Here is a 117,902-nt window from a genome sequence, read left to right as displayed (position 1 = left end):
CTTAATTAAAAGCATATGAAATTAATCATTCAAAAGGGCATTTAAGAACATAAGAAATAGGAGCAGGAGTAGGCCATCTAGCCCCTCGAGCCTGCCCCGCCATTCAATAAGATCATGGCTGATCTGACGTGGATCAGTACCACTTACCCGCCTGATCCCCATAACCCTTAATTCCCTTACCGATCAGGAATCCATCCATCCGCGCTTTAAACATATTCAGCGAGGTAGCCTCCACCACCTCAGTGGGCAGAGAATTCCAGAGATTCACCACCCTCTGGGAGAAGAAGTTCCTCCTCAACTCTGTCTTAAACCGACCCCCCTTTATTTTGAGGCTGTGTCCTCTAGTTTTAACTTCCTTACTAAGTGGAAAGAATCTCTCCGCCTCCACCCTATCCAGCCCCCGCATTATCTTATAAGTCTCCATAAGATCCCCCCTCATCCTTCTAAACTCCAACGAGTACAAACCCAATCTCCTCAGCCTCTCCTCATAATCCAAACCCCTCATCTCCGGTATCAACCTGGTGAACCTTCTCTGCACTCCCTCCAATGCCAATATATCCTTCCTCATATAAGGGGACCAATACTGCACACAGTATTCCAGCTGCAGCCTCACCAATGCCCTGTACAGGTGCATCAAGACATCCCTGCTTTTATATTCTATCCCCCTCGCGATATAGGCCAACATCCAACATTTGGGTGTTATCTATAAAGAACTTGCAGGGGAATGGCACTAGGTGAACTGTTCATTTGGAGAGTTGGTGCAGACCTGATGGGCCGAATGGTGGCCCTGCACTGTAACAATTGTGATAATCTATGCCTTGGCTATTAAGCGCAAACATTCTGTACACCTCCCTCCACCTCAGGAGGTCTGTGACTATTGGTGTTCTGCAGGGCTCTGGACTGGGACCTCTGCTGTTTGTGACATATATACATAAATGATTTGGAGGAAGATGTAACTGGTGTGATCAGTGAGTTTGCGGATGACACGAAGATTGTTGGAGTGGCGGATAGTGATGAACATTGTCGGAGAATACAGCAGGATATAGATAGACTGGAACATTGGACGAAGAAATGGCAGATGGAATTTAATCCAGATAAATGTGAAGTGATGCATTTCGGTAGATCTAATGTAAGGGGGAGCTATACAATAAATGGCAGAACCATCAGGAGTATAGACACATACAAGTCCACAGATCCTTAAAGGTGGCAGCACAGGTGGAGAGGGTGGTCAAGAAGGCATATGGCATACTTGCCTTTATTGGACAGGGCATAGAATATAAAAGTTGGCATACGATGTTGCAGCTGTATAGAACGATGGTTAGGCCACATTTGGAATACTGCATCCAGTTCTGGTCGCCACACTACCAGAAGGCCGTGGAGGCTTTGGAGAGAGTACAGAGAAGGTTTACCAGGATGTTGCCTGGTATGGAGGGTCTTAGCTATGAGGAGAGAGATTGGGTAAACTGGGGTTGTTCTCCCTGGAAAGATGGAGGATGAGGGACGACCTCATAGAGGTGTATAAAATTATGAAGGGCATAGATAGGGTGAACAGTGTGAAGGTTTTTTCCAGGTCGGAGGTGACGAACACAAGGGGTCACGGGTTCAAGGTGAGGGGGGCAAGGTTCAACGCAGATGTCGGGGATGTATTTTACACAGGGTGGTGAGGGCCTGGAATGCACTGCCAAGCAAGGTGATCGTTTAAGACTTCTCTAGATAGCCACATGAACAGACTGGGAATAGAGGGATACAAAAGAATAGTCTAGTGGGCACATGAGCGGCGCAGGCTTGGAGGGCCTGTTCCTGTGCTGTTTTCTTTATATGAACATAAACTGTTCCTCTACACTTCTCAGCATTATTATATTTTCCCTTGCATTGTTAGTCTTTCCGAAATGCATTATCTCACTCTTCTCTGGATTGAACTCCACTGATATCTTTCATACTGTCAGTTAGATTTTGGCCATTTTCCTTTTTTGTACCTAGTCTTATTTCTTAATACTGAGGCCTTTGACAAATCAGGATATATAGTACCAAATTCCCTAAATATTCTGGTTAAATTTGCTGAGAAAATAGTCAATTGGTAGTACAGAATTTGAGTATTGCTGTCAAAGTTTATCATCTTGTACACGAGGACAAATTTGGAAGAATGCCAAGTCTCAAAGGAAACAACAACGTATACTGCATTGTTAGCTCCCTGTTTAAATTCAAACCAAGTTGAATTTGGTCGAGGCCATGAGGATGAACCATGGGATGGATGTCTCTCAAACTATTTAGTTGAAAAAGGTACTATTTAGATTGTGCTACATCAATGTTTTTCCTCTTAAACATCTGCATTAAACTACATCTTCCAAGTGCCTTCCCATTTCATCAGTCTATGTCCTGAAGTCCACTGCTATCATACCCACCATTTCTTAGGTTGCCAAGTTTTATATGGTTCACAAACCTAGACATATTTGATTTATTATTGTCACATGTATCAATAGTGAAAAGTATTGTTTCTTGCACGCTATACAGACAAAACATACCGTTCATAGAGAAGGAAATGAGAGTAGACAGAGTCAATGGATGGGAGGCTGATTTGCGTGTTGATTTGGGCTACGTTCACAACCTTTTGTAGTTCCTTGTGGTCTTGGGCAGAGCAGGAGACATACCAAGCTGTGCTACAACCAGAAAGAATGCTTTTTATGGTGCATCTGTAAAAGTTGGTGAGAGTCGTAGCTGACATGCCAAATTTCCTTAGTCTTGGCATTGGTGGGCTTTCTTAACTACAGCGTCAGCATAGGGGGACCAGGACAGGTTGTTGGTGATCTGGACACCTAAAAACTTGAAGCTCTCGACCCTTTCTACTTCATCCCTGCTGACGTAGACAGGGGCATGTTCTCCTTTACACTTCCTTAAGTCAATGACAATCTCCTTTGTTTTGTTGACAGTGAGGGAGAGATTATTGTTGCCACACCAGTTCACCAGATTCTCTATCTCATTCCTGTACTCTGTCTCGTCATTGTTTGAGATCCAACCCACTACAGTGGTGTTATTAGCAAACTTGAAAATCAAATTGGAGAGGAATTTGGCCACACAGTCTTAGGTGTATAAGGAGTATAGTACGGGCTGAGAACACAGCCTTGTGGGGCACTGGTGTTGAGGATGATTGTGGAGGAGGTATTGTTGCCTATCCTTACTGATACACATATATAAATGACCTGCATTTGTATATAACTAAGAAGCATAATCCTAATACGGACCCTAGGAGTAGACTCCACTGCATACTTTGTTCCAGCAAAAAAAAATCAATTTACCAATACTATGAGTAACGTGCATCTATGTAACACCTTTAATGTCCCCAGGTGTTTCACAGCTGTATTCAGACAAATGTTGTTGCTGAGCAAATGAAGGATATACTCAGGCTGAGTGACCAGTAGCTCAGTTAAAGAGGAGCAACGTGGAAGAGAGGTTGAGAGAGAATTCCAGAATGTGATGCTCAAAGGTCTGAATGTATAGCCTCATAGTTGGACTTAAGGAAGGGTGGGATGCACCAGAGAAATAGAGAGTTTTGGGAACAGAGTGATCCATTGCAAGGCTGGAGGAGATGGAGAGAAATTAAGCTGTGAAAGAATCTATATGTGAATTAACATTTCAAATTGGGGTCATAAGAGCCAATTTAGGTCAACGACGAGGACAGGTGGCTGGAAACCTAGTAGCAAAGACATGAAGAAAGAAACATTCATATGTTTCATGGCAGGTGAACTAAGGTGGGTAAATGATATTGCAGTAGTAGGAACTCCTTTCGATGGAATTGAAGATCAAATTGGATCAAGCAGGGTTTCAAGATTTCAAACCATCTGATTTGGCATGAAGCAAGTGTCACGGGGGTATGGAATTGGTAGCAAGAGATATTGGGGGAATTTTCCTGTCCTGCCCACCAAGGGAATGGGAACCAGAGGGCGGGGGGCCGAACCATGCAAAGGTCCATTGACCTCGGGTGGGATTCTCCGATTTTGGGGTGAGCGCGGCTGCAAAATTCCACCCGTTTGAGTTTTGGAGGGACTTCTTGCAGCAGAACATCCAAAGCTTTGCGATTGAATTGAGGTGTTCAACCACCCAAACATTTTTCAGCAGCTTTAAGTGCCACTGGGATCATCAACAACTGATGTCAATAAACTAGATAGGCAAAATCTGCTTTTGGGGCTGCAGGTGCGGCCCTTCTAAAATATTGAAATCAATAGGTTGAGCTGACTTGCAGTTCCGTTTAAACAGTCTGGTAATAACATGATAGAACAAACCAATTATCCAGCACCTGTTTTACATGGACACGGAGTTCCAGTTATCTTCAAGATTATCTTCACCCTACGCAAATTGATGCTGAGTAACTGCATTATCAGTCCCAAAGCAAATGAAACACAATGTTAAACATTTCTCATAATATTTTAAAAATAGAATATTTACATATGTTTATTCCTCTAGACTGTAATAGTGCATGGAACGAAATGGACAACATTGACTATGAGATCTTATGCCTGGAGGAGAATATGTATTTGCATCTATTATTACCTTCACAGCCATGGAAAATATCTAAAGTGCTAGTTCCAGGCCAATGCATAACAAATAACTTGCTGTTGAGAAGCTATTTACTGAATTAAAAAAAGGAAATAAATTAAAGTCAAATAATTTGTTCCTACAAATTCCCTGAAAAGGAATAATTCTGCATCTGTTAGAGCCTCTTTGTTTGCAAAGGCAATCAATTAAAAACTCCACTCCCAAAAAGTGTTCAAAAGAACCCACAAATCAAGAAGTCAGCATATGATGTTTGTTTTTGAAGCAATTCGATTGTGACCTTTCAGAATTCCCACTGAAATACAGAGGAATTTATTGCAAAAAAGTAAAGTTTGCTCAGTTTATTCGTGCTCCCTAATAATTAACTGGCTTCTCGGCCTTTTGGCTAAAATCAAGTGTAGTATCGACATGCTGTGCTTGGTTGAAGTCATCAGGTTACATTTTAGCTTCATTTGAAGCAATTTTTAAAAGCGGCATCTCGGCCTTTTGGCTAAGATGCAAATGAGATCAAGCCTTGGAAGAGGAGCTATGCCTACTCCAATCAGCTTGGATCATGTTGATCAAGCCCAAGACAGGAGGTGAGAGCCCCGTCTTGTCAGCTTGGATCGGGAATGTCTCAACTTGTTGAGACCCTGAATTGGACTTGATTTGATTGAATTGGAATAAAAATTTAAAAAAATTAACTGGTATGTTAGTCACCATATGCAAAGTCACATAGCTGTGTGGAACTGGATATCGAAACTGCACTTGGAGCAGTAACACCATAATTAGCCAAACAGGCAAAGTAACCAGAGATAAATTTAAGTCGTGAAAATCTACACCACTTAACAAAAATCATTCTCAGGATATGGACTTGCTCAAATTAAAAACTAAAAGCAGACGAATAGTTGGAATTTTGCTGGAGTCTATCTGTCAGGTGATTGGCAAAATCCCAATTGGAAGGGCATAAACATCTAAGAATGGCCCATTTCCAGAGTTTCCCTGATCTTCTACAGGTCTTACAGTGGGAGATTGGGAGAGTCCATGGAAATTCTTCACAAATTCCTTTTTATCTCAGATGACTTGCAGTGTATTTGCAGCATTTTCTATTTGAATTTAGATTTTCAGTTTTCACAACAACTCAACATACGGGAACATCCCAAAGCAATTTCTCTATTTATTCATGGGACATGAGTGTCGCTGGCTGGCCAGCATTTATTGCTCATCCCTAGTTGCCCAAGGGCAGTTGAGAGTCAACCACATTGCTGTGGTTCTGGAGTCACATGTAGGCCAGACCAGGTAAAAATGGCAGATTTCCTTCGCTAAAAGGATATTAGTGAACCAGATGGGTTCTTCCGACAATCAACAATGGTTTCATGGTCATCAGTAGATTCTTAATTCCAGATATTTTTTATTGAATTCAAATTCCGCCATCTGCCAAGGTGGGATTCAAACCCAGGTCCCCAGAAAATTAGCTGAGTTTCTGGATTAATAGTCTGGAGATAATATCACTAGGCCATTGCCTCCCCATTCAGAAGAGCAAAGTATAACACCAATCCACATCATGAGATATTAGGTCAGATGACCGAAAATGTGCAGGTTAGGTGGATTGCCCATGCTAAATTGACCCTTAGTGTCCTAAAATGTCTAGGTTAGATGGGATTAGCCATGGAAAATGTGTTGGGTTATGGGGATAGGGTGGGGGAGAGGGCCTGGATGAGATACCCTGTCAGAGTCAGTGCAGACTCGATGGGCCGACTGGCCTCTTCTACACTGTCGGGATCCTATGATTCCATGATTAAAAGCTTGGCAAAAGAAGTAGGCTTAAAGGAGTGTCTTAAAGGAGAAAAGTGAGGTAGAGGGGTGTGGGGTGGTGGGGTTGGGGGGAGGGAGAGTAGAGTTGCAGAGCTTGGGGCCTAAGCAACTGAGAGGGTGACCGCCAATGGTGGTGAGACTAAAATCAGGATGCACAAGAGGCCAGAATTAGAGGAGTGCCAATTTCTTGGCAGATTGTAGGGTTGGAGGAGATTACAAAGATAGGGAAGAGTGAGGCCATGGAGTTTTTCGCAAACAAGACTGAAACTTTTAAATTCACAATTTTTATCTTCAGTTCTGCAAGTAATATCTGTTTACTTGTGTAGAACTCCTGTGTTGATCCATGGTTTCCCAGTCAAAGACTATAATTATGTGATTTAATTACAGTATGTGCTTACCAACATTCATCAACTTTTATGGGAAATGTCACACACAATAATCAAAAATGAAAAGTTTGTTTCTGCAATCCCTATTTATAAAGACACTCGTTTATGTTGTAAATACATTAATATGCTATATATCAATACAGAATGATAGATACACCATCCTGATTCTTTAATAGCTATCATTCGTATTGCCATTGTTGACTTCATACTTGTAATGCTCGATTAATCAGCTTCTTCTTTGATGGTGTGAGCTTTTCTGGAAATTGGATGTTAAACTGGATCACAAGGTCTCCTTTCTGTAATGGATCCTTGGATAAGGGCATTCCTTCTCCTGGGACAACTTTAGTGTATTTAGGACTAGGGGAAAAAAAATAGTAGAAATTACAAGGTATCAGGGTACACTTCCTACAGAGTAGAAAGAGAAAAAACTTGCATTTATGTCGCAGCTTCCACATCTCAAGATGTTCCAAAGCCATCTACACCGAATGAAGTACTTCTAAAGTAGAGTCATTATTGTAATATATCTAGTAGCCGATTAGTGCACAGTAAGATCCCACAATCAACAATCTAATAATAACTACATAATCTGTACTTTTTGTGAGATTGGTTGAGGGATAAATATCGACTAGGTCATCAAAGGGCAAGAAAAAGACAAAAGGGTCAATTGGTGTGGTGAGCCAGGAAGATCGTAAGAGAGAGACGAAAAACCAGGTTTGTGCCCAGTTTCCGCCTCTCAAGATGATACCGGCCCTGGATTGCTGCCATGGTCAGCCTTGCACTGCTGGTTTAAATATTAAAATCTGGAGTCACATGTAGGCCAGACGAGGTGGGGGGGGGGGGGGGTGGGTGGAGTGAATGGGGGTGGCAATTGGCTAGGGGGGGTGTATGGGGGCCGCAAGAGGCTGGAGTGGGGAGGAATCAGGGGGGGTTGTTGCTGTGTTCTGCCGGGGGGGGTGGGGGGTGGAGGGGGGTGCGATTGAGGGGGGGTGGGGATGATCAGTGGGGGTGGGGGGGAATGAGATCTTTCAGTGCACTAGCTATGTGCACTTTACCCAGTGCACTGGGAGACCATGCACATATGCAATGACGCCCTCTAGCAGTCAGTATCCAGTTTCCTGGCGTGAATAGACTCCGTTCTCTTCCCTCCTGCTGAGAATCACACTTGGCATAAGGTTTGAATATTTCCCTTGCAGAAAAAATGGGCGCGATTCTCTTCCATTTTCATGCTCATTCGGCACTTGGAATTTTTTTGCTAAGGTCACTTCCAATTACTTTTTGCTTTCAAAAGAACATAAGAACTAGGAGCAGGAATAGGCCATCTGGCCCCTCGAGCCTGCTCCACCATTCAATAAGACCATGGCTGATCTTTTTGTGGACTCAGCTCCACTTACCATAACCCTTAATTCCTTTACTGTTCAAAAATTTATCTATCCTTGCCTTAAAAACATTCAATGAGGTAGCCTCAACTGCTTCACTGGGCAGGGAATTCCACAGATTCATAACCCTTTGTGTGAAGAAGTTCCTCCTCAACTCAGTCCTAAATCTGCTTCCCCTTATTTTGAGGTTATGCCCCCTAGTTCTGGTTTCACCCGCCAGTGGAAACAACTTCCCTGCTTCTATCTTATCTATTCCCTTCATAATCTTATATGTTTGTACAAGATCTCCCCTTATTCTTCTGAATTTCAATGAGTATAGTCTACTCAGTCTCTCTTCATAAGCCAACCCTCTCAACTCCAGAATCAACCTAGTGGATCTCCTCTGCACCCCCTCCAGTGCCAGTATATCCTTTCTCAAGTAAGGAGACCAAAACTGTACACAGTACCCAGATGTGGCCTCACCAGCACCCTATACAGCTGCAACATAATCTCACTGTTTTTAAACTCCATCCCTCTAGCAATGAAAGACAAAATTCCATTTGCCTTCTTAATTACCTGCTGCACCTGCAAACCAACTCCTTGAGATTCCTGCACAAGGACACTCGGGTCCCTCTGCAAGCAGCATGCTGCAATTTTTTACCATTTAAATAACAGTCCATTTTGCTGTTATTCCTACCAAAATGGATGACCTCACATTTACCAACATTGTACTCCATCTGCCAGAGCCTCGCCCTCTCACTTAGATTATCTATATCCCTTTGCAGACTTTCAGCGTCCTCTGCACACTTTGCTCTGCCACCCATCTTAGTGTCATCTGCGAATTTTGACACACTACACTTGGTCCCCAACTCCAAATCATCTATGTAAATCGTAAACAATTGTGGTCCCAACACTGATCCCTGAGGCACACCACTAGTCACTAATCGCCAACCAGAAAAACACCCATTTACCCCCACTCTTTGCTTTCTGTTAGTTAACCAATCCTCTATCCATGCTAATACATTACCCGTAACACCGTGCATCTTTATCTTATGTAGCAGTCTTTGGTGCGGCACCTTGTCAAATGCCTTCTGGAAATCCAGATACACCACATCCACAGGTTCCCCATTGTCCACTGCACATGTAATGTTCTCAAAGAATTCCACCAAATTAGTCAAACATGACCTTCCCTTCATGAACCCATGCTGCATCTTACCAATGGGACAATTTAGAACATAGATAGAACAGTACAGCACAGAACAGGCCCTTCGGCCCACGATGTTGTGCCGAGCTTTATCTGAAACCAAGATCAAGCTATCCCACTCCCTATCATCCTGGTGTGCTCCATGTGCCTATCCAATAACCGCTTAAATGTTCCTAAAGTGTCTGACTCCACTATCACTGCAGGCAGTCCATTCCACACCCCAACCACTCTCTGCGTAAAGAACCTACCTCTGATATCCGTCCTGTATCTCCCACCACGAACCCTATAGTTATGCCCCCTTGTAATAGCTCCATCCACCCGAGGAAATAGTCTTTGAACGTTCACTCTATCTATCCCCTTCATCATTTTATACACCTCTATTAAGTCTCCCCTCAGCCTCCTCCGCTCCAGAGAGAACAGCCCTAGCTCCCTCAACCTTTCCTCATATGACCTACCCTCCAAACCAGGCAGCATCCTGGTAAATCTCCTCTGCACTCTTTCCAGCGCTTCCACATCCTTCTTATAGTGAGGTGACCAGAACTGCACACAATATTCCAAATGTGGTCTCACCAAGGTCCTGTACAGTTGCAGCATAACCCCACGGCTCTTAAACTCCAACCCCCTGTTAATAAAAGCTAACACACTATAGGCCTTCTTCACAGCTCTAGCCACTTGAGTGGCAACCTTTAGAGATCTGTGGATATGGACCCCAAGATCTCTCTGTTCCTCCACAGTCTTCAGAACCCTACCTTTGACCCTGTAATCCACATTTAAATTTGTCCTACCAAAATGAATCACCTCACATTTATCAGGGTTAAACTCCATTTGCCATTTTTCAGCCCAGCTTTGCATCCTATCTATGTCTCTTTGCAGCCGACAACAGCCCTCCACCTCATCCACTACTCCACCAATCTTGGTGTCATCAGCAAATTTACTGATCCACCCTTCAGCCCCCTTCTCTAAGTCATTAATAAAAATCACAAAGAGCAGAGGACCAAGCACTGATCCCTGCGGCACACCGCTAGCAACCTGCCTCCAATCCGAAAATTTTCCATCGACCACCACCCTCTGTCTTTGGTCAGACAGCCAGTTACCTATCCAATCGGCCAACTTTCCCTCTATCCCACACCTCCTCACTTTCATCATAAGCCGACCATGGGGGACCTTATCAAACGCCTTACTAAAATCCATGTATATGACATCAACTGCCCTACCTTCATCAACACACTTAGTTACCTCCTCAAAAAATTCTATCAAATTTATATCCAGATGTCTCGCTATTTCTTCCTTGATGATAGATTCAAGCATTTTCCCTACTACAGAGGTTAAGCTAACCGGCCTATAGTTACCTGCCTTTTGTCTACCTCCTTTTTTAAACAGTGGTCACATTTGCTGTTTTCCAATCTGCGGGAATTACCAGGAGACTTGTCTACCTTTAGCCCCATTAACTTGCCCAACACTACCTCTTTCATGATAATGATAGTTTTTCGGTCCTCACCTGCCATAGCCTTCCTGTCATCAATTTTTGGCATGTTATTTGTGTCTTCCACTGTGAAGACCGACACAAAATACCTGTTCAATGCCTCAGCCATTTTCTCATTTCCAGTTATTACATCCCCCTTCTCGTCCTCTAAAGGACCAATGTTTACTTTAGCTACTCTTTTTCGTTTTATATATTTGTAGAAACGTTTGCTATCTGTTTTTATATTCTGAGCTAATTTACTCATAATCCACCTTACTTTTCTTTATAGCTTTTTTTGTGGCTTTTTGTTGACCTTTAAAGATTTTCCAATCCTCTAGGTTCCCACTAATCTTTGCCACTTTGTATGCATTTTCTTTCAATTTGATACCCTCCTTTATTTCCTGAGATATTCATGGCTGATTATCTCTTTTTCTACAGTCCTTCCTTATCACTGGTATATACTTTTGCTGAGCACTATGAAAGATCGCTATGAAAGTCCTCCACTGTTCCTCAATTATCCCACCATAAAGTTTTTGCTCCCAGTCAATCTTAGCCAACTTCTCCTTCATCCCTTTATAGTCTCCTTTGTTTAAGCACAAGACATACTGGTATTGGATTTTACCTTCTCATGCTCCATTTGTATTTTAAATTCAACCATACTGTGATCGCTTCTTCCAAGAGGATCCCTAACTGCAAGATCATTAATTATTTCCATGTCATTACCAGGACCAGATCTAGGATAGCTTGCTCCCTTGTCGGTTCCATTACATACTGTTCAAGGAAGCTATCGCGGATACATTCTATGAACTCCTCCTCAAGGCTGCTTTGACCAACCTGGTTTGACCAATTGATATGTAGATTAAAATCCCCATGATAATTGCTGTACCATTTTTACATGCATCAGTTATTTCTTTGTTTATTTCTTGCCCCACCATGATGTCATTGTTTGGTGGCCTATAAACTACGCCTATCAGTGACTTTTTCTCCTTACTATTCCTAATTTCAACCCAAATGGATTCAACCTTTTTTTCCATAGAATCTATATAATCTCTCACTACCGCCCTGATGTCATCCTTAAATATCAGAACTACACCACCTCCCTTACCTTCCTGTCGGTCCCTCTGAACAGTCTGATACCCCTGGATATTCAACTCCCAGTCGTGACCATCCTGCAACCATGTCTCTGTAATGGCCACCAAATCATACTCGTTCGCAATGATTTGTGCTGTCAACTCATTTACCTTGTTTCAAATGCTACGAGCATTCAGATAAAGTGCTCTTATGCTTTTTTTTGTACCTTCGTTTTGAATTCTAACACTTCCATTAATAACATCTCCTCAGTTCTCCTTCCTTTTAACTTTTTTCCTGATTTTTGATGTAGTTGGAACCTTCTCCCCACATTTTGTCCTTGCTCCCTCCTTCTCGGACTCCTTACATTGGTTCCCATCCCCCTGGCATATTAGTTTAAACCCTCCCCAACCGCTCGAGCAAACACTCCCCCGAGGACATCAGTCCCAGTCCTGCCCAGGTGTAACCCGTCCAATTTGTACAAGTCTCACCTCCCCCAGAACCGGTCCCAATGCCCCAGGAATCTCCCCCTGACACTATCTCTTCAGCCACATATTTATCCGATATATCCTGTCATTTCTACTCTGACTAGCACGTGGCATCGGTAGTAATCCTGAGATCACTACCTTTGAGGTCCGATTTCTTAACTTTCTTCCTAGCTCCCTGTTTTCTGCTTTTAGGACCTCATCCCTTTTTTACCGTTGTCATTCATACCAATGTGTACTACAACCACTGGCTGTTCGCCTTCCCCCTTCAGAATGTCCTGCCAAGGTAGCTCTTGAGTTTCTAGTTTGACTGAGTACAGCAAGTGGACCAATATTAATCATAAATCAAAGAACGAATGACACAAAACATCAGACTGAATAGGTCTAATACTTGAGCTATTATCTATTTCTGATCTGCAATGGAAATTGCTGAAACTGAGTAACAACCTTTGTGATTTATGGTAAATATAAACTTTTTAAAACCCTGAGCTACTTTTCCCTGCATTCCAAGTTACCCAGATAAGGATAATGAGTAATTATTTAATAATGTTTTAAATATTAGGCACCTTGGGCACGAACTAGAGACCCTGCTGGCCACTGGCGCAAATCCTATAATGGCCGCGAAATCTCGGGAGCAGCCAAAAACAGGATTTGCACCAGCGAGATCTCCGTTTGAGATCTTCCCCGCCACCTGCTGGTGATGTGATGAGGTTTACACCTCAGAAGGGTGTGAACCTGATTTCCATACATTCTGAAATTGCACAGAATGCCGTTGAATCAGGCGAGAAAGGGCTGCTGTGAATACAACAACTTTCACACAACTTCTCTCGCCTGATCCAACACACTGTGCAATTCTGGGAAGGTTGCACTCTTTAGCTTGGATTTTTTGCCCCCAAGGTGGATGTGCAGATTTGGGAAATCTCCCAGCTCAATGCACTAGGCTCAAGAAAACGTCCCCCGAATGGCAGGAACATTTGTACTCATAACCCTGCATCAAACAAGCTAATCCTTTAATAACCTCTTGAGCTGTCAATCAAATAGTGAACCTACAGACTCCACCCCTCATTATGACAGTGAAAGGTTTTGGAAGCAGTCAAGCAGTAATACGTTATAATGGTTGCACTTAACGTTACGTCAACAAACAGCGATTGAAACTGAAAGCACAGATTGTTTTCAATTTACAAACACAGGCAGACTGACAAAATCCCAGACTTGGAGAACAATCCACACTCCTATTCAAGTTGTTCTAGTTTTGCTACAACACTAGCATTTACCCGAAGATGTGGAAAATTGCCAAAGTATGTTCTGTTCACAAACATGGCCAATTATCCCCCTATCAATTTACTCTCAATCATGAGCAAAGTGATGGAAAATGATGACAACAATGCTATCAAATGGCCTTTATTCAGCAACAACCTGCTCACTTATGCTTCATTTGGGTTCCGCTAGTGTGACCTCATTATCGCCTTGGTCCAAAAATACATAAAAGAGCTGAAATCCAGCTGTGAAATGAGATCGACTGATCAAGGCAGTGTTTGACTAAGTGTGGTATTAAGTACCCTTAGCAAAATTGAGATCCATAAGAAAATGGAACAAAAATCTCCACTTGGTGGGAGTCATGCCTAACACAAAGAAGATGGTTGTGTTTTGTAGGCCAATTATCCCAACCCCAGGACTTCACTGTAGAAGTTCTTCGGGGTAATATCATAGGCTCAACCATCTTCAGCTGCATCAATGGCTTTCCTTCCATCATAACATCGGAAGTGGGGATGTTCACTGATGATTGCACAGTGTTCCCTACCACCTAGCTGAGCAATCGGATGAAAAGCTTTTGGATTTCTGCTCACAGTAAAAAACATGAAAATAGCTTATGGATACTTACTGAACAATGTCATTGATTGGGATGCTGAGAAATCTACCATCGAGTGTCTCAATTTGCACGGTATAACCTGTTAGAGCCTGAAATCAAAATAACCATTAAATATTAAAACGTGAATTGTACAAAATCTCTAAAAATTGAGAACATGCATTCTTTAGCTTCAGACATTTTTTGACAGTTTGATAAATTTGGGGGTTGTTTTTCACTCATAGTTCCATGGCTATTGGCAGACTTCCAGTGCCTCAAACAAATCTTTGCGTGTATGTCTTGTCAGTAAGACTTGACAGGCTGAGCTCGATTTTGTCTTCATCCAACATTTACCCATGTTTGTTTTCCAGCAGGGTTGCTGGCTAACAGTCCTGGTTCATTGAATCATAAAATCCCTACAGTGCAGAAGAAGGCCATTCGGCCCATCGAGTCTGCACCGACCACAATCCCACCCAGACTCGATTCCTGTAACCCCACATACTTACACTGCTAATCCCCCTGACACTGGGGTCAATTTAGCATGGCCAATCAACCTAACTCACACATCTTTGGACTGTGGGAGGAAACTGGAGCACCAGAGGAAACCCACGCAGACACGGGAAGAATGTGCAAACCCCACACAGACAGTGACCCAAGGCCACGGGACATGGCAGACAGAGTACCCTTCATCGTCCAGTACTTCCCCGGAGCGGAGAAGCTACGACATCTCCTCCAGAGCCTTCAACATGTCATTGATGAAGACGAACATCCGCCAAGGCCATCCCCACACCCCCACTTCTTGCCTTCAAACAACCGCACAACCTCAAACAGACCATTGTCCGCAGCAAACTACCCAGCCTTCAGGAGAATAGTGACCACGACACCACACAACCCTGCCACAACCTCTGCAATATGTGCTGGATCATCGACACGGATGCCATCATCTCACGTGAAAACACCATCCACCAGGTACACGGTACATATTCTTGCGACTCAGCCAATGTTGTCTACCTGATACACTGCAGGAAAGGATGTCCCGAGGCATGGTACATTGGCGAGACCATGTAGACGCTACGACAATGGATGAATGGACATCACTCGACAATCACCAGGCAGGAGTGTTCCCTTCCTGTTGGGGAACACTTCAGCAGTCACGGGCATTCAGCCTCTAATCTTCGGGTAAGCGTTCTCCAAGGCGGCCTTCACGACGCACAACAACACAGAATCGCTGAGCAGAAACTGATAGCCAAGTTTCGCACACATGAGGACTGGCCTCAACCGGGATCTTGGGTTCATGTCACACCATCGGTAACCCCCATGACTTGCCTGGGCTTGCAAAATTTCACTAACTGGCCTGGCTGGAGACAATACACACCTCTTTAACCTGTGCTTAACCCTCTCTCCACTCACATTATCTGTACCTTTGAGACTTGATTACCTGTAAAGACTCACATTCCAACCATTATCTTGTTTGTGTCTATATATGCCCTGTTTGTGAACACAACTCCTCACTCACCTGAAGAAGGAGCGACACTCCGAAAGCTTGTGCTACCAAATAAACCTGTTGGACTTTAACTTGGTGTTGTGAGACTTCTTACGTTGAATTAGGGCTTAGGGCTTTCCTAATCTGTATTGTTTATTATCTCTTATTAACAAGGTGTACAAATTATCATGAGAAGGGTACAAAAATATTTCCATAAATCGCAAAACGCACAACATTAATGCACTCATGGACTTCAGTATTAAGTGGCAGGACATTGAGGGTGCTCCGATGATTTCCTACATGCTGAGTTCTTGAGCTAAATCACAAGAGAGAGGCTTGAGTGCAGATGAGGTTCAAGTTGATTTGTATATCTCAGTTAGTTCTAGAAGCCATCAGCAGAGAATCATAGAATAGAATCATAGAACAGAATCATAGAATCCGTACAGTGCAAAAGAGGCCATTTGGCCCATTGAGTCTGCACTGACTCTATGACAGTGTATCTTACCTAAGGCCCTCTCTCCCACCCTATCCCTGGAACCCCACATATTTCCCATGGCTAATCCACCTAACCTACATATCTTGGGGCACTAAAGGGCAATTTAGCATGGCTAATCCACCTAACCTGCACATCTTTGGAGTGTGGGAGGAAACTAGAACACCCGGAGGAAACCCACACAGACACGGGGGAGAATGTACAAACTCCACACAGACAGTCACCCAAGGCCAGAATTGAACCCGGGTCGCTGGAACTGTGAGGCAGCAGTGCTAACCACTGTGCCAAGGTGTCGCTTAATTATAAATTTTATTTTGGATTATTTAATTGTATTCCAAATAGTTTCAATTGATTTATGTCTAAAATAGTAGATACAGGAAAATTATTAATGGTTCATCTGCTAATATTGCAAAGAGTTATTTCTAGGTTATGAGGATAGCAATGTTTGAAACTGAGTATGATATAAGGCATTATGGTACTCAACCAAGTAGATCAAGGAAATTTGACAGTGAATCAATGGATTGTACTGAAGTAGCTAGCTTCAACTGAGGTGATGGTGGGACATTCCAGTTCACTTCAGCGTCTTTAGGCAGAAGCAAATTTTATTTAACAATGGAAAACCAGTCAGAGTTTCTGATCCTGAGCAATATCCAACAACCGTTTTCTGGAAATGGATTGTGGAAAGCAGAGAGGACAATGTGTGCGCCGGTTGTAATGTCCTTCAAGTTGCTTAGTTTGCTGGGCCACCTTTTAGATTAAGGCATACAGATCATCCACTATGGTGATGTACTGGAGAACTCCAGTGCAAACTTCCAATCTCGGGAGGAGAGGGAATTAATATTTTATTTTGTTGTAGCTACACTACTACTGAGTTTAGAATGAAAGATAGAATTGAAAATGAATGTTATAGATGAAGTGTCGATGTGATCATCCAAAGGATTTCCAATATGGTAACCATCCAGAACATTCTTCTAGTTATGATGTGTTATTCCACCTAAAAGAATTGCCAAAGTAATTATAGGTTATTATTGCATTAGTCTTCTATAGTTCCCTGTTACAAGTACTGGAGATGACAACCATCATAACATGTTCTTCGAGTCATTTCTGTGCACATAACTGCCATAAATTGGCATCTTCTGGCACCTCCTGTAACTGACTGGACATCAGAAGTGTTGGCTTTTATCTTTCCTCTAGAGACGGGTCTATAAGGTCAAGAGGGGCTACAGGTCCAGCCAAGTCCATGCCTCCTAAAACCATGTCTATGCTACACAGCAAGCAAAGAAAGGTAACCTTTCATCTTGGAAACAGGAATGTGAGGACTATGTGCCCTGGCATGAACAATGACCCACACAGCAAGTTTATGTATGCAAAATGGCCCTGATTCACCACAAGTTACACAAGCTTGGTGTTCACATTACTACTCTCCAAGAAACCAGAAGGCACACTCCAGTTGCGAGGCTACTTACAGCTTCTACTGACATAGAAAGAGCAATGAAGACCACCATGAGCATGGTGTAGGCTTTGCAGTGAACAACTGACACAACCAACTGAAACCCTAGCAACAACCTCAAAGCATGTCATCTCCCTGTGGCTTTCCTTTTAACCCATATGTACTTATGCACCAACTCTGTATTCCAGCATCTCATTCAAATAAAATTTCTATGACTCCCTAGGTGCTGAGGAACATTCCAAATAATGAGAAGCTATTCAGCCTGAGTGACTTCAACACATATATTGGGGCAGAAAGTGATTCATAGCCAATGTGCCATTGTTGTCATGGGGTGGGCAAGATGCATAATAGAAAACACCTTCTGGAGCTTTGTGCCCTAAATGAGCATTTCCAGGGCAGATATTGCCACAAACTATCATGTGACACCCAAGCCTGGACATTGGCACCAGCTAGACCTGGTCATCACAAGAAGCACGATCGGCCCAGTGTTCTCCACACCTGCACCTACCACAGCGCAGATTGCGACACTGACCTCTCGCCTGTCAGCAGCAGAGTGAAGGTACGCCTCTGAAAGTTTCACAGCTCTAACCATTACATCCCCTGCACAAAGAAAGATGCCAAACATCAGCACTGTCTCAGGAGTGATCGCTTCCCACCAAAGGTTTATCAGGAAGTGCCAATGCTGATATCAATGAAGCTTGGAAGTCACTAAGCTCAATTATCTGTGAAGCAGCAGCAGCATCATTTGGTAAAGGTAGAACCTGCAACAAAGACAGGTTTGAGACATACTCATATGAGATGATGTCTGTCATTGATGTAAATAACAAAGCTTCCGTGATGCACAACATAAACCGAACGGCCAAAACATTGCACAACCTAAAAGTAGCCATGATAGCCATGCAAAAGACAAGGAAATACTATGCAAATAAACACTGTAAAATCTTATGTCAAGAAATCCAAACTGTTCTATTAACTCTGTACAAAGGGATCAAGAGGGCACTTAGGCCTGCCACCACCAAAGTTGTTCCCCTGAAGCCAACAGATGATGAAGTGCTCACCGACAGAAGTAAACAAATGTCCCTCTGAACACTATCGTGAGCTGTACTCACGTGAGTTGACATCTCAGAGTCTGTGCTTGATGCTCTTCCATTTTCCTGAGGTGGAAATATGCTGTGTTTGTGAACCTACCCTCCATTCACCTGATGAAGGGGCAGCGCTCCGAAAGCTCGTGATTTCAAATAAACCTGTAGGACTTTAACCTGGTGTTGTGAGACTTCTTACTACTTCCATTTTCCTGTCATGGATAAATTAGATGAAGAACCCTCACCACATAACCGTGAGAAGGCCCTAGACCACCTAGCAAACAGAAGGGCGACCAGCAAGGAATTGTGAAGTTCCATCTATGTCACACCTTTATGACCTTTTCCTTGTCCGTTTCACAGGAGATGCATGACACCAAATCATCACTCTTTTCAAAAGCAAAAAGTGAGAAGAATGCAGCAACTATAAGAGTACCTCACTCCTTAGTGTCACAGGGAAGGACTTTATTAGGGTCATGCTTAAAAGACTCATCTACTTGCAGAGTGTACCCAGTAGGACAGTGTTGTTTCTGTGCTGCAGATCTACTGTGGGCATCATCTTTCCCACATACCAGCTACAAGAGAAGTGTAGGGAACTTTACCTTACTTCCGTAGATCTCACTAAGGTATTCAATACTGTCAGCAGAGCAGGGTTCTACAAGATTTTGGGAAAAATTGGCTGACCACCAAAACTCCTCAGTCTCATTTACTGCTTCCATGACAACATGCGCTGCACTGTATAGTTTGATGGCTGAACTTCTGAACGTTTTGGAGAATGGAATGAAACAGAGCTGTGTCCTAACCCCCACTCTGTTTGATATCTATTTCCCCAGGCTCCTGACCTTCACCTTCCCTGTAGATATGGAAGGAGTCTACTTGACACTAGGTCATGCTGCAAGCACTACAATCTATCAAGGCTGAAAGCAAAGATAAAAAGCACAGCATGATCCTGATCACAGAACTCCTCTACATTGACAATGCTGCACTAGAATCATAGATCATAGAAACCCTACAGTGCAGAAGGAGGCCATTCGGCCCAGCGAGTCTGCACCGACCACAATCCCACCCAGGCCCTACCCCCACATATTTTACCCGCTAATCCCTCTAACCTACACATCCCAGGACTCTAAGGGGCAATTTTTAACATGGCCAATCAACCTAACCCGCACATCTTTGGACTGTGGGAGGAAACCGGAGCACCCGGAGGAAACCCACGCAGACACGAGGAGAATGTGCAAACTCCACACAGTGACCCGAGCCGGGAATCGAACCCGGGACCCTGGAGCTGTGAAGCAGCAGTGCTAACCACTGTGCTACCGTGCCGCCCCACTAGTTGCTCACATGGCAACTCAGATGCAAAGACTCATGGATTGTCTTACCCATGTCTGTAACCTGTTCCCTTTGGCTATAAGCATCTAGAAAACCAGAATCACAGGACAAGTATTGCATCTCCATCCCTGATCACACTAAATAACACCCCATTGCTACCTTGGGCCACTGCGACAGACAATTTGTCCTTTGATACAGAGCTTGATACATGCATAGGGAAAGCAGCTACCACCTTTGGCCATGATATGTGAAACATGCATGGGAAACACCAAGCTGTGTGGCAGTTTGAATTTTTAAAATTTATTTTCGGGATATAACCATCATTGGCAAAGTTGATGCCGAGTTGTCCTGCAAAAATAGTGGTGAATTTTATTCACTGTTTGATACATCTGGCTTTCTATCAATTTGGGAGTCAATCTTGTTAATATGAAATTAAACTCACATACAGCCCAGACCACATATGGACATTAAATGAATTGGTTGGGGTCTTACAACAATTGTGTCACTTTGTGGTCATTTATACTATTGCTTGCTTAAGCTTTTTTATTTCCAGGTTTTTTGTGGGGGGGGGGGGGGGGGCGGGATTTGAACTCACATCCTCTGAGTTATTAACTCAATCCTCAAGTTGAATTGCATGACTGTGGTAAGTTGGGCAAGTTGGGCCGAAGGGTCTGTTTCCATACTGTAAACCTCTATGACTCTATGACTATGACTCGTTGCGGCTTTATATATACACAAGGGTCTGATAGCATTGTAAAACACGTCTATTCTTTTCTCCCTGGCTCCAGCTGAGGTTTCTTCCTGTCCCAGGATGCTCACCCCTGCTCCCGATTGGCTCTACTTCCCTCTCCATAGGGTCCAGCTCGGTCATGTGACCCTCAAAGGTTGGCCCCCTTAAAGAGGCCATGTTACCACAATAACCATTGCACTGATTAACGACTAACATGACCACTGATTAATTGTAGGATTAGTCTAAGGTTTTTTGAAAATCAAAATACATAACATCTACTCGACTTCTGTCAGTCAGCACATTTTTAAAACCCTTCAAAATATTTAATCAAGCTAACGAGATGAGGCCTACTTTTCCAAAAGTCTTTAAATAAAATAAATGAATGTGACTATGGTTTCTTGGTTCTGTCAATGCCTTTTTAAACTAATTCTATATTTTGATCGCTCATTAGACTCCTAAACAATCATTTCATCCCGATGTAAGGTTTTCAAGTAGTGAGAACTGAAGAAAAGGTACAATTTAAAATCTTAACCATGTAGAGGAACTTCACACCAAGCTGCCCTGCAGAATACCCCACAGATTGATATGGCTTTTAGAATAATGCTGTTGATACATATTTACTGAAACTAAGGAGTACTTATCGAAGTCATCTAAGCATATCCTGCAACAGAATAACATGTTCTATTCTCTCTTTCTAATGCAGGCCCTGAATTGACATTACAATCTGCCTGAACATTACACATACCTTTGCCAAGGAAATAGGAGCACAGAAAATTAGATCATTTTCTTCTCGACAGAAGAATTGATGTGGTTTCTCTTTCACAATAAATATAATGTCTGATGGAATATTATTTGGACCCTGCATAAATCAAAAGTAATAAATTAATTTAACCCACACGAAATATGATTAAAACTTCATATTTAATAATGTCACAGTCACAACCATTCTTCAACTCTAAGAACAATGCATGTGTCTTTGATCAACATTTTTAATCATAAAGTTCACTACAACTCGTATTGGTATAGTTTATGCTGTTGAATAATCTGCTTGGAAAGAAATAGCAGCCGATCGCAAGCCCCACACTGCCCGGAAATATCACCCGCCCCCCAGACCAATTCCACCATCCCCCCCCCCATCGATCCAATCACGATGCAGAGCTACAACGGGCCCCACCTCCCCACCCCGATCTGATCGCAATGCAGAGTGCGCAGCAGCACTCCCCCTCCCCGAGTAGGCCGCCCCTTCATGCACTGCCCCTATAAGCCCACCCTCATAGGCCCCACCCCCTAAGGCCCTACCCCCTTAGGCCCCACCCAGTGGACATTGCTGATGAGCCAGGCTGGCAATGCCGAGGTGCCAGGCTGGCAATGCCGAGGTGCCAGGCTGGCAATGCCAAGGTGCCAGGGTGGCACTGCTAGGCTGGCACTGCCCAAGGAGCACCCCCATGCCCTCAGCCTCCCAGGGGGGCCTCAAAGGCCTCCAGTTCCACTGGAGAGGCCAACACGAATGTTCCCTGTTCGTGGAGAGCAAGTCTTTTCCTCGCTGAAGAGAACCTCTCCCGGCGAGGCCATAAAGGCAAGCGAGCCCAGACAATTGAGTGCCGGGCTCACTAAACATATGGAAACCAACATTAGAATACATTGCCATAATTTATTCAGCCCCTCGCCCATTTCCGGCTGACCTCGCCAGAAATCAGATTGAGAGCCAAGAAATCGTGCGTGATCCTGACTTCTCGTCTGTCATGCGATTTTACTGGCTCGCTCCACCCGTTGGGGCAGATGGTGGCACAGTGGTTAGCACTGCTGCCTCACAGCGCCAGGGACCCGGGTTCAATTCCGGCCTCAGGTCACTGTCTGTGTGGAATTTGCACATTCTCCTCGTGTCTGCGTGGGTTTCCTTCGGGTGCTCAGGTTTCCTCCCACAGTCCAAAGATGTGCAGGTTAGATGCGTTGGCCATGCTAAATTGCTCCTTAGTGTCAAGGGGATTAACAGGATAAATATGTGGGGTTACAAGTATAGGGCCTGGATGGGTTGTTGCTGGTGCAGGCTCGATGGGCTGAATGGCCTCCTTCTGCACTATTGGGTTTCTATGATTAATGAGCAGAGCGAGCCGGTAAAATTCCACCCAATGTTTCAGAACCGTGGCAAATCAGTGGCGACTGCAACCCTGGAGGAAATGTGCTTCTTCACAATTTTCTCCTTCTTACTTTGACCTTACCCTATACATTCTGCATCGCCAACAGCTAGATGTACTGGTAGTCAATGTCAGTTCAAGTCTTCTTAATGATTCTCCTTTTACTTCCCAGGTGGTGGTAATAATAGGTCTTTGTTAAGTTCTGCCATGTGATATGGGTGCGGCTGGCCAGAACAGTATTTATTGCCAATCCCTCAATGCCCTTGGAGAGGTGGTGGTGAGCCATCTCCTTGAACCGCTGCAGATCCTGTGTTGCACAGTGCAATAGCAAAGGGAATTCCAAGATTTTGACCCAGCAACAGCGATTGGCCAGGGTGTGAGGGGGAAGATATTGGGGCAGTGAACGGCCAGGGAGGCCAGTGCTCAGGCGGGGCGATGTCCAGGGCGGGAGGGTGCGCAGGGGGATATCTTGGGGGTGGGGGGGAGGGGGGTGGAAGTGACATATCTCCCAGTATACCGTGTACACAGTACACTGAGAGATCAAGGCGCATGTGCAATAGTATTCTTCGCAGTCAGTAGCCGGCTTCCTGGTGAGAATACACTCCGTCCACTTCCCCTACTTGCATGAATTACACTTTGACTCTTTTTTTGCACAAATGGCATACGATTGCATGTGGGAGTTCACCCAAAAAATGAGTGCTTAGATGGCACCTTTCAAATCCATGACCGTTACCATCTAGAAGGACAAGGATGGCAGACACATGGGAATACCACCACCTGAATGTTCCCCTCCAAACCACACACCATCCTGACTTGGAAATGTTTGGCTTTGTTTCACTGTCACTGGGTCAAAATCCTGGAACTCCTTCCCTAACAGCTCTGTGGGTGTTCCTCCACCACATGGACTGCAGCGGTTTAAGAAGGCAGCTCATCATCACCTTCTTAAGGGAAATTAGGGATGGCCAATAAATTATGGCCTAGCCAGCAGCACATACCATGAATAAATAAAACAAAAAGGCAGGCCTGAGGACTGGCACATGGAGACTGTATCGGACCGCCACAAGGCATAACCCTGCATAACGCACTGGTTGTGGTCACAAACCAGATGGATAATGAGGGAGTGGAATTCTTTCGATTAATAAAAATGGCAGGTGGGTTTGGGGTGTACGCAAGGCAATGAAGATATAATCTATGGAACCTTGCACCTTGGGAAAGATGTAGATGCTGGCAATTTCAGGTGCTGTCTTGTCTACTTTGCTGTGTGCATGAGGAAAATAATGTAGGCTTTGCTCCTGGTGTACAGAGCCTTCGTGAGTTCATTAATACAGAAAGTATACTGAAAATGTGAGATGTCATTGACATCGCCTGCCAAAACCTGAAATAAACTCAAGGCAAAAACATTTAGGGCCACAATGGCAAGGAGAGGGGCAGAGAGAGGAGAGAAAATATAAGCAACATGTCAAATTCATTAAAATTTGTAATTGAGCATGACTCAGCACAAGAAATAAGAACCAGGAGTTGCTGCAGCTCATTACAGCTAGCACATATCAGATGAATATGAATGTCAGGTAACACAAAACTCAAACACATGACAGGCTAGGCAAGTGCGTACTAAGGATGAATATCAAGTAGAATCTCAAGCTTAGTAGTCAAGACAGATGTAGCTGGCTTCACAGTTAGCAACCACTCGAATAAACAGTTTTAGAAATTGACGTACACCCCTCAAGGCTGAAAAAAAAACACTCCTTCCACTTCAATTGCATTATCATCTGGTTGTGACAAATTATAAATTAATAAACTGAGATAGAATGGACTAATTTAAGCAAAAGCTTATGAATAGACATTTAAATGATAAACAAATCGTTTAATCATAAAAGTCTAAAAAAATTAAGAATATAAATTTATATAGATTATATCTGGTCCAGGTTAAAGTGCTTGTGAATCCTATAAGCAATACTGAGTGCACAGTGCAAAATCACAGAGGGCAGCAAAGAGTTGCCAGAATGATGTGTCTTTGTGTTAAATATTTTGCAATGAACGTGACATCTTTTATTCAGGTTCCTTTTGTTTTTAGGATGCTTTAGGAACTGCAGGCACAAGCCAAAGACAATAATTAAAAAGAAAAGGGGGTATCTGGTACATGAAAGACAAAGACGAAGGCCATTTTTCATATCTTTAATGCCGTAAACATTCCAAGATGATTTACACTGGGGGAAAAAATAATAGATACAACAAATAAAGAAACTTATTGGTGAGCTATGGTGAAAGAGTTGGAAAATGTGATCGAAAGCTTGATTGAATGTAAGGGTTTTGAAACTTCAAAGGCGAAGAGAAAGAGAGAAGCAAAAAGGTTCAGGGAAAATTTCTAGAGAATAAATCCTAGCTGAAGAGTCTGCCACCAATGGTGGAGCAGGGGGATGGAGACTGGCAGCAGAAGGCAGTCAGGGGACTGAAGGATGATTGAGGTTACAGCAGAGGAGGCTGTGGATGTAGCACGGGGAGAAGCAATGGAGCACTTTAAAAAATAAGGAAAACATTTGGCACGGTAGCACAGTGGTTAGCACTGCTGCTTCACAGCTCCAGGGACCTGGGTTCGATTCCCGGCTCGGGTCACTGTGTGTGTGGAGTTTGCACATTCTCCTCGTGTCTGCGTGGGTTTTCTCCGGGTGCTCCGGTTTCCTCCCACAGTCCAAAGATGTGCGGGTTAGGTTGATTGGCTATGCTAAAATTGCCCTTAGTTTCCTGAGATGCGTAGGTTAGAGGGATTAGTGGATGGATATGGGGGTAGGGCCTGGGTGGGATTGTGGTCGGTGCAGACTCGATGGGCCGAATGGCCTCTTTCTGTACTGTAGGGTTTCTATGATTCTATGATTTAATTTATTGGGAGCAGCGTGTGTAGATCACGGAGGAGGGATAATGACCGGGATTTTACGGCCTCACTCATCCCAAGATGGTAAAATCCCGCCCGAGGTCAATAGACCTGCCCATTATCCGTCCCTCGCTTGCTCCGATTGCCGTGGCGGGTGGGGCAGTAAAATTCCGGTCAATGCGTGAGTGGAACTGATTGAAGAGAAGGTTATGGATAGCTAGGATTTAATCATTAAATTAACAGAAAATGGAGGACGGAAAGCAAGAAAGTATTGAAGTAAATAATTCCAGAGTGAATAAGAGTTTAAATGAGGCTGAGGTGAATGCTGTTTGGAGGTGGAGGCAGTCTTGCTAATGGACAGGAATTTTTGGACGCAGCTCAGGTTGGGATCAAACAGAATGCCAAGGCTTTGAGTTAATCTGTGGAGTAAATTGTGATCTTTACAGAGCTGTGATATTGGACTGACAGTATAGAGGGAGTGGGAAACCAAGGGAGGGTGGACAGGTGAAACTTGGTGTTACCGTATAAATTTGGAAGGGACCTAATGCCTGTCGATCATGTCCCTGAAGGGCAGTATGCATGAGAAAGGAGGGGAACCAAAAATTGATCCTTGAAGGACTCAAGAGTTGACTGTGTGTAGGTGTAACAGAAAACATTGCTGAAAATGCATTTACTTTAAAAAAGGTGTTCTAAGGGTTCACTAAAACTGTGCAACCTCTGCTGTAGTAGGTACTTGTGGCAGAAAGAAATCAGAAGACAGCTCATTGGAGGACAATGTCTTCTACTACCTCTTCTGAGGATAACAGAGGTGTAGACTTCAAGGGACTAGCAATGAAAAGAAGACTGCTTGGTTTGTACAAACACATATCAAATATTGGAAGGCTTGTCAAGGAGATTCACCACCATTGCTGAAAATATGGAGAGTCATCTTCCCACCTGCATGGAGTCAGCTCCCAGAACATCAATAGTCTGAAGTCAACCTTGGTAAATTTAGCCTAGTCCAGGAACATAGTAGCTAGGCTGTCACAACAGGAGTCGACGACTTGGTGGAAGCTCAAATGGTGGGAAAGAAGGATCTGACTGCAAACCCCTGCTCTACCTTAGAGAGGCAGATGACCACCGCCGTTGGTGAAAATGTGGAGAGTTCACTTTCAGCCTGGATGGGGTCAATCCTAGGTCATTGACAGATTAAATATTAGGGGCTTTAACCATGTCATTCATCGTTTGCAGTCTACACACTTGTAAAGCAATGAAAGTGCTGAACCAAAGCATCATGAGCATAGCAATGACAGCAGGAGCAGGAAGCATTGTCCCCAACAGCATGTCTGCTTCCTCACCACCCCATCAATCAATAACAAGCAAAAAGGCATAGGCATGAGGTCCAGGTATGTGGGTTATCAAAATGTCATGAATAGATGGTAATCCAAAAGGCTAACAGAATGCGAGCTTTATATCCATAGGACTAGAATACAAAGATGTAGAACTCATGCTTCAGCTATACAAAGCCCTGGTTAGACCACACCAAAAGTACTATGAGCAGTTCTGGGTACCAGACATTCAAAAAGATATAAAGACCTTGTGGGGGTGCAATGTAGATTTAACAGGATAATACCTAGATTCCAAGGATTAAATTAAGAGTAGAGATTGCATAAACTGTACCTGGTCTCCTTCCCTTGGGAATGTGATTTTGGTTCCTGGTTTCCAGCCTTGTTTAACTTGAATAGTCAGGATCTTATCCTTAATGCTTGAAGTATGGCCATCTTCATTTATAGTCTGATTAAAAGATAACATAATAGAGAAATTGTCATTAAAAACTTTGTACTAAACAGTTAGACTCACTTGATCCATTCTCCTGCAGATTTCCAATCACAATAAGATAAAAATACAACTGTAATATTCTTAGTAGCCTGTATAATTATACCACACACTGCATGAGATTTTGATCTTCTTCATGCATCAATGGCATTAACAAAATAATGCTGTAGACTGAACTTTTGCTCTGGAGTTGGGAGTGCAGAGTTGGAAAAAGTCCCAACTTTGCAAGCCCAATTTTTGGAGAAAGTGCTCTGAATATTCTAATTTGAGTTCAGTGGGGGGCACGTGTTAACAGATGTCAGGCCCCTGCCTACAGAAAGAGTTTGGAGGCAGCCACAGGGGCTGCTGGGTGCGGCAAAGGGCTAAGTGACAGGTTCGTCTCAGTGCTCTGCGACTTATAAGAAAAAGAACAAATAAAAAGCAACTCTCAAGACCTCAATTCTCACATCCTCTGAATCTCTCCATGCAAACTCATGCACCTCATCCTTCCCTCTGTGGCTTCTCATACCTTCTATACTAACCTACATCCTTCAACCCATCTCCATGGCTCTTCATACCCTACATGCCTACCTATGCCCCTAATCAACCCCATGGCCCTTTATTGCCCCATGCCAACTTAGTGCCAATTCATGCCAACCCAAGACTCTCACCCACCACCTTTTGCTCTTACAGCTTCCATGTCAAATCACCCAGTATACACAATGGGCAGACTCCAGGGACCATGCTGAGATTAAATAAAAAGTGTTTATTGAAGACTTTATTTTAAAAAACACACTTATAAAAACCCATTCAGTACATTTTAATTTCTTCAACTAATTAATCCATCATAAAAGCAACATTCATTCAAGTACTTAATTCCTTATGAAAACACACATTTGTATTCATAGTCCACAGCAAAGACTTCCTAACCACATGGAGCTATCAATCAAACTGTGAATTGACAAGCATCCTACTGTAATAATGATAGGTTATGAAATCAGCCATGCAGCACTAATCCTATAATATAATCCTCAGGGCCTATGTCAACAGACAGGGTGATATAGCAAAAACTGATATTTTCTTAAACTGCAGATTGTTTTTTCTTAAATAAAGGGTGAAAGATTTAAATGCTTTGATAATTTTGACAATTCCTCAGAGCTTATCCAACTTTTACATTCACATCTGTTCTTACTGATCTCAAAGGGAATCTTATCTCTCTTAAAGAGCACTTTATTTTTCCCACAGGGCACCTTACCTATCCCAAAGGGGTCCTTGAACCTCTCCAAAAGTAGTAAATGTAAATTTTTTGTTGGTTTTCTGCTTATCAAGTGGCTGGAAATATATAGACACTAGGGATGTTCGCATGTTAAAAGCTGACTGAAATGTCTGCTGATCTCCACCAAGCTGTTAATGGGAACCAACCTTTAATCTGTTGGAGAGGACATGAAAAATGCCCTGAGTTTCAAATCCTAAATGCTCCCCTCTGGACAGTGCTGGGAAGTGCACAGCCAAGACCTGGAATCTGGTCTGTTGGTAATGTACATCTGTCATGCTATTCCTTGGCAAAGATGAATGGAGAGCATCTATGTGTGCCACCATCACATGTAACAGCTGCAACATTTTAGTTTCTGGTGATGAAAATCAGCCAATTGATAATAATTTAATGTCCACATTATAATTTTTCTTTCAGTATTCATTAAAAAAAACCCTCCTCTCAATGATTCAGTGAATAAATGTTCCACCTACTGCAATACTAGGTCATACATGCCAGAAGGTCTGAGGTTAAATTTCAGATCAATTCTGAGTTAGTTTATCTTATTCAGACAGTAGTCAGAGTGCTATTCACCGGATCCCGTCCCCTTCAAATTCCCAATCCCAATCTATGTAAAAAGATAAAAAAACAACTATAATATTCATAGTAGCTCAGTGAAATAATAGTAACTTACCCTACGTGAGATTTTGATCTTCTTCAAACATCCATGATACAAGTCTTCTAAAGACAAATATAGTTCCTTTTCAATAGGAGGATCTTGTTTCTGAATTCCTCGCCCCTGGAGCCCTCCAAATCCCAGGCTTATCTCTCCTTTCGCATCAAAAAAATCTGCAGAATGAAGTGTGGTGATTTTCAGTAATGGACAACTGTGGCAGTGCACTGGATGTATTCATCACATTTTTGTATGTTCCCTTTTTAGTGAGTTTCTGGCAAAATTCACTTCACCTTCCAATTGCATGTAAAAATAATTCAGCTTGCCATATAGTTTTTTGCACTTTTTGGCTGAACAGCTTCTCCTAGAGTCCCAGTGCGGATTCTGCCCATTAAGGGGCAAAATCGACATGATTTTCACCGTGCTGCAAATATAAGAGAACTGCAGGGAACAGCACCAACCCTTGTACGTGGCCTTCTTTGACGTCACAAAGGCCTTCAACACTGCGGTGGATTATGGAGTATCCTCCTCCATTTCAGCTGCCCCCAAAGTTAATCATCCTCTCCCTCATCCACGATGCCATGCAAGCCTTGATCCTGACCGACAGATCCACCACAAACCCAATTAATGTTCAGACTGAGGTCAAGCAAGTCTATGTCATCACACCGACGCTCTTCTTGATCTTTCTTCTTACAATGCTCTATTTTATCCTTAGCAAGCTCCCTGCTGGAGTGGAGCTAAACCGCAAAATAAATGAGTAACTGTTCAACCTCTGCGACCTGCAGACCAGGTTCAAGATCGTCCCATCTCTGTCATTGAACAACAGACAATGTTTGCATCTGCACACACTCAGAGGCTGAGCTCCAAGCCATCGTCAACATCTTCATGGAGACATACAAAAGCATGGCCTTACTCTAAACACACATAAGACAAGGATCCTCTACCAATCTGCCCCTGTCACACAGCATTGCCACTTGGTTATTAAAATCCACAGGCCTTGGACATCATGAACCACTTTTCATACCTTGAGAGCCTACTGTTAACAAGGGCAGACATCGATGATGAGGTTCAACACCGCCTCCAGTGTGCCAGCACAGCCCTAGGTTGCCTGAGAACTGAGGGTGTGATTTTCTGGCTGTGCTCGCCCCAAAACCAGAAAAGCCTGCCCAAGGTCAACGGACCTTTGCATGGTCCGCCCTCCGCTATGATGCTCATGGTGGATGGGACGGGAAAATTCACCCCAGAGTGTTTGAAAACCAGAACCTCAGAGCCAGCACCAAGTTCTACAGTGCAGTAGTGATGTGATCCCTGCCGTTCTATATGACTCAAATATGTGGACTATGTGTTTCAAAAATACCTTTCAAAAGGAAGTGTTTCAAAAATACCCTCAAAGCCTCCTTGAAAAGTGCAACATCCCCACTGACACCTGGGAATATTTTGGCCCAAGACCACCCGAAGTAGAGGAAAAGCATTCGGGAAGGAGCTGAACACCGAGTTTCATTGCCAAAAGCAAGCTGAAGCCAAGTATTGACCGCGAAAGGAGTGTGTGGCAACCTGGTCCCCCCACCCACCCACTCCTCCAACCACCATCTGCCCCACCTGTGACAGTTTCTGTAGATCGTGCATTGGACTCCTCAGTCACCTGAGCAGTCATTTTTAATGTGGAAGTAATAATTCATCCTCCACTCTGAGGTACTGCCTGAGAAGAGGAGAAGAGATGATATACTGGGAGTTCACTCTAAATATTTAAAGAGGCTGGATCCCAGAAGATTTGTCACGATCAGTAATGCATGATCTGCATAGCCAAGATGATGTTCCTCTCACCTCTATATTCAATTGGGAAAATACACAATTCTAAGTGTTCATATTATGTTCAGTATTAACATTATCAGAGTTTTACTTCAAGGTACAAAACAAATTGTTTATAAATAGCATTTCTAAAATATCAAACCTTCAAGGTGAGTATTTCCCCTTGGCTGCTGAAAGCATGGTGGGACAGAATTTCTGCCTGCCTGACAGGTGTGAATTTATTGAAATAGAACCTTTTTTTAAAACTGAGCTCCCAATGAATTATCTCCCTGCACTACACTTCCATTTTTAATATGTCTCCTCAGCCCCGGCTATGCTGGGTGTTTACTATACACGTCTGATAATTCATAGTCATTTTTAAGCACTTAAAAACTTAATTATCCAATAATTTGAATCAGGCAATGTTAATAACACAGCAAAGCATCAACTTTGTGCTTTAAAAAATTGAATTGCCAGACAAGCTGAGTTAAGAGGAGTATTGGTATTCCATGCATGTAATGCTGCTATGGTAGTTAGGAGAGAAAATGCTATGTATTGCAATACTTCGTCTATTATTGGACAGGCATTTCCAGTATCCAGCAGGAGCAATGCTTGGAAATGTCTACTGCATTAGAAATAGGCAAAAACCAGGTGAGACAAGTCAAGTTCCCACCACTGTTTTCTACTCACCAGACCATAAAACTAAGAAGGTTAACTAATTCACAGCGCCAGGGATCCAGGTTTGATTCCTGGCTTGTGTCACTGTCTATGTGGAGTTTGCACATTCTCCCCATGTCTGCGTCTGTTTCCTCCAGGTGTTCCGGTTTCCTCCCACAGTCCAAAGATGTATGGGTTAGGTGGATTGGCCATACTAAATTGCTCCCTAGTGTCAGGGGGACTAGCTGGGGTAAATGTATGGGGTTATGGGGATAGGGCCTGGGTGGGATTGTGGTCGGTGCAGACTCGCTGGGCCAAATGGCCTCTTTCTGCACTGTAGGGATTCTATGACTCTAAAATGCCATGGCAAATTCTGTAAATATTTTCTATTTGAGGTTGTAGCAACTTTTTATTTAAATTTTAAATTTAAGGTTAAGTTTATTCATTGGTGTCACAAGTAGGCTTACATTAACACTGCAATGAAGTTACTGTGAAAATCCCCTAGTCACCACACTCCAGCAAATGTTCGGGTACACCGAGGGAGAGTTTAGCATGGTCAATGCACCTTACCAGCGTGTCTTTCAGACTGTGGGAGGAAACCAGAGCACCCGAAGGAAAGTCCAAACAGACACGGGGAGAACGTGCAAACTCCACACAGAAAGTGACCCAAACCAGGAATCGAACCTGGGTCCCTGGTGCTGAGGCAGCAGTGCTAACTACTGTGCCACCTAATATTTGTGTTCTGGGAATTTTCAACAACAGAAATCAATTTTTAAAAAATGTCCATAATTGAACACTAAATTGGCCATGTGGGAAACCACTGTGAGCTTATTGCCTGTGTGTGACATGCCTGGACGTGCCCCTGCCGGCCCTGCCTGGGACTCCTCCCCCCCTGGTCCAGGTATAAAGGTGACTGCTCCCCACCCCTGCCTCAGTCTCTGGACCAGTTCATCAGCATGGGTGTGCTCCAAGTCTTTTGCTAATAAAAGCCTATTTGTTCTTGCATACAAACTAGTCTTTGCTTGATTGATAGTGCATCAGGCCATTTCACTTTAATGAAGCCATAAGAATAGTTTGAATGGGAAACAGAGATATTGGTGGAATATAATTCAGATGACTGGGGTCTTACCTGCCAGCTGGAGAGCCACCGAGAGCCCCGCATCACCCTCTTTGAGGGAGGCTGGCCATATTACGTGTTAGTCAAGCATTTAAGTGGCCAGCAGCAGGGCTTCTCTGGAATCAAGGACCCCAAGGGCAGAAATCCCTTCCCCGAGAGCTCATTGCCTTTAGCTTCACTGCAGGAGCAGTGGTAGCTGTCCGCAATGTATCTAACAAAGGCCCATAATCAATGAGGGACCGAGGTCACAAATGAGTGAGGTGGGGGGGGGGGGGGGGGGGGGGGGGCGGGGGGGATGGAGATTATGGGGAGGGGATTGCTGGGTGGGAGGGATGTGGGGGCAGGGTTGTGGGGGAAGAAAGGGCATGGGAGTGGTTCTCAGCAGTATAAAATGGAATAGAAAAGCAGTATACTCTTTAACTGGAGGAGGATTGCAGAAACTGGTGGTATGGGTTCTGGGTGTCCTGGTGTATTTTTTATTCATTTGTGGGACACGGATGCCGCTGGCTGGCCAGCATTTATTGCCCATCCTTAGTTGCCCGAGGGCAGTTGAGTTAACCACATTGCTGTGGCTCTGGAGTCACATGCAGGCCAGACCAGGTAAGGACGGCAGATTTCCTTTCCTGTTTTTCTGACAATCAACAATGGTTTTATGATCATCAGTAGATTCGTAATTCCAGACATGTTTTATTGAATACAAATTCCACCACCTGCCGTGGCAGGATTCGAACCCAGGTCCCCAGAACATTAGCTAAGATTCTAGATTAATAGTCTAGTGATAGTACCAGTAGGCTCCTGCTTTCCCATAAAAAGTGAGTATGCAGGTACATCAAATGTTTAGAAAACCAAATGGAATGTTATCACATATTGCCAGCGGAATAGAATATAAAAGTAGGAAACTTCACTGAAGCTGCACAGAATCTTGGTGAGACCACATCTGGAGTAATGTGTACAGTTCAGATCCCCGATATGAAACAAGATATAATTGCGTTAGCAGTTCAGAGAAGGTTCACATCACCCATCCCTGAGATGAAGGGTTTATCTTACGAAGAAAGGTTGGGTCTATACCCATTGGAGTTTAGAAGAAAAAGAGGTGATCTTATTGAAATATATAAGAGGACTTGATAGGGTGGATACCAGGAGACTAGAACAAGGAGACACAGTTTAAGATGAAGAGGTCTCCATTAATATGGAGATGCTGAGATTCTTTTTCTCCCAGAGGGTGGTTAGTCTGTGGAATTCTCTTCCCCAGTAAGCTGTGGAGGCTGAATCACTGAATTTGTTCAAGACAAAGTTGGATAGGTTTTTGATAGACACGTAACATGGTTCAGGTTAGAAACTCCAAAGTGTTTTATGAAGCCCGCCTGAATCATAAGTTTTGCATTTTGTATTTGGCTGGGATAAGCATGAGATGCTTCACTTCAGGTATGATTCATGTGACCCACTTTGGATCTTTTATCTTACAAAGTTTATTTAAGAATATAGTTAACATGTATAGTAAGAAAATTAGCAAGAACTTTTATCAATTACAAACAAGAAACAAAACAACCACTATAATGTATCACTCTTAATGAATATATATAAGCTGTCCCAATCAAAACAAACCTCCATAGACAAAAAAACCCTTTTCACAGGTTTAACACAGCACAGACTACTGCTCATCTGATAATGGAAATTTGAGTCCTTTGGTTGAAACCTGCAGTTCTCTGGATTCACTCCAAACAGTTTGAAGATAAAACAACTTCCCAAAACTCCAGAGAGACTCTGATCCAGCCCCCAACAACAGCAGATTTTCACCCTTCAGGAAAACAAGATCTTGTTTTCAGTTAACCAACAGAATTTTCAAAACAACAGGGAGAGAAGGAAAACCTTTCTTTTTAGTTTGCAGTTCCTTCTAAAACTCAAACATGCAGCTCCAACTGAAACTGAAAGTCAATCCTTGTCTCCTGACTTGCCCAGAGGTTTTTTTTCCTTCCCAACAATGACATCACCTCAGGCTATGAGCATGAATTTAAAAAAACTCTTAAAGGTACACTAACATCACACACAGAGGTCAAGCGTTATGGTGGTTTGACAGGAAAGTGGAGTTGAGACCAAAACTAGATCAGCTATGATCTTAGTGAATGGCATAGCAAGCTCAAAAAATCCTTTGTGCTTTGTTCGTTCCCAATGTCAGACTCCTATTTATTGACTACAGCTCAGCCTTCAACACTATTATTCCCACGAAACTCATCTCCAAACTCTGTGGCCTGGGCCTCGGCACCTCCCTCTGCGACTGGATCCTGAACTTCCTAACTCACAGACCACAATCAGTAAGGATAGGCAACAATGCCTCCTCCACGATCATCCTCAACACTGGTGCTCCACAAGGCTGTGTTCTCAGCTCCCTACTATACTCCTTGTACACCTATGACTATGCAACAAAATTCCCCTCCAATTCAATTTTCAAGTTTGCTGACGACACCACCGTAGTGGGTCGGATCTCAAAAAATGGCGAGACACAGTACAGGAATGAGATATAGAATCTGATGAACTGGTGCGACAACAATAATCCCTCCCTCAATGTCAGCAAAACGAAGGAGATTGTCATCAAGTTCATAAAGCGTAAAGGAGAACATGCCCCTGTCTACATCAATGGGGATGAAGTAGAAAGGGTCACGAGCTTCAGGTTTTTAGATGTCCAGATCACCAACAACCTGTCCTGGTCCCCCTCATGCCGACACTATAGATAAGAAAGCCCACCAACGCCTCTACTTTCTCAGAAGACTAAGGAAATTTGGCATGTCAGCTACGATTCTCACCAACCTTTACAGATGCACCATAGAAAGCATTCCTTCTGGTTGTATCACAGCTTGGTATGGCTCCTGCTCTGCCCAAGACTGCAAGGAACTACAAAAGGTCATGAATGTAGCCCATTCCATCATGCAAACCAACCTCCCATCCATTGACTCTGTCTACACTTCCCGCTGCCTCGGCAAACCAGCCAGCATAATTAAGGACCCCACGCACCCCGGACATTCTCTCTTCCACCTTCTTCCTTCGAGAAAGAGATACAAAAGTCTGAGGTCCCGTACCAACTGACTCAAGAACAGCTTCTTCCCTTCTGCTGTCAGACTTTTGAATGGACTTACCTTGTATTAAGTTGATCTTTCTCTACACCCTAGCTATGACTGGAACACTACATTCTGCACTCTCTCATTTCCTTCTCTATGAATGGTATGTTTTGTCTGTATAGCGCGCAAGAAACAATACTTTTCACTGTATGTTAATACATGTGACAATAATAAATCAAATCAAATCAAATCAATGCACAATTTACCAATCAGGCACTAAGTACCTGATAACGCGATACCTTCTCCCTGGGAGCCTTAAGCAAACACAACAGAGTTTTGCTTTTCAGGCTCTCAGCATGGTGACTGCTCCGCCCACTGTTCTTGAATACCAGCAGAGGTGGGATGAGGCCCTTAAGTGAGCATTAATTAGGCTTAGTCAGACTTAATTGGGGTAGAGGCAGGAAAGGGGTGGAGTTCTCACACACACCATGTAGCCCGATTAAATGCCGTTTGCCTCCAAATTCTCCTGAGGGGAGGGCATTAAATTCCTCCCATTGACATCGGTGCAGAGGCTGACTTTCTGAAATTGAGGTTAAGCACATCGATGGGGCAAAGTAAAGGGAACATTACCCTGTCACATTCGAACCGGAAACCAAAAGTGAAAAAGAAATTCTTAACATTGCTCACCTCAACAAAGGGGAAAAAAACCTGAGAAGTCTCTCATCTATTAGAAGAATTATTTAATGTCACAGCATCACCCAGGGAGACAACGCACTCTGAGTGGAACTGGCATCTTACCTGCAACGATTTCCATCAGCATTGTCTCAACAAAGATCTGCATCCTTTTTATTCTTGAATTCCAATGCAAAGTGTTCAATTATCAGATTAGTTCACCACATTGCATGGCATCATACGGCAGGCAAGGTGACACATGAGTGGATAGGTTTGACTTAGATTGGCAGTAATAACAACTTCTATTTAAATAGTACTTTTAATGCAGAGGACACATCTATGGCACTTTACATAGGGGAGAAAATGGATATAACGAATGAAGGAATGGTGCTAAGGGATGGAAGAATCATTTTGGGTTTTGAGAGCTTTGCAAAGATGGAGCAGAATTTATAGCGAGGTGGACAATGAAATGTTTATCTGGAGGAAATGCTGCTTCATTTAAATGTGGATTACAGGGTCAAAGGTAGGGTTCTGAAGACTGTGGAGGAACAGAGAGATCTTGGGGTCCATATCCACAGATCTCTAAAGGTTGCCACTCAAGTGGATAGAGCTGTGAAGAAGGCCTATAGTGTGTTAGCTTTTATTAACAGGGGGTTGGAGTTTAAGAGCCGTGGGGTTATGCTGCAACTGTACAGGACCTTGGTGAGACCGCATTTGGAATATTGCGTGCAGTTCTGGTCACCTCACTATAAGAAGGATGTGGAAGCGCTGGAAAGAGTGCAGAGGAGATTTACCAGGATGCTGCCTGGTTTGGAGTGTCAGTCTTATGAGGAAAGGTTGAGGGAGCTGGGGCTGTTCTCTCTGGAGCGGAGGAGATTGAGGGGAGACTTAATAGAGGTTTATAAAATGATGAAGGGGATAGATCGAGTGAACGTTCAAAGACTATTTCCTCGGGTGGATGGAGCTATTACAAGGGGGCATAACTATAGGGTTCATGGTGGGAGATATAGGAAGGATATCAGAGGTAGGTTCTTCACGCAGAGAGTGGTTGGGGTGTGGAATGGACTGCCTGCAGTGATAGTGGAGTCAGACACTTTAGGAACATTTAAGCGGTTATTGGATAGGCACATGGAGCACACCAGGATGGTAGGGAGTGGGATAGCTTGATCTTGGTTTCAGATGAAGGTCGGCACAACATCGTGGGCCGAAGGGCCTGTTCTGTGCTGTAATGTTCTATGTTCTATTCACATTTTGATGACAGGGGAGGTTGTCAATCTGAAACTGACTCGATTCCAGAAAAGAATGAAAAGGTGAAGAATAGAATTGTAGGTCATAAGAATATCAAATTCTGTATAGAACACAATTATTTCTCAGCTGATTGGACAATCTAACACATAGAATCCAACTGGTTAGAGATGAATGATGTATGTTGTCAGGTCAATGTACTGGAGTTCCACATGATTGCCTTTCAGAACCAAGACAAAATATCAGAGAACTTTATCTTTTTGTAGGTTTTCCTTTTTGTGCAGCGACTGGGTGGGTGGGTTAAATATATGATAAATTGTACATGGTGGACAAAAGATGTTGTACAGATCCAATGCTCTTTTTCATTCTGCACCATAGAATAGAATCCTTATAGTGCAGAAGGAGGCTATTTGGACCATCCAGTCTGCACTGACTCTCCGAAAGAGCATCTTACCCAGGCCCACATCCCGCACTATCCCTGTGCACCCTGTGCATTTACCATGGCTAATCCACCTAACCTATGTATCTTTGGACATTACGGGGCAGTTTAGCATGGCCAATTCATCTAACCTGCACATTTTGGACTGTGGGAGGAAACTGGAGCACCCGGAAGAAACCCACGCAGACGCAGAGAGAATGGACAAACTTCACACAGTCACTCAAGGCGGGAATCAAACCCGGATTGCTGGCACTGTGAGACCCCCTACTTAAAGAATAAATTGCAATTTTTTTTACCCTCTAGAACTGTCTCTAGAACTTGCCTCAATATTCATTCTTAGAATTCCTACATTGCAGAAGGTGTCATTCAACCCATTAAATCTGCACTGTCGACAATCTACCAATCCCTATTCCTGTAACCCCACTTATTTACCCTGCTAATCGCCCTGACACTAAGCGGCAATTTAGCATAGCCAATCAACCTACCTGCACATCTTTGGAGTGTAGGAGGAAACTGGAGCACCCGGAGGAAACATAGGCCTAAGCCTAGGTGTCAGTGGGACTGAGTTCAATCCTTTCCTCTATCTCTTGCTTTTAGACTGGATATCTGATTTTTTAAATCTCTCTCTAGCTTAGGGAATAAAAATTGAGGGATAAAAATAGGATAGAAGAATACAGAAAAAGTATGTACTGAAAACAATTGAAAATTAAATTCACTACATTGAAAGTTCATAAGTATCCACAGTACCACTATGGGTGGCACGGTGGCACAGTGGTTAGCACTGCTGCCTCACAGCGCCAGGGACCCGGGTTCAATTCTGGCCTCGGGTCACTGCCTGTGTGGAGTTTGCACATTCTCCCCGTGTCTGCATGGGTTTCCTCCGGGTGCTCCGGTTTCCTCCCACAGCCCAAAGATGTGCAGGTTAGGTGGATTGGCCATGCTAAATTGTCCCTTAGTGTCAGGAGATTAGCAGGGTAAATACATGGGGTTATGGGGATAGGGCCTGGGTGGGATTGTGGTCGGTGCATACTCGATGGGCCAAATGGCCTCCTTCTGTACTGTAGGGATTCTAGATTCTAGTACTTATTAATAGTGTAGATGGCAATGTGATAGGCCCTTTTAATGTTAAAGATGTCACTTTGTAATGCATTATTGTTACTATTTTGTAGTGAATTTATCAGCCCATAGTTGCATCGTCTGGCTCCTGGATTTCCAAATTGCTCAAAATATTGATTTTTGTATCTGCCATTTTTGTTTCAGTAACTGAAATTTCTAATGTTCCAAAATAAGGTTTAAATAAAATGCAATATGGTCAAATTAAATATTTGACAGGAACAAGATTAAATTTACTGACTGAATTGTCTTTTGTTGCTGTAATGTATTCAATAAAATTCTTATTGAGACAATGGTAGACAAGTATGGAAAGGGATAAACAGGGTAGCTGCTGACATGATTGACGAGGGAATCTGCAGGTTTAACAATACTAGACTTTGTTTTACACAAGTGTACATTTTGAATTTTATTAGTCAAACATGATAATCCAATCCTTAAGACACACATGGTAATTGTTAATAACACCAATCCAACTAGCCCAGAAAGTAAACAATTGTAATGTGGAGTTTGATTTTTTTGGGTTGTGAATTGTTTTAGATTTTAAAATTGTTATTTTTTTAAATTTAATTTTTTCCTCCTGTCTCTTTTCTCCCTCTCTCTTAATCCAATCTACCTTTCCCTCTCTTTTTTATTTTTCAATATTTAATCTTGCATTGAATGCACTGACTCTAATTTATCCTCTTTCTCAGTTTTTTCCTCTCTTTGTTAAGGAGATATACAGTTTGTTCAATTGTTCACCAGGGTCACAGATATTCAATATAATATATAATATTAAACAGAAAATGCTGGACAAACTCATCAAGCCTGGCAATATCTGTGGAGAGAGAAACAGAGTTAACATTTTCAGTCAGTGTGACTGATCTAATGCAGATATAAGCTCTGCAACTTCTAACAGCTTTGTCAGCACAGGTTTTTATACCTACATGTCCAGTACAAGTCTAACACAACACAAGATGCCTTGCTCCAGCAAAATCTGGCCCAATGTGTTAAATTAACTCACTAATGTATAATTAATATTTTGCAGACATGTTTAACAACATAACATGTTTTTATGAGAGAGTGAAAGAATAATGAAGTAAAATCTGTGGTTGGAAACTTGAATGTTGGTGTTGTGAAAACAAGTAAGGTATTTCTTTATAATGGAGTATTGCATGTAGAATGAGGCAAGTAGACTTGGAAGATGATACATTCTTAAAAATGGGGCGGCACAGTGGCACTGCTTCCTCACAGCGCCAGGGACCTGGGTTCAATTCCTGGTTTGGGTCACTATCTGTGTGCAGTTTGCACATTCTCCCCGTGTTCTGCATGGATTCCTTTGGGTGCTTCGGTTTTCTCCCACAGTCCAAAGATATGCAGGTAAGGTGGATTGGCCATGCTAAATTGCCCTTTATTAGGGGGATGAGCGAGGGTTAATGCATGGGGTTATGGAGATAGGGCGTGGGTGGGATTGTGATTGGTGCAGAGCCGATGGGCCGAATGACCTCCTTCTACACTATAGGATTCTATGATTCTATAATTCTATGAATAGCAATCAAATTTATGGTTGGCAGATCCATGTGGTTGAATAATAATTGAAAATAGAATAGATGTTCCATTTGATGTGGTAATTGTTACTTTCTAATATAAATTATAATTGCACTAGTTCAGCAAAAGAGAGCAGTCTTTAAACAAGATTTACTTTCTTCACGTAATAAAATTTAGACAGAGCCTGGAAGACGAAGGAAGTTGCTGCTGCAGTAGGGTGCTAAGTGTCATGATCAAAAATTATAACGAAAAGAGGGCCATGTCCGAGGATGACAGTGGTATTCTGTATATAATGGATTCCAATGCAATGTTCTCCTACTCCTGTGATGAATATTCATGCTTTGCTGGTACAAGTGAAATGTGTCATCAATAAAGGTTAAAGTGTTTTTTTTAAATTTGTATATATTTAGTTATGTCTGATTTGACAGAACCCAAATGATATTTTTAAGACACAGTACATGATTACCTAACAGTATCCATTTACCATTGAAAATTGCCATGTCAACATTTCCTATGTTGTATTAACCATCACAATATAGCTGCAACCTCTGGCTACTAGGTGGCTCCATGAAGACGGTTTCTGAAGTGCTTCTCTCCTGCAGCTATGGTACCAATTTCTCAACAAATAAAACATAAACAACTCTCCAGGAAAAACACCACGGGCAAACTACTAAGATAACATAAAAGTAGACCTAGGATGACAACCTTGGCTCAGTGGTACCATTCTCGCCTCTGAATCAGAAGATCATAAATTCAAGTTCCAGTCCAGAGACTTGACCACATAATCCTGGTTGACTCTTCAATGTGGTACTGAGGGAGTGGTGCATTTTCGGAGGTCGGTCTTGTGGTATATATTAAACTGAGGCCAACCTGCCCTCTTGGGTGAACATATGATGCCAAATTCAGATGAAATAGTCATAAGAGTGCTCCAATTTGCTCCTGCATCATCAGGATTGTGGTGGTAAGAGACGAAATAGCTCAGCTTCCTACTTCTTCTTTGCTCAGGAAGTTCTGCAGGAAAATTAGGAGTGTTTTCTCAGCTGTGAGGTATCCATGGTCGGGCAGTCATAAAATACCCAGGCTTGCTCAAGAATAGATATGTTTGAGTAAGGCACCAGAGTGAAAGTCTGACATGTGGTGCACTCGAGGATCAGCCTTGATTTTTGTGCTCAAGTCCTGGAGTGAGACCAACTTGCCTCCTAATTTCTTTTTGTTGTACGTGGTCTATTCATTAAAGCCCACGGGATTGTTTTTTGGCATAGCCACACACATGCAGTAACTTACACTCAACCAGTGCGCCAACATCCAAGATGCTACATGGCTGCACAGCTTACAGGAAACATTGAGTGAGACTTGAACATACAGTCTTCTGACTCAGAGGTGAGAGTGCTACCGACTAAGCCACGGCTGACTCTTATTTTAAATAGTTAGGTTCAAATTTGAAGATGGTGTCTCCTAGGTTCCAAATGGAAGATGGATGGCAATCAGCCAATGGTGAATTAAGTAATGTCTCAGAAAGCAGTTAATATAGTTTTATTGAAGGGTCCCATAATCATTTTAAAAACCTCAATTACATCATTCTGCAACCTTATAAACTCAAGGTATCTTATGCAATCTGTCCTCATCATTTATAAATGTGTCACAGGCATGCTGTCAAGGAGTGGAAGAATCTACTCTTATAAACATTTTACGCTGCTTGGTATCTAGCTTTGACAGCCACGACAGTAGAATACAAGTCAAGAAAAGTTGTGATCAAACTGTTCAGACCTAAGATTGAATACTGCACGCAGTTCTGGTCGCTGAGGTACAATGAAGGCACTTAAGCACTCGAGGCAATTGTGAGTGTCAAGGTTTGAGATATGAGGAAACACTGGATAAGCATACTTTTATTTTCAAAAACAAAATATGAGGCGACCCAGATGGAATGTTCTGAGATCATGAACTGCGATATCTTTGTGTGAAACAGGATATATTCTGGCATCAATTGATAGCATGTTCCTTTACAAACTGCCACCAACTGGCATACATTTCCAGTTGGCATGAGCAGACAAGCAGTTTATTCATGATCCAGCAGATAATGAACAATGTCATCTCTGTGTTAACATTACTTCTCACATTGTTATTTTAAAATTTAACGGAAGTACCTGCATATGGATTATCTCCACCAAAGAAGTCCCTGAAGATTTTGTTGGCATTTCCATGAAAAGTATATCCAGATGTCCAAGCACCAGTGTCACCGAATTCAATGGGAATGCCTCCTTTCAATCCCTCCTCACCAAATTTGTCATACGTTGCTTTCTTTCTTACTGAAAAAAATACGATTGAACATTTCTCACACATTGATTCATCTAAATTTCTAAACTTCACTAAAATGCTAAACTGCTCAATCCTACCAATTTTTTTCTACATGGGCATAAGGTGTTTCACCCCAGGTGTGATTCTATTGACTCACTAGGAAGCCTTTATCAATACAAACTTTATTTACCATGCAGTTTAACTATAACAAAATAATTAGCATGACCTTCACTAATTGAAGTACTTAAACATGTCAAGATTCAATTCTTAACTGCTAGCCTATCTCTATTAGTTCCAATTTAAGCAAGATTCCTCATAGTCTTAAACTCCTCTTCAGAATTAGTTACCAAAAACACACAGGCTTATGTGGGTTTCTAGTCCTCAAGTCTTTTAACACTTCTGGAGAGGGATGCCTATTTTCTAGCAGGTCCCAGAATTCAATCTCCAGAGAGAGAGAGGGGGGGGGAGGGGGGAGGGAGAAAGAGAGGGAGAAGAGCTGCTGCTCCTTGCAAACAGAAACTGCCTGCTTCTTTCCTCCATAAGTCCAGTTCCTCCCATTGGCACATGACGTGCTTTTGTCAATCAACCTAATTAAACCTTACTCTGAAACCCCAGGGGACAACCTAAAAAATAAACAAAACTGCATTAGCTCAGATTAAAACAAACACCCCAATATCTGGGATCAATTATGCTTCAACATTCTCAGCAGGTGGGCTGCCTGGAGCAAACAAAGCAGCAATGTTTAACAGAGTTGAATATTAATAAGAACATAAGAAATAGGAGCAGGAGTAGGCCATCTAGCCCCTCGAGCCTGCCCCGCCATTCAATAAGATCATGGCTGATCTGACGTGGATCAGTACCACTTACCCGCCTGATCCCCATAACCCTTAATTCCCTTACCGATCAGGAATCCATCCATCCGCGCTTTAAACATATTCAGCGAGGTAGCCTCCACCACCTCAGTGGGCAGAGAATTCCAGAGATTCACCACCCTCTGGGAGAAGAAGTTCCTCCTCAACTCTGTCTTAAACCGACCCCCCTTTATTTTGAGGCTGTGTCCTCTAGTTTTAACTTCCTTACTAAGTGGAAAGAGTCTCTCCGCTATCTTAACATATCCTTCAAAAGAAAAATGACACAAAATGCATTTCTTAAATGCATAGTATCAACACAGCAAACTACAAGATAAATGTATTATCACTGATATCATACTTGTAGCTATCAACGTTATTGTTTGCCAAAGACTGAATTTAGGCATCAAACAGGGTACATCAGAATTTCATGTTTTAGAAGATGGTATATCCAAACCACATTGTAGTGGGTTCAAAAAATGTATTACAATCAAGTCATGAGAACAACAAAAATGTTTTTTAATTTCTTCATTCACAGGATGTGGGCATCACTGCTAGCATTTATTGTCCATCTCAAATTGCACAGTCCACATGGTATAGGTACACCCACAATGATGTTAGGAAAGGAGTTCCAGGATTTTGACCTAACAGTGAAGGGTAGCATTGTTCCAAGTCGTGGTGGTGTTTGACTTGGAGAGGAACTTGTAGGTGGTGTTCCCACGTACCTGGTGTCCTTTATATTAATTCTCTGGATGTATATATACATTGCGGCACGGTAGCACAGTGGTTAGCACTGCTGCTTCACAGCTCCAGGGACCTGGGTTCGATTCCCGGCTTGGGTCACTGTCTGTGTGGAGTTTGCACATTCTCCTCGTGTTTGCGTGGGTTTCCTCCGGGTGCTCCGGTTTCCTCCCAAAGATGTGCGGGTTAGGTTGATTGGCCATGCTAAAAATTGCCCTTAGTGTCCTGAGATGCGTAAGTTAGAGGGATTAGTAGGTAAATATGTAGGGATATGGGGGTCGGGCCTGGGTGGGATTGTGGTCGGTACAGACTCGATGGGCCGAATGGCCTCTTTCTGCACTGTAGGGTTTCTATGATTTCTATGATTGCTGATTAGGCTGGTAGATTTTGCCCACCCTTAGATGACTGGAATTGGGACATCTTGAACTTCCTGTGATGTACACTTTGTAGCAATTTGATTCAACTAAGTGACATGCCATTTCACGGGGCAGTTCAGAGACAAGTATGTTAGTGTGGGATTGGTGTGCCATATGGGTTAGCCTGAATACAGATGGCAAGTTTACTTCACAAAAATAATAGTGAATTAGTTGACTTTTTAACAACACATTACCTCTAGTGATATAAGCATTTTATTTTTGGACACAAATTTTTAAACCAAATTTCAAATTCTCAAACTGTCATGATGGAATTTGAACTCACATTCAGGCCTTTGCATTGCTAATCCAGCGACACAACCACAGTTTCCAGTGTAACAGTGACTCCTGTATCAAACATTTCTGGATCCTTCTAAGGTATGACCAGTGATTTCTACCAAATCAGTCGGCAATTAAATGATGACTCAAACAAGTCACAGAATTCTTGGCCTGGATCTTCCAATGGCAACAGTGGTGAATGTTCAGATGCTTGTCACTGTTGCACATCAGGACCCTAATGTCATGCCAACCCATGCTGTTTAAATTTCTGATGGGCAGAATTACGTAGCCCAGACCTATCTGAGAATGTCTCTGACACTGACTTTAACATCAGAGACTTGGGCTTTGCATTTTAATTTATGCCAAGATACTTTCGCTGTTTATCATGGGTGTAGGACCTGGGTTGGCATGATTAACAGCAAAAGCTGTGTCAGGAAGACTTACATATATATTTTAAACTAAACCTGAACAATTAACACCCAAACACAATGCCCACTCTCTCACAGCTGCACCACGTACCATCTGCACCACCACAACCCTTCACCCACTACCACTTCCACCCACACCAAAAACTCAATTTGTTTTAGCATATCTTCACACCCACACTGTTTTCCCTTTGGAGAATAGAGGGGAAAGTTGCGCAAGGATTCTTGAGCTGATTATCAGCCTGTTGAACCATGTTATGAATGCTCCTTCCATGGCCAACAAGTCCTGGCATTAGACTCGAACCCGGAGGTTCTGGTCCAGCGGTAGGGACCAGGAGACCTCCTATAAAAACCCCAACACCAGCCATTAACCCATTTACAAACATTTTATCTTCCCATGTTATAAAAGCTGCAATAAATGCAGTACCATTTACCTCTATGAAAACAAATGCAATTAAAAAGACAGCTTTTCAATTCAAACATTTCTGCTTTATTAAACAGCTCTACAATAAATAAATCCATATTCCTCTATCTAAACTCGAAACATGGAAAATCAATCGAAAGTATTTTTAAAATTAGCAATTGTTTTTTATCATAAGGGCTGAACAACAATCAAAAGTCTTCGAAGGATTAGAAATAGCTAAAAATAAACCTTAAAGACATTTTTAAAAACTCATCATAACACTTCAAATTTGCTGGACCTTAAAGAAAGTTACTTGAGCTGATGATGTCAAAGGGAAGGGTGATTCTTTGTTGATCCCTCTACTTCACGTACATCCCTGTGACAATGGCTCGCTCCTCATTCCAGGACAGGAAATCCCAACTGCAGCAATGATAAAAGGAAGGGCCTCACTATTAATCACGGCTGCCACGGAGAGGGTTGAAGTCAGTGGCTATGGATTGAAGTTTGTGATGAGGACTGAAGGTAATTTGATCTTCCCAATATTTAGTTGGAAGAAATTTCTCCTCATTCAGTACTGAATGTTGGACAAGCAATCAGGTCAACCGGAGACCATGTAGAAGTAAAAAGAGATGGTGGTGCAGTAGAGCTGGGTGTTGAAGCTGAAACGTCTTCAGATTATGTCACTGAGGGCCACAGCTGCAGTCCTCCGAGCCAATGACTAACTCATCAAAACTGAAAAGAAACACTAGAACATTTCAGTCTCAATATAGGGGCAATTTAGAATGGCCAATCCACCTAACCTGCTCATCTTTGGATAATAAAGGACAATTTAGCATGGCCAATCCATCTAACTTGCTCATCTTTGGACACAAAGGGACAAATTAGCATGGCCAATCTATCTAACCAATACAGTAGTGCACTTGCCCACTGAGACTCTGGATATCCAGCAATGCACTGTTTCTGATGGAAAGCTGGAAAGCCAAGCACAAAGATCTCTCTTGCCTGTGCTCTTCTCAAGCCAGATGCCAGGTAATGTAGTATCAGATCAGTAAGCTTATTTTTCTCTGCTGTCTATGGCAAAGAAAATTTTTCAAAATCAATGGGTGGCACGGTGGCTAGCACTGCTTCACAATATCAAGGATCTATCTCAATCTCAAAGACTATTTCCTCAGGTGGATGGAGCTATTACAAGGGGGCATAACTATAGGGTTCGTGGTGGGAAATATAGGAAGGATATCAGAGGTAGGTTCTTTACGCAGAGTGGTTGGGGTGTGGAATGGACTGCCTGCAGTGATAGTGGAGTCAGACACTTTAGGAACATTTAAGCGGTTATTGGATAGGCACATGGAGCACACCAGGATGATAGGGAGTGGGATAGCTTGATCTTGGTTTCAGATAAAGCTCGGCACAACATCGTGGGCCAAAGGGCCTGTTCTGTGCTGTACTGTTCTATGTTCTATGATCTGGGTTTGATTTCAGCCTTGAGTGACTGTCTGTGTGGAATTTGCATGTTCTCCCTGTGTCTGCATGGGTTTCCTCCAGGTGCTCCGGTTTCCTCCCACACTCCAAAGATGCGCAGGTTAGGTGAATTGGCCATGCAAAATTGCCTCTTTGTGTCCAAAAGATGTGCAGATTGAGTGGATTGACAATGATCAATGCGCAGGGTTACGGAGATTTGGGATGGTGAGCCGAGGTGGAATGCTCTTTCGGAAGGTTGGTGCCGTCCTGATGGGTTGAATGGCCTCCTTCTGCACTGTAGAGTTTCTATGGTTTCTTAATGTCCAAGTATGCTTGGTCTAACTTGCCATATGAGGGAACTAGGATAATCAGAGCCACTACAGCTGAATTGCTAAGATGCAGCAGGAAACGGATAGGAGTAATAATAAAAAAACATTGTAAGAAGTCTCCGAACTTCAGGCAAGCGTTCTTCAAGGCGGCCTTCAAGACACACGACAACGCAGAATCACCGAGCAGAAACTGGTAGCCAAGTTCCGCACGCATAAGGACGGCCTCAACTGGGATCTTGGGTTCATGTCACAGTACTTGCAGCCCCCACCATACTGCCTGGGTTTGCAAAATCCTATGAACTGTCCTGGCTTGAGACAATTCACACCTCTTTAAACTGTGATTATCCTTTGTTCCACTCACACTATTCGTAACTGTAAAGACTCGCATTCCAACCGCTCTTCACATTCCAATCTGTAATTATCTTGCAATTGTGTCTTTGCCTATATATGCTGTGTTTGTGAACTAACGTCCGCTCACCTGATGAAGGAGCTGTGCTCCAAAAGCTCGTACTTCCAAATAAACCTGTTGGACTTTAACTTGCTGCTGTGAGACTTCTTCCTGTGCCTACCCCAGTCCAAAGCTGGCATCTCCACCTCATAAAAAAACATTGGCTTTTCATTGTGAAAACCTGAATCTTATTAAAATGATTAAGTTTACAATAAATCCTTCTCCTTCAAGTTTAATGGATGCTGTTGTGAGAGGCTGAATAGAACCATAGAACCATAGAAAATTACAGCTCAGAAACAGCCCTTTTGGCCCTTCTTGTCTGTGCCGAACCATTTTATGCCTAGTCCCACTGACCTGCACTTGGACCATATCCCTCCACACCCCTCTCATCCATGAACCCGTCCAAGTTTTTCTTAAATGTTAAAAGTGACCCCGCATTTACCACTTTATCCGGCAGCTCATTCCACACTCCCACCACTCTCTGCGTGAAGAAGCCCCCCCTAATATTCCCTTTAAACTTTTCTTCTTTCACCCTTAACCCATGCCCTCTGGTTTTTTTCTCCCCTAGCCTCAGCGGAAAAAACCTGCTTGCATTCACTCTATCTATACCCATCAAAATCTTATACACCTCTATCAAATCTCCCCTCAATCTTCTACGCTCCAGGGAATAAAGTCCCAACCTATTCAATCTCTCTCTGTAACTCAGCTTCTCAAGTCCCGGCAACATCCTTGTGAACCTTCTCTGCACTCTTTCAATCTTATTTACATCCTTCCTGTAACTAGGTGACCAAAACTGTACACAATACTCCAAATTCGGCCTCACCAATGCCTTATATAACCTTACCATAACACTCCAACTTTTATACTCGATACTCCGATTTATAAAGGCCAATGTACCAAAGGCACTCTTTTAGACCCTATCCACCTGTGACGTCACTTTTAGAGAATTCTGTACCTGTATTCCCAGATCCCTCTGTTCAACTGCACTCTTCAGAGTCCTACCATTTACCCTGTACGTTCTACTTTGATTTGTCCTTCCAAAGTGCAATATCTCACACTTGTCTGCGTTAAATTCCATCTATGAGTGAGGTTTTGCTGAGCAAAGATAAAGGAATGAATTTGGCTGAAACAGGGGTTCAGCGCTGAGAAACAGTTGGCCTGAATCAGGACAGAGCAGGTAAATGTGTCCATAATGTCTGTCTTCTCAGAGGATTTAAGTGGAATGTATCAATGAGAGGTAATCAAGTTGTAAGATGCCAGCAGAGAGAGAATGCAGTTGGGTTTAACCAGAACTGGATTTCATTACTGAAGTGAATCAGCCTTCGAGCTAGTTATAGTTTTTTGAATTTGTTGATCCTTTGAATCCAGCTATTTGCCCAGATTTTCAGCCAGCAGTGGAGGAACAATGCTCGTGTTTCACAACCCTGATGCCTGCCCACAGGATTTTTGTGGGTTTTGAACTTGCTATGACCAGGATTTTAATAAGCCAAGTACTGGGAGATATTAATGAAAACAAAACTCAGATTTCACAAATAAGTGTCAACTGTATTATAAAACTACAGAAGTAATGATTCAGTTTGTATTTTAATTTAAAACCAATGAAATCTACAATCTGAATGTATCAGGGCCAATCATAAGAACATAAGAACATAAGAAATAGGAGCAGGAGTAGGCCATCTAGCCCCTCGAGCCTGCAATCAATAAGATCATGGCTGATCTGAAGTGGATCAGTTCCACTTACCCGCCTGATCCCTATAACCCCTAATTCCCTTACCGATCAGGAATCCATCTATCCGTGATTTAAACATATTCAACGAGGTAGCCTCCACCACTTCAGTGGGCAGAGAATTCCAGAGATTCACCACCCTCTGAGAGAAGAAGTTCCTCCTCAACTCTGTCCTAAACTGATCCCCCTTTATTTTGTGGCAATCAAAGTGTAAACTAAATATAAATGATTAAGGTAACAATGCTCACATGAATTAAATATCTGGAGATATTTGTCTTGTTTTATTGACCCTGAAATGTATTTATTTTTCATACATTTTTACAGCTCCCAGTTAGAAAGATTGAAATACTCACAATCACTTAGAACATCATACGCTTCTGCAATTTGTAGGAACTTTTCCTCTGCACATGGATCCTTACTTTTGTCTGGATGGTACTTCAGGGCCAATTTACGGTACCTACAATGGCAAATAAACATACTCAGTAAAATGCAATAAGTCTTCTCCCTTTCCATTTATTGCCCTGATGGTTCAATGAAGAAATGCACTGCCCTCTCTCATACATACTATCCTGCAAAACCCACAAAGGCTTCCAAAAATCTGGCACAATTTCAAAAAACTCAATAACACAAATTACAACCGGAAAATATTTCCAGGTAAAGACTGAAATAAAAACAGAAAATGTTGGAAATATTCGGCAGGTCAGTCAGCATTTGTGGAGAGAGAGAAACAGAGCTAACATTTCAGCTTGATGATCCTTCATCTGAAAGTAAACACTTACAGCTAAGGCTACAGGTTCAAGGCGACTAAGTGTGTTTAATTTTTATTAAATTGGATCTCTGAACTTTTATCAGTGTTTTGTGATCTGATTCATGACTCAGTTTGTTTTCTATGAAAGGTAAAACCCAGTGGCCTGGCCTGTGACATATAAAAAGTAGAAGTTATAATGAGAGTACAATGGGTCACAAGCTTGCCATGGCATAAATTGCAATTGTACCCAACATTTCATTAGATTAATTGTAGAAGGATAAAAACTTAAGCACACAGAAGTGTGTTTGAAATCATGATCGGTTTAGGCATTTCTGAATGGGAATGTGAACATTAGAAATGCAAAACTAAATTTATAGAGGGGTCTGGCAACAAGGTTGTCAAATTATTTTGATTCTTGACCCTTTTTTGCTGCATTTTCCAGTATTTTGAAGACGATTGTGATTTTGCATTTGAAACCAAAATTAATGGTGAGTGGCATGTTTACATGCTCAGGGGAATAGGCCCACAAACACTATGAAAACCAGTGCCATTCAGAATGATCAGACTGGGCATTTAAAAAAAAATTTGATTTGATTTTTTATTGTCACATGTATTAGTATACAGTGAAAAGTATTTTTTCTTGCGCGCTATACAGACAAAGCATACTGTATATAGAGAAGGAAAGGAGAGAGTGTTACAATCATAGCTAGGGTCCTCACAAGGACATTAATACAGACAACCTTTTCCACTGTCACTCATTTTATTCATTAAGCCTTTACATTGACCATGCCAGTGAAGTACATCCCAATTCAAATCAATATTTGACCATGTATTCATATCGTTTCCATTTATTGCGTAAGGGCTGCAAAAGGGCACTATGACTAAACCTTATGAAAACAATGTAAGTGGGTCTCCCCTGAGCCTTACAACAACTTACACTTATAGGGCACCTTCAGCATAATAAAATCTCACAGGGCACTTTACAAGTGTTATTAAACAAAATTTGACAGTGCACCATGTAAGGGGATACCAGATCAGACCAAATGCTTGGTTAAAGAAGTAGGTTTTTAAAAAGCATGTTAAGGAGGATAGAGAGACAGAGGGATTTGAGGAAGGCATTCCAAAACCTAGGGCCTTGGCTAACAGCGGAGTAATTAAAATCAGGAATGCTCAAGAGACCAGAATTGGCAGAGCGTCTTGATCCTGGATGGTTGTAAGATTGGAGGAGATCACAGAGAGGAAGGGGCGAAGCTATGGAACGATTTGAAAACATCTGCAATCTAGCATTGCGCCAGGACTGGCATTATGGATTTCTTATGAGAGCAAATACAACCTGCTCCTTTTTGATTGCTCTTGTTGGTCCCTAAAGCATCCAAATACAGATGTCATGAAAACTCAGAGCAGTACCTCAAGCATCAACAACAATTGCAGTAACTTGAGATAAATTTGACCCTTAATTGCTGGTAGCATTAGAAGTATTGATTTCTACCAAGACCATTATATATGGACAACCTGTAGAAACATTGTGAAATGCTGACAGTTGCCATGTATACATGTTTATTGAACACAATACTTGATGTAACTAATTCCATTTGCTAACCTCACCACAATATCAGCTTGTACTAATTAGTTATCAAACAAATCTGCCAATGCTGCAAAATAAATGTAACTTAGAAATGCCATGTAAGGGGAAAGTAGAGAGCTCGAGGATGGACTCTGGAATAATTTTCCAACAAATTCAGCCCCAATTACACAAAAGAGATGGAAGAAATGTCTCGATTTTCACGAGAACTATAGCCGCTCTCAAGCAAGAAAAGTGAAATGGACATAGTTGACTCTTTAACAATGCAATTCATGAAGGAGCGTCTTACTAAATTTACCAGAAAAGATTATGTTAAAAATGTACACAAATGATGTCGCATCTTAATGCATCAAACCATAGGACGATAGGGAATTGAACTGTAGCCTCAAATTGATGGTCTTTTCTCCTCTTGTTAATTTTACATTAACTTTTTTCATCTTTATGGTTAATATACCAATAATATAGCATCATGGAATGTAGACCACAAAAATTTGCAGTTTTTTTTGGGAGGGTGCGGTCGGCAGACCGGTATCTTATCTTATCCTCCAACACCTTGATATAAGCAGCTCTACGTTATTGAACACTAATCAGTACAGTAAGCAGTTCTGGGAGCCACAAATTGGACTTTTAAAAAAAAATTTTTTTTATGGGATGTGGGTGTCGCTGGCTAGGCCAGCATTTATTGCTCATTCTTAGTTGCCCTTCAGAAGATGGTAGCGAGCTGCCTTTTTGAACCGCTGCAGGCCTAGGTGGAAGTGCAGTGTAGATTTACTAAAATTATACCTGGATTCTAAGGGTTAAACAATGAGGAGAGATTTCAAACATTCCATGGGACTTGGATGGCTAAAGGGCGAATTCATATAATAATAGAATAGTTACAGCATAAAAGGAGGTCATTCAGCTCATCATGATTGTGTCAGCTCTCTGCAAGTGCTAATCAGCTAGTCCCACTCCCTTTCCCTTTCCCCATAGCCCTGCATTCCTTTCTCCTCAGGTTCTTATCCAATTCCATAAGACCATAAGACCATAAGACATAGGAGCGGAAGTAAGGCCATTCGGCCCATCGAGTCCACTCCACCATTCAATCATGGTTGATTTCAACTCCATTTACCCGCTCTCTCCCCATAGCCCTTAATTCCTCGAGAAATCAAGAATTTATCAATTTCTGTCTTGAAGACGCTCAACGTCTCGGCCTCCACAGCCCTCTGTGGCATTGAATTCCACAGACCCACCACTCTCTGGCTGAAGAAATTTCTCCTCATCTCTGTTCTAAAGTGACTCCCTTTTATTCTAAGGCTGTGCCCCCGCGTCCTAGTCTCTCCTGTTAATGGAAACAACTTCCCTACGTCCATCCTATCTAAGCTGTTCATTATCTTGTAAGTTTCTATCAGATCTCCCCTCAACCTCCTAAACTCCAATGAATATAATCCCACGATCCTCAGACGTTCATCGTATGTCAGGCCTACCATTCCTGGGATCATCCGTGTGAATCTCCGCTGGACCCGCTCCAGTGCCAGTATGTCCTTCCTGAGGTGTGGGGCCCAAAATTGCTCACAGTACTCCAAATGGGGCCTAACCAGTGCTTTATAAAGCCTCAGAAGTACATCCCTGCTTTTGTATTCCAAGCCTCTTGAGATAAATGACAACATTACATTTGCTTTCTTAATTACGGACTCAACCTGCAAGGTTACCTTTAGAGAATCCTGGACTAGGACTCCCAAGTCCCTTTGCACTTTAGCATTATGAATTTTGTCACCGTTTAGAAAATAGTCCATGCCTCTATTCTTTTTTCCAAAGTGTACGACCTCGCACTTGCCCACGTTGAATTTCATCAGCCACTTCTTGGACCACTCTCCTAAACTGTCTAAATCTTTCTGCAGCCTCCCCACCTCCTCAATACTACCTGCCCCTCCACCTATCTTTGTATCATCGGCAAACTTGGCCAGAATGCTCCCTTTTGAAAGTCATGACTAGATCTGCCTCCATCACACTTTCAGGCAGTACATTCCAATCCAGCTAACCTACGCATCTTATCATGAGAATAGCAGAAGACTTTATGCAGATAACGATGATCAATAATGGTCACCATAATGAAGAAGCCAAAGGCATGCTTATGTTCTGACTTTCATACAATTAGTCTGATTGTTCAAGCATTGAAGGTTGCGATCAGAGTCTCCTGTCAAGCTTCTCTTCTCCATGGAGAACAGCCCCAGTTTCTCTAAGCTACCCACATAATTATTCTCTCATCCCTGGAAACATTTTCACAAATCTTTTCTGAATCCTCGCTAAGGTCTTCGCATTCTTCCTGAAGTGTGCTGTCCAGAATTGGGCACAAAACACCAGTTGAGGATGAAACAAATTAGTAAAATGGATCTTTCTCTATACCCTAACTATGACTGTCACACCACATTCTGCACTCTCTCGTTTCCTTCTCTATGAACGGTATGTTTTGTTTGTATAGCGCGCAAGAAACAATACTTTACATTGTATGTTAATACATGTGACAATAATAAATCAAATCAAGTCAAAATCAAAACCAGTGTTTAGTAAAGGTTCATCATAATTTTCTTGCATTCATACTTTATTCCTTTATTTATAAAATCTAGGATCCCATATTTCATTTTAACCATTTTCTCAACCTTTCCAACTACATCTGATCCAAGTTTCAACAGAGCAGGCAGGATTTTCCAGCCACCCTCGCCCCAAAACTGGAAAATCCCACCCAAGGTCAATGGACCTTTCCATGGTCCGCCCCTTGCCCGCTCCGATTCCCATGGCGGAAGGGACAGTAAAATTCACCCCAGCAAGTGGAACAGATTGCATAGAGAGAACCCATTTCTGCTGGCTGGAGAGTCTAGGACTGGGGGCATAGTCTAAAAGTTAGAGGCTGAACTTTCAGGAGTGAAATTAAGAAATACTTCTAACAAAAAGAGTGTTAAAGAAAGAAAAGAAGTTTGGAACTCTGTTCCATGATGGGCAATTGATGCAAGATCATTTGTAAAATGTAAATCTGAGATTGTTAGATTTTTGATGTTCAAGGGTATTAAAGGATATGTGGCAAAGCAACAACTGAATTTCCATTTAACACAGACCAAATGCAACAGGAGATCCAAATATTTCAATATTGAAAGGGAACAGAATTTTAATTTTTACTCTGAAAGTCTAAAAACAATACCAACCGACTCAAGAACAGCTTTTTCCCTGCTGCCATCAGACTTTTGAATGAACCTCCATATATTAAGCTGATCTTTCTCTTCACCCTATCTATGACTGTAACACTATATTCTGCACCCTCTCCTTTCCTTCTCCGCTATGTACTCTATGAACAGCATGTTTTGTCTCTATAGTGTGCAAGAAACAATACTTTTCACTATATCCCAATACATACGATAATAATAAATCAATTCGACTCAATTAAATTCAATCCAGGAAGACCAAAACTTAAAGTTTAAAGTTAAAGTTTAAAGTTTGGGTGGCACAGTGGTTAGCACTTCCACCTCGCAGCGCCAGGGACCCGTATTCGATTCCTGGCTTGGGTCATTGTCATGGTGCTCCGGTTTCCTCCCACAGTCCGAAAGGTGTGCTGGTTAGATGTATTAGCCATGCTAAATTCTCCCTCAATGTACCCAAACAGGCAAGCAAGGAGTATGGTGACTACAGGATTTTCACAGTGACTTCATTGCAGTGTTAACATATGCCTACTTGTGACACTAATAAATAAAACTTTTCTTTTTAAAAAAAAATTCATAAGAACATAAGAACATAAGAAATAGGAACAGGAGTAGGCCATCTAGCCCCTCGAGCCTGCCCCGCCATTCAATAAGATCATGGCTGATCTGAAGTGGATCAGTTCCACTTACCCGCCTGATCCCCATAACCCCTAATTCCCTTACCGATCAGGAATCCATCTATCCATCCATCATCTCACCCTATCGGTAACTGTAACACTATATTATCACCTATATGGAGAGGTGATGGCCGAGTGGGATTATCCTAGCTATTAATCCATAAACTCAGCTAATGTTCTGGGGACCTGGGTTTGAATCCCGCCACGGCAGATGGTGGAATTTGAAATCAATTAAAAATATCTGGAATTAAGAATCTACCGATGACCATGATTCCTTTGCCAATTGTCGGAAAACCCCATCTGGTTCACTAATGTCCTTTAGGGAAGGAAATCTGCCTTACCCAGTCTGCCCTACATCTGCCCCAATGTGGTTGGCTCTCAACTGCCTTTGGGCAATTTGGGATGGGCAATAAATGCTGATGATGTGGAGATGCCGGCGTTGGACTGGGGTAAACACAGTAAGGAGTCTAACAACATCGGGTTAAAGTCCAACAGGTTTATTTGGTAGCAAATGCCACTAGCTTTCGGAGCGCTGCTCCTTCACCTGCTCCTGCTTGAAGGAGCAGTGCTCCGAAAGCTAGTGGCGTTTGCTACCAAATAAACCTGTTGGACTTTAACCTGGTGTTGTTAGACTCCTTATAATAAATGCTGGCCAGCCAGCGACGCCCATGTCCTACGAATGAATAAAAAAAAATTCTGCACCCTCTCCTTTCCTTCTCCCCTATGTACTCTATGAATGGCATGTTTTGTCTGTATAGTGCACAAGAAACAATACTGTTTCACTGTAACCCAAAACATGTGACAATAATAAATCAAATCAATAAAGGAAAACCAAAAGTTGAAAGGAAGTTTGGGATGCAAAGTGCTTGGCAAATCTCTAGATTAGATTTGGAAGTGAGCAGGCTGACCAGCCTGATTTTAGTGAATGGAGGAGCAGCTTTGAGGGGTGACATGTTGACCCACTCACTCCCTGCGCCCTTGGTGCTTGGTGAGGAAGGATCACTCACGCTTTCTTAACATCCGCGTCCGTTGCGTTCCTGATGATGCCCAGGAGAGTGTAATAATCCTGACCCATCTTCAGCACTGAGGTTTCCTCACTATATTAAATTTGAAGGATGCTTGCTTGCTGTCCTCTCTCCCCACCACTGCCTCTCTTCCCCACGCCGGACCTCCGTTGCTGTGGCAACCGCCCGGCCACAAAATGGCGGCGGCGGTTTCATCGGTCGCCATGGTTACCGGCGCACGGCCTTCTGGGAATTGTAGTTCCTGTGGATGATGGTTGCGTTCTGCTCAGAGTTTACCCCTTTTCAAAAACAAAGCCAACAGCTCTCTGTGGTTTTGAAATTACTTCATATATTTTGAGTTTCTTTTTCAAACACGCTTTGCAAAAAAAAGAAAATCTCAGTATGCTTTATTATTTTTGATCATGTTAAAATCTCATCTTAATTTTCATTTATTCTTTCAGGGAATGTGAGTGTTGCCAGCATTTATTTTCCATCTCTTAAATGTCGGTTGATGGGATGCCTTCTTGACCCACTGCAGTTCATGTGGTTATAGGTACGCAAAAACCCAGTCTGCAGGTGCAACAGGTGATCAAGAAGGCAAATGGGATGTTGGCCTATATCGCAAGGGGGATAGAATATAAAAGCAGAGATGTCTTGCTGCATCTGTACAGGGCATTGGTGAGGCTGCAGCTGGAATACTGTGTGCAGTATTGGTCCTCTTATTTGCGGAAGGATATATTGGCCTTGGAGGGAGTGCAGAGAAGGTTCACCAGGTTGATACCAGAGATGAGGGGTGTTGATTATGAGGAGAGACTGGGCAGATTGGGTTTGTACTCGTTGGAATTTAGAAGGCTGAGGGGGGATCTTATAGAGACCTATAAGATAATGAAGGGGCTGGATAGGGTAGAGGTGGTGAGATTCTTTCCACTTAGAAAGGAAGCTAGAACTAGAGGGCACAGCTTCAAAATAAAGGGGGGTCAGTTTAGGACAGAGTTGAGGAGGAACTTCTTCTCTCAGAGGGTGGTGAATCTCTGGAATTCTCTGCCCACTGAAGTGGTGGAGGCTACCTCGTTGAATATGTTTAAATCACGGATAGATGGATTCCTGATCGGTAAAGGAATTAGGGGTTATAGGGATCAGGCGGGTAAGTGGAACTGATCCACTTCAGATCAGCCATGATCTTATTGAATGGCAGGGCAGGCTCGAGAGGCTAGATGGCCTACCCCTGCTCCTATTTCTTATGTTCTTATGTTCTTAGGTACAGTAAGAAGTTTAACAACACCAGGTTAAAGTCCAACAGGTTTATTTGGTAGCAAAAGCCACACAAGCTTTCGGAGCCTTAAGCCCCTTCTTCAGGTGAGTGGGAATTCTCACTGGGTTTGATTCCCGACTTGGGTCACTGTCTGTGTGGAGTCTGCACGTTCTCCCCGGGTCTGTGTGGGTTTCCTCCGGGTGTTCCGGTTTCCTCCCACAGTCTGAAAGATGCACTGGTTAGGTAGATTGGCCATGCTAAATTCTCCTTCAGTGTGCCCAAACAGGCACTGGAGTGTGGCGATTTGGGGCTTTTCACAGTAACTTAATTGCAGTGTTAATGTAAGTCTACTTGTGACAATAATAAATAAACTAAAAAAACTAAACTGCTGTCAAAGGAACCTTGCTGAGTTGTTGCAATGGATCTTATATGTGGTATACACTGCTGCCAATGTGCGTCAGTGGTTAAGGGAGTGAATGTTTTAAGGTTGTGCTTGGGGTGCCTACCCACAAGAGGTCTGTATTGTCCTGGATGATGTTGAACTTCTTGAGTGTTGTTGAAGCTGCACTCATCTAGGCAAGTGAAGATTATTCCATCTCATGCCTGAGCTGTGCCTTGTGGATGGTGGACAGGCTTTGGAGAGTGACCTGCTCTGGTCGCCACAGTATTCATATGCCTGGTCCAGTTCAGTTTCTGGTCAATGGTAATCTCTAGGATGTTGAAAGTGGAGGATTCGACAATAGTAATGCCATTGAATATCAAGAGAAGATGGTTAGATTATCTCTTGTTGAAGAGAAAAGAAAACAACAATGCTTACCAAATACTTTTGATTGTTGGTGCATTCCTATTTCTTACAACGAAGCAGTGGGAGGCATTCACAGGGGAAATTCTATGGGCACAGTGTAGATATGTTGCCACAAAAAAGGATGGTACTGCTAAATCTAGAGCCCCCTGGTTATCCAGAAGCATAAAGGTCAAGATAGAGCAGAAAAAGTAAACTTATGGCAGTCACAAAAGACTTAATACTGTAGAAAGCTAGAGGAGTGTAGAAGGTCAAGGATTGAAGTAAAAATGGAAATTAGGAAAGCAAAGAGAAGATATGACAAAATACCAGCAAGTAAAATCAAAGAAAATCCTAAAATATTTTACTAATACATTAAGAGCAAGAGAATAACTAAGGAAAAGGTACAGCCTATCAGATATGTACACGGTACTTTGTAGGTTGATTCAGAAGATGTGGGCAGCGTCCTCAATGGGTGCTTTGTCTCTGTCTTCACTAAGGAGAGGGATGATTCAGGTAATGTAGTTAAAGAGGAGGAGTGTGAAATATTAAGTTCAATAAGCCGTATGAGAGAGGAAGTACTGGAGAGACTGGCATCCTTGAAGGTGGATAAATCACCGGGGCCAGATGGATTGTACCCCAGGCTGTTGAAGAAAGCCAGGAAGGAATATGGTGGATACTCTGAGGATCATTTTCCAATCCTCACTAGATATAGGCGAGGTCCCAGAGGATTGGAGGTCTGCCCTTAAAAAGGGTATGAAGGATAAGCCAGAAAACTACAGGCCAGTCAACTGACTGGACAAAGTATCGGAAACATTTCTGAGAGACAGAATAAATTGTCACATAGAAAGGTATGGATTGATCAGGGATAATCAGTATGGTTTTGTTAGAGGAAGATCTTGTCTCACTAACTCAATAGAATTATTTGAGGAAATAACAAGGAGGATTGATGAGGTTAGTGCAGTGGATATTGCCTATAAGGATTTCAGTAAGGCATTTGACAAGATCCTAAATGGCACACTGGTCAGAAAAGTGAAATCTGATGGGGTGCAGGGGAAGGTGGCAGGTTGCATCCTAAATTGGCTCAGTAACGGGACAAAAGGTAATGGTCAATTGATGTTTTTTGCTAATGGAAGAGTTTCCAGTGGTGTTCCATGAGGCTCAGTGTTGGGACCTTGCTGTTTGTGGTATATGTTAATAATTTTGCTATTATCTGGGGGGGCATGATTAGGAAATTTGCAGATGATACAAAAATTGGTTGTGGAGTTGATAGTGAAGAGGATAGCTGTCAACTCCAGAATTATATAAATGGTTTGGTTGAACTGGCAGAGAAGTTGCAAATGGAGTTCAACTGGAAATGTGTGAGGTAATTAGACATTGGAGTGCATATCCACAGGTCCCTGAAGGTGGCACGACAGGTGGGGACAAGGTGGTCAAGAAAGGTTATAATATTCTTTCCTTTTTTGGGTGAGGTATGTAATGATGGAACTGTATAAAACTCTAGTTAGGTGTTAGGAAATTGGAATGAAATAAAATGTAAAGAATTGGATAAAAAATAAACTGATAGGGATTTAGCTGCACTGAGAACTTGAGAGATGCAAATTAGTCTAATTGGAGGGTGAAACACTTTGTGAAGAAAAGTGGAGACTAGCACGGGTGGCACGGTGGCATAGCGGTTAGCACTGCTTCTTCACAGCGCCAGAGATCCAGGTTCAATTCTGGTCTCGGGTCACTGTCTGTGTGGAGTTTGCACATTCTCCCCGAGTCTGCGTGGGGTTCCTCCCACACTCCAAAGACGTGTGGGTTAGGGGGATTGGCCATGCTAGGTTGCTCCTAATGTCAGGGGGATTAGCCAGGTCAATATGTGGGGTTATGGGAATAAGGCCTGGGTGGGATTGTGATTGGTGCAGACTCAATGGGCCGAATGGCCTCCTTCTGCACTGCAGGGATTCTATGATTCTTACAGTCTAGGGACCTAGATCATAGCCATGCCCAGTTGCAAAGAATCAAGTAATGGTGCAAAAAAAAGCCGAAGAACCCTGTCTGTGTGAGACCCAACAATTTATACTCTAAACTAAAAGAAAAGTTCCTAAAAGAAAGCTATGGATCCTGTGTAGTAATTCTCTGCTGAATTTGGCTCAGTATTAAAACTTAATGTTGTTTTGCGGTAGATGTATTCTCAGAGTTTAGAAAAGTAGATAGATTTGGATTGGGGGGCTAATTTAAGTAAAAAATAAAGTCACCATAGTCCCAGATGACCATAAGCCGTTCTTCCCCTCAAAGGGTGATGATGATTTTAACCTGAGGACCACCACACCTTAGTGATTGGGTAAAGTTGAGAAGGCGGACTTTCATGAATAACCTCAGCTGGTACGGAAATTGAACTTGCGCTGTTGGCATTGCTCTGCATCACAAACCAGCTGTCCAGCTAACTGAGCTCCCCAGTAATTTAAGCATATTGTCCGGATAACCATTATTGCAGTGATGTTGTTTTGTACTGTTGCCTTTCTTGCTGTGTGTTTTAAAATTTAATAAATGCTTTGTCATTTGAATATTTACAAGTCTAACTCCTTTTCCTTACCGAGTTTCACCTCTTTTCTCACATTACAAAATTTCCAAATTACAAAAATAAATAATTAAGAGCTTGTGTTCCAAGTTTCCCTTCTGGGATTTGGGAGGCCCTCGCACTGAACATCAGCAAGGTTCACAACATAGACAGTAACTGGAGTTTTGTGTAAAGTTCTGGTCACCATATTACCGGAAGGACAAAATTGCTCTAGAGAGAGTGCAGAGAAGATTTACAAGAATGTTGCCGGGACTTGAAAATTGTAGCTATGAGGAGAGGTTGGATAGGCTAGAGTTGTTTTCCTTAGAACAGAGGAGGTTAAGCGGAGACCTAATTGAGGCGTACTAAATTATGAGGGGCCTAGACAGGGTAGACAGGAAAGACTTGTTTTGCCTAGCTGAGGGGTCAGTTACGAGAGTGCATATATTTAAGGTGATTGGTAGAAGTATGAGAGGGGTAATGAGGAAAAACATTTTCACTCAGAGAATGGCGGGCATCTGGAATTCACTGCCCAAGTTGGTGGTTAAGGCTGAAACGCTCAACTCATTTAAAAGGTACCCGGATCGGCATCTGAAACAGGCTGTAACCGGCAAAGCCAAGGAGCAGGTGCTGGAAAATGTGATTAAAATGAGGGGCTAGTTTCTTTTTCTCTTTTTTGGCTGGTGCAGACACGATGGGCTGAATGGCCCCTTTCTGCACTGTAATCTTTCTACGGTTCTGACAAAAACAACGCCTTACAATTTTTGGTTTAGCTAGAGTTTAAATTAAATTTCTGGTTCAATTTTAGCATTGAAATATTTGGACCTTCTATTGCACTTGTCAGGGTTAACTGGAAGTTAGCTTGTTTGGCCTGAGAGATGTGTTCACAGACTAGATCCTGCCAATTTCCTTACCTACTATCAGTTAGACAAATGCAAAAATGAATTAATTCCCCTCAACTATGACAGTGACAATATGGGTATATTCTCTGCAGGTTCCCAAAAGTGTAAAATAATCACCCTTTTTAGATTCAAAATGCTGGCATTTTGAGTGTATTTCTTAGAATTCTCCATGTGACTGGCAGGCTGATGTTTTGTTGCTTGGCACCTGACTGCAGTGCAGTCGTAAACGTAACACTTTGCATAACAATTAGTTCCTAACTCTACGAATGATCTAACAATTTAACACTCCTCTTTCTACAATGCTTCTATGTCAATATAACGGTTCCAATCATTAATCTTTTTCTAAAGTGAAGATTAACAATCGATTTTTATAAAGACTAAACACCATCAGACACTTCTAGAGCTTGTTTTTTTTCATCAAAGGAGATTATTCACAATTTTGCCTGGTGGTAAAATGTACCTCTTCTCCTGAGCTAAAGTAGCAGGCTGCAGTTGGTCTTTGGCAGGGCAATATTTCTCCTCAAGCTCTGCATTGTGATTCTCCAGCTCATGTTTCTCATCCAGCCACTCTATATGTCTGTCTTCCATAAAATTTTCGGTGTCCTGCTGTGCAAACTCTGCTAGTTTCTTGCATATTTCCTATTTTAAACTCTCCAGCATCCCTCGCAGTTTGTTACTGGTCGTCAATAAATAATTTTCCGGCTGTGATATAGTATTAAGCTGCATTTGCAGTTCATTAACTTGCTGTCTGAACTCAATAGTATTTTCTTTTTCAAGTTCTTCTATTCAAAGCATGTGCTTTGGAAGTTTTGACCAGAGGGTCAGGATCTCCCTTTTGGGTACTTTTTCTGCTAACTGTACAGTTTGCATTTCTCTTCCACATGCTTGTCCCAATATGTCCTGCAATATGTTCTGCTTAATCTTCAGTCTTTTCAAGTCACTGACGTTATTCTCTAACTCTAATTTTTCATCATGGAGTGTTGTAAGTTTCTAGAAATCTTCTTCACTAAATGCCTAAACTTTCCCAAATGAGCTTTCTTTCCTTTTATATCAAGCGCTTTTTGTGTCTTTCAATATTAGCCTTGAAAACGTTAATGCCTGATCACAGCTCATTCAGCTTTGCATCGTAACGATGGACTTTACCCATTCTATTGGCTCTGTTATTCTGGAAATCGCTTTTGTAACCGTCAACCCTCAGTGCTGCCTTCTTCACCTCATGGTTTGCTGAGATAAACTGCAGCTCTTCGCAACTGCACAACTTCAGGATAGCAGGACCTATTTCAATGACGTACAACATAGAGTTAACATTTTTTCCTTTGTGTGTCCTGCTGCTTTGGGTTGTTCCTAGCTGTCACATCTCAGTTCGTTCGTATGCCGTTAGCATAATGTTGCTCAGCTTCAGGACAGGTTTCCTTGGGCAACCATTTTCTTTCAAAATTTCAGGGAAGATCTTCAACTTCAGATTTAAGGTTATGAGCTCCCTCTTCCCGACCTGAATGGTTGTGTGAATTTATTTTCTCCGGGGAACTGTTGCATCCATTTCATGTCCAAAGCTGTGCGGGTTAGGTGGATTGGCCATGCTAAATTGACCCTTAGTGTCAGGGAGATTAGCAGGGTAAATAAGGGTTACAGGAATAGGGCCTGGGTGGGATTGTGGTCGGTACAGACTCAATGGGCCAAATGGCCTCCTTCTGTGCTGCAGGGATTCTATGATTCTATGCAGTTGTATGGTTCCTATACTTCTTGTGTTCTTAAACTAATCATCATCTTCCAGGGTATGGATGTTTTGGTTTCTTTTCCTTCTGATTCACATTGTTGATCCGCCTTCGCTACCTTTACCATCATCTATTATGATGTATGTTGGGGTATAGCCCCTTTAAGGGAACAGGTCATGTGATCTGTGTGCAGGGTGAGCTGATTGGGAACCGCCCTGAGTGGGTAGTCAATGTTTGGAGTGTGGAACAAGTAGACTGAATAAAGATTTGGGTTCCCGATGCCTGTCTGTGGAGTAGTTCTTGTGAAGACACCTCAGTACTAAGAGATTTAATACTGGCGACGAAGGTTGGAGTGTTCTACTGCTCATAAAGTGAAGGATAGGGATCTTCAACACAGACATCTGAAGATTCACAGTTCACAGTAAGAAGGAAACCCTCGGAGGATGGGTAGGACCACAGGGGTAAGAGGGCATCGTGGGAAACAGCGAGTGGACAGACTCGGGAGCCGTCAACAGTTGCAAGTTGGTCTCCATGACTGTCGCTGGCATTGAGCTGCAGGCAATCGGAGGAAGACTCGGTCATCAGATGATTGCAAACCAAATGCTTGGGAGAAGCGAGAGCAGGAGCCAGCGCAGGAAAAACTTTGGGCCTAGTTAGGGGTGGAAAAACCCCTGTTGCTGGCAAAGAGAAATGGCGGGAAAATTTGGTTCAGTAGGGACCTTCGATGAAGAAGCTGAGTCCTGGACGGCCTACATCGAACGGTTTATTATTTTTGTCACTGCAAATAGGGTGGCAGATGACCTTGTTGTCCTGGTCTCTTTGCGCACAATGGAAAGTAAAACTTTTGGCATCTTGAGACGCCTTCTGCACCAGAGAAATCAATGGAGAAATCTTTTCCAGAGTTGTGTATGGTACTGGAGGGGCACTTTGTGCTGAAACCGCTGCTGATTATGGAACGTTTCAGGTTTTACAAGCGGGACCAGACGGAGGGTGAGACTATTCCTAAATCTGTGGCTTCCCTGAAGAGCCTGATGGAGCACTGTGACTTTGGGGTTTTCTTGCAGGATGCCCTACGGGACAGGCTTGTATGTGACCTCCAACAGGAAGCAATTCAGTGGAGACTTTTGGCAGGACCGCGGCTGGAGTTTAAGAAGGTGTTGGAGATAACGGTCTCCATGGAACGGCTGACAGGGAGGTAGCAGACAGGTTCTGGGTGATGCCCAAAGTCGAAGGGAAACTGGTGAAGATGGAGGTGGACGCGGGGGTGGCAGTGTCTTTGATTCCAGAGTCAATTTACAAGACAAAGTTGAATTATCTTCCCCTGAAGCCTGCAAACATAATCCTGAGGACATATATGGAGCAGTTGATTCCTCTGAAGGGCCATGTCTCGGCCAAGGTGCAACTGAGGGACCAGTGTGCGTAATTGCCTTTGTATGTCGTGAAGGGTGATTATCCCGCGTTGTTTGGATGATCTTGGCTGAAACAATTGAAATTAAAGTGGGAAGTGATAAATCGACTAACGGAATCTCATTCGAGTCTGAACGACATTTTGGAAAAATATAAGGTGTTTAATGGAACCCTTGGAGAGATGAAAAGAGTTAAAGTGAGTCTATGACTGAAACCAGATACATGCCCGAAGAGCATGAGGACACTTTTAGTGTCACATGCAATTAGACCCAAGATGGAGGCCGAACCCGAGAGATTAGTAAGTATGGGCAATTGAAACCAGTAGCCATGAATGAGTGGGCCATGCCCATTGTTCCTGTTATGAAGACCGACAGCTCAGCGACATAATATGGGGATTTGAAAGTCACTGTGAACCCTGACTTATGTGCGGATCGATATCCGTTATCCCTTATGGAAGACTTGTTTAGTGGCTTTGCTGGTTGTTAGACGTTTACTAAAATGGATCTCTCACAAGTGTATTTGCAGGTGGAGGTGGCCAAAGACCCCCGGTCACCATTTACCCCAAAAGGGGTTATTCCGTTATAAACGACTGCCTTCCGGGATCACGTCGGCTCTGGCTATTTTTCAAAGAGCTATGGATCAGATTTTGAGTGGTCTTCCAGGAGTCCAATGATGCTTGGGTGACATCCTGGTGACAGTTCCACAGGTGAGGAACATTTGTGGAACTTAAAAGAGACGTTTAAGAGACTGCAGATTAAGAAAGACAAGTGTGAGTTTTTTAAGGACTCAGTCGAGTACTTTGGTCATGTTATCGATGGTGAAGGGTTGCATAAAGCGCCGAAGAAGCTAGGAGCCATAATGAAGGTGCCGCAACTGGAAAATGTGTCCCAGCTGAGGTTTTGCCTGGGACTCATAAACTCAAGAATGAGCCTATCAGCAAATTCAGAGCTACTAGGCTGTGATTGCTGCTCCCATAGCCATTTCTCAGTATGGGCCTTTGAAAACAGGGAAAGGAGGACAGCACTGGACTAAGGCCTTGTTGGGACATGATGTGCCCTTCCATTCTAGATTTGTGGGTAGGAATTAAATACAACAACTTCATTCATAAAACTTTGGTTGGGCCACACTTGGAGCATTGCACGCAGTTCTGATCACCACACTATCAGAAGGACGTGGAAACTTTGGAGACGGTGCAAAGAAGATTCACCAGAATGTTGCCTGGTCTCGAGGGTGTTGACTATGAGGAGAGGTTGGATAAACAGGATTGTTTTCACTGGAAAGACGGAGGCTGAGGGGAGACCTGATAGAGGTCTACAAAATTATGAGAGACATAGACAGGATGGATAGTCAAAGGCTTTTTCCCAGGGTGGAAGTGTCAATTACAAGGGTGCACAGATTCAAGGTGAGATGGGGAAAGTTTAAGGAAGATGTGCGGGGGATGTTTTTCACGCAGAGAGTGGTGGGTACCTGGAACGCGCTGCTAGAGGAGGTGGTGGAAGCAGGCATATTAGCCACATTTAAGAGGCATCTGGATGGGTACATGAATAGGGAGGGAATAGAGGGATACAGACCGAGTAAGGTTTTTCTTTTAGTTTAGTGATTGGCACGGGCTTGGAGGGCCCATTCCTATGCTGCACTTTTCTTTGTTCTTTGTTCTATAGCTGGTTCAGCAAAGACCTGGGCTAGAACCTGGGACTCCCTTGTCTGCTTCATCCACTATTTCCCCCGACACTGAAGCTTCCGCTCCCCTCCCAGCTTATTGCATCCAAAGCCTCTTTAAAGCTCTTTGATTGTGCTTTCATTAACTTGCCCTTTCGCTCCTGCTCAATCCAATTCTGTTCAGTGCTCCATGATGTCACGCTCTATGTTAGGAATGCCATTACAAAGACATATTTTAGAACATTACTCAGCTAAACACTGGAGGAGATCTAGGGAAATAAGGAGAAACTTCCCAGTTCATAAATATACCAATAGTGAATGCTGGAAATACTCAAATAGGTCAGGCAGCATCTGTGGAGGGAGAAACAGTGTTATCGTTTCAGGCCAATAACCTTTCTTCACACTTTGTCACATTAACTCTGTTTCTCTCTCCACAGGTACTGCCTGACTTGCTGAGTATTCCAGCATCCCATTCTCTTTTGCCCAAATTTCCAGCATTTTCACCATTTTGCTTTTGTCTAAATATAACAAATAGTGCATCCTTGTCAAGGCTGGTTTGGAAGTCATCTGACAGTATCAGCCAGGCACCTTTGCAAATCATCTGCACTGATGGATTTCCAACAACGCAGAATGACCATTTTCTGGTGCAACAGTCTTTCTCTTGCATAGACACAGTATCTGTACGTATATTGTCATTTCCAAGAACTTGCATTGAATATATATGAGCAAATGTCTTGACATATGTTCTTGTGGTTGCAGATCTGGTCAGCTGCTATATTTTTAACAAGTTAAAAGTAGAACTCTCCCACCTTCAAATTAAAGAGTGAGTTGCTTCTTTAAAAATATACAGTGGGTGTGTAAAATTGAGCTGATTCAACAAGCCTGAATGTTTTAAACTGTTTATTTTAAAAAATAAAAAATTGACACACAACAAATGGTCATCAAGATTTAAGGAACATTTAGTTTTATTTTAATTAGAAAGATTTTGTACCGGGAAAGGTTCTGTAATTACCATGCAGTAACTAATGAAACATTTCTCCCCAGATGCTGAATGGTAAGATGTTTAGAACATTACAATATTTAAGGCAGAGTGTGTTGTAAACAATGTCTACCTTCTTTCATAGCTTGTATGCATGGTCCACGACTTATATCCTTCCACTGTTGGTCTTCTACTATTTACCCCGTCTCATTCTCCATAATTATTATTTTTTAAATCTATCACATTGCCCATTTTTCTAATTAAAAGACGTGTCCAGTTTCTTAAATATTCTTTTGTATTTATATAGCTTCATACCATTCAAGAAAGGAGGAATAAAGAAAACATGGCCAGTTAAGCAAAATCAGTCCTTGGAAGGGGGGGGGGGGGGGGCAGTGGGGAGAGTCGGAATGTGTTAATAAAACAGTCATGAAAATCATGGAATAATCAGGCAGAGTCGACATGGTTTGAAGAAAGGGAAGATTTGCTAAATGTTTTGTGAGGATGTAACTAATAGACTAGCTAAAGGGGATTCAATAGATATTGTATACTTGGATTTCTGAAAAACATTGGAAAAGATGCCTTACAAAATTTTAATGCACAACATAAGAGTTCATAGTTTTGGGGGCAATATACTCGCATGGATGGATGATTGGTTAATGAACAGGGAGCAGAATGTAGGGATAAACAGGGCATTTTCATGTTGGCTGGCTGTAACTAGTGGATTGCTCAGAGATCAGCACTGAGATCTTTGCTATTTACAATCCATATCATTGACTTAGATAAAGAGGTCAAGAGCAATGTATGCAGGATTGCTGACAATACAAACCTAGAGGGGAATGTTGGTTGTAAGGAGGACGCAGAGACTGCAAAGAGATATAGACAGGTTAAGTGAGTGGGCAACAAGGTAGCAGATGGATTATAATGTGAGGAAGTATGAGGTTAATCAGTTTGATAGTAGATTGGCAGCTGTGAAAGTTCTAAATACTGATGTTCAGATAGATTTGGGTATACTTGGACAAGAAGCACAAAGTTGGCAGGTGAGTGCAACAAGCAATTTGGAAGGCAAATAGCATCTTGGCTCTTATTACAATGAGATTGGAGTGCAAGAATAAGGAGGTCTTGTTGCAATTGTATCAGGTTTTAGTGAGACCTTATCTGGAATACTGTGTGCATAGATTTTGTCTCCTTATTTCAGAGAAGTTATACTGGCATTGGAGGCAGTACAGCGAAAGTTTGTTAGCTTGGTTTCCAGGATGAGAGTGTTGTACGAAGATAAGAGACAAAGTAAATCGATCTGTACCCTCTGGAATTTAGTAGAATGAGAGGTGGTCTAATTGAAACGTGCAAGTTAGACAAAAAATTAGTTCCCCTGAATGCGGAATCTAGAATAGTCTCAGCATAAGGGATGATCATTTAGGACCAAGATGAGGCAACATTTCTTCACTCTGAAGGTTATGAATCTTTAGAATTGCCTACCCCAGAGGCTTGTGGATGTTCCATCCTTGAGTATATTTAAGGGTAAGATCCCTTGGGAAATCAAGGAATATGAGGAATGGATGGAAAAGCAGAGTTTGAGATCAAAGACCTGCCATGATCCTATTGAATGGTAGAGCAGGCTTGAGGGCAATATGATGTACTCCTATTTTTTTATATCCTTATGATGAATCTTTGTCATATCTTCTTTGAAGTCTCAATTAACAAATTCATTTCAATGTAGATAAGTGTAAGGTGGTGCATTTTGGTATGAGGAATACAGCTGCATTCTCCTTTAAATTGGAGTCAAATGGGGCAGATGAGCAATGGGATTTAAGAGTACAATACACAAATTGTAGAGTCATGACACATTAATAAGGCCATAAAAAAGCAAAGTAAGAGAGTTCATTTCTAGAGGGACAGAATTGAAAAACAAAGTGTTAGGAGAACAAAGATTGTTTAAGGGATTTATATTTGTATTGGTAAACCTTAGAAATAAGGTATAGTTTTAAGTGGGTTGGGTTGAATTAAATGTTTGTGTGTAAGGAAGGGTAAACCTCTAGTTAGGTTCCTGTTGGACAAATGTGTTTGTATGTGTAGGGTTTGGCAGTTCCAACTGTGCTTCTATTGAACAAAGAACAAAGAACAGTACAGCACAGGAAACAGGCCCTTCGGCCCTCCAAGCCTGTGCCGCTCCTTGGTCCAACTACACCAATCGTTTGTATCCCTCCATTCCCAGGCTGCTCATGTGACTATCCAGGTAAGTCTTAAACGATGTCAGCGTGCCTTCCTCCACCACCCTACTTGGCAGCGCATTCCAGGCCCCCACCACCCTCTGTGTAAAAAACATCCCTCTAATATCGAAGTTATACTTCGCCCCTCTCACCTTGAGCCCGTGACCCCTCGTGAACGTCACTTCTGATCTGGGAAAAAGCTTCCCACTGTTCACCCTATCTATCCCCTTCATAATCTTGTACACCTCTATTAGATCTCCCCTCATTCTCCGTCTTTCCAGGGAGAACAACCCCAGTTTATCCAATCTCTCCTCATAGCTAAGATCCTCCATACCAGGCAACATCCTGGTTAAACCTTCTCTGCACTCTCTCTAACGCCTCCACGTCCTTCTGGTAGTGCGGCGACCAGAACTGGACGCAGTACTCCAAATGTGGCCTAACCAGCGTTCTATACAGCTGCATCATCAGACTCCAGCTTTTATACTCTATACCCCGTCCTATAAAGGCAAGCATACCATATGCCTTCTTCACCACCTTCTCCACCTGTGTTGCCACCTTCAAGGATTTGTGGACTTGCACACCTAGGTCCCTCTGTGTTTCTATACTCCTGATGACTCTACCATTTATTGTATAACTCCTCCCTACATTATTTCTTCCAAAATGCATCACTTCGCATTTATCCGGATTAAACTCCATCTGCCACCTCTCCGTCCAATTTTCCAGCCTATCTATATCCTGCTGTATTGCCCGACAATGCTCTTCGCTATCCGCAAGTCCAGCCATCTTCGTGTCATCCGCAAACTTGCTGATTACACCAGTTACACCTTCTTCCAAATCATTTATATATATCACAAATAGCAGAGGTCCCAGTACAGAGCCCTGCGGAACACCACTGGTCACAGACCTCCAGCCGGAAAAAGACCCTTCGACCACTACCCTCTGTCTCCTATGGCCAAGCCAGTTCTCCACCCATCTAGCCACTTCTCCTTGTATCCCATGAGCCTTAACCTTCTTAACCAACCTGCCGTGTGGGACTTTGTCAAATGCCTTACTGAAATCCATACAGACGACATCCACGGCCCTTCCTTCATCAACCGTTTTTGTCACTTCCTCAAAAAACTCCACCAAATTTGTAAGGCACGACCTCCCTCTTACAAAACCATGCTGTCTGTCACTAATGAGATTGTTCCATTCTAAACGGAATCTAATGTGTTTAGAGAAGGTTATAGCATGAAGAATAAATAAGAGCCAGCAGAAGCATGTGGCTGTTGCTTAGCAACTGGGGGCCATTTTAAGGTAAAAAGGCTTTTTGAATTTAGTTTTAGCTGTATTTGTTTGCAGATGGAGATAGGACACCCGAGAGTGAACATCTCTCAACTTTGCCAGGAGAAGACATGTTGGACAGAACAAGGGGACAGCAGGGAGGCAGACTTCCTAAAGAACCAGAAAAAAATCCAGATAACAAGGGAATTGGGACAGAAATAATGTGTTAGGAAGACCAAAATTAAGAGAACAGAGATCAAGATATCATTCAGGGAAAAGCAGTGCTGCGAGCGAATGGGACAGCTGCAGCAACCAGATTTAAAATGGGACAATAAACTTCAGAGGTAAATCAAAAATTTGATGCCATTTTAATACAGTCTGGGAATCGATCGTTAAAGCAATTGTGAAAGCAAAGAAATCCTGACGGGGAAAGGTGCAAAACCTTAAGCAAATCCTTAATGGACAACAATTGAGAGAAAGCACTGTTTAAAAGAAGACTTGAGACTGTGTCTTCTTTAAAGCAGAATTTAAGATCATTCATGTGGAAACTGGAGTTCAATGAGACAAGGTAGCTCACAGTATAAGAATCATCTGGGAAATTTTGAGGAAAAATCCCCATTCACTTGGGTACAGAGCGGAGTGAGTGTTTTACCATAGATTGTAATTAAAGGGACTTTGTGTTACTGAGACCATTGTAGCTTAAGATATACTTTGTAACCTGTGTTAACCTTAATAGCTATGTATATTTGTGAAGAAAAAGGGGAAGTAAAGGATCATAATCCAACTTTTCACATTTAATCTTTTTTTTGTTAAAACAAATTAGTGGTCCTGTGACTCTGTTCCTCCACATTTCCTAAAACTGTAGTTATGGTCTTTTGAGCCAGGTTTCCATTCTGAGATCTTCTCATCCAGTTATAACACCAACTCGGATCATTAAAAGGTTATATGAATATGTATAGAAGCTTAGTTAGACCACATTTGGAGTATTGTGCACCATTCTGGTCTCCAAATATGAAAAAGGATATGGAAACCTTACTGAAAGTACAAAAATATCTACAGGGATGACACCAGAATTGAAAGGATTTAACAATCAGGCAAGATCTTTAGAAAAGAGAAGGTTGAGGAATGAATTGATAGAGCTCTTTTAAGAGCACAAAAGAATTTGACAGGATAAACATGGAGATGTTTTCATTTGTGGGGTGACCAAATCTAGGAGCCACAGCTTTAATAAAACTAGTGGGGAATTCAGATAGTGGTTAGAGTTACTACCACAAGTAGTTGAAGGCAAATGGCCTGAACACATTTAAGGAGAAGTTACAAGGGAGAAAGGAGTAGGATACACATTAATAGCATCAGATAAAGTGGGGCCAAGGAGGAAGCTCAGGTATGGCACTTTGTATTACCAAGTACTTACTACACAGAAATAGGCCATTTAGCTCAGCAAGTCTATGTCAGTGTTTATGCTCCATACAAGTGTTAGGAAAATAAAGGTGGTTAGATTCATGCTGGACAAAGACATTTGAATGTGTGGGGGTTGGTTTCAATTCCAACTGTGATTCTTTTGTGCTTAGGGCAACAGCATGAAGAACAAATAAACCAGCAGTGGTAGCTTAGCAACTGGGGTCTTGTAAGGTAGAGAAGCTTTTAAGTTTTAGTTTAGTTAATTTGATTGCAGTTGGAGATAGGTACTGAGGGAAGGCAGCTCACCAATAGAAGCAGTTGGTTTTCATCTCTCAGAATGTTTAATGCTTCAGTGAAGCATCTTACTCTTCTGAGTTCTATTGGATACAGGCATAACCTGTCCAATCTTTCCTCATAAGACAACCCATCCATTCCAGGTACGAGGGAAGCGACATAAATATTTAGTATCAGTTTCAAACTGGTATACATCAGGACAATATTGATTTGATTCTTCAAACAATGCATGCAAATTTGACACAAAGGGAACCATTATCTGTTCTGGCAGTCCTATTAGGAGACACTCTGATAGACAAATCAGTGCCTCAAAATTGGCATCACTGATAGGTATAGCATCTTTTTATGATAAAGGCCTTGAATTATTTTGTTTACATGTTCAAACTCATATCTAAGCAACTATGGCACAGAACGATGTCAAAATGAGGTTACAATTACTGTGCTTGTAACACTTCTTTGGTTTGGTTTTACAATAAGTATTATATTGCCATTTAAGTCATGTATATATTTTATCATATTAATCTGGCCTGAAATACATAATCTACCTTTTGGAACAGACTACAGCAAATATGCCGTTTTCAGTATAACCTGATGGCAAAAGGACATTTTGTTAGTCCAGAGGCATACCACATCCCATTCACTATGTACATAAAATTAAGTTTTCAGTTCACTGGAGACAAAGGTCAATATATGGAAATTGCATTTTTGATGCAAGCACAAGTAGCGTTTAGAATTGGTTCACATTGTAATGAGTACTCTTGATCTTCCTTTTTCTCTTCCTCAACCAAATTTTCTCCTCTTGCTTAGGTTTTTTCTATCGTTGAGCGAATGGTTCATTTCTGTGCCCACTAACTAACAGATGTACATGTTTTCCTCTAAATCACCACCAGGACAATGCTGAATCAGAGGCCCCATTAAAATAATGTTAACTCATTTGGGATACAGGTGGCCCCTGCCTATCGGAGGTGCCGTGCTCAAAGTTACGGATCTTCAGCGAGGTTAGAAATTTGATTTTAAATTGTCAAGGAGCATTTTGATAAATATATTTTTGTTTGCAAGGGCAATTGAGATGTACAAATATTTTTACACTTTCTTTGCCAAGTATTAGATACGCCAGACAGAATTTGATGTTGGAGTAAAAGTAACGCAATGTAGCATGAGATCAATGTAATATACACATTATAGATGGGCCTCAACTGTTACAGTGTAAAAGCATTTGAATTTGATAGTCAACCATTGAAATTATCCAGTTAACAAAAGGATACTGTCCACAAGACTGACGAAGGTCTGGAACAAATTTTCATAGTCTTTTTATTTGTAATCAAATTAGACTGAAATTCATTGGTGACAACAAAGCAATATAGTAATGAATTCTTGACATCTTCCCTCTGGGGGGGGGGGGGGGGGGGGGGGAAGAGGAGATGGGGAGGGGGAGCAGGAAGAATAATTTCAACACGTGAAAAAAAATTGACAGATTGAAGGGACAAATAATCAAGGTCATCAAAACAGTCAAAAAAGTATATTACATGATAAACATTTTTAGTCCACTACGTAAGCAACAATTGCTAAATAATGTCAGCTTGTGGTCAGACTGCAAACCTCATTCACCAAATCTCAATTTCCTTGCGTAATAACTAATGTTCGGTGCAGGGCATAAAAATGGTGTTCCATATTTCTTTATGTTCCTTCAAAATTCAACACATTGAGATATATACGTGTACAGATTTATTTAGAGTCATACTTAGTGGAAAGGTGATTCTCAAAAGGTTCAATACAATTATTACTTGTGGTAGGTAGTTATTTGGTACATATTGTGCAGCCTGTGTTGTAAGATATTTAGTCTTTGTGCAAATCTAAATACTCTATGGTGCAACAAAAGCTTCTGTTGCCTGCATTGCACATCCAAGGCATGGCCTCACAGCTGCCCATCAAGAAAACCATATTTCATATGAAATTCCCAGCTACGATAAGGAGACTTGGGAATTTCTTGGCGATCAGCAAACGATGAATGATACACAAAACATAATTACAAGTGAAAGATAAAAAGACTGAGAAATATATTAAAGCAACATCTATTCCTAGTCCTCTTAAATTCACAATATGGCAATAAGTGTATATATTTTTTTTTAAAAGCCAAAAGAGACCAGTAGAATTGCATTTATTTTCTTGGTAACGACAGTTCAATTCCTTGGACTAAACTCTACGTTTTCACACACAATTTAAAAGAATAGAGAACATATTATGATTTTTACCATCAAAAAGCAGACTATTGTAGATGCTGAAAATCTGAAATTAAAAACAGAACATGCTGGAAATATTCAGCAGGTCAGAGAAACTGCTCTCCACAGATGCTGTCTGACCTGCTGAGTATTTTGTGATTTTTATCATCCTGCTTATAAAAAAAAAACATAATTAACATTTACTGTAATTTTTACAAAAGCACAACTTCATTTACTTTTTTTGGTGGAATTCATCCCTTTGTACATATTGACGAGTCTAATTCAAGTGACACAACAATCCTCAGAGACTGACACAATGGCCTGCAGTCCCAAGGCTCTGAATTATTTGCCACCAAAGATGTTCTTTGTTGTTTGGAAGTTATAACGATGGCAACTGAAAGGTTAATGTGAGGTTGCAGTTCTTCATCTGAAGCGCCCTCCTTGTGAACGATGCAGTGTTCAGAAACTCAGCAGTTGGTACTTCCTCACAATGCCATCTCTGGAACATGTGTAGGCAAACTTCTCCCACAAAACTACCTGAAATGCAATACATGTAGAAAGGTAAGTATTGGAAAGGGCAAAGTATTGGAAAGGATTATAAGAGATAGGATTTATAATCACCTAGAAAGGAATAATTTGATTAGGGATAGTCAGCACGGTTTTATGAAGGGTAGGTCGTGCCTCACAAACCTTATTGAGTTCTTTGAGAAGGTGACCAAAGAGGTGGATGAGAGTAAAGCGGTTGATGTGGTGTATATGGATTTCAGCAAAGCGTTTGATAAGGTTCCCCATGGTAAGCTTTTGCAGAAAATACGGACACATGGGATTGAGGGTGATTTAGTGGTTTGGATCAGGAATTGGCTAGCTGTAAGAAAACAGAGGGTGGTGGTTGATGGGAAATATTCATCCTGGAGTTCAGTTGCTAGTGGTGTACCGCAAGGATCTGTTTTGGGGCCACTGCTGTTTGTCATTTTTATTAATGACCTGGATGAGGGTGTGGAAGGATGGATTAGTAAATTTGCGGATGACACTAAAGTCGGTGGAGTTGTAGACAGTGCGAAGGGAAGTGGCAGGTTACAGAGGGACATAGATAAGCTGCAGAGCTGGGCTGAGAAGTGGCAAATGGAGTTTAATGCAGAAAAGTGTGAGGTGATTCACTTTGGAAGGAGTAACAGGAATACAGAGTACTGGGCTAATGGTAAGATACTTGGTAGTGTGGATGAACAGAGGGATCTGGGTGTCCATGTGCATAGATCCCTGAAAGTTGGCACCCAGGTTGATAGGGTTGTTAAGAAGGCGTATGGTGTGTTGGCTTTTATTGGTAGAGGGATTGAGTTTCGGAGCCAGGAGGTCATGCTGTAACTGTACAAAACTCTGGTGCGGCCGCATTTGGAGTATTGCGTACAGTTCTGGTCGCCGCATTATAGGAAAGATGTGGAAGTGTTGGAAAGGGTGCAGAGGAGATTTACCAGCATGTTGCCTGGTATGGTGGGAAAATCGTATGAGGAAAGGCTGAGGGGCTTGAGGTTGTTTTCGTTAGAGAGAAGAAGGTTAAGAGGTGACTTAATAGAGGCATACAAGAGGATTAGATAGGGTGGATAGTGAGAGCCTTTTTCCTCGGATGGTGATGGCTAGCACGAGGGGACATAGCTTTAAATTGAGGGGTGAGAGATATAGGACAGATGTTAGAGGTAGGTTCTTCACTCAGAGAGTAGTAAGGGCGTGGAATGCCCTGCCTGCAGCAGTAGTGGACTTGTCAACATTAAATGCATTCAAATGGTTATTGGATAAACATATGGATGATATTGGAATAGTGTAGATTAGAGGGGCTTTCGATTGGTTCCACTGATCGGCGCAACATCGAGGGCCGAAGGGCCTGTACTGCGCTGTAATGTTCTATGTTCTATATCAAAAATGAGAGGAGATGGCAAAAAGATATTGTAGCACAGAGGCATCCCTAAGGTGAAGAACAACTGTTACTCCTGTTAATTCTTGTGGGAACTCATTTCAGGAGCAAAAACAGTTTTGCAGGGTATGCAGCAGCTATGTTAACATAAATATTTTACAACATCATTAGCTTTCCCAACTATAATTCTATTACAGCATTTAGTTGACAAATTTTAACTCAAAATATTGATCTTGGCATCCAATTCTTCAGAATTAAAAACAAATGCATATAGCAAAACCTAAAAGGCACATAGTCATGTCCAATCATCCCAAGTCTCAATAAACAGCACGGTGGCACAGTGGAACACTGCTGCCTCATAGCACCAGGGACTCGGGTTCGATTCCCGGCTTGGGTGACTGTGTGGAGTTTGCACGTTCTCCCTGTGTCTGCGTGGGTTTCCTCCCGGTGCTCCGGTTTCCTCCCACACTCGAAGGATGTGCGGTTAGGTGAATTGGCCATGCTAAAATTGCCCCTCAGTGTCAGGGAGATTAGCAGGGTAAATACGTGGGGTTATGGAGGTGGGATTGTTGTCGATGCAGACTCAATGGGCTGAACAATCTCCTTCTGCACTGAACTTCCCCATCTAAATACCCTTAATTAAAAACATCCTTGCTACATACTCAACACTGGATATAAAATGATATATTTAAAGCATTATTCATAATGTGTGGATTTGATTTTCCAAACATTCATAGTCAGAGGTTGAAAAATCTAGCTCAGGGAAATTAATTTTTTATTATGTTCATGCTTGATGCGACCAAACATAGCTGACAGAAATATGAGCCATCATCGTTTTGCTTACCTTGTAAATGGGGTCACAGTCAGGCCCTGTAAATTCAATGACATAATCTTGATCCTGTTGAATTATGTAACAACTTCCATCGCCTGAAGCAATAAGAAAGTTACAAAATGAGATAGATTCCAATATTTGGCTGCAGGTTACATCTGCTGTAGTTTCAGCTGATTTGACCATACTCCAATAAACAAGAATATTATCGTATATTTAAGGTTAAACTCCCAGTTCTGATGAGAATTTGTCTTTCCTCTTTAGTTTTCTCCTCGCCTCTTCTAAAGATTTTAATTTTTGTTGGAGACACGGGTCCATCAATGCTAAATGTGTTCCAGCAATTCACTTAAGCAGTCAGCCTGGTCGCTGAGTGTCAACAAGATGATATACATGCCTATACCTGTTCTCCCACAACATCCACTTACCACCCGGAGTCAATGTGATCAGAAACATGCCTCTGGGTTACTGCTTGTTTAATTTTTGTTTCCATAGTCTTCTTATGTTTTCCCAGGCAGTTGAATATATGGCACCCAGCTAAAAGGTCTCTTGGCTATTTATGGTCAACATGCTTTCCTTCTTGGGATGAATTTGGTCAGTTTTCAGCTGAGCCAGTGATCCAAAGTATCAGGTCTGCGAGTGCTGAAGCATGAAGTGGGGATGCCGGCGTTGGACTGGGGTAAACACAGTAAGAAGTCTAGGTTAAAGTCCAACAGGTTTATTTGGTAGTAAATGCCACTAGCTTTCGGAGTGTGCTGCTCCTACGTGAGGTGGAGTGGGAGATGTGCTCACAAACAGGGCATACAGAGACACAAACTCAATTTACAGAATAATGATTGGAATGCTAATCAATGCTAATACAGCAAATCAAGTCTTAAAGGTACAGAGAATGTGAGTGGAGAGAGCATTAAGCACAGGTTAAAGAGATGTGTATTGTCTCCAGACAGGACAGCTCGTGAGATTTTGCAAGTCCAGGCAAGTTGTGGGGGTTACAGGTAGTGTGACATGAACCCAAGATCCCAGTTGAGGCCATCCTCATGTGTGCAGAACTTGGCAATCATTATTCTGTCAACTGAGTTTGTGTCTCTGTATGCCCTGTTTGTGAGCACATCTCCCACTCCACTTGACGAAGGAACAGCACGCTCCGAAAGTTAGTGGCATTTGCTACCAAATAAACCTGTTGGACTTTAACCTGGTGTTGTTAGACTTCTTACTGTGTGCCGAAGCAAGCAGTTTCAAACTCTAACTCTGTCTCCTGTGTATCACAGGACAGAGATGGGAGGGGTGGGGAATATGAAAACCAGAATAGGAATTTTAAATTCAAGGCACTGTTTGACCAGGAACCAATGTAGATCAGCAAGCACACAAGTGATGAGTGACTGGGCACTTGGTGCGAATAAGGACCCGGGCAGCAGTTTTGCATGACCTCAAGTTTGCAAAGGGCAGAATTCGAAAGGCCAGTCAGGAGAAAAAAACATGGAGAAAGTTTGAACAGCAAATGATTGGAATCTCTTCTCACTCTGGGGTGTCTATGATCATTTGCAGAGAGGTAATTTGCACTCAGCTACCTTCAGTTCTAAACTGCCTGGAGAAACCAAGTGCTTCATTTGGGAGGAGGGCAGTAGTGGAAGGAATGGAGACAGCGAAGAGGAATACACCACTGAAAGTGGAGGGATAATGTGAATGCAGCGTGTTCAAATTATTATATTCCATTTTGGTTATGGGGGAAGCTTCTAAAAGCATTAATCTTTTTTAAAAAATCTTTTCAGAGGCTAATCGACTTGCTGTGTATTTCCAACTTTTTAATATTTTCCTAAATTAGACTAATATGTTTCTAACATGAGCACGTTTGTTAAGATAAAACATTTTTTTCCAGAATTGTGTGTAAAGAACATGTAAAAGAGAAATGAATGCTATCTTACCATGACTAGCCATAAAGCCTTCTCTACAAGGCAACAAGGAAAGCACTGGTGCACCTGATCGATGGATAAGCTGCACAGGAGTTCTGCAAAAACAAAATAAATTGAGTTTATTCCTACCATTCACCATACTCGCAGGAGATTGTGGCACATTAGCTCCTCTCCAGTAAGCAGGATTTTCTATTTCATGTAAAGTTATGAAATTCAGTTCTTCACTACGCAACTCTCCTTCTGACCCTCACATTAGTTAATGGTTTATTTACCCCACAAACTGTTCCTCTCCCCATAAAAATTGGTAGAATTACCTTCCATAAAAAATCTCACTCACCATCTGCCCAACATGCAGCCTCCTTTTCCTCTCCAAGACCTTCCTCCCGCCACCATACTCCTCCACTGAACTCCACAGGACTTCATACTTTCACACAGCACCATAATCATCCTAACCAAGGACATGAATGACCTCTTCTACAACTGTGATCTGGAGCTTTATTCCTTCGGTCATGGACCAGTGTTGAGGGGGGGGGGGGGCACATCAAATTAACCTGCCCTGATTTTTCTTACACACAGACACAAGAGTGGTTTCACAAAGTCCACCCCTTGAGGGGGGTGGAATAAGGAAAAAGGAGGTTCTGGGCACAACAACAGAAACAAATACACATATCGGTTTTCATGTGTCCAGAGGCCAGAATAAAAGTCAACTGGAATGTTCCTTCATGAGGAGGTTGGCTGATTGTAGAATGTTCCTGTCCTTCCAGAGTGAGGTTTGCACAACAGGAGAAGGTGTGTAGAATGAGTTAGTCTGCAAGCACAAGTTCTGAGGTTTGAGCAGTTGGCAGGTTTGATGAGGGTCTAAGGTCTGTCTGCTGCCGCCAGCTTGGTGGTAGATAGCACAGGCTATTGTCTGGAGTTCTGTTCACTTTGAGCGTCAAACAGGAACTGCTGGAGTTCAGTTCCAACAGACAAGACCACAGTGCAGTTTGGGGAACGTCACGTGACTTACCTCCTCAATGTTGGACACAGGATGTATATTCCCAAGGCTGGAACCTTGGTGTTTAATTGGAGTTGAGATCCTTTTGTTTTTAGAGATATGGGTGTCGGGTTAACTTCATTGACACTTTGTTGAAACCATTGTTAGGGCTGCTAATGCTTTGGCCATTAGCACCATTATGGGAGATTCCGACTTGAAGGTTTCCCTTTGTTCAGAGTTAGCTGGACAGACTCCTCGTTCCCATGGCCAGTGTTACCTTGAAACTGCTGCAAGGCACCAGGTGATTGGCTGAACCACTTGTTAGCTCAGTAATTTTTCATTTTTACCAGCACAGGAAAAAAGACTTTACAAAATAATCCAGCTGATGACGTCATGTCTCGTCCGCGACACTTCTCTTTGCAGTGTCTTATACAGTTGACCACTCTATCCTCCTTCAAAGTTTCTGTGGTCCAGCACAATTGGAGTGTATGATTTCATTCACACCAATCTGAGCACAACTCCAGCAATTGCTTTGCTGCTTTCACAGTTACCCAAGAATCTATCCTCTGCACTCTCTTCTTCTTCATCTATATGTTGTCCTGCAGCAGCACATCTGCAGGCACAGAGTCAGCTTTCATGGGTACGCTGAAGATACACAACCTCTCCACCATCTCTCTCGATTCATGAAAAGTCTAATTACTGTCACACATCAAGATCTGGATTAGTCAGTGTCCTCTAGCGCGGCATCAGCTGATTTATTGCACAAACCCATGGTCACCCTCACTCCTTCCAAATGCTTCCAGCATCCATGTACTATCCCTCCCTTGATTCAACCACAATTAGCAGAGCATTCAGTGACTTCAGTGTTACTCTTTGGAACTTCCTATCTGGATCGCTTTAAAAATCTCACATACCTCTCCTTTCTGGTTGAGTATCCTTTCTCTATACTTCTATTTAGGAATATTTTTATGTGATAAGGATGCTCTATAAATGCAGGTTGTTATCGAATTGCAAATAATTATGTTAAAATATATTACAAGTGATTTGTTCTAGTGGGACATCTCTCCACAAAGCCTGTCAATTGATTCGCTGCTCAAGTACTGTAATTTACAATAAAAAGACCCAGAAATAATTAAAATACAGGCACCATATTGAGATGATCTGAACAATTACAAGACATTTGCCAATGCATTACAGAACAGCTAAGGTTAGTGACAGAAAACATGAACAAATCTTAATTTGAAATTTATTCTTTCCCAAAGAAGTTTTCCCCAATTCCGCAGTGGTTAGCACTGCTGCCTCACAGCACCAGAGACCCAAATTCAATTCTGGCCTTGAGTGACTGTCTATGTGAAGTCTGCACATTCTTCCTCCATCTGTGTGGGTTTCCTCCAAGTGCTCTGGTTTCTTCCCACAGTCCAAAGATGTACGGGTTAGGTTGATTAGCAATGCTAAATTGCCCCTTAGTGTCAGGGAGATTAGCAGGGTAAATACCTGGGGTTACGGGGATAGGGCCTGGGTGGGATTGTTGTTGGCACAGGCTCAATGAGCCGAATTGCCTCTTTTTGCACTATGGGGATCCTATGATCTGATTTATTCTGGATAAAGATTCAAATTTAAGAATATTTGTTCTCAGTTTTAAGTAAACAAAAATTAACCAATTTATAGAGGATAACAATGCTTTTTCTCCATAAAATGTAGTGCAATTTTACACTAATTATAAAGAATTATGAAGTATTTACAATAGAGAATCAAGCCCAACATCTTTATACACCACACAAAGTCTCCTCCCACCCTTCATCTAACATCAACTACCAATCCTTCTAGTCCTTTCTCTGCTTGTGCTAATCTGGCTTCCCCTTGGCGCTACAATGCTAATTGCCTCAACTACTCCCTGTGGTGGTGGAGTTTCACATTTTTATTAGCAGTTCTCTTCTGTATTAACTACACCCCCATAACTTGGTGTCATCTGCAAATGTTGGAATCGTGCTTCCGATTCCCATGTCCAAATCATTGATGCAAAGAGTGAACAATAGTTCCAGCACAGATCCTTGTGGAATGCCATATCCCACCATTAATCAATGATGCACTTCTGAAGAATTTTTTTAAAAGTGGTAAGTGGTGCCACACAAAAAAGGGGAAAATCCAGGCTAATCACCAAATTGATTTAATGTACTGTCACAGAGCATATTTTGGCCAATATCTCGTTCGTGGCTGGGAATTTCCGGTGCTGCGAGAAGTTAGTGGAGTTTTGGCCAGAATGCCAAATTTTCCGTTCTTGCTCCCAATGGGTCCCAGCATGGATGAGACTGGAGAATCCCGCCCACTGAGGACATTTTTCGGTAGAACAAAACCATAAAAACAAGTATTCTGACTAAAATACTGACCCAATGTGAGGCTGGAAATGATGACCCAGAAATTAACCGTCCAGTGGTGTGACAGTTGAACTACCCAGTCTGTGTGGAAACTCCCTGCACAAAGCCTTAACCCTCTGGATCGAGCCTAAGGAGACAGCACTCTATCTCAGCGAGATTGCACGCCCATCATAGGTTAGTTGCTGAGATGAATTGCTGCAAGGAAACTTTGTTTTGGTGCTGTACTGGAATGCTACAATGGTATTGCCATCGTAATGCCACTTGGTGGTATCACAGGTAATGCACGCACAGGTAAATATTGAAAGTTATTGGAATTCCATGGGAAATGCTTACATTGGGCTTTCCAATGCAGCATGAAGCATCATGGCCTTTGATCGATCCAAACTCCCACAGAAAGATGCCAAGAGCAATTGTTCATGGGCTGGCACCCAGGTTGATAGGGTTGTTAAGAAGGCGTATGGTGTGTTAGCTTTTATTGGTAGAGGGATTGAGTTTCGGAGCCATGAGATCATGTTGCAGCTGTACAAAACTCTGGTGCAGCCGCACTTGGAGTATTGCGTACAGTTCTGGTCGCCGCATTATAGGAAGGATGTGGAAGCATTGGAAAGGGTGCAGAGGAGATTTACCAGGAGGTTGCCTGGTATGGTGGGAAGGTCTTATGAGGAAAGGCTGAGGGACTTGAGGCTGTTTTCGTTAGAGAGAAGAAGGTTAAGTGGTGACTTAATAGAGGCATGCAAGATGATCAGAGGATTAGATAGGGTGGACAGTGAGGGCCTTTTTCCTCGGATGGTGATAGCTAGCACGAGGGGACATAGCTTTAAATTAAGGGGTGATAGATATAGGACAGATGTCAGAGGTAGGTTCTTTACTCAGAGAGTAGTAAGGGCGTGGAATGCCCTGCCTGCAGCAGTCGTGGACTCGCCAACATTAAGGGCATTTAAATGGTCATTGGATAAACATATGGATGAGATTGGAATAGTGTAGGTTAGATGGGCTTTAGATTGGTTTCACAGGTCGGCGCAACATTGAGGGCCGAAGGGCCTGTACTGCGTTGTAATGTTCTATGTTCTATACTTACTTTGTGTTTCGAACATCCAGCTGATAAATGTTACCATCCTGTGATCCTGCAAGGATATATGTACTTGAAAGGAATGTACAGCAGTTGAAAGCATCGGATCCCTCAAACATAAATATCTGAAAATTCACAACGCAGAAAAACATGTCAGACTTGTCTGCATTCTCTAATGTAGAAAATATTAAGGCTTTGAGGTATTTGATGACACTTCAAGATTTAAAAAGATGTCGGGAGAGGAGATACTATGATTGCACTCCAGTTTGCCCGCAGCAAAGCTCATTTCAACCTCACAAAACACCTGGCATCTTCTGTTATATAGCTCCTCTTCCCTTTTGCAAAAAGAATGTCAGTTTTTAAGCTCTTCTGACCCATAAGGACAAGACAAGCTTCAAGACAAGCAGAGCTTTACAGCTCAAGTTACCTAGCAAATTTAATTTCCCTTAGGAAACAACAATCCTTCTGCAAAAATTCATGACACAATCCACCAGGTTAAACCATATTAAACAATAACACTAATTGGCTCCAGACACTCTCATCTGAACATGTACATTGTGGTGTCAGTGGTAATGATGCAAATATTAAAATTTGCATTAAGACTTAAATTAAAACAAGATATTTTCTACTGTAAATCGATAGTTAAATATATAAGAACAGTTTCAACTGTACAAAATAGAGAAAGGATGCCTTTTTCGTGCACAGACCCTTTCTATCTAGATGGTAATTAAGTAGGTATATGTTAGGAATTACAATTACAAACTTTTTTTGTTCCATATCCCTCACTGGAATTTGTGTTGCTTTCATAATGTAGTTTATGTAAACCATACCATATTTACATTGGCTTCTGCTCAGAGCCAGCTCTTTGAAAGGCTATCCAATTAGTCCCATATGTCTGCCCTAATGGGCGGCATGGTGGCACAGTGGTTAGCACTGCTGCCTCACAGCGCCAGGGACCCGGGTTCAATTCCTGGCTTGGGACACTGTCTGTGCAGAGTCTGCATGTTCTCCCCATGTTTGCATGGGTTTCCTCCGGGTGCTCTGGTTTCCTCCCACAGTCCGAAAGATGTGCTCGTTAGGTGCATTGGCCATGCTAAATTCTCCCTCTGGTGCCTGTTCAGGTACACTAAGTGGGGATTTTCACAGTAACTTCATTGCAGTGTTAATGTAAGCCTACTTGTGATATTAATAAATAAACCTATTTCCTTACAACCCTTTAAATAGTTATCCAATTTCCACCATCATCTCAGACACTGCGTAACTCGCTGGATTAAAAAAGGTTTTCTTCAGCTTAATTCTGATTCTTTTGCCAACTGCCTTAAATCTATATCCTTCGGCTACTGACCCTTCTGTCATGGGAAATCGTCTCTGCTTATTTGCTCTATCAAAATACTTTACGATTTTGAATACCTCTGTAAATTCCTCCTCTTAATCTTCTCTGCTCCAAGGAGAACAATCTCAGCTTTTCCAATCTCTTCACATAACTCCTCACGGGTTTTGCATCCTCATACCATTCCCGTAAATAAACGCTGCACTGCTCCAAAGCTTTGACATTTTTCCAAAAGTGTGGTGTGAAAATTGATCATACTGCTCCAGCTCTGACCTAACCAGTGATTTATGAGGATGTAGCACACCTTACTTACTCCTGTACTCTTTGTCTCTGTTTATAAAGTCTCAATCAGGTTATTTCAGGAACAGCTTCAGTATCCCACTACTTCCAGTCATCCTGCTAATAATGAGGATCCAGGCGTACATACTCAATTACCCACATACACTTAATTATAAAAATTTTATCTCATTCTTGTAAGGTTTATGGGGTTCTTGGTTTTACCCTAATTGGGTGCTTGATTTGGAAATAAATATGAAAGTCCTTGAATTAGATAAGTAAACTGTCTCATACATAATTAAAAACTGAAAACATTCTGACTAATCAAATATTTATCTCTCGAGCAATGTCAACCAAGCCCGTCGTTACCTCATTTTGGGATCTTGCTGTGCGCAAATTGATGCCATTGTTTCCTTTGCTACAATTGTAACTACGCCTCAAGAATACTCAGTGGGCTGTAAGGTACTTTGGTATCGCCGGAGGTCTCAAAATCTGTATTATACATTCAACTTTTTTTCTATTTTATTACTGTATGCACAATCTGCATCAATGTTGACAGGTTAACTTATAACATGATCTACCACACAAGCTTCTAAACAATAAAAAGCACTTACTGGTTGCCTACTGAGCAGTCCAACGCTTTGCAGCTTTCTGTCTTCCCGGGCTAAAAGTAACATTTTTCCCTCAGTCCCTACTTCACGTTCACCTGGTAAGTACAGTTTGTTTTTAAATTGATTAATAATATGAAAGGAATAATATTTCTAACATGAATTAGGTCAATTGTATAGATCTACATAAAAGTTTGAAGTCCTCAACATTTTGTTTGAAAACCATCGTTTACTATTCAGCATGAACCACGACATTGGCCACATCATACACTGCAGTTTTCACCTGCCATTTTCCTTCTTCACAATGGTATATAGAGCAAGAAATAAAATACATAACACAGTGTAAGAACATAAGAAATAGGACTAGACCATTCAGCCGCTAAATTGTGCTCAGCTATTCAATTCGATCATGGTTGATGTTTGGCCTCAACTCCTTTCCTGCCAGTTCCTCATATCCATTGATTCTTTGATATACCAAAAATCTATCAATCTCAGTCTTAAATACACTCAACAGTGGAGTCATCCACAACCCTCTGGGGCAGAAAATTCCAAAGATTGGCAATTCTTTAAGTGAAGAAATTTCTCCTCATCTCATTGATCCCTAACCCTGAGGCTCCTGTATTCTAGACTCCCCAGACTGGGGAAATCAACCTCTGTGTCTCCCCTGTCAATCCCCTTCAGAATCCTTTTTTATAATTTCAATGAAACCAGCTCTCATGCTTCCAGAAAATACATGAAGCACCACCGTGTAGGAAATGTCTGCCAAAAATGTCCCCAAAATAGACTTGCCCTTCTATCTAGAGCCGAAGATTTGGGTTGCAAATTTCACTTGGACCTGGGTATTAGCTTTTTGAATTGCTGTTGACAGATCCTGTGCTTGTGTGTGAAAGATGCATCATGAGACTTTTCACCATTCTGCTGTGGAACTGCATACGTGCCAGCCTACAAATCTCAGTAAAGCTCATGACTTTTTAAAAAGCTGACACAGCTGCATAAAAAAAGCTTAACAAATCAAAAACTCATACAACAGCAAAACAGCCCTGAATAAAGGCCTACGATCAGGGCCACTGCTTCAAGGTGACAGAATAAATTAAGTTCATTTTTATTACATTGGATTTCAGGATGTTTATTAGTGTTTGGGGATTACATTCTGCAACTCAAAGTTTTTTTTTTAATGCACTGAACAACCCGGCTCTCTATTTATGTGCTTCCAGGGCTAACAGTTCTGATTGCTGTCTCTGTATATAGGTGGCGGGTGCTCATGTTCCTTCAAGAGTTCTCACCTCCAATATGCAGACTCCAATCAGCGCTATTGGCACTCCAAATGCACGAAGATAAGCAGCAAGGTTGAAGTGAATGAATCTCAAGATTCAGGAGATTCAGGCTAAGTGAGTGGGCGAGGATCTGGCAGATGGAGTATAACGTTGACAAGTGTGAGGTTATCCACTTTGGAAGGAATAATAGTAAAATGGACTATTATTTAAATGGTGAAAAGTTACAACATGCTACTGTGCAGAAGGACCTGGGGTTCCTTGTGCATGAATCGCAAAAACTCAGTTTGCAGATGCAGCAGGTGATCAAGAAGGCAAATGGAATGTTGGCCTTTATCGCGAAGGGGATGGAGTATAAAAGCAGGGAGGTCTTGCTGCAATTGTACAAGGTACTGGTGAGGCCGCAACTAGAGTACTGTGTGCAATTTTGGTCCCCTTATTTGCGGAAGGATATATTGGCCTTGGAGGGAGTACAGAGAAGGTTCACCAGGTTGATATCGGAGATGAGGGGGTTAGCTTATGAGGAGAGATTGAGTAGATTGGGCCTGTACTCGTTGGAGTTTTGAAGGCTGAGGGGAGATCTTATAGAGACATATAAGATAATGAAGGGTAGAGGCAGAGAGATTCTTTCCACTTAGAACGGAAACAAGAACTAGAGGACACAGCCTCAAAATAAGGGGGAGTCAGTTTAGAACAGAGCTGAGGAGGAACTTCTTCTCTCAAAGGGTAGTGAATCTCTGGAATTCTCTGCCCATTAAAGGAGTGGAGGCTACCTCGTTAAATATGTTTAAGTCACAGGTAGATAGATTTCTGATCAATAAGGGAATTAAGGGTTATGAGGAGCGGGCGGGTAAGTGGAACTAAATCACTATCAGATCAGCTATGATCTTATCGAATGGCGGGGCAGGCTCGAGGGGCTAGATGGCCTACTCCTGCTCCTATTTCTTATGTTCTTATATAGGGACTTGTCCCTGGAAATAACAGTGCAGTGCTGCAGATGCAGCTAACATTAACTTTGTTTTATTAGGGCTGTTTTATGTAAAAAAAACCTGTCTATTTTTCAATCAAATTCAAAGTTGCAGAACCTAGGATCAGTTCTGAGACAGAAAAAAAAGGATGTAACAAATCGCCATCCCATCCCAACTGCGAGCCTACATTTTTATCAAGGAAGGCAGACTAATAGCAGAGTCTGAAAATGATCTTCTGCCTCAGGAGACAAGCACCAAGACATCAGCGTTTAATCACTACCACAAGGCTATTCAGCGCATCTCCATACCAGCTCTGGTAACTGAATCAAAAGACATAAAAGATTTTTGCTTGAGGCAATATGTAGGATACGAAATCGGAACAGGAGGAGGCTATAAGGCCCATTGAGCCTGTTCCATCATTTAATTAAATAATGGTCGATCTTATTGTGGCCTTAACAGCACTTTCTTGCCTGTCCCCCATAGCCCTCAACTCCCCTGTCAATCAAAAATCCGTCTAACTCAGCCTTGGGTATATGCAATGATCCAGCCTCTTAGTGGAACAAACAACACTGATAGAAGAAATTTCTCCTCATCTCTGTCTTGAATGAGAGGCCCCTAATCTTTAACTGTGCCCTCTACTTCTAGATTCCCCATAATATGAAACAACCCCTCAGCATCTACACTATCAAGCCACCTTAGAATCTTTTATGTTTTAATAACATTGCTTCTCATCCTTTTAAACTCCAATAAGTATAAGGAATCATGGCTGACTTGCAACCACAAAACTCACCCCGAAGTGTTTCCCCAGCACTGATGGCTTTGTATACTTAACTGCATTTTACAAAATTTAAAATTAAATGAAAACTAATAATTGCAAATGGCTAATTTGAGCATGGCACAAAAAGTACTTGCAATTTAAACAAATACTGAAAATTCACTGATAGGTAGAATAAAGGATATGTGGTTAAATTTCCAACTCATTTGTTATAACTTCTATGAAAACCCTGGATGAGTGGCAACATTTGGAAGCAATGAATCACAACAATAACTTGCACTTATACCGTTAAAGTAGAAAAGATATCCAAGTGATACTTCAGGAATAAAATCAAAAATTCCTAGATGATGGACTAAAGATATTATGAGGGAAGACTAGATGCTTAGTCAAAAAACAGTTTTATGGAGGGCCTTAACAGAGGAGGTGGAGAGGCAAAGGGGCATAAACATGAAATTCCAGGGAATAATGCCCAGACAGCTAGGGGCACAGCCGCCAATTATAAATCTTAGTCCAAATATGACTACAACTTCCTTAACAGGTACTAAGAGAAATGTTTCACAAATAGTTCTCCATCTACAACCATTGTAAACTCAATAGGGCAATCTGAGCATACTTCCGATCTTGACCTCAATGTTTCTGCAATATTCGCAAATACACCCCAGCAGGAGTCAGTGAGGAACACATTGGAAAGCAGAGAAAGTGGGAGAGAGAGAGAGAAAAATGATCAACAATATTATGGATTATGATTTTAACTGCTGGATTAAAAAGGAGATTGCAGTGTGTTTCCTAAAGTCACTTGTTGATTAATCTAAAATTTAAAAAGATGTGGTTACAAACTTTTCCATCCCAGTTCTCAAAATTGAGTTAACAGATAGAAACTATGCTATTTTCTTTTTTTTTGTTCATTCATGGGACATGGGCGTCACTGGCTGGCCAGCATTTATTGCCCATCCTAGTTGTTCTGAGGGCAGTTTAGAGTTAACCACATTCCTGTGGGTCTGAGAGTCACATGTAGGCCAGACCAGGTAAGGACAGCAGATTTCCTTCCCTCGACGACATTAGTGAACCAGATGGGTTTTTTCCGACAATTGACAATGGTTTCATGGTCATCAGTAGCTTCTCAATTCCAGATATTTTTTATTGAATTCAAATTCCACCATCTGCCGTGGCGGGATTCGAACCCAGGTCTCCAGAACATTAGCTGAGTTTCTGGATTAATAGTTTGGCGATAATACCACTTGGCCATCGCCTCCCCATTTAGGTTGTGTATTAAGCTGGGTTCAAGTCAGGACAACACCAGTATTTGGATGCTGAGCTGAAGCAGCATTAGTAGGAGATTCTCCACTTTTACCCAGTTCCCCCATCCCACGGGGAATTACAGCATCCTACCACTGCCCCTGTTGAGGTTGTGTAACTGCACAAACTGAAGAATGAAACTCACATCTTCCTGGTCCATACGCTTCAAGTATCTACCGGAATACGTTGGGGAGCTTGCAACAACAGTTTACTTACTCGGTGGTTGCTCAGGAGAACCCAAATTCACTGTGTTTTCAGCAACACCAAGTGAACAGCCATTAATGGGACTCCCGCAATCTGCTAGAACTGCAAGGCAAGTGGACATGCCACAATCCCACAATCTTGCCGTTCCATCCCTGGAGCTCGAGATGACATTTCGTCCACGTTCTATAATTGCCGTATCAAGAATACCTTTTTAAAAAATCAATTTAAAAAAGAAAATCCAACTTTAAATAAATGTCTTCCTTTAACATTAATACATGCAATGACATCTGTTTTGGAGAATATAAAGCAAAATACAACTTTATAAGGCAAGTAAAATGAGGTCCCCTCCAATTCTAAAGTTGGAATTACATGCAGAATGCACCTATCGTTTTGTTCCATTATTATTCACTGCCATTAATAAAAGAATAATTTGGGGGAGGGGTTTAAAAAATGTTTGCAGTGAACAAACATATGCTTTACTGGTCAAAAATAAAATAGCAGAACCATAAAACCTTGGACTTAAAGCAGCATAACAATTTCTGAATGGACAGTACAATGCCATAAATAATAAAGGCTTGTAACTGTCTTCATAAAATACTGGGCCACAGAGTTAATACGCATCATTTAGCCCAACACAGAAGACTGCACTGTACACTGTTGTTGCTCATTGGGACAGAGAGATGGTGAGAAGTGCTCCTTCTGACAAACGTGAAAACTGACTGCACGTGTCACAGCAGAATAGCAATGATGACTTTTACAGTATTCTTGGGTTTAGTCTTTATTGGATTATATCTTTTGGGCAGGAGTAACACTCATGTTTAAGGCTTTACGACAACCTTTGAATAAACAAAGATTGAATGAATCAATTATACTTGTAAGGTGTTAGCAGTGGGGGATTTATTAAGAGTGCCTGAACTGGGGCCATAACCCAATACCTCAAAAGATGATTTTCAACCACACAGTCACAAGCCCAAGTTGGGTGGACTTTTAAAAAATCAGTGTCTGATTTGTTCCAGACTGGCTTTGTGAGATGTATTCAGTTTCTGGAGGGGGTCAAAGGAAAATCAAAGACCACTACAACAGAAATTGAATGTAACCTCAATAGGTTTTCAATAAACAATTTTTATTGCTCAAAAATCTAAATCTGAACTTGTAGAAATTTTATTTTAAAAATATGGAATTTCTTTCAGAATCTTTGCTATTAATATAATTTTTTTTCTCAAACAGACTCTGTTAATAGTTCTGTGTACCTCCTTTGTGTCCATTTAAAGTTACAGAACAATTTCCATCTTCAACAGACCATATCTTTAACTGAGCATCCATTCCACCACTTAGAACCACAATGCCCGAGGGAAAGAATCGGCAACAATTCACATCGTATATGTGGCCAACCAGATCTCGCTAAAAATTAAAATCAATAATGGATTAGATACATGAATGCTTCCAATTCACATTCACACAAATATGCACACACTTTGGCATGTCGACTGTTCAACTGTTCTGAGTTCCACTCCTGATGATCTTGGATGAATTGGCAATGATTGTATTATAACACTGAATCCATTAGTATGGATGTTACTACTGATGAAGTATTCTGCCTATCCAATTTGCATTGATGCCCACAACAGCTACACCAAACATGTAACTAAATTACTTGCACAATGTGGGATCAGCTTTAAGAAATTATAATGGGTACACCAGAAGGATTACAAAGCAGGAGTCTAACCTTGAGATTCACCAATAACAGTTATAAAATGGTTGATCTGCAGTTTCCCCACTTATGTTGTTACTGGAAACTGATGATGTGATTATGACTTTATAATATCCCCTAGGTACCCGCCATTGTCCACTGAAAAGTTTAGGTAGAAAATTCTCACGTCCTCAAGTTATTCAAAACGCACAATTTGGTTTGATGCTTAACATCAAACAGTGATTGGTAATTTGAAGTGAATGATAAGATCACACAATCTTTCGAATGAAGCTGATCAAGGACAGGCTTTGAGCTATAAAATGTTTGCCACTTGGTCAAGTGTTTACCAACTTTGAAGGAAATATTAACAAGTATAAAATAAATAAAGGCACGCAAACCCTCAATTCTCCATTGTTGGCCTGCCAAACTCGCATTGTTCCATCTGTACTACAAGATACTCCGAGCCCTCCACCACTAGAAATATCCATGCTGGTTATCTAGAGAGGGCAAGATTGAAAAAGGTAACATTGAGGTAGCTCTGGAAAATACAATTTTATTTCAGGTTGAAAAAAAACATAACTCCAGAATCTGTTTCCCAAACGCAACTCAAAACTGTTAAAACAAAATGTATTTTTTCCCCCCAAAAAAACCAAATTCACTAAAATTTATCGACAATTGGGGTCATGAATGATAATATTTTTCAGAAACAGAATGTCTTCAGGGAAACACCTTCAACCTTCCATTACTTAGACTTATTATTCGTGAGCACAGTGTTTTGATGAGGTGATCAGAAGAGGTCAGATGTTTCCACACGAGGGGAAGAGAAGTCAAAGGGACAACCATCTCGATGTAGCTCAGGGATGCCTCATAGTGGCTGACAAAAGATTTAGTGGCAATGGAATATGGGAGCTGAGGCCAAAACTGTAGGAATTTGCAACAACAAAAGGCATGTATTACAGTCAATCCTGTAATAGAGATCCCAATCAGGGGGAAAATCGGGATTTAATAGGGGCATCTGGAGGGTCGGCTGGATTACTGTTCACTTAGTGTTTATTCATAGCAGTTGGAGATATGGCAACATTCCTTCCCCCTTCCCAAATCTGGACTAATAGGCCTTAATGAATAGAAAGCAAATGTGAGCAGGAGGCAACGATGAAGAGGGGAATGGAGATGGACTCCATGGCAGGATAAACAGTGATTTATGGATAGAAGCCAGAAAACTGAAATCCATTGATTTAACTGCAAACTTGATACAAGCAACTGCCAGTCAACAAATATCAGAAATCAAACTGAAATGTGGAAAGTAGTTACTTGGGCAAGAGGCTGAAGGACTGCTGGTGCTATGGAACGGCAATCCAGTATAAGTTGCTATCTTCAGGAGGTGTGGGCAAAGGATTTCAGGGAATTTAGGACCCAAGTGAATTAAAAATCTGCCTTTACTGATGAACATCTTATTTAGATGAAATTTCTGCTGTAGTAATAATGCACAATAACTGGAACATGATTCATTATTCTGACAGGTTAAGTAACTGGAGCTGATAAAGAATCATATGTGAAGAAGCTGCAAATGAGTTTTTGGATCACATTCACTGTGGGTAGTAACACCGGGTTTGGTTTCAGACTTGAAACAAAACGGTCCTATCAAATTATACAGTCAAGTCCTCGCGAGACTCCAATTAATATGTTGGCACTGGGAATGAACTAAAATCAACAGGAGACAGTGATGGATAAAAAATAACATTTGTTCACTGGCACCCATAGTTGAGAGTACAGTGTCATGAAAATAGCCTTTGCGGTCTTTAAAGAAAACCCTGGGCTGGATCCTCCGACTTCGCCCACAGCTGTTTTGATTTGATTTGATTTATTATTGTCACATGTATTATCATACAATGAAAAGTATTGTTTCTTGCGTGCAATACAAACAAAGCATACCGTTCATTGAGAAGGAAACTAGAGAGTGCAGAATGTAGTGTTACAGTCATAGCTAGGGTGTAGAGAAAGATCAACTTAATGCAAGGTAAGTCCATTCAAAAACCTGATGGCAGCAGGGAAGAAGCTGTTCTTGAGTCGGTTGGTATGTGACCTCAGACTTTTATATCTTTTTCCTGACAGAAGAAGGTAGAAGAGAGAATGTCCGGAGTGCGTGGGGTCTTTATTTATGCTGGCTGCTTTGCCGAGGCAGTGGGAAGTATAGACAGAGTCAATGGATGGAAGACTGGTTTGCGTGATGGATTGGGCTACATTCACGACCTTTTGTAGTTCCTTGCGGTCTTGGGCAGGACAGGAGCCATACCAAGCTGTGATACAACCAGAAAGAATGCTTTCCATGGTGCATCTGTAAAAGTTGTGATTCTCCGGTCCCGCTGCAGTGATAGGAGATTCGGCTGAGCACTAAATTCTCCATTCTCGCCGGCAGCAGCGGCGGGGTGTGAACAGCCGGAGAATTCCGGGCATTGTTTGTCAAAGACTTGAGGCAGATGAAGGATCTTAAACAATGCACTGTTAGCCAAAATAAACCCTCTTGCTCTATGCAAAAAGGACTATTTAGGAAAAGGGAGGCAAACATGGGACACGCATCTCCCAATAGGGGCTTCGGCAAAAAGCTGTCTGGAAGCAAGGACATAACAGCTAAAAGACACACAGTAATATCGCTTGCAATTAAATGTACTCTTGCTGGAACACTTCTTAAAAATGTTACACCAATTAATGAAATGTTATTAGTTCCATTAAGAATCTTACACTACATAATTCCTGCCACCTTAGAGCTCCAAGTCTTGAGAAAATTCGCAACCAGCACTGACACATGGTTAGTGGGAGCTGAAGCCAGAACTGAGAGTTTTCACCTCAAATGTTTAATTATAACAAGCATTGCCATCACAGGCTAATCACAGAAAATCCTCAATAGATGTCTCCAAATGCAGCATTTTCCAAATTAATCACAAGGGATCAATTGTAAAGTTAATTTCAAAGCTAGCGACTGTGATTACCCTGAGAAAAGTGGCAACATCCTTCAGTTTACACAGAAACAACTTCAAGAAAACATGGACTTACACTTCTCGTGTGTATTCTGGAAAAGGTTGTGTAAGGCATGAGAAATTTTGAGGCTGCATTTCCATCAGGACAGGAAATTAAAATACTTTTCTGCAAAGGGAAAAAAAAGCCTTAAAAACAATGAAACATTCAATTTTTAAAGGACTGCGTATTGAGGGATGGCAATGGGGGGAAATAATATGGGCAGGAAGATCTTACCTTTGTAATCTCAGTCACTTCAAATCCTTCTGAAGCTGTGACCACTGGGATGCCATCTTTGCCAACCCCTTGACACTTTATACAGCCATATAAAGTAGCTGCTCCTAAATTTAAAACTGACATGAGATCATATTGTCCTCAATTATAATCACATAATTAATTCCTCATTTGTGTGAGATGTCCACTACAAATAAACTACCATCTTCTAAAATCTGCATTTCAGATGGGTTGTTACTGAAGCCCCATCCACCCTCTTAGGTGTACCCAAAAAGATCCCGTAACATGAATTGTGAACAGCGGGGAAGTTCTCCATTGTGCACACTGATCAATATTTATTCCTCATACAACCTCATTAAATACAGATTACCTGGTTATTATCACATTGCACTATGCAAATTGGCTACCACTTTTCCTACAAGCGCATGGTGGCACAGTGGTTAGCACTGCCACCTCACAGCGCCAGGGACCTGTGTTCAATTCCAGGCTCGAGTGACTGTCTATGTGGAGTTTGCACTTTTTGCATGGGTTTCCTCTGGGTGCTCTGGTTTCCTCCCATGTGTAGGTTAGGTGGATTGGCCATGTTAATTGCCCCTTAGTGTTCAAAGATGTGCAGGTTAGGTGGATTGCCACGCTAAATGGTGTAGGTTAGGGGGATTGGCAGGGTAAATGTGTGGGATTACGGGGATATGGCACAGGGGTGCGTCTGTTTAAGATGATCTGTTGTAGAGTTAGTGCAGGCTTGATGGGCCGAATGGCCTCCTTCTGCACTGTAGGGATTCTATGATTCTAAGTGTTCAGACTTCTAATGAAAAGTTCTTTATTGGCTATGAAATGCTTTCTGATGTTCAACGGTGATGAAAAGTGTTAAATAAAAATTTAATATCCTTCTTTTGTAAGGCTACATTGCAAAGATCAAAAAAACATAGTACCAATTTGCAGATAACTTCCGGTATTGTACCATCTGTTGAAATTAGACCACTGCAGATTGAACACCAGCATTGGGACTGGCGATTGCCGCTCAGTAATAGTCAGTCACTGTAAAACTCACTCCGAAAGCGGGCTTTAGAACTTAAATGCTACTGTTCAGTGTCTCTAATTGTTGCTAATGTATGTCATTCTAAAATGAAGACTACATTTATTCCAAAGACTCAGCTCTGATTTAACAAACATTTGAACACTCCAAGTAGTTCATGATAAAAGAGACAACATGCCGCTGGGTGTGGTAATAGCCTATATGAGCTATGAAGATTCCAGATTCAATCTCTGGTCTAGGATGAGTTACCTAATTTCAACCAAGGCAGTCATAAGGGTGCTGCAATTTGCTACAAGTCTCCAGGATTTCAATGGTGGCAATGGAAAAAGGACAAGGCTCCTCCTACATCTGCTTATCTCCAGATTTCCTGCTGAAAGTGCAAACCAGCACCTGAGTCGTGATGTACCCATGTTACGCCATATAGGAATAACCACCATTTGAGTACAGCATTAGAGTGAAAGCCCTGTGTTAACTGTTGAGAATCACTGACTTCATGAAGGGAGATAAAAGTTAAAAGAAGGCATCTGTAACTGATACCGACGCTTATTTCTTACATCAACAAACAGCTTTAACAGAAATTCTGCATAATGTTTAACTAACTGGGCTCAAAATGGAAGGTGCTTGCACCAAAACTTTGAAACGAAAGATGATCAATTAACAGGATAAAAAGTCACCTTTAGAAAGCAATATTGTTACTTTAATGGGTGATATGGAATTTTCTGAAAATTTAAAATGCAAACTTTAACATGCAAGGGGCAGGAGGAAGAGAGGTCTGAGGATGTCAGTAATTTTTAATGATCATCACATTGACTGGGTTAAAATTTAACATTGGTAAAGCTGGGCGGGTTAGGTTGATCGGCCATGCTAAATTGACCCTAGTTTCAGGGGGATCAGCAGGGGAAATATGTGGGGTTACGGGGATAGGGTGGGATTGTTGTTGGTGCAGGCTCGAATGGGCCAAATGGCCTTCTTCTGTACTGTAGGGATTCTATGATTGATCATCCAACTGCTCCGAAGATCTTCAAAGGATAAACAGTCTTATTATCTCAGAAACCTCTTAGACTATTCAGACTTCTCTTCACTGGCCTCTTTTGGGTAAGGTGAGTATAGGAACTCTGAAATAATTTGCTAAGTACATCAAAACAGTCTACACTACCTGCTAAGAGACTGTGAGAAGCAATTTCCTGTAGAGATGTATATTAACTCTTGGTGGATTTGTTCCAGTTAGACTTCACAGAATAGATAATCCAAGTCCTTGCCTACTACCATAGCACATCATAGGAATAAAGAAACATGAGTAGACATTCAGCCCCTCAAACCTGTTCTGCCATTCAGATAGATCGTGGTTGATCTGTACCTCAATTCAATTTAATCACCTTGGTTTCATATTCTTATTCAACTGACTGAGTCTTGGAAATCTGAATTGATTGAGCTTCCAGTCTTTTGAGGAAAGAATTCCAGGTTTATTTTATACTTTGCAACATAGCACTTCCTGAATGCCCTCTTGCTTTCGGTGACTTCGCCATAAGAAATAGCTTCTCCGTGCTTAGTGTCTCAGATTCTTTATCCTTTAAAACACCTCAATTAGATCACCCTTCAACTTTCTCAACTCAGGGGAATACATAACTTATCAGACCAGCACAGGAATTCTGTTAAGAACTGGGAAAATCCACCCCTTTAAATATTATGTTGCTTAGGATCTTGTTTTTCAAGTCAAAATAGATTACATGTCAGGGGAAATCATGATCAAACTGTATGGCACTTTGGCCAGACCACAGTTTGAACACTGCACGGAATTCCCTAGTACCCAAGGCCAATGTCATGAAGAAAAGCTGGAGAAACAAAATCTCCGTTTCAAAAAAGTATGACGCTATCCAGATACAGCATCTCTGCAAAAAAAATAAATCAGTCTGGTTCAAAGGATTTATAGATTCTGGACCAGGTAATGTCTTATTTCACAAGTTAATCATTTGAAACAAGAAATTTGTTCCAAATTTTGCAATGCAATTACTGTATTTTTCAGCCAAGGCTCCCTTGTATATTCCCAATTCAATCTAAAAAAATTGTCAGCATTCATATTTCACGTACTTACTTTAAATATACGAACAATGTCTGCCCTCATTCATCACTCAGTAAAAAGAAAAATCTGAGGAAGCAGTCAACCCTGCCACTTTTACATCAGTAAAACTGACAACTGATAACTTCAAAGCCATATGGAATTTTGTCAGTGCTGAAACAAGTAGTGCATCAAATATATTCCTATACAGTATTGCAACTTTTATGTTTCCACAGTCCAGTGCAGTTTGACTATTTGTCTGAGCTATTGTTGCTGTGTGGGAGTGGGAGATGATATCTCACTTTGCTTTCCAATATTTATCATACACGAGTGCCATTAAAAAAAAAGCTCCCTGTTATGTATTTGGAACAAAGATTCTGAAAAGATCAACTCCACCTAACTTTTACTTAAACTCCAGTTTCGTCAAAAAATCAAAATCATTATTGTGGAGAGGGGGGGGGGGGGGAGATTGAGAAGAGTCTGGAGTAAGTAATCATAGAAGAATCATAGAAACCCTACAGTGCAGAAGGAGGCCATTCGGCCCATCGAGTCTGCACCGACCACAATCCCACCCAGGCCCTACCCCCACATATTTTACCCGCTCATCCCTCTAACCTACACATCCCAGGACTCTAAGGGGCAATTTTTTAACCTGGCCAATCAACCTAACCCGCACATCTTTGGACTGTGGGAGGAAACCGGAGCACCCGGAGGAAACCCACGCAGACACAAGGAGAATGTGCAAACTCCACACAGACAGTGACCCGAGCCGGGAATCGAACCCGGGACCCTGGAGCTGTGAAGCAGCAGTGCTAACCACTGTGCTACCGTGCCGCCCCATTCATTTTTAAAAATTGGACGCTTCAGCTTTGAAACAAGGTAAATGACGGGATTCGGGGGTATAACAAGTATTGTCCAGAATTAATAACACTACAGTGAATAAAAAGATAATAACGTTAGTGTTCCTCAAATAGCAATCGGAGGAAAAGGTGGAAAATGGGTGGAATTTTACGAGATTTTTTTTCTTAGTGTCCAGCTAGCATGAAAATGGGAGTTGCTGATCCGTTTTTCAGGCGAGTTTTCACTCCCTTTTCACTTTTATGTACTTAGTCTTTGAAAATATGGGCTAGACCATTTCTAGCCGCTAGAGGCAGTGGGCGGGGCCTGATTCGCCAGACAGCCAGTAGCTCAGATCGGAGCCACAATCTACGCATGCACAGGAAAAGCAGAAAACAGCTCTACTGACAGAACCCCATGGTCCAGATACAGCCTCCCCCACCCCCCCGACTTCTTGGACATCAGGGACCAACCTCCCAATATTACTGACCCCCTTACCCTGCCTCCCCCAAACTGCATGCAGCTGATTTGCCCTAACAAGGGACAGCTCCATAAAACCCCCCCCCAAGGATGAACAGACAGATAGGCAGGCAATGCAGGAAGAAATGGCCTCCAGGAAGACAACTCCCCATTTTGTCGATGCTGACCTGGCCAGGTTGCTGGAGGTAGTAGAGGCAAAGCGGGACGCTCTCTTCCCCCCCACCCCCAGCAGGATGCTATCCCAGAGGAAGAGATGGAAATGCAGCCTGGGAGGCAGTGGCAGCATGCATTAGTGCCGGGGCACTGGTCAGGAGAACCGGAAAACAGTGCTGCAAAAAAATGAATGACCTCATCTGGGCAGCAAGGGTGAGTGTTTCATCTCATCTAGCATCTTCCCCCTAAATGACCCCCGGATTCCCCCACCCCCAGCACCCTGCATGCTTTCAGCCCTTGACCCCCAAGCACCTCCCTTCTCCCACCCAAGAGTATCACAACCCTTGCCCTCTGAGGGTCACCCCTTGAAACCCTGAAGAACCCGTGCCATCAGATTTTACATGGCTCCTTCTGTCCCCACAGGAGAATAGCCATAAATCGCCAGGAGAGAGCGTGCCTGAAATCTGGGTCCTCAATCCTTTTGAGGAGCAGGCACTGGAGCTTACGGGAGAAGAGGGCATGCAGAACATTAGTGACAGCATGGTCAGGCTGGAGCATAGGAGTGAGCACCTTCCAATCCTCCACACGTTGGAGATATCTCAAGTAAGTTGCATGCAACTCAAGATTCCTCTCCCTCTCTTGCATTTAACTTTGTACCCTGATGTGCCCGGGCCATCTGCCATCGTGGCCCCCACTGCTGCTCCCGCCCATCCTGGCCCTGACAACGCGGAAGACTCCTCGGAGGAATTGGAGGAAGAGACCTCCGAGGCCGGCACCAGTTTTGCATCAGCTTTTACCTCACAACTCACCATCCCAGAGACTCACACTGGGTGGTCAAGTCAGTGACGTGGCATCTGGGTCACTCTCTGGTGGTAGCAAAATATTTTGATATTTTGGTTGTGCAAAAGCTTGCTCTGGTTAGAGAGAGATAGGATGTGTCAAAAAAGCTTTGTACAAACTAAAATTTACAGAACTTGGAGAAAGGGCAGGAAATTCCAGAAGTGTAAAGTCACAAAAGCATGGATGATGGCTGCAGTGGAAGATGAGCTGAGGAAGCAGTGGGGGCAGTGATTTACAGAAATGGATGAAAGTAGAAATGAGTGGAAGCAGCTAAGCCAGTGGCTAAGAGTGGATACGTAAACTGGAACAAAGCAAAGGCCACCATCCGAAGGGGCAGCGGGGAACACCCCCCCCACTGACACTGCCTGCCCCACAACCGTTTCATGCTCCAACAAGAGTTAATTCCCTGGAGGCAGGATCCTTGCCCCTCACTCGGGAGGAAGTCCTGCCTTAGAGAGTTGCCGTCCAACCGGTAGCTCTCTAATCAATGCAGCACCAGAAGCTGCAGTGGGCAGGGCTAGGACTGCAATCAGTCCTCAAGGGCCTGGGATTACAGGAACAGGTAGGTTTTGCGGATCTCAAGGAGAGAGAGGGAGGCCTAAAACATTGGCCAGGGGGGCGGTGTTGTCCATGTTCGAAGAGGATTGCTGATCAAGGCATTCCCCCTCCTGTTCAAGGCCTGAACCTGATTTATTTTGGGGCTTCCCCCAAACTCCTGAAAATTGAGGTTGGGTGGGAAATGGCCTCAAGGGGTAAATAATTGGCCACTTCAGGGCCTGAATTGGTGCAAGGGCATGCTTCAGGGTAAAACTGCAGATTGCTGAGGCTTGCAGCAGCCCAGCCCATCCAAGGAGTTTTACGTTCACCCCATATCTACAAACCTGCAGGTGGGGAAGCGTACAATTCTGCCCATAAAGTAGTTTCGTACAGCACGCAAGAAACAATACTTTCCACTGTACACCAATACATGTGACAATAATAAATCAAATCAAACATGAGATGCATTCAGAACATCATGGGCATCAAATGGGAGGACAAAGTGCCCAACACCAGGGTACTTCAAAGGGCATAAAATGTCTGGAATTGAAGCACTCATCATCATCAGAGCCCAGTTCTGGTGGAGTGGACATGTAGTACATATGACTGATGATAAAATCCCTAAGGCGGTCATGTACTCACAACTTAAGCTTGGACACCACCTGGCAAAGTAGGCCGAGATGAAGGTTCAAGGACTCCTTGAAGGCAAATCTCAGGAAATGGGGCATGTCCACTGCAGACTGGGAGAAAAGTACAGCCAGAAAGAACTACCTGGTGAAAAATCTCAAGTAGTGGCATTGTTTCCAGCAGAATACAGACAGCGAAGAACAAAAGGCAAACTGGAAAGGTTGCTCAGTCCCAAAACAATACAAGACAATTTATCCTAGCCCACACTGTGGAAAGCCAATCAGGTCAGTAATCAGGCTCCGTGGCCCCATTAGAATGCACACCACATTACATTACTCACACAAGAAACGGCCACCTTTAATGACAAAGGGAAATCAATGGTGACAATTGGGGAAGCACAAGATAGACCGCATGAGCAAGATAAGGGTTAGTAAATATCTACAACTTAGTCCGAGCACCATCTCTTTTAGATGCAGATCAAACTAACGTGCATTTCAAACATTTTCAGTCCTGGAATTAATAGCAGACAATTTTTTTAAAATTCATTCACGGCAAGTGAGCATCGAAAGCAAAGCTAGGATTTATTGCCAATTCTTAATTGCTCTTGAGGTGGTGGCGTTGATTTGCCTCCTTGAACCGTTGTAGTACATAATGAAGGTGCACCCACAGTGGTGCTAGGTATGGACTACCAGGAGTTTGAACCATTGGTGAAGAAGGAACAGCGATAGAGTTCCAGGTCAAGATGGCATGCAACCTGGAGGGGAGGTTGCAGGTAGCGGTGATCAACTGCCTGCTAACCTTGTCTTTTTATGCAGTTGAGGTCACAGTTGGGAGGTGCTATTGAAGAAGCCTTGTCAAGTTGCTGCAGTGCACTTTGTAGATGGCATACATTGCAGTCAGTGGCAAAGGAAGTGGACGTTTCAGGTAGTGTCAATCAAGCAAACTGTTTTGTCCTGGATGGTGTCAAGCCTTGACCATTATTGGAGTTGCACCCATCCAGGCAACTGGAAAAATGTATTCATAAGAACATAGGAAATAGGAGGAGTCGGCCATTCAGCCCTTCGAACCCAAGGCATTCAATGAGATCATGGCTGATCGTCTATTTCAACACTATTTTCCTACACAATCCCCACATCCTTGATGTTTACAACATGTAGAGATCTATCGATCTAAATCTTAAACATACTCAATGACTAAGCCTCCATAGCCCTCTGTGGCAGAGATTCACGACCCTCTGAGTGAAGAAAATGCTCCTCATCTCAAGCCTAAATGGTCTGCTCCTTATTCTGAGACTGTGTTCCCAGGTTCTGGGCCAATCCCATCCCCTCCTGCCACCAGCCAGGGGAAACATCCTTCCTGCACCCACCCTGTAAGATTTTGTTATGTTTGAATGAAATCACCTCTCATCCTTCTGACCTCTTCTAAATTCATATGGCATTCCTCTATCCACCATTTTAATGGCGGTTTTAACCCAATTAAAATAAACATATTGAACATATTAGTGTGTGTTAATTGCAGACAGCATCTGACAAATGCATTAAGTATTCAGCTGACAGTGACTTAGAGCATGTACTGGTCTAACTCTCTTATTCATTAAAGATCACAAATGCCTATAGAAGTATAGTTTGTAGGAACAAGGCACTGGGAACTGAATTTTGTCCCCTTGGGCAGACCTGACTGAATGTATTCTAATTGGATTGGTTGATACAGCAATATTGAATCCCAGCAGAAACTGATTTTTTTCCTGCGAAATGCGAACAAACTAACATATGGCCGGAACTCTAGCACCTCGCCCGCCACGGAATCGGAGCACACGAGGGTTCGACAACGGAAAGCTCCATTGGCCTCGGGCGGGAGTTTCCGGTCTCGCCCGAGTGAGGCCATAAAATCCCGTCCATAGCGTAAAATCTTGTTTGGCATCAGTGGTAGAGCTTGGTTTGGTGGTGGTGAAGCTTGGTTTGGTAGTGGTCAACATAGTTCGGGGATGAAATTCAAGATCTGACCGACTGGCAGGAAGGAGACGGGCCTGGGAATGGGTGTATGTCAACAAGGCCAGTACAAAAAGTTGACCTGGGAAACCGCACAGACTTGCAACCCAAATCCTGATAAATGTGAGGTGATTCATTTTGGTAGGACTAATTTAAATGTGGATTACAGGGTCAAAGGTAGGGTTCTGAAGACTGTGGAGGAACAGAGAGATCTTGGTGTTCATATCCACAGATCTCTAAAGGTTGCCACTCAAGTGGATAGAGCTGTGAAAAAGGCCTATAGTGTGTTAGCTTTTATTAACAGGGGGTTGGAGTTTAAGAGCCGTGGGGTTATGCTGCAACTGTACAGGACCTTGGTGAGACCACATTTGGAATATTGTGTGCAGTTCTGGTCACCTCACTATAAGAAGGATGTGGAAGCGCTGGAAAGAGTGCAGAGGAGATTTACCAGGATGCTGCCTGGTTTGGAGGGTAGGTCTTATGAGGAAAGGTTGAGGGAGCTAGGGCTGTTCTCTCTGGAGCGGAGGAGGCTGAGGGGAGACTTAATAGAGGTTTATAAAATGATGAAGGGGATAGATAGAGTGAACGTTCAAAGACTATTTCCTCGGGTGGATGGAGCTATTACAAGGGGGCATAACTATAGGGTTCGTGGTGGGATATACAGGAAGGATATCAGAGGTAGGTTCTTTACGCAGAGAGTGGTTGGGGTGTGGAATGGACTGCCTGCAGTGATAGTGGAGTCAGACACTTTAGGAACATTTAAGCGGTTATTGGATAGGCACATGGAGCACACCAAGATGGTAGGGAGTGGGATAGCTTGATCTTGGTTTCAGATGAAGGTCGGCACAACATCGTGGGCCGAAGGGCCTGTTCTGTGCTGTACTGTTCTATGCTCCGGTTTCCTCCCACAGTCCAAAGATGTGCGGGTTAGGTTGATTGGCCAGGTTAAAAATTGCCCCTTAGAGTCCTGAGATGTGTAGGTTAGAGGGATTAGCGGGTAAATATGTGGGGATCGGGCTGGGTGGGATTGTGGTCGGTGCAGACTCGATGGGCCGAATGGCCTCCTTCTGCACTGTAGGGTTTCTATGATTTCCATGATTTCTATGAAGTCCAGGGACTGAACAAAAATGATAGAAGTTCCTGCCAGTGGAATGGAGGCAGTCATCAAAACCTGCATTGTCCAACCTCAAGGTGATTGAGGCGGACATGATTCAAGCTCCTCCACCTTTTTGCTCCACCACTGGCAAACACAAGCAATTTCCTGGAAGAACAGTGCTCCTTCACAATCTATTTGGAGTGACGGAGGGAAGGCATTACAGTTGACTACAGTGCCCCAATCCAGTGGCAATTGATCCCACTCCAGACGGCTGGCTTAACAATTTCTGCTGGGAAGTATCTGCGAGTGGATGTCAGACTGTATTGTGCTAAGCTGACTTCTTCCCATCCCCAATCAAATCTGAAGGGATGGGACAGGAGACAGAAAAGTACTTTCCAGTGATACGACATCTAGAACAAGCAAGCAGAGATATAAAATTAAACTCAAGAGAGGAGAAACAGCTTTGTTTAAACACAGGATGGTGGTGGAGCTCTGGAATGCGCCATCAGAGTTTGCATTCAAAGCAGCGTTTAGGAATAGGTTGGATAGATGTTTATGGACAGAAGAGAAAAATTATAATTACAGGACAGGCATAAAGGGATTAAGATTAATGCTCATATTAAGGATAAACACAAGAGGGCTGGGTCCAGTGTATGTATTGTCATTTTCCACATTACTCTATACGCCCAGAGGCTTTGAATTCACACTCCAGCGTTGAGTCAAAGGCTTCAGGACAGGGATGAGGGAGGGAAAACACATTTCCTGGACTGCAAAGGAACAGAAACACCCACATGCTTGTTCCTATTCACCAACAAGGCTAACCTTGGCTGGGGGAGGGGGGAGGGTGGTGGTGGCATGGTGGCACAGTGATTAGCACTGCTGTCTCACAGCGTCAGGGACCCGGGTTCGATTCCCGGCTTGGGTCACAGTCTGTGCGGCGTTTGCATATTTTCCCCGTGTCTGCGTGGGTTTCCTCCGGGTGCTCCGGTTTCCTCCCACAGTCTGAAAGACGTGCTGATTATGTGGGTTGGCCATGCCAAATTCTCCCTCAGTGTACCCAAACAGGTACTGGAGTGTGGCGACTGGGGGTTTTCACAGTAACTTCATTGCAGTGTGAATGTAAGCCTACACATGACACTAATGACAAATAAACTTTAGGCTTAATGTAATCGTCTCACTCTGGCACCTGTTCGGGTGCACTGAGGGAGAATTTAGCATGGCCAACACACCTAACCAGCACGTTTTTCAGACTGTGGAGCATCCGGAGGAAACCCACGCAGACACGGGGAGAACGTACAGACTCCGCACCGACAGCGAACCAAGCTGGGAATCGGACCCAGGTCCCTCGTGCTGTGAGGCAGCAGTGCTAACCACTGTGCCAAAGACTTTGAATATAAATCTCAGCATTGGGTCAAAAGACTCCAGGACAGGGGAGAGGGAGAGAAAACACCTCTCCTGGACTGCAGAGGAACATGATGTGGAGATGCCGGTGTTGGACTGGGGTGAACACAGTAAGAGTTTTAACAACACCAGGTTAAAGTCCAACAGGTTTATTTGGTAGCAAATACCATTAGCTTTCGGAGCGCTGCTCCTTCGTCAGATGGAGTGGAAATCTGCTCTCAAACTCAAGTTACAGAATACTGATTAGAATGCGAATCCCTACAACCAGCCAGATCTTAAAGATACAGACAATGTGGGTGGAGGGAGCATTAAGCACAGGTTAAAGAGATGTGTATTGTCTCCATGATGTGGAGATGCCGGCGTTGGACTGGGGTAAGCACAGTAAGAAGTCTCACAACACCAGGTTAAAGTCCAACAGGTTTATTTTGTAGCAAATACCATAAGCTTTCAGAGCTTGCTGCTCCTTCGTCAGATGGAGTGGTCTCTGTTCTCCAACAGTGCACAGACACAGAAATCAAGTTACAGAATACTAATTAGAATGCAAATCTCTACAGCCAGCCAGGTCTTAAAAGGTACAGATAATGTGGTTGGAGGGAACATTAAACACAGGTTAAAGAGATGCGTATTGTCTTGTGCACTGTTGGAGAACAGAGACCACTCCATCTGACGAAGGAGCAGCGCTCCGAAAGCTTATGGTATTTGCTACCAAATAAACCTGTTGGACTTTAACCTGGTGTTGTGAGACTTCTTACTGTATTGTCTCCAGACAGGACAGCCTGCAAGTCCACAAGAAGAACACCCAGATGCTGGTTGGTATTCACCAGCAGGCTAACCCATATTGTTATAAGAGGGCAGGGAAGTGTTGGGAATCGCACAGTGAACAATCCGAGGCTGGCACAGCAGCCAGTGTTATAGTGTTTTGTTGTTATTATTATTGTTTTTAACCAGATCTGAGCTCTGCCTCGGCTCCTTACCGGGTATTTTACAGGAGACCCACGCTTCCCTCTCATTCTCCCTGTGGGATAAAACCGAGATGTCATTAACACAAAGAGAGAGACCAGGAGCCACAAAGGAACATTTGTTGTAAAAGCTTTGCCTCCGGACAGAGAGATTTACCGCAAGGCTCGAGCCCAGTCACTCTGGATGAAGACTCGACCTCCCGCCATGGCGGCGCCACACTGCCGGAAACCGAACGGCCACAACCACTGTCGCAAAGCGCCCTTCTCGGCTCTTCCGCCTCCCTCCCCCTGGCGGGACACTGCATATACAAGTGTGTTGATGTTGATGTGTATATACAAGTGTGTACATACAAGAGTCTCTCAGCAGATGCAGGAGTTGATAGTGCTGGGAGTAAGTTTAAAAGTTTTAACTTTATTTACTAGTGTCACAAGTAGGTTTACATTAACACTGCAATGAAGTTACTGTGAAAATCCCCTGGTCGCCACACTCCTGTTCAGGTACACTGAGGGAGAATTTAGCATAGACAATGCACCTAACCAGCTGGTGTGACTCAAGATTGGTAGGTCTGGTGAAATTTCAGCTAACAGCTGTTTTAATGAGCATTCAGGAGATGCCAATAGATTCATGCCACCAAGCAGTGGGAAAATGGACCCGCCATTACCCTGCCATTGGGAGAATTTCAAACTGTTTTTACGTTGGCGAGTTTCCGACTTTTCGTCTCCCGCCAGATTCTCCCCTCCCGCCTGCCACCAAACCTGCCGCGGGTGGGATAATAGAATTCCGTCCTATGGGTGGGACTTTTCAGTGCTGCCTGCCGCCAGGATTGTATGGTCCTGCCAAAGGTCGATGGGCAGTTCCTGCCACAATGCGATCGGAAATTTCAGGTCTGTGCTTTTGAGTTTTGCAAGCACGGGCTGATTGGGTAAAGCCAGTCAGTACCTTGCCTATTGCGAACAGTGGAAGGGACTTGCAATTTGATATGATCTGTCAGGCTTTCAGATGAGCGGTCTACATACCTAGCATCAAACCATCACTGAAATTCATATACCATATTACTCATTTGTGTGAAAGGCAGCTTCGGCAACATGTGTCTTTTATTCAGCGTACTTAATTCACTTAGTGTAGATTAGATTTCATACTTGGGACCTTCCAGTCAATATGATGTCTGCTTTGTTCATTTGTTTATTTATTAGTCACAAATAAGGCTTACATTAACACTGCAATGAAGTTACTGTGAAATTCCCCTAGTCGCCACACTCCGGCACCTGTTCGGGTCAATGCACCTAACCAGCATGTCTCTCAGACTGTGGGAGGAAACCGGAGCACTGGGAGGAAACCCACGCAGACACGGGGAGAACATGCAAACTCCACACAGACAGTGACCCAAGCCAGGTCCCAGGTGCTGTGAGGCAGCAGTGCTAACCACTGTGCCATCGTGCACCACGTTCAGTTTAAGGGTGCACACTTAAAATATCAGGCGGAATTCTCTGGTCTCCACGCCCCGCCATCAGTACCCGCAAGAAAAGAGAATTTGGCGCTCAGCTAAATCTCCATTCACTGCAGCAGGATTGGAGAATCCCAGCCATGGACAAGATTGGACAATCCCGGGTGTCATTTTAAAAACTTCATTCTTGACATATGGGCAAGACGAGTATTATATTGTTCATCCATTCTTGCCCTTGAGAAGGTGGTGATGAGTCTTCTTGAACTGCTTCAGTCCATCTGAAGTTCCAACAATGCAGTTTGGTAAAGAATCAGCCAACATCTCCATATAAGATTTATTTTCTTGTTCAAGATGCTGACTGACTTGCTTTGTATTTCCAACACTTTCTGTTTTATTTCAATGATAACATTCCGGCCTCTAAAAGTTGTCAGATCAAATTTCACTTCACAACTTGAGTCTCTAAACTAGACTGACTTCAATGTGGTATTTAGGGAGTGCTGTATCATCAATTGAATAAGATTTTAAACCGAAATCCCACCTGCCTGTTTGGGTGTATAAATGAATCTCATGGTGCTATTTGAAGAGCAGTGAGTTCACCCCTTCATCAACATTACCAAAACAGATTAAATACACCTAGAAGACGCAAGGCAGCAGCTCATCAAGGCTCCTTCGACATTATCTTCCAAAGCCGCAACCTCTACCATCTAGAAGGACAAGGGCAGCAGACACGTGGGAACACCACCACCTGCAACTTCCCCTCCAAGTCGCTCACCATCTTGACTTGGAACTATATCACCACTCCTTCACTGTCACTGGGTCAAAGTCATGGAACTCACTTTGCCGAACAACAGTCTGGGTGACTGCAGAAGTTCAAGATGACAGTTTATTATCACCTTCTCAAGGGCAATTAGGGGCAGGCAATAAATGCTGGTAGAAATGCACACATCCCAAGAATGAACAAGATTTGCAGTTTGGGTCATCTTGCTGTGCATTGTTGGTTACAATGTTTACTTGCAAAACCACAGTGACTATACTTCAAAGTATGTTATTGCTGCGAAGAGCTGTGTTATATTTTGAAGGTTAAGAATTGAAATTAGCTTTGTGATAGGGTGGAAGGTAGGAATGACAAATGGGATGATGGTGCAAGACAAAAGAGAGTGGTCTTCTTCTGTAGTGATTGCTCGCTAACGAGTACGATTATCCACCTAAAAAATTCTGTATTGCTGGTCGTAGGTTCTGTGGGTCCTTGTGTGGTTGATTATTCCGACCCTAGAGCCACATCTTTGACCATACACTTAGTAGGTGTTTCCAGGAGGTGGGTCCGGTCTTTCTCAGGCTCCTTTTCTGGGCTTCCTCTTGCTGTCGGGTGTCCTCACAAATTGTGTCCCTTCAATCCAGAGGTTCCTCCTTTCTGACCAAGGGTCTCCTAAGCATTGACATCAATGTTACATTTCTTGAGGTAAACCTTTGAAATGTCTTTGAAATGCTTCTTTTGTCCTCCTTTTGTTCAGGAGCCTTCCTTGTGCTGGGTGAAGAAGATTTGCTTTAGCGGTCAGGACTCTGACATCCTAAGCACATGGCTGGCCCAGCTGAGTTGGTTTCGGATGATCTTGGCCTTGATGCTGGTGCTGTTGGCTCATTCAAGGACACTGATGTTAGTACACATGTCCTCCCAGCTGATGCAAGGATTCTGTCTCAGACAGCATTGATGGTACCTCTCCAGGGTCTTGAGGTGGCATCTGTATGTATCCCAAATTTCTAAGCTATATAGAGGAGTTGGGAGATGACTGCCTTGTACATGAGGTAAGGAGACAATAGAAGTTAAAAAATGGGTTTAGAGGAGTTGACAATGGCAAAAGTAGATGTATTTTATATTTTATGTATCATTGTTAATTATACGCGGCCATTTCCTCGTATGTTAAGCCTCCTCCCTCCACAGATTATGCACAATTGGAGTTTTTAGGGTTTCTCCCCAATTCTCTCAATCTCATACAAAAGGTAAAGCCTTCAAGACCACTAGATGATTATGGGATAGAAAAATCATTGACCCTATCATGACTCATCCAACCAGAAAAATCTGCAGGTTCTCCAGGATTCAACTGTTTAGAGTCATAGAGTTTTACAGCATGGAAACAGGACTTATGCCCAACTTGTCCATGCCACCCAGATTTTACCATTAAGCTAGTCTCAATTGCCTGCATTTGGCCCATATCCCTCTGTACCAATCTTACCCATGTAACTGTCTAAACGCTTTTTTAAAAGACAAAATTGTACCCGCCTCTGCTACTACCTCTGGCAGCTCGTTCCAGACACTCACCACCCTCTGTGTGAAAATATTGCCCCTCTGGACCCTTTTGTATCTCTCCCCTCTCACCTTAAACCTTTGTCCTCTAGTTTTAGACTCCCCTACCTCAAATAAACCCAAGGTTTTCACTCCCACTACTCTGTCTGAAAATTTAAATTTATTTATCAGTTACAAGTAGGCTTACATTAACACTGCAATGAAGTTACTGTGAAAATCCCCTAGTCGCCACACACCGGCACCTGTTCGGGTACACTGAGGGCAAATTTAACATGGCCACTGCACCTAACCAGCACATCTTTCGGACTGTGGGAGGAAACCGGAGCACTCGGAGGAAACCCATGTAGACTCCACACAGACAGTGACCCAAGCCAGGAATCGAACCCGGGTCCCTGGTGTTGTGAGGCAGCAGTGCTAACCACTGTGCCACCGTGCCGCCCATCTTAAATGTTAGCCCCATCCTAAATGTTAGCCACAAATAACTGCCTGACACAATCAGGCCTAAATTTGCTTTGTGCCAGCTCAAATCATGTCCTCATAGCACAGTGGTTAGCACTGCTGCTTCACAGCTCCAGGGACCTGAGTTCGATTCCCGGCTTGGGTCACTGTCTGTGTGGAGTTTGCACATTCTCCTCGTGTCTGTGTGGGTTTCCTCCAGGTGCTCCGGTTTCCTCCCACAGTCCAAAGATGTGCACGTTAGGTTAATTGGCCATGCTAAAATAGTCCCTTAGTGTCCTGAGATGCGTAGGTTAGAGGGATTAGTGGGTAAATATGTAGGGATATGGGGGTAGGGCCTGGGTGGGATTGTGGTTGGTGCAGACTCGATGGGCCAAATGACCTCTTTCTGCACTGTAGGGTTTCTATGATTCAATGAACTCTAGTGAATAACCTTTAAGTAGTGCTTTACTAAAACCTCTGGGAACTCTGGGCTTTGGTCACCACAGGCACCTCTGACTGTCCCTGTCATTTTAAATCCCTTTCACTTCTTGTCCCCTCCCCTGATGGATTTGGAGCCTTTCAACTACTGCAGCATGACCACTATTTCCCTTCCTCCCACTGGTGGAGCAGCAGTTAGGAGTAAGATTTCTGTTTTGCATATCAATGCAGGCCCCTCTTCTCTCGGGAAAATACTGTTGGCTGCTGACAGGATCACGTGGACAGGCCGTGTTTCCAATGGGCTCAGAAAATCTTGGCCAGCCTCTCTATCCTGAGCAATTTGCATACCCAATCACCTGGCTTGGATCCACGCACCATCTGTCTCCAGCCTTCCATTTTCCAGATTGACAAAAAGATCGTTTTTCACTTTGACTTCAGCAATTTCAGAATTGTAAATCTCCCTATTTGTTATACCACCTCTCCCTCCCCGTCAAGTGCTTCGAAATGTTCAGTGAAGGGTGTTACATTAAATGTGCATTGTTATAATGCAATTCTATAACAGGTCGGATACACATTTGAGTTGGATCATCTATCCAGTCAGCCCAATGTTCTGGAACGTGACAGACTTTTCTCGGATTGATGTTACTTAAGTGCTACTGCCTCAATAGAAGTAATCCATTGGGTCTATACAGATGTCGGAGTGGTAACTGTTACGCTTGGATGGGAAGTGGTGGCAGATTTGTTTATAACTTAGATTTCTTTATTGCAAGCAAAGAAATAGATGCCAAGGGTCCTAAAAGCTGCACTATCTGCATTTGTTAATCACTGAGAGTACAGCAGCTGGTATATCTTCCCCGACATATTGATAAACAGGAAAATATAATCTCCATAGCAGCTGATGCACAGATCTGAGCTTCAGTTGAGCCAGAAAAGCAATCTTCCCAAACTCACATTTGCACATGTGAAGCATATGCCTCTCTTTAGCCCAGGAAAACTTTTTAGTTTAGCGAATCAGCCAATTAATCCTCAGGAACGTACAAAGGAACAGCTGAACTTTGCTGTTCCGGGCTACTTTTCAAACATTGCTATCCATATTTGATTAGTAAAAGGACAAGAATATTTAATTTCAGCAGCAAAACACCCACATGTTGTGCAAATCGATGCCTTTGTTTCAAACTTATTTGTCATTTATTTTTCTAATGCAATGTTGCACAAAATGTTACCCCAACTTCATGTGACCAATAAAAAATCCAGATGTGACTAATTGCACTGAGACATAGTTATAGAGCATATTGTTTTCCCCGTTAGTAAATCCCTCCGGGGCCTCACCCCCTCTCTACTTCTGTAATCTCCTTCAGCCCACGTCCCTTCGAGGGAGATATCTGCACTCTCATAATTCTGGCCCCTTGATCTTCCCCGATTTTAATCAATCCACAACTGATATCTGTGTCTTCAGCTGCCTCGCCCCAAATCTCTAAAATACCTGACCTACACCTCACTTTGCTCCTTTAAGACACCACTTCAAACCTACCTTTTTGCCCAATCAGTGGTCAGCACTGCTGCCTCACAGCGCCAGGCACCCGAGTTCAATTCCCAGCTTGGGTCACTGCCTGTGCGGGGTCTGCACATTCTCCCCGTGTCTGCATGGGTTTCCTCCGGGTGCTCTGGTTTCCTCCCACAGTCACAAGACGTGCTGGTTAGGTGCATTGGCCATGCTAAATTCTCCCTCAGTGTACCCGACCAGGCGCCGGAGTGTGGCGACTAGGGGATTTTCACAGTAACCTCACTGCAATGTTAATGTAAGCCTACTTGTGACACTAATAAATAAACTTTAAACTTTTAAAAAATCTTTTTGGTCATCTGATCTAATATCTCCTTATGTGGCTCATTGTCATATGTGTTTTATAATTCTCTTGTGAAGTGTCTTGGGACATTTTATTATTGTAGGTGCTATATAAACATAAGCTTTTATATGATCTTAATGCTCATTTGCATTGCATGCCCATGTATACATGAATCTTCTGTGCTGCAGATGCTAGAATAGTACAAGACAAAAGCAGAGTACGTGAATATATTTTGATCATTGTGTGTGCTTTACTCCCTTGGTGACTCCTTGGTGACCAGGCAAGACTGTTCTCTTCCTGTTGGGGAGCACTTCAGTGGTCACGGGCATTCGGCCTCTGATATTCGGGTAAGCGTTCTCCAAGGCGGCCTTCGCGACACACGACAGCGCAGAGTCGCTGAGCAGAAACTGATAGCCAAGTTCCGCACACACGAGGACGGCCTCAACCGGGATATTGGGTTCATGTCACACTATTTGTAACCCCCACAGTTGCGTGGACCTGCAGAGTTTCACTGGCTGTCTTGTCTGGAGACAATACACATCTTTTTAGCCTGTCTTGATGCTCTCTCCACTCACATTGTTTTGTTTCTTAAAGACTGGATTAGTTGTAAGTATTCGCATTCCAACCATTATTCATGTAAATTGAGTCTGTGTCTTTATAAGCTCTGTTTGTGAACAGAATTCCCACTCATCTGAAGAAGGGGCTTAGAGCTCCGAAAGCTTGTGTGGCTTTTGCTACCAAATAAACCTGTTGGACTTTAACCTGGTGTTGTTAAACTTCTTACTGTGACTCCTTTTAGTGCAGTGATTGGCAACCTGTGGTCCAGGGGCCATTTGATTTGATTTGATTTGATTTATTATTGTCACATGTATGAACAGACAGTGAAAAGAATTTTTTCTTGCGCGCGATACAGACAAAACATACCATTCATAGAGAAGGAAACGAGAGAGTGCAGAATGTAGTGTTACAGTCATCGCTCAGGTATAGAGAAAGACCAACTTAATGCAAGGTAGGTCCATTCAAAAGTCTGACAGCAGCAGGAAGAAGCAGTTCTTGAGTCGGTTGGTACGGGACCTCAGACTTTCATGTATCTTTTTCCCGAAGGAAGAAGGTGGAAGAGAGAATGTCCGGGGTGCATGGGGTCCTTAATTATGCTGGCTGCTTTGCCGAGGCAGTGGGAAGTGTAGACAGAGTCAATGGATGGGAGGTTGGTTTGCATGATGGATTGGGCTACATTCACAACATTTTGTAGTTTCTTGCGGTCTTGGGCAGAGCAGGAGCCATACCAAGCTGTGATACAACCAGAAAGAATGCTTTCCATGGTGCATCTGTAAAAGTTGGTGAGAATCGTAGCTGACATGCCAGATTTCCTTAATCTTCTGAGAAAGTAGAGGCATTGGTGGGCTTTCTTAACTATAATGTCGCCATGGGGGGACCAGGACAGGTTGTTGGTCATCTGGGCACCTAAAAACTTGAAGCTTTCGACCCTTTCTACTTTGTCCCCGCTGATGTAGATAGGAACATGTTCTCCTTTACACTTCCTGAAGTCGATGACAATCTCCTTCATTTTGTTGACATTGAGGGAGAGATTATTGTTGCCGCACCAGTTCACCAGATTCTCTATCTCATTCCTGTACTCTGTCTTGTCATTGTTGGAGATCCGACCCACTACAGTGGTGTCGTCAGCAAACTTGAAAATCGAATTGGAGGGGAATTTGGCCACACAGTCATAGGTGTATAAGGAGTATAGTAGGGAGCTGAGAACACAGCCTTGTGGGGCACCGGTTTTGAGGATGATCGTGGAGGAGGTGTTGTTGCCTGCCATTGATTGTGGTCTGTGAGTTAGGAAGTTCAGGATCCAATCGCAGAGGGAAGTGCCGAGGTCCAGGCCATGGAGTTTGGAGATGAGTTTCGTGGGAATAATAGTGTTGAAGGCTGAGCTGTAGTCAATAAATAGGAGTCTGACATAGGTGTCCTTGTTATCTAGGTGTTCCAGGATTGAGTGTAGGGCCAGGGAGATGGCATCTGCTGTGGACCTGTTGCAGCGGTAGGTGAACTGTAGTGGATCCAGGTAGTCCGGGAGGCTGGAATTGATTCGTGCCATGACTAGCCTTTCGAAGCACTTCATAATGATGGATGTCAGAGCCCATTTGCGGCCCATCTGGGTTCTGAGTGTGACCCACGAGACATTTTGTTGATTGTTGCCCACACGCAGCATTACCAAATTCTACTGATTTCCATCCTCGTAGTTTCTTTCCTCCTGGTATGACTGAAGCGCATGTGAAACAAGTACAAGTGAGGTGCATGCTGCTTGCACACAACATTGGCTGTGAGAGCAGTGCCCTCCCTCTGCATCCACAGCGTAAAATATTTATTTTGTTTTTACCATTTGATGATAGTTCTATTATTTTTTTTATTAGTGTCACAAGTAACCTTACATTAACACGGCAATGAAGTTACTTTGAAAATCCCCTACCTGCCACACT

At 42.6% G+C, this 117,902-nt stretch overlaps 2 protein-coding genes across 2 annotated transcripts; both read right to left on the bottom strand.

The window, feature by feature from the left end:
* Window positions 1–6,706: 6,706 nt before the first annotated feature.
* dnajb13 (DnaJ heat shock protein family (Hsp40) member B13) lies at window positions 6,707–57,783 on the bottom strand. Its single transcript, XM_078222867.1, has 8 exons — window positions 57,593–57,783; window positions 50,762–50,865; window positions 43,188–43,349; window positions 29,457–29,611; window positions 27,376–27,489; window positions 21,458–21,571; window positions 14,185–14,261; window positions 6,707–7,085 (listed from the first exon to the last, which is right to left on the bottom strand). The coding sequence occupies exons 1-8, from the start codon at window positions 57,658–57,660 to the stop codon at window positions 6,932–6,934; spliced, it is 948 nt and encodes a 315-aa protein (XP_078078993.1). The 5' UTR covers window positions 57,661–57,783; the 3' UTR covers window positions 6,707–6,931.
* A 17,474-nt stretch (window positions 57,784–75,257) lies between these two features.
* Window positions 75,258–109,233, bottom strand: LOC144499829 (proteasomal ATPase-associated factor 1-like). The gene is made up of 12 exons (XM_078222359.1): window positions 109,107–109,233; window positions 108,965–109,005; window positions 96,943–97,046; window positions 96,745–96,834; window positions 94,092–94,190; window positions 93,254–93,404; window positions 92,016–92,210; window positions 87,496–87,587; window positions 85,285–85,400; window positions 80,868–80,950; window positions 78,964–79,046; window positions 75,258–76,750 (listed from the first exon to the last, which is right to left on the bottom strand). Exons 1-12 carry the CDS (start codon window positions 109,154–109,156, stop codon window positions 76,673–76,675), a joined length of 1,182 nt encoding a protein of 393 aa, XP_078078485.1. The 5' UTR covers window positions 109,157–109,233; the 3' UTR covers window positions 75,258–76,672.
* Window positions 109,234–117,902: the final 8,669 nt, after the last annotated feature.

The sequence above is a fragment of the Mustelus asterias genome, chromosome 10 (assembly GCF_964213995.1).
Source record: "Mustelus asterias chromosome 10, sMusAst1.hap1.1, whole genome shotgun sequence".
In the NCBI taxonomy this organism is placed as follows: domain Eukaryota; kingdom Metazoa; phylum Chordata; class Chondrichthyes; order Carcharhiniformes; family Triakidae; genus Mustelus; species Mustelus asterias.
The sequence above is the reverse complement of the archived record's forward strand: the minus strand, read 5'-3'. Positions and strand labels throughout refer to the sequence as shown.

Coding starts and splice junctions, on each gene's coding strand:
- dnajb13 (XM_078222867.1), bottom strand. CDS start 57,660: ATGGGTCAGGATTATTACACTCTCCTGGGCATCATCAGGAACGCAACG. Junction 43,350..50,761: donor GTATGATGTTCTAAGTGATT/GTGAGTATTTCA, acceptor TATTTTTTTCAG/TAAGAAAGAAAGCAACGTAT. Junction 14,262..21,457: donor CTCCTATTTCCTTGGCAAAG/GTATGTGTAATG, acceptor TTTTGATTTCAG/GCTCTAACAGGTTATACCGT.
- LOC144499829 (XM_078222359.1), bottom strand. CDS start 109,156: ATGGCGGGAGGTCGAGTCTTCATCCAGAGTGACTGGGCTCGAGCCTTG. Junction 97,047..108,964: donor GGTCTCCTGTAAAATACCCG/GTAAGGAGCCGA, acceptor TTTTAAATTTAG/GAGCAGCTACTTTATATGGC. Junction 94,191..96,744: donor CCAGAATACACACGAGAAGT/GTAAGTCCATGT, acceptor TGCCCTCTCTAG/ATAACCAGCATGGATATTTC.